The sequence below is a fragment of the Sipha flava genome, unplaced genomic scaffold, assembly GCF_003268045.1.
Source record: "Sipha flava isolate LNK unplaced genomic scaffold, YSA_version1 129_pilon_pilon, whole genome shotgun sequence".
Taxonomy (NCBI): Eukaryota; Metazoa; Arthropoda; class Insecta; order Hemiptera; family Aphididae; genus Sipha; species Sipha flava.
The window spans coordinates 470871-615049 of NW_020271755.1; the positions used below are offsets into that span (position 1 = coordinate 470871).

A 144179-nucleotide genomic window follows, 5' to 3' on the forward strand; every position below is an offset into this window, starting at 1 on the left:
CAATAATAGTTGTGTTAATATACGATTTATAAAAATATTATTTTCGTATGAAAAAGAGTTGGTGGTTAAATATACTAAAGCAGAATTTATCGGTTACACTTAACTAAGATAATTGTAAATTTGTTATTATTAGAAAAAAATTATTTTTTCAAAGCCTATTTAGAACCCCCGAATATGTTATTCTTAAACGGACGTGTGTTCGTCTGGTGTTTAAATAGCTGAACAATCGGATATTTTTTCATTTGAACGTCGCGGTATAGTGCAAATCCCTTGGGTCATTAAAAAAAAAAAAAAAAAAAAAAAAATAAGACTACAAAGTTGTCATGATACAAGCAGTCTGAAAACATGATTTATTGATGCATCTGCTTTTTGTTTTAAGCTCAGTATTTTTTTATTATTCTTAAGTACAACATGATATTCAAAAGGAAATTAATGGGTAATTTAAAATAAATCAATATTTAAAAACCCGTATTGTTTTACTTTAACAAATTTTGTTTATTCGATTTATTTAGTTATATTAAATCAAGTAATTTAAGACTATATTCTATTCGACAGTACCCAAGACTATTGATGAGGTTAAAATCATTTTTATAAAATATATTACAAATATTTTGACGGAATTTTTGGATAAGAATAATTTTAGACACTTTTTAAACTGTAACTTTAACAAGTTACTTTAACTGTAACAATTTAAACAATACAGTTGTATTTGCCTACACGAGAACAGTAATTTGTCAAAAGAACAAATACCACGTAATGAAATAGTGTTTTCAAACCTTAGAGTGAAATGCATTAAGAATATTACGGGTATAATATTATAACTCAACAATTACTCGTATTCCGTTTTATGCCTGGAGAGTTATAAACGCATATAAAATACCAGATTTGTGTAATGGATTTTTTATTAAAACTCTATGTATTATCATTAAAATAATTGCACATCGAGTATTATCATTATAATAAGTATTTTCTCAAGTGAGTATATCTACTGGGAATTTTTATAAAATATTATTAATATAGGTACGTTCTTTATTCGAAGCCGCACGTTTTAAGGCTAATAAAAGTTAGTAGTTAGTAGTTAGAGTATGAAAGGTTTAAATAAAAAAATACACAGTAAATGTATATAATGAATTACGCTTAGGTACCTAATAATCTTCAATAGATAATGAAAATCGGGTGATACGAGTTTCCGTTTCAGAAAAATTGACTCAACTTGACCATGTTGTGGATTTTAGTTTTGGAAATATTGAAAATCTTGTTCGTATAATAATCGTAAATGGGGTTTTTTTTCTAAAAAATAAATAAAGCACAATACTTCGATACGTTGTATTTCAATAATCCAAGAAATAGTTGACTTGAATAAAAGCTAATTTTTCGTAATTGGATATCCCGGGAATATTTGTATAGTAAAACGAGTGACAATAACAATGACGTGAACTCTATCATAATAGCAGATTAAAATAATAGCTGTTTTAACGAGTGTATTGTTTAACAGACAAAATAATTTAAATGAGTTTAAGCGCGATAACGATATCATCAATAATGTTCAGTCATGGACGGTGTGTTATCACGCCGTGCCTTCGTGCTTTCATCGACGCGATCCAACTAATCCGAGTATTATACGTACCAAATGGATACCGCGAGAAACCATGGTTTATGGCCGTTTACACCCTTTTTCCTTGTCGGGAAATCGCGAGCCGTTTGTTATTATTATCGAAAGATTTGTTACGCTTTTGGTCACACGTGCATTTAAATCGTAAAAATCGTATATTATTACTCGAACACACGTTGTATACAACGTTTTATACATATTGTACATGCTATATATACAATATATATATATATGTTTGTGTGTGTGTACGTTTTTGGATGAAATAATAATGCGATTATTTATTGCATTATGTATATTGCGTGACTGCCACGGCGAGTTTAAGTCACGCGGCCGTTCGGATAAATATATAAATTATAGAAGTGGACGGTTTATCGCGTTTGGGCAGAAAAGAGCTGATCGTCTGTTTGAACCATTCGCAAACGTTTTTATGATAGTAAAAACTACATTAATAAGGTGATAACGATGATAATGTTAATAAAACGACGAGAAATCGCGCGTACAATCCATTTGTGGAAAATCGATAGCTTTTTACTAGATACAACCTGACGGCACACGCGCTTGGGCGGTGTTTTTGGCAAAGTCGATACTGTACGTATATTTATTAATGTGACTGCAACATAGGTACAAATCTCCTTTTTTTCTTTTTAAGACGAGTAAAATACCATCAATCTACCGATATCGACGGCCAGTTGACGCAACGACCCAACGACACGAGAACATGATTCTATCATATACACGGAAGTTACCAACAACATAAAACGTACTGCTTTTGGAACACCTGCATCGTGTACGCAAAACAAAATAATAAATGTCTGTTGGATTCGGTAAACAGTAGAATCCGTGTGTATTGCAAGAACAAACGGGTTGCCGAAAAGTTCTTCCGAAAAAAACAAAATTCTCCCCACGACGGATAAACGTCGCATTTACCCGGCGAACGTTTTCCTCTGGAAATCGCGTCGAGAGAGACGGGCGATACGCAACTTCGCAGCAGACCGCAGTTTTCCGTGTACAATTACAGTTAATAATAATAATAGTTATTGTTGTTATAGTCTCGCGCACTATTTACACATGCAATATATATATATATATATATATATATTATATCATTACGCATCGTTTTACGGGGCAAGTGTACAGACACGGCTGTAGCAGAAGCATACGACGACCGTAGTGAAGAAGACGACGATACACGGTGTGTATACGTATATTTACACCTACAGTATATTATACAAGCTCGTACAATGGTTAGTGTACGTACACGTATTATTGTTATTATAATATGTTTATTTTTTTTTTTATTCGTCTTTTTCTCGCATAACTATATATATATATATATATATATAATACCGATGGAATAATAAAAATGTAGATGAGATCCAGGCGATAGTGATCGGAACAGATAACGAGGTCACGATAATAGTCGACTTTTGTTCGGCTCTCTCTCTCTCTCTCTCTCTCTCTACTCGTATCTCTCGCGCACGTACTCCTCTGTCCGTTGTGGGCATTTTATTTTTTATTTTTGTTGTATTTTTTGCGTTTCGTGTCGTTTAATTTTTTTTTTTATTATTATAAAAAATTATAGAAAAACCGAGCGTTTTCCCTTGCATACGTTTACGCGAAACGCCGCCGAATCGACACGTCACGACCGTTGCGTACGGTAGTTGTGTATGTACACGTACGGTTAGTGAGCCGTGCGGGTAATGAAATAATTACGCACGACCGCGGTTGTCGCACACGGGTCACACACGCGAAGAAGGTACACCGCGTTGTTACTTACTTGTGTTCTACAACCGATGTCGTTGTTGTTCGCGTACAATAATGGGCTTTGGACGGACGCGGCGCCTAAACGTGCACGAGAACCGCAGTACAGCAGTGGTGTCCGGCCTGCGTGGGCGTTTTTCCGTTCGCGTCGCAGTGGGTCTTACGCGCGCGCGGTACGTTCACGGGAGATCGTCGGCGCCAGTGCGCGCGTACGTCACACCGCGCAGGGAAATAACGCGCTGACGTTCTCGAGCGAAACCATCAGGAGTGGTTCGTCAGTAGAGACTTTGAGACAACTACTTTTAAATAATGACTATTGAAAAATGTATATTTTTATTTTTATTGAAAATATGTTACAGAGTTTTCCATATTTATTATAATAAATTTAAAGCCACGAAATGTAAAACCTACAATTTTGGTTATTTCGGCGACGTTCAATCGTAACGTGTAATGGCTTGGCTCGTTGGACGGAGGGGATGGGGGAGAATAATCTACGTATTATATACGCTATTGAAACTGGGTTCACGACAATAAATTCCGTGCTATCACGCCGTGGTCAGTCGCTGTACACCGTCATCCGCGAATTTGCAGATAAAAAAAATTGCAGAATTTAATTAGTTCATGAAACAATTTACAATTAAGTTACAAATATTAACTAAATATTAAATTAAGTATTCAGTATAATTAATTTTCCAATAAAAGAGTTTTTCTTGATCGTCGTTGTACGGAGTTTATGTTAAATAATTTAAGTCTCCCCAGAACATTTACTAGGAGCCGCTACTGGAAATCGATCGTCTTCAACGTGGTCGTCGGCTGCTCGGACTGCGTGCGCGACCGCGTGAAACGATATCGGCATATCGAAACGCGCGCGCGATGGGAATCGGTTGAATTTAGTAGCCAAAAACTCAACGGCCTGTAGTGGCTCCGGTGACGCATAACCCGTGGCGGAACAATCGGTGCGTAAAAACGTAGCGTGAGACGATTTGGAACGGTCTTAGTGCTTCGGACCGAAAACCCGTTGACTCGACCGCGAGACGGTATAGAATAGAATGTATGGAATTAGGTTTTCATTTTTTTTTTTTAATGCGATATTATCTTATTAACATGAAAAATAATTTGTCTCCAATAGCTGCAAGGCTTGTGTAGGAGACAAAAATGCGCGGAAAAATCCCGATGTCCTGTCGGTCCCCGCACTGCTTCAAACGTCTTGAGCGCGCGATAATTGAAACTGGTACATCATGAAACCCCCGGGCTTCGACAACACGTGTTCGGCCAGCCACCAACAAACGATACCAGCATACGTTCAATATTCCCAGTCATCGGTTACGCGGAAAAGAGTTACGTGCGAGACTCGCTGCTATCGTGTATGTATAATTTATGGGCCGCGCTGCAATACGCACCGCTGTATGATATTACAGTACCTCGGGATTCGTTTTAATGTTTCGAAACTATTATAATACGCACACGTGCTGTCGTAAAATAATGTGTATTAATAATAACACGCGCGCGTTCAAGCCCATTTCCTCGTGTACGATTCGAATTGCGCACGCACAGATGACTTTATGCATACTACGGTACTGTGATTGAATAGTAATACACGATGACGAAATCAAAAATTATTGTCTCTGTACACTTTTGGACGTATGCATCCTCCCGCATGCATATATATTGCTAATCGTTCGGGACTTCCAGTTCAACAACCCGTGATTCATTTAATTTTATAACAAAAAAATATATACATACACGCAATAGCTTAACTGCAGAGCGACAAAAACAACTCGCACATTATAATATACTAATATTTAAAATCAATACGAATTATATGGTCGGAAATAAACACGTTAATTCCAACTCCACTGTGGACATGACATGCACTTTTAATGTTAGTACGTGTGTGGGACATGTACTTGAAACGATGTATCTATGCGTTCTTTCGTGCAGAGTTAATGAGTAAGGATAAATCGAAACAAACAACTTTTTGAAAAAAAAAAAAATTTATAAAACATTGAAATTATTAATATAACTTTTCATTTGTTTGGCAAAATGTTGAATATTTTCGAATCGTCGTCGCAGTGTGTGGCGTTGTACGCAAGGTTTGATTAGTTGCATTTAAAGGGCGAATGTGGCCGTAAGGTCTTATCTCGTCGAAGTCTCCGACTTGTCGGCGTCGAATTGCTACGGTACACAATAAACGGGCGGTCATCCAAAAGAGAAACACTCGGTACTGCGCGGCGGGTGGGTTCCTACCAGGACACTATTGTAGCCACCGTCATTTTAAATTTCTCGTTAAACGATCGGGACACGGTTGTTCGTGAGTGAAAACACGCCCCATTTGAAATAAGATCATCATTGTTATTATTATTTAAAACCCTTGTAGTTTTTGTGAGGTCTAAAAGAGGACCAGAAAAAGAATAATAAGAAGAAAAATCAATTTACCTATGTATATATATCATATCGTATTATCGATAAATTTTTAGTGATATTGTAGTGCCACGCGGGAATGATAAAACGTATGCGGATCGCGCGCGCGCGCGGTCGGACGAAATAATGCCGAACTGGTTTTCGTGCATCGGCAGACGACGGTAAGCATTGTACAAACACGAGGTCAGTGCCGTGCAATGTGATTTGCATTCTATCTGGTTTGATCATGCACAATTCGTAAAAAGTTAATCGTCGTCGGGCTCGTTTTTACCACGGTAATCATACGATTTTTTCCAAAAGCGTTATTCTAACGAATAATTCGGATGGATACGTCACACTGGCACCATCACTGCACAACCCGACAAACACGTCGCGCAGCAAAACAAAACGTAATATTGTCCGCCGCATGCAGAAGATACGAAACGTTTTTCTGTGCAACGCGGTCTCTGCGCTGAGGCCGTCCACGCGATAACCGGTTAGCTGATGAGATAATCACCGTATCATATTATGACTGTGAGAATTTGAATTTTCCTGATGGACGACAGACTATCAATACGCGTTCGAAATCGTTCGGTTTATCATGTCTGGGACACGGATATGGATAGCAAACTGCGTCGCTGTAAGTTTTTTATTTATGAAAACGCACGTTACCCTACACGTAACAGCAAAATTTTTTCGACGTATACAAACGCTTTCCAAAGTTTTCAACACGATGGTATAGCATATGTTATCGTGACCTCAACGTTTTCAAGAATCGTCTGTAAACTTTTCCAACAACCGAATACTTCGGACGTTTGGATAAATCTCATAAAACGTTTGAAACGTTTAAAATTCTAAACTGTGTTGGTCGAAAACAAATGTTAATACGCAATGTTATTTTATTTCATGACGCAATGGCCGGTAAAGACGAGACACGGTATTGTATTTTAATCTCGAGAAACAGTTACAGAAACAGAAACAGTTCATGAGCGATTCCTGTCAGAAATTATCGTGATACGAAAACTGTATGGAAAGGTGAAACACTTAAATTTATTCGAAAGCAATAAATCTAAATCGTCGTATTGATTGATAATGATCCGTTTGGTCATTATATAAATAATTTTAATATAAGATATTTAGTAAGTAAAACGCATTCAATGGACCATTACTAATTGAATACGGGCGATGGGCACAGCACATCCATGAATAAATTATGGTAGATAAGTACATATTTGGTAGTATATTGAATGTGTAATCTACTTAAAGGAACAAAACGTATTAAACCAAACATAAACGATCGTTGCATGTAATTCTGATGTTTCCCCTTTTTGTGTAATAAAGTATTTGAAAAAAAATAATAAAAAAAAATATTCATTAAAGGTACTCAGTTTCTGACGGTTATTATTAGACCGTAAGGTTTTTTTAGAGCTAATTTGTAATATTAATAACCCATATTTTTTTATGAATACGCCCAAAATGTTGGTAAACATTTCCGAAATTTCTTTTAAGAATTAATTAATTCGACATAATATCTAAATTCCGTACAATGCGTATAAATATGCATAAATGTACACAAATTCATGCGCTCTATTTCTTTTAATCTACATCATAAAATTAATAAAATAATAAACCAAACTGAATGCATGTATATTATAGTTTTAATAAATTAAAATACGTCATCACACTATTTTAACTATTCATATTTTCCCATTCACGTAAACAGAATATATAATAATCGTTAAATCTTATATATATTCAATTAATATTGTAATTATTAATAAAGCGCTTAAAAAATATTACATAATGAGTCTGAAGTAACTTAACACACCATTAAGTAATATTACAAATCGTTAAACTTTAAAACTCATGTATAAATAGCATATAATATCTTAATATTAATCAGTATATTTTTATAATTAATAAGATATATATTTACATCATGTATTTGTATCTTATAAAGAAATTTATTTAATAAAAAAAAAAAAAATATATGAATGACTAGTCGTACAATACAAATATTGGGTTCTTATAACCAATGTTATCGAAAGTGAATAAATTGAAATCATATCAGTATTATGTTACGATTTTGAGAACCAATTGATATAAATCAAAATATAATACACACCATTAAAAATGCAACAGCATCATCATTCGGCGTTGCGTATGTGTATTTGTGTGTGTGTGTGTGTGTGTGTATTGTGCAAAAATTGGAAAAATTAAATAACAGGAATAGGGTAAAAAGGACGGGTAGGGACCAAATTAAAAATCCACCGGCGCCGTTTCGGTGTCTGTGCGGTTTCTTGTCTCTCCGCATTATATTTATTCTTTTTATTATTATTATTATTATTATTATTATTCCTTTCTTTTTTTCGTTTTTTTTGTCGGCGGCCAACTGTTGCCGCAGAATGCCAAACAAGAGGCGCCAGACTTTTGGTACGAAATATCCATTTTAAATATTGACAGTTGCCACAGGTAATACACAAGTCCCGACGAGCAATATGCAGGTAGAGAATATAATGTATACGCGTGCGCTCACACACCCCCATAATTATGTCCGTACAATAATAATATAATATTATCATTATTATTATTGTTGTTGTTGTGTGTGTACACGCAGTGCCCGCGCCGAAACGCGCAATAACACAACCTAATACAATATGTATTTGCGAAAAAGATGACGATAAAACCGGCCGGTGTTTAATTTACCTATACGTTTTGTGGTTTTTTTTTTCCGAGAAACGATAAAAAACTTAGTACCTACTCATTACTACAAATTTGGTTAACCAAACACAACATAAAAATAAAAAATGAAAAAAAGACTAAAAACATCGACGGAATAATATTTTTTGTTCACTGACAATAATAATTGATTATTAACAAATGTATATAGTTCTTTTTTATTTATTTTTTCTCCTGGTGGTCTAATTTATATTAACGCCAATAAAAAAATTAACTGGATTAAATGTCGTTAATAAGAAAAACTATGTCCTACGATATATAATAATAACGAGTTGTTGGATATTCGAAGGGCGTAATAGGATATGTCATACGCCCTTTTTTTTTACACACAAACTTAATGATAAAATATAGTATAAAAAATTACCTAATTGTAGTGTTTATGTGATGAAATAGTCACCCGTACGTATTGGTGCGGATCAAATATTTGAATGAACATGTAACCTCAAGTGTTTATTAACTACACAAATATAGTAAATATTTTATACTTTTAACACGTAAATCACTATAATATGATCATACACATTTCAAATAAGTAATCAACAATATTTCCATACATATTATACTCAGCTACATGCAATAGTATAAGAACGATACAAGTCCTAATACATATTCAATATTTTTAATTGTATAAGGATGTAACTAGAAATACATTTTAATCAAATTAAAATGACATATTTTCTAATGATAATTAATGTATGGTAACGCTCCAACTGTTGAAAATTCAACTGACAGTAATTATTTTAATCAATAATTGTATAAATAATTTATAAATATCTAATATTTTATTTAAGAATAACTAAATACGTTCAAAGATAATTTTAACAAATTATATTTTTATTTAATTTTTTGTGTATACCTACACACTGCATATCTGCATCTGTATAACAGGATTCTGAGAAATAAGAAATAAATATGAGTAAATAGAAAATAGAATACAAAGGAAATAAAAGTGTAAACACTTTCATTGGAAAACATCGTTCGTCTTAGCTGTATTTAAGACACTATATTCACAAAAGTATTTCACAAAAGAAACCTGTATCACCGCCATAGTCTACCTGGCGAAGACAGTAAAGTAATAAAATTGTTTTTACGAACAACTATTTCAAATAAATTGGTACCTTTTTCACTTTTCACATCATAAACAATAGATTAGGTTACTACTGAACTAGCATATTTAACAGTGTATATAGCTATTGTTGTGTTGCATAATAAATTCTACAAAAATAGACATAGACATCTACAGAAGTACCTGAGTATGAAGATAAAAATGGTTTTCTGCGAATAAAATATACAAACGGTGCGCATTATTCGGGTGACATTATTATAAATAAACACGTATGTATAATTTTTTTTTTTGGTAACCACTCGTCTCTGAACGTGTGCTCACCGGGTGTTCCGGAGGGGGCTGATTCCGGTTAATTACAAACATTTCGCCGTATTTCGCCTGTATAACATGAAACCCTAAATGATTGTTCGAAAATCCGCCCAAGAGAATAATAATATAATGACGCGGAATGGCAGACGTCAAACGAAGAACAAAAAAAAAAAAAAAAAAACTAAAAAATATCATAATAATAATAATGGTGAAAAGGGTCTAAAAACAAGAGTGACTGGTCGATTTGATTGTTTCCGCGATGCTTTTTCGCGAGATATTCATCGAATAAAATATGATCGTCTACCCCGGACGATAATAATGCACGCACGCGCGGCCAAAGCGTTGAACAATAACATCTATTATTGTTTTGTAGATATCGCAAGCGCAAAAGAATAAACGCGTTATTGAACGCGACGCGCTGGTATATTAATTCTAATAACCGCTTGCAGAAAACGATTCGGATCTCGAATAAGCCGTACGAATACCTATACGTTACGATGTGTACGCGCGTGAAATATATTTGCATACAACGACCGTAATACACCGTGGTCGCGGTCACCGTCGGCATATCGCGCGCCCAACGTGGCTGTTATAATAATATTATTGTACACTATCGTACATCGTACGGAAGGTACGTGTGGAGGCAGTGAGAGGCGACGGCGGCAATAAATATGACAATAAATTTAAAACTCTGCCTCCGACATCTTATAAAATATACGTATATACGTATTTACACACGGGCGTTTGTATGTATAGTATTCTCCGCGGGCGCCAAACAATACGCGGCTAGGGGGAGACTGGTCGCTGAAATCGCCGCACAAAGCCATTGTGCACCGTGTGCGTACACATCTCTCAACAAACACATACACACACACACGCACATACGTATACATTTGGATGGGTGACCGTATAACGTATGTGCACCATTAAGACCGTCGCGGATACGCTATACATTATTTTACGCGCATACCGTTTATCACGATGAATATTATCATTTTTTACGCGCGCACGCTTTCGTATTCAGTGTTTTTTTTTTATCTCTCTGTGTGCATACGATTATATTGTAGCGCTTTGTATATGATATTACGCTCGCGCGTCAATATAAACACGTACCGCTTGTACGCGTGCGTTGGTTACGTTTTATACTACATTGCAGAACAGCGGTTCTCAACCTTAGCGCGTAAGCGGCCCAATATATTTAACCAATTTTTCGCACGACCTTTTTTGAAAATAATGTTCCATGTGGACGACCTCACAACTTTTTCGATTACCGTCGCGGGACACGAATAACAGGCAAGTGGAACTCACATATTGACGGTTGAAAAATACTAGTTCATCTCTCGTCAACTACTTATCAAATGTAAACGTTTCCGAAAATGTACATCGACAAAGTATATTTGTAGCTTTAAAAGAGGGCTAAAATTTAAAAAAAAAAAATAAGGTCCTGAATTTAAACTTGTTAAACGAGAAAAATATCTGACGAAAAATTGTTCAGTGTTTTATGTAATTATTTATACATACGTGGCCTGAAATTTCAATATTTAATAGGTTTTTTTAATTTTTTGGTTACCTGTACAAAATTATTCGTGAGCCTTTAGTGAGCGTTTATAAAATAAACATATAGGAATTAGAAACGCGAATGGCCATTATTATGTAAGGATGTGTATATCGCGTTCTCGTTCGGCCGGAGGCCGAATATACTCAAAATGTTTGCGGACTTCTGACTGAGCAAACCAATGAGATTATTAACATTTTTTCACGTCACTTATTTACCGCGGCAAACAAAGTGAAACTACAAACAGGAGATTTATGTATATATATATTTTTTGAAAAATTTGAATCCTTATAATATGGTCGAGTGGTAGGCCGATGTTAAGGGGAGATTTCGTCAGTCATAAATAGCGTATGGAACCGGTCGGCCAGGAAGATCCTACAAACGATAGCAGAGTAAGAGGGATGAATAACAAAATCACTGACTCTAAACTATACTAAGTTTTTAAATATTTCAACACGAGGTAAATGCATAGTAGGTACATGCCGAAAATACAAAAATTACATTTTATCAAGACTAAAATATAAATAGATCATATCAGAATGGTTTGTTTTTAATTATTTTGTTTAAAAATCAGCAAAATTTTAAAAATGAATTAGTTTTAAAATATTAATGTGTTATCATTATAATTTTAAAATATACAATATTGATTATATTAACACATGAATCACAGGAAAGTTTCATCATACCATTTTCTTCATTTTCAATAACCTTCTAGGTACACATTTAATTGAAATTCGAAAATGTACTTAAAATACTCAGTTGTGTTTTTTAAAAATATCTACACTAACGTAAAAAAAATGAAAAGAAATAAAAATTATTTTTATTGCTCTTTAACGACTCACAATACACGGTAACGTATAACGTTACTTAATACAATTCAACATATCATGCGTTAAAAGTAATTTCGTTATTGCCTGTAAATTGAATAATTGTTTTTTCAATGAATGTTCAATAATCCCTTAATATTCCCATGGACACAGCAACGTTATATAAAGTGTAACAAATGTAGACATAATATAACAGTTATTTTAATGTGGTAAAAAAATAGTATTGATATAATTTATTGAATACTAACATTGAACAATCAAATACAGTGAATTACGTTAAATGTTTAATATGGACAAAATTGGTGCCGATCCTAGTATTTGTAAAATAAATTAAAAAAAAAAAAACAACGCAATGTGGGCATTCAGTTCAGTTAACATACGTAAACACATTTTATAATTTTCAAGTTTAGGATTATATGTTTTTGAAGATGAAATTGAGTTTCATTACCCAAATTATTCTTAATTTTTTTATTTCTTATTTATTTTTTCTTAAAATTGTTCTTTAAAATACATACGCATAATAATGAGATAATGTGTCAATCATACGCTCATAATGTTGACTTTACACAAACCTGTAATCAGTTTCGACAGCGCGATATAATCTCATATTTTACACCTTCCATGCCTAAGAAGTAAGAAATAACCTAATCTCACCAAATTAATCATAATTATCTTATATTATCTAAAAATAATGTAATACATAGTTTAAAGATGTATGTTTAAACTTCAAAATGAAATTCTCATTTTTTGGATTAATATTTAATTATTTTTATTATTAGTTTCGATCTTAAGAGGGTCCGTATTACGTGGGCAAAAAAGTTATAGCCAAAATTAAGCGTAATTCACTATATAATCGATTTACTTTTACAATAATTTCATATTTTGTTATTTATTTATTTTAATCCAGGAAATATAAAAAATTAAAAACGTTACGAAAAAATATTTATATTAAGATATATCATTGCAGATATATTGAAACATAAAAATACCTAATATACTTTTATCTTTATGAAATAGAGGAAAACACAAAAAAATGCAAAGTAAAATTAATTTATTGGATTTTTTAATGTATTTAAATTGAATAATAACACTATCAATGAACTCATTAATATTAATAATTGGGTGATAGCATTTAAACATGTGGAGCTAATACATCTTTTCAATGATATGGTACCAAAAAAACCAAATATTAATAAATTTATATCAACTTAGCAACAATAATAATTAATACAAATAATAGTTTATCTGAAAAAATCGTATACATTTTAAACAGAAAATTGTCTCAAATATTGTTTCTAAGGTTGTATAAGCCATATAATTAATATACCTACTGGTATAAAGTGCATTTATTATATTAAAAATTAAATATATAAGCGCATAATATTAATTTAATTTTTAACCATTTGTTATACACGGTAATGATTTCCGTTAATGTTATTCTTTTTGTATTCTCATAAATCTAATAATGACGTACTATAAACAATTTGTATAATGACTAATTACTATTTAATATTTTATCAATCTTACATGATCGCTATTTTAATAATCAAAATTAGTTAACTGCGTAAGATTATAGTTTATAAAAGTATTAGTATATTATTATCATTGTACTGCATTATATTTCAAAATCCTGTATTATTTATAATGGTGTGTATTTACGATATTGACTAAAATTCAAGTATTTTTTTTTATCACGAAATCGACAAAAATGTTACTATGATAAAATAATTAGACATAATAGTTGCGTGCAGAACAAAATTATTTGAATGAGTACCAAAAAATGCAGTCGGTGAGTTATGATTATTGCGACGAACCTTTTATTTACAAAAAAAAAAAATATCAGAATTAATAATTAAATACCTAAATTTATAACTATGGTTATGTTAAAAAAAAAATAGTACCTAACTATACTCGTATTTTGATTTTCAATACAAATATTCAAATATAATTTAATTATCACCAAACAACCGAAGTAATAATAGCAAATAAGTTAAATACATATATGTGCTTGTGTTTATCTAAGTACACAATTAAATTGAAAAAGTTTCAATAGAAGTATATTATTTTATTTGCTCTTAATAAATTTCAAAATTACGTTTTTTAATTCTTTCATATAAGTTAATTGATTTACATTTAGATTTAAAATCAATTATTTAAAGACTATAATAATTATAGTCTTTAAATAATTGAATAATTAAATAATTTTTAATTTTTTTCTTAAAATTATTTTAAGAACAAATAAAATATTCCAAAATTTAATACTTAATTTATAATAATATAACACACGAGAAAAGGACTTCAACTTTTATAGTTAGGTGCTAATTGGCACACCCAGGGGAAGAGTTAAGGGGTAAATATTCTCTCCCTCCGAAATGTCTTTCATTAACCCCCTCTTCTTTTCAAAAAAATCCCGCTACTGGTGCCTATATTTAATGTCTTCTGTAATAGATTTCTATAATTACACCCTTTAAAAAAAATAGTTAAATCAATAAGTGGACTGAATAATTTTATTTCTTTTACAGTGGTGAAATCGCTCACTGTGCGCAGTACAAACTTCGATACGCAACTCCACAACTGTAAAAGAAATAAAGTTGTACAGCCCATTTTGTAGTTTAACTATTTATTTTATTTAAAGAGTTACATTGCGATCTATTACTCCTCCATTGAATTTCAAATTGAATTATTAAAAACCATCATTAAATACTTTACATATAAGTACTTTATTCCGAAGTATTTTTTTCTTTCTTATTTTGGCTTATTCCAGACCCATCAGACCCATCGCCGCTATAATTCGTTATGCCTTTCTATCCAATTCTCTTGTTGCTCCATCTCTGATTCCTTGGAGTTTCAAATCTTTTTTGACACGGTTACTCCAACGCTGTCTTGGCCATCCTATTGGTCTTTTTCGATCTGGCTTCCACATTGTGACCTCGTTTACTAATCTATCCTTCGCTATCCATACATGTCTTGTCCAGCTAAGTCTTCGACTTTTTAGAACACCTACTATGTCGGTTTTATCAAACAGTTCTTTTAATTCTGCATTCGTTCTTCTTTCGTATTCATTGTTATCCGTATTATTTTTAAGACTAAAGATTTTTCTTATTATTTTGCTCTCAAATATCACTTATTCCTTGCTATCATCCTACGGTTGATTTCCTCGTGGCTATTTGCACTTTCATTCACATCTAAAATATATTTAAAGTTAGAAACTTTTTCAAATGTCTTTCACTGGAAGTGATTTTTTCTCCATGATACAATCAAGTATTTAGTATCCTCGTTGACGCTAAGTCCTTTATTTTTTCCTTCCAGTATTAGGTTTTTTTCAGTGTTTTTTACCTGGTCTTCTGTTTCACCTATAATTATTAGATCGTTAGGATACGGTGCTATCACCATGTTTTGTTCTCCAATTTTCAAAGCTATGTTATCTTTTTGAACTTTCCTTACTACTGATTCCTGGTTGAAAAGTATGGGGGATAATGCATCCCCATGTCTTAGACCGGTTTTTACTAGGAATTCCTCTAATATTATCGAGTTGAATTTTATTTTATATTTAGATTTTTGAACACACATCATCATTAATCTCACAAGTTTTGTCGGTATTCCGAGTTCAACCATCACCTGCTATAGACTACTTCACTTGATAGAGTCGTAGGTTTACCTGAAGTCCACAAATTGTACTTATATATCTTGGTAAAATTTATATCTTTTTTACATAATTTGATTGATTGTGTGTTTAATTGGTCTTCTGTTGATTTCATTGTGTGAATCCCGCTTGGTAATCTCCTATTATCTCGTTTACGTATGGTTTTATCCTATTCAATATCACGTTTGATAGAACTTTGTATGATGTATTGAGGAGTGATATTCCTCTATAGTCCTGACAGTCAGTACTATTTCCTTTTTTATATATCGGACATAATAGTGACATAGTCCATGCTGATGGTATTACCTCGTCTTTCCATATTTTTCATTCAGTTGTTTTATTTTTGTAATTAGGACTTTTCCTCCATTTTTTTAACAATTATATCGCAATTGCATATTCCGAATTTATACGAATAATACTGTTGTACATTACTTAGGTATACTGATTAATTTTTACTGTTACTGTACATAGTTTTAGTCTATTAAAAGATGTATGCGAAATTTGATTGTGTTTTGTTTACACGGTTTTACATACTTTCACTGACCGTAACCAAACGATCATCATTCGATTTTATTTGAGTTCATAATTTTTTATTATTGACAGATATTTTTATAATCAGTCTAAATTAATGAAACAAACTTTTTTTTCATTTTATGATCAACTATACTAAACCATTGATATCTAATACATAAATCAAATGATATTTCATTATATTTTTCGTTTTATTTATTTTCATAATTTTTATTTTTTAATTCAATCATGAACATCTTGGTTATGTTATAGAAAAATAAAAAAAGGTTGTCGGAAAATCGGGTCCAAGAAAATTTTCTGTGCAAATATCTTATTGTGTTAGAATATCGTGACTGGGCTCGGGTGGCTAATTATCCTTCCCAACGCACAACAAAGTTGTTACTGCTACGAAACTACACAGTATACACTCTCACATGGTTTGAGGTCAATACGTTATATTTAAATAAGCTCGAGGGTAACTAAATTACTATTGTAAGATAATCTTATCGATATTTCAGTAGTTAGCTTTAGTATTATAGTCACACAAAAAAGTTAAAAAGTTTAGGTCAAAAGCTTACGTGTATATTGTTAAGAATTAGTGCGAATAAAATTATTTAAGTTCAATTTATTTTTATTTTCCTTATTGTCCTCTCATACTTTAGTTTACAAATCTTAAGTTATGCTAATAAATTATATTATAAAATCGTTAATGATAGATCACAATAATAAAATACTTAACAGTTAACAATGAAAACAGTATAATTAACAATCATTATAGATAAATATTTTTTTTTTTTAATTTTATGCATTTTACTCGTAAAACAAGTAACAAAATATATCGTTCATATTCGATTTTAGAAGTTACATAAGTTCAAAATCTAATATAAATGGGTACATAACGTTGTATAATATAATATAACTAACTAAAAAAACAATTTTATGTCAGAGAATAAAAAAAAATATATTCACGTTTTATTTATTATTTGTTCTACGTGATACTTAACGTTCAATACAATAAATACATTTAAAAATATTATGCATTGATCAAGTATCAAGAAGTACTTAGATCCGAGTAGTATTTCGCAGATATTTATCATTTTAAAATAATTAATCCAAATAATTTAATATTTATCAAATTCGGCCATATAATATTCACTTACCGCTTACAAATTTAAAATCTTGGTAATAACTATATACATTACGTATAATTATTCTACAATAATTATGACCGATTTATCCATAATACATATGGAAATAAAGTCAGCAAAAAAAAAAAAAAATCGAATAAATTAAAGTGTACGCATACCAATAGGGTACTTAGAATCAACTTATTAAATTATTCAACGATGTATTAAACTGCTGTAAATGAACTTCCACTTACAATTGCAATCATTTGTATTTAAAATACTTCTAAGATAGTATTATAGATTTGCCGTGCATGCGTATCTGTAATGTAACCCTTTTCCACCGCTAAATATATGTATTCGGTTGCTATGCATATAACGTACGTATAATATAATATGTATTCAAAAGGATAGTTTTTAGCGTGGGTAAAAAAATGGCACACCCCTTTATTCCGATTTGCGTATACGCAGTGACGCATACATTATACAGTAGACAAAATACCTCCTTCACCTGTTGATTCGTTATCAAACTTTCATATTCACGGCACCCTATGCCCCATGCATACGAGTGGATTTCACATATGTGATGTAAAGTGCCGAATTCATTTTTCTATATATATATATATACATAGGCTGTTTCGATTGACTGGAGCTAACAAGATATACACGTACGGACGTATAGATATGCGAAATTCTTTTGATACAGTCGTTTTATTATGTAAATTCACTGGGGGTAAACGCCGCTGCCGCCGCCACACTGCAGGATCAGAAAACACTGCATTTTTTCTCTCTTCTTTATCTCGACATATACATATGCCACCACCCCAACTGGTCTCGGTTTCGCGTTATTAATGGTCCGTCGTTCAATGTCTTTTTACCCGTGAAACATACGCCTTCTATTGTGATGCATGAAACGAAATACATATTATGCGTATTCAAATCACCGTCGTCGAGAGAAACATAAGCCTGCCAGTAAAAATAACGTCGTGATAGAGCGTTTTTTACGGATATGCACAATGCACATCTGTTGCCTCCCCCTGTTGCATCTGGCAATTATTTTAATAAAACGTTTTTTTAAATAAAAATTTAAAAATTTATATTATAACCAACTAAATGCCAATTGGGTAGAATGTTTTTATTATAAATAAACAGTTTATTATATAAACACAGATATTAGATGCTGGGTAGATGAAAATATTTAAATTTTAAAAACTTTATAAAATTATTACACAAAAGATTTTTGAAAAAACTACACAACGAAATATTAAAACTACTACTGAAGTAATATTACTGATAAACTGAAGAGTAAAGACTCATAATATATATAAATTATACATATATATATATAAATATAGTCTTACATTTCTACATTATAAATTAATATATTATAATTTTAACAATAATTAATAATTAGAATAAATACTATGTTTTTTGTGGACATCTTTGTTTCAGACTAAACAATTGATTAAATATCTGTTAATGTTTGTTAAAATTGTCAAACAAATCAAATATAAATTAAATTAATCTATAATTAATTCTCAACTTTTGTTAAGAATATATTTTCACATTTTCATATATATCCTATTTTTCGTATTTAATAACAATGTTTTCAGTTGTTTTAAAGGATTCAATAAAGTATCGTATTCAATATTGTTGCGTGTGACATTTCGTTAATGTAAATTTGTGCAAAAACATCGGATCCCCAGCAAGAAAAAAAAAAATGAATAAAAGTAATCAGGAAAAATTTGTTTACGGTTACACTTAAAAGCAACGGGCAAACCTTCGAACAAAAATATACTGTTACCGGATTGTTGTACCCACGTATTCTGATATTTCCTGATTTTGGGCAAACCCTTTCCGATTTATTGGTATTTATATAGAAATTTCAATACGCATAATATACACACGTTTTGTATGTATTTTTTTTTCCGTGAAACCAAAAAAATCTGACACAATACACCCCGGAGACGTTAGGTAAACCAAAGAGGGTTGTCACTACAACGTATTATGGATCGTTTTCTAAAAAACATTAAAAAATCCCCAGTAACCGTTGACCTAAAAATCTTGGTCTCACACTATAAAAAAAACGAATCCCCATCGGTTTTTTGTTGAAAAAAACTTACGTAAAGGTGGATATTCATGGGAAAAAATGTATACGCTATAACCTCTTTTTATTCCGTTATTGGGGTGTTTTTTTAACAGATGGGTGCGAATTTCTACGAATACTGCGAGAATAATTACAAGATTATGTATAAAAAGAATCTAGGTCAAATTCGAATGGGGAGTTATTTTTATTTTTTTTATTTTATTAATCGAAATCCGGTCGAAACTCTTTTCATACATATAGATTTTGGGTATGTGTACTTTTTTTGTGTACCTACATGGCATCCATGCAAAATATGAACGACAAGAGAACAGGTACGAAACTCCCACGCAAGGAACCGGAATGTAATTATATTTGAACAATGTAATAAAGAAAAAAATAGAACCTCAGGTCAGGTATTTAATGTTACGTTGTAGTTTTGTGCTTATCCCGCGATGATCAACAAATTGAATGATTATAAACGGCAACGAATGGTGAAGGGGGATATAAGAGAATCAAAAGGAAATGGATTTTGCCTATCATTTTTAGGTATAGGTACCTTTTTGCGTCCCGCAGGTGATGCGTAAAGTACTTTATTCGAAGAGCAAATTGCCCTGTGATTAAAGCAACACTCAAATACGCGTTCTTTCCGCGGACGTCGGTATAATTTTGTCTGTGTTAACATAAAATACCTGCACAAGCAGGGCCATGTTAAGGAGGGGGGGTCAAAGTGGAAAATTTCCCCCGGGCTCCGTAGTTTTGTAAAATTAAGGGGGTGCTCTTAATATGCTACCTGTGTCCAGTGGCCTCGAAGAAAAAATTTTGCCCCGGGGCGCTGAAATGTTTGACAGGGTTCTGCGTACACGATTAAATTTTCTAACCACGGTATTTTAAAATGCGTCAAGATGTGTTTCGCGGTACATGATGGGACGTTCCAAGCCCGTACAATATATTTCAATACATTACAAGGTGACATATTATTATAATTAATTTATGTTACGATACTATCTCGCCCCGAAAAATATGATATACATTCGACTAATGAAAAACGGGTGAAGAGTAATGCGCTATTAAAAAGGCTAATAAGTTGAGAGGGATCGAACAACATGCGGTACCCACATATAAAACGATAATGGAAATTTATACCTATTCGCTGTGAATCATTTAATATAATTAGATTATTTCACGACGTATTAAAATATTGTGCAGTATATTTTAAAAATACGACTATCCTCGATGTTGTTTCCTATCTGCCGGACCCTTACTAAATATTTTTCCTCGCAGCGGGGTTGTATTATCCGGCAGCGCGTTGACATTTATCGGTAACCATAAGTATACCATATACACATAACTATATATATTTGTAGAGAAAAAGAGAGAGAACGCGAATCGTGTACGACAGTGCAATATAGTATATAATATCTAATGGTTTTACTTTTCCATATCAACCCAACCAATCGGATAAAATAAAATACATATATATATATAATATAATGCCTAAATTTAATATAGTTTTGAAACAATCGATTATACTTATGAATGCATTTTCATATATTTGAAATCTATTTCATCCATTAATTAAATCGTATTCAAGTTAAAAAATTATATTCATTATTATGTGACCAACTAATTTTGGTAATACATTTGCGAAATGATTGAACTTTGAAATAAAGGAAAAAGTTGATACAAAAGTATATAACCAATAGGTATTAACATAATATATTAAAATATATTATAATGTTTATTTTAATATTAAATAATTTGTAGATATCTCTAAATACAACGATTAGAAAAATTAACACATATATGGTACAATACTATATTTACAATATATGTGCGTTTGTGAAACAGTTTTTCTTATTTAATTAAGATAACTTAAATCTCTCTGATTTTCGCTAAAAATAATTATTGCAGTAAATGACTTATTATTATCAAAAAACTTCATTCAAAATTGGGAAATGCAACAAAATAAAAATTAATTATATGAATACTTGTATAATTCATCGAATTAAATTTTAAGTTAATATATAAGTAAGGTCTAATACATGAAAGATAAAATACATACCATAGTATGTAAACTATTACAAATTACTAGTACATATTATTATGTAACATATGTAACCAAATTCGAAGATTTACAATGTTTCGGAAGGTTTGTTTTAGAGATACATTTGGTATATATAGATCTAATACTTACAGAAACTTAATGTTATAATGTTATCGAGTACATTCCGATTATTTCATTGCGCTATTATCCCGCTAAATCCATTCACCATAGGAAAATTATACTACCAATACTGTTTAGGCGATGGGGATGAAAATTCAAGAGCGAAGATATGGAAAAAAAAATTACGTTTAAAAACGGTAATTATAATAGTAGATGGAACGAGTGAATAAATATTATACATATATATGTAATATGATACCTATACAATGATTGCAATGTATTTAACAGCTGCAGTGACGCGATAAGTTTCCATCTCGATTAAATACGCGATATTGGTCGGGGAAGGGAACAGATACGTTCGCTGGACTTCGGTCAAACGTCTAATTATAATATAGCGGCAAACCATTCGTTCATGTGTGTAAACGTAATATTATTTTAAATTACAACCCCAATTAACGTATCATTTCGATTCTTACATAATCAATACGATGTGTATATGTGCTCCGATAAGACCGTTGAGACATGCAAGTCCGACACGCTAAGAAATCCGTTATACGCATATAATGTTCCCACTATATGCAACACACATAAATGCCTATATATTATAATGTTTAACTCTAGCGCGCGTGTCCCCTCAGTGCTGAGCGCTGCACCGGTCAACAACACTGCGGGCCCCCATTGTGTTCAGAAGGGCGCGGGGCATGGGGTAGTTTGTGTCCGTGTGTGTGAATGCGAAAAATCAATACCACCCCCGCGCTGTACCTTTCTTCACTTCGAGATGACCATTCGATGAAAACAGCAAATATATATATATATATATATATATATATATATATATATATATATATATATGTATATGATATACATAATATATGTGTAACGTCAACATCTGTTGAAATGACCCAGTTGTCGTCCGCTGTGTAAAAGGCCTTTGCCCCATACATACACGTAAATTTATAAAATATATTATTCTAGCGGGGGAGGCGAGAGCAATAAAAAAAAAAAAAAATCGTACGCATAACGACTCTTATATTATTACTATTGTACATAGAGGTGCACGCGCCTCGGGAAATGACCATTGTACACACATGTATGTATTAGGCTTCGAGATCCTATACGTTATACACATGCGTAAACCGTACACTCTTATGTGTATATATATATTATATTTTGTGAAAGTGTACGAGCGGTAGTGTAAGGTCCGCTCAATTAGAACGCCGTACGACCCCCGTGCGTAACACAATGACGACCCTGATGAAGGGCTGCGCGAGCCGACGGTTTAATGTTATTATTGTTACATATTATATTATTATACTATGTGCGCGCGCTGAAGTATATATAGGTACTGTCATCGTTGCTCGTGCCAACTGTGGCTCGCTGTTGCTGCTTCAGAACGCGTGGACGAAACGGAATTTTCTGTGCTATGAAATCAATGACGATCATTGATAATAATAAATACGATAACGACAATATACGCAGGGGCAGTTCCAAGGGGGGCCCTAGGGGCCTAACGCCTCAAGCCTGTATTTCTAAAAATGTTATATTGTTAAAAAAAAATTACAAACACAAAAACAAAAAAAAAACTTAATATATATATATTATAATATCGACTTTTAATAATAGCCTCCAACAATAAATCTACTTAACTAATAAAATCTGATGTTTTTAAAAGTCAGGTACTTTAAATAATTAATTATTTGTAAATCAAGTAAGTATCTAACTATTTTTATTTAATTACATTTAGAATTAAATTTGAATAGTAAAGAAAATAATAGTTTATTCTACAAGTTTTTTTTATGAATAAAATCTATCCAGTATACAATTGTGATCTTGTATACCTACTAAGATGAAGCTTTACACAGAATTGTTTCAGCGAGAAAATTATCTATAGGTTCTTTAAAATTCAATATATCCACAAATACTATCTGATCTAAGGAGTAAAAAATCCCCATAGGATGAAATTAGTCCGACTTTTTTATGTATCTCAAGAAAGAGTACATTTGTCTGCACATGGGTCTTTGACACTCTAGTTACGGCACTGACTATTATAGAGACGTTAAAGTATGTAATTGGAGGTATGACTTGTACCAGCTATCTATATTATGTTTAAAACATTAATTGCGTATTTGCGTAACACACATTTGTTTCTGTACGGAGTATGGACTACGGGAAATGGGAATACTAAATAACTAGGGAAATACTAAGAATACTCTCTCAATAAGAATTGTATTGTTATTATTCTTTAAATAAATAATAATGTTGTTAGGCCGTTGTGCGTTCCATCGACTATTGGCTATTAAATAACGCATTAACGCACCGTCCAGTGGCTTACACAGTACACGTCTAGTCTACACTCTATAATATAATACGAGTATAATATTATTTTAGCCTCTGCCGAAAGAAGTTTCTCCGCACTTAGGAAAGTTAAAACTTGGTTTTAATCAAGGATGACCAAAGATAGACTCTCTGCATTATGTCTAATTAATGTGCATAATAAAGTGAATGTTTTAGGTCAAATAGATGATATTATAGATGTGTTTGTAAATTCAAAAAATAGAAAACTGGAATTTGTGTTATAAAAATTGTTGTTTTATATTTGTTATTAAATTTTGTAAAAATTATAACTTAGCCCCTCCCCCCTCGAACCAAGTCACTGGATCCGTCATTAAATATATGCAATCGCCTCGAGCGCGCCAATTATGGTGGGGGTGAAGCATTGCAAGGGTGATTTGGCGGTGAAACGGAAACGCCACATTGGCCAGCGGAACGGCTTATTAATTTAGTATTGTAAGTAATATATGTAATATTTGGTTCTAACTAAATAACGCGGCCTCGTCTAGGTGATATTCTACTATTATATATTTGCGCAATTATTACTAGTCGTAGCTTTACATATTGTAGGTTGAAAAAGTGCACAACCGTCGCATAATCTAATGCTATTTACACTTATTTATTTATTCTATATTAATTTACATAAACCTCAATCAGCAATTCTTTATATCAAAATATAAGACATAAAAACATATTTCCTAAGTGAAGCCAAAAAGTTAAAAAATGAACACATCCAGTTCAAAAATGTTTTGATTATTAAAAATACGATCTACGAAAAATCCCCACTGATCAGATATCTAAACTATTAGAGCTGTATATTAAATAAAATTTCAAGTTCATACGTTTGGTAGTTTTTGAAACGCAGTCGATCAATGACTAAGTGGTCTACAGGCCAAGAAGTCGCGCAGAACAACAATACTAATGATAAAAAGTAAATTGTGTGATGCGCCCTACGCCATAGCACACCAGCATCTATGTCTTGGGGTGGCAAGTGGGAATTACTTTAACGGTCGTTTGGAATCTACACGTTATATGTGTACACGTCGAACCAAATGTTCTTGTGTACAAGTACTTTCTCTTAGTAGATTTTTTTTTTTAATGAAATTAAGGACGTGCCCACGACAGAGTCATACTATACGAAAAATCTCAATTATAAACATTACGCGCTATTGCAATATCGTGAAAACGATTACACTGCAATTACATAAAAACAAATTATTCTTACATCTTACACACAAGTGTTATAAGTTATATATGCATTTACTAATCAGTTATTACATTGATATTCACACTACTAAATGTCTATAAAAAAGAAGTCATAAGTTTAAAGTAAATTAGCGTTATATTATAGAATTTATAACTCTCTATAGAGATAAGTAATCATATATGATTATTAAATATTAATTAGTGTTGTTTAGGAAAGGGGTTGTCGAAGTCTTTCGGATTCCGCTGTTGGATTAATCACCGAATAAGACATAATGCTTCCCGTAAAATCTACCCATTACGTAAGTATTATCACAAAAAGCTAAGCCTGATAATGAGCTTACATATGCATCGAAAATAAAACCTTCGTATTTGCAAAACCATAGCAACTCTTCGCGGACGAAAAAGAAATTCTCATGGTACGTTCAAAGTCCGTTCGCAGCAAGAAATATTACTAACTCTATGTAAAAAGTTCATATTAACACAGTAGTCGTTTTGTGATATACCGAGTGCCATAAAACTCTATTGCAGTGATAATTGAAGAGTTAAGCGACAATATCACACAAATAGATGGTGTTTATGTACCCTACATATAATCTGTAAGGGGGGGGTGAGGGTTCAACGCCCTCATCCATTGCCAAAATTCCAGCTAGTAATAACTGGGTAATATTAAAAAAAAATATTATCTAAATATATATCTAACACCCTCCCCATTTCAAATAATTTTTACCTACGTCCTTGGTGTACATACATATATGATATGTACGTGTTTTAGTAGCTGTCTCACACTCGCGGGTTCGACATATAACATAGATCGAAGTATATATAAGTCCCGAAACTTTTACCCAAGTTGCGCACATGTACTCGACGATCGTTTACCGAATTGTCTTCATGTATGTGTGCGCGCGTACGTTATTACGTGTGTTTGTACACGGCTACTACCATCCGTGTAATATACGATAGTATAACACGTGCGTCTTGTGTGTGTGTGTGTGCGCAATGAAAAGACGACAACGCCGCCGCACCGGAGTTTTAGAACGATTTTCCGGGCTGTGCTTTGGGGATTCTGCGAAAAGGATTTCAAACCATTTGTTTTTAATATAATAGTTTCTAAAGCCAACCACCACATTTTTGCCGATCTTATTCAATCAATTTTCGATTGTTTTTAATGTATACAGTCCTGTTATTAAACCGATTATCTCACTGAAATATACATTATTTAACTTTGAAATATGTGTATATGTGTAAATATGTGTATCAAATTAAATAAATTATTTTGTACGGGTTTACGTGTTGTTATTTTTTTTTTTTTATTACATTAAACCGCATAGAGACGAATATTCGTACAAGTTTTTCGATACAACTACAGATACCTATGTAAATTGTATTTTATCTTATTATTCTAAGTATAATGTTTAAAAAAGGAAAAACAATATGAAGTGTATTATACGTACATAGATAAATCTGTGTTGATATTTTTATTCAAACTTAAAAACAAAAACGTTTGGCTTCTTAAAATGCTAAATAAATATATTTGTCTTACTTTACTTATTTCAAAACATTAAAATATAAGCTTTTAGTTTTAATTGAAATCGTAACTAAAAAACAATACTTAAGTATACACTTGTATACAAGTTATACATTATATGTAAATGAATACTTAGATCATTAACAATATAATTTTACTGCTCGTTTTTAAATTCAGATAATTACATTTCGATGATAAAAGTTTTTATATTTTCATGTTTGTTTCGAATATTAATATGTAATATTTGACATACAAATGTAAAAATACGGCGAATGAGTAAAATCTAAAAACTGCGATACCGCAAATTGTAAATTAATGTGTCGAAATACACTTTGCAGTTTGTACTGAGAGACGCGAAAAACGATTATGTGGATGCATACAACGGTGTAGGTTTAAGTAAAAAACCTATGCGATAAAATGTACAATATATATAATATCGAATGATTTTTTTTTCGTCAAAAACCGGGAAATATTAATAGACGAGCACTGTGCATACATACTATATACATAAAAATATAATAAATGCAGGGTGTGCGTAAAGGAGAAAACGTTAAAAAGCCGTGCAGCCAAACGGAAGTCGGATTTCGAGAATAAGGCGTGTCCTTAAAAAAAGGAATAAAAATCCTTATAAAAAAGCTCTATACGCCTGCGAGTCGGATAGGCGGGGGCAGGTTGAAGTTTTGCAAATCCGTCGCGCACCCACGCACACGACTTGACGTCTACGCACACACAGGGCTTGAGGAAAAGTCGGTGGAGAGCGGAAAATCGCCGCCGTCGACTCAAACGGAAATTCCCGCGAACAGCGCTCAGCTCGCACAAGACGGCCGCGCATACGCGTGCTGGGCGTGTTCCGATTGGTGCCGCCGCCCGTCATGCCCCCTCGGACGGCCCCACCAGTACCTGTGCGCTGCCCCTCCGGTTCCCCGCCGACCCGTCACCATCCCGTCGGTGCAGCGTCGGCAGCGGCGGCGGCGACAGCCGAGTGAACGAGACGACACCGCGCGCCACCTTCATATAGTCATACGCACCGGTCAATCGTACACGGTCGTTCCGTGTGCGTTTGTCGTCCGTGTTTTTTTTTTGGGTTTTTTTTTCAGTTTTTTTTCTCACATTTTTTTTTTCCGTTTTCATTTTCTCGCGCATTACCGAGAGTCAGAAAATCCGAAAAAAAAAACGTCCGTCGAACGCTCTATAAACAAAAACAGTGCCGCCTAGTCGTCAGTAAATTGTTAATATTTTATCCGTTTAACGTAATATTCGAAATCGCGTTGGGTATCAATCGTCGTCCGTGTTCCGTCGCGCCCCGTTCGAACCGTTGTCGTTGTTACCGACCACAGTGTGCGCGTGCGACATTACGCGCGCCGCGATAAGTCCGCGCGATTGCGAGTTTACGCGCCAGCTAATCTTTCCGCCCTCGTTGTCCATCCGTCCGCATCTACGCTGGAGGGCTTACCCGCTGTGGCCGCCGGCGGAGAGGGGCTCAGGTTGGCCGCGGCCACGGGCGCCCAGTACCGCCGGATTAAGGAAGAGTCCAAGATCGCCGACCAGCAGAATAAATTCCATCCGGCCGGGTTCGAGTTCTACCGGAATCTGCACAAGTTCCACAACTTGAACAACAACAACAACAACAACCATAACAGCAAGAACAACAACAATAATAATAATAACGACTCGCCGCCTTCCGACAAGGCGACAGCAGCAGCGGCCGCGGCAGCCGCGATGATCCTTCAACAGCACCACCGCATCGGCGGCCTGCTGGTCGGGCGACGGCCATCATCGTGTGATATCACCGCAGCCGCAGCCGCAGCTGCAGCCGCCGACCAACAGCCGCTCGATCTCAGCTCGCTATCCGTACCGAAATATAACAACGGCGGCCGCGCACATCCATATTTCTCGCACCATCATCACCACAATCACCACCGAGCCGCTGGCGGCCACCAGCAATCCTCCACCAAGACGGTCTCGTCGACGCCGCCGCCGCCCTTGACGGCCGGGCCACATGCCGTCCACGCGGCCGTCGGATCGTCGTCTGACGACGAAGATGACGACGAGGACGATGATGACAGTGTAGGTGGTAGAAGAAGTCACGGTGCAGATTCGTCACCACCTCAGCTGCCCACGCCCAGTGAAACCGGTGAGTGTTTTTGATTTACACATTTAATAATATTTTCTGGTCATCCACTGTGACGACTTTACTACAAATGTTTATAATTTTCCAAAAATTTCTAAAATTTGATGTTAGTACGAATCATAAAATTTATTACGATTTTTACGATATAGCGTATCTTTTAAATTGATACAATAGGTTTTCGATAAATATATCGGTCCGTATATGAGTATTAAATCTTTCATATTTTTATATTGAACTTCACAAATTAGGACGTGTAATTGTTCGTATTTATTTGATTTTCATGTTGTAATGAATATAAATAGATAGATTTTCCCGATGGTATATTGAAATATAAGTGTATTTTTTTTAATCATTAATACAATTAGGGTAATTTGGGTTATGGCTCGGTTTGGTATTTGCCTATTCTTAATTCTTTTGGTTACTGCCTCCTTGTGCAGCCCCTCCAGAGTAGCCTGGTCGTCATTCATTTATCATTAATCCGTGTACAATATTTCTATCTGTGAAAATTTAACGTAATTAGAATAATCTACGTTGTCGATGAGCGTAATGACATCTCAATTAGTCATCGTTATCTATGCACATTGATGGAACGTGATTCTCTAGAGGTGTTATTTCGCGGTGTTATTTCCGGTTATAGAATATTATTTTGCCGAATTTGTAGGTCGTTTACAACCTGTGTCATGGGTTTAATATTTTATATATAAACCGACATAGTTTAATGATATGCGACGGACATGGCATTATAATCGCTGCAAGGCTACAAAAAATGTTTCAATAAATTGTCTTCGTGTGTATGTCCTTATAATTATCAAAAACCACCGTATTATTCCTTCTACGTGTACCCCATGTTAAACAATTATCAACCGGAAATGTTGACAACTGGTTTCAACATTTTTCATTTTGCTGAGGATGGTATTGGCTCTACTTGGTATTTTTTTCCATCAATCCTTTCTGTAGATTTTATTAAGGAAAACATTTACTATTATATTTTTATACCTCTACATCATGTATTAAACGGTTCAGTTTGTCATTGACTACCATAGATGTTAAATTACTTTTAGACGTTCTAATGAATGGGAATTTATCATAATCACAATATTTTAAATAAATTATCTTACGATAAAGTATGCGGCAAACTAGTTTTGTTCTCTTGAACAATGCATTTGGCAAAATGTTGATGGACATATTAAATTCGTAGAAATTCTATATATTTTTATATATAAACCATAAACCTGTCTACGTTTCCCGGTACCTTCAAAATTAGAATAATACAAATATTAACCAGATCTGATAGTTCTGGTATTATTTTATGAGCAGCACGTGTACAAAAACAAACCGTTCAATTGCGATAGGTGTGTTTGTAGCAGTGAAATATAATGTTTTCAGATTGGCTTCGATTCATTGGAATATTATTTTTAAAATCTCACAATTGGATAATAGGTATTTATTGGTTTATCATTGGAATTTAGATACGGGCAATTAAAAGCATAAACCGACTAATTTGTAGTTATTAGATTAATAATATTAGGCTGAAATAATATGTAGTGTAGTGATATCGCTTTCGTACCATTTTGTATGTATTATCGTTTCGCAGTATGATAATTTCGAAAATATTTCCAATGCAAGATAACTAATTGTTAACAGAAAATTTAAAGAATATATCACAGATTCTTTAATAATTATTAAATAGTGTTTAAATCTTAAATGGTTAAATTATTTCTTCCGTTTTAAAACGGTATGTGTTTCGACGAGCACGAGAAACAATTTAATTATTTTAAATGGTTTACATAAATATCATTATTATGGTTCGTAAATCATAAATAACTTTCTACTATACTTCAGGACAGAGCTTTAATATATGAAAGAAAAAAAAATCAAAAGTTAATTCTACTAATGTATTAAATTGTGTTATTTTATTTTTGTTTATAATCTTTATAATATTTAACTTATCTTGAATTATAACTATATAAAATACTTATTTATTAGTATTATTTTTTGACTGTTCTACTTATTTTTGATGGAATTTCGGTAAACTAATAAAATAATAATGAATTAATAATATAATTTCAAAATGCTTTTTATTATTTAAGTTAAAAACACTCTTCACAAAGATCTAAAAATACCCACCGTCAAAGAACTTGCAAAAATACATTACAAACGTTTCCACACCAAATTAATAAGTCACCCAAATTGTCTTATCCGAAATATGTCATCCATATCCCTGGTCATGTTAAACGTCGGCTAAAAAGGAATTGGTTAAGAGATTTACTTTATTAATTATATAAAAATTAATATGCAATAAAAAAAAAAGTATTCTGAGGTGTTGTTAATGAACAATTTCCTTCTCACATTAATCATGTTATTGTTATATATTATTTTATCAAATTTACTTATTGTTTTAAATAATAGATTGTATATATTTCTTCGAAATAAAAAAAAAAAAAACTTAAAAATATACCTCAAAGTTCATTCTAGTTCAAATTTTTTTTACACTGTTTGGGTCTAAATTATTTGTAAATATACAAACCTACTATCTATTTTTATATTATTCATGTTAGGTTTTAAAGGCATATCCAGGGTTGTAATCAACAGGGATATAATCAACAACAATAATTTAAAAGCAGAGTAATTTGTGTAATTGTAAAAATTGTATAATGCGTATACGTTTTACCCATTAGTAAGTAATAAAATGTTTCTTTATTCTAATTATTATATTAATTTTGAACTTCAGCCATTTTAAAATCTCATTAATTATATTGTTTTTATTTGTATCTTTCAAGCTATATAATTTTGCATTTCGTATACGAGTTATTACTTTATGGTTCACCTGTTTAAATAACTTTATGCAATTTTTAATCTCGTGTGCATATTGTGTAAATTTCAAAAATGCATCCCAATCATCTTACATGGATCTTTAATCCATAAAACGTTAATTCAACTTACTAGAATACATTTTCAAATACAATAAAAACGGTCGGCTGTACCTGACATGTTAATAGCTTTCAGTATATGGACCATAGAAAAAATGTAATATCATAAAATGTTTTGCTAATATATTTTCGTTAACGGGATTCCCAGCAGTGCCATAACAATAATAGTCATTCTGGATAAATTAATGTTTCCAAAAAAACGCGCCCGTGTGCAGTCAGTCGCAGTATAATAAGTTGTGCAACTTTTGTTATTTGATCGTTTTTATAGTTACTTTATTTTTATTTTAAATTGATAAACAATATTCTTCACACGTCTCCCACGCGCGCGCGATCGACGACGGCTTGAGAGTATTACGTACCATCTCTCTCTCCTCTCTGTGCATTATAATATTGGTTTATGAATAATATAGTTCCTAGTGTATCCCTCAATCATTAAAACAACCCGTGAACCTATTCCTCATAATATACGCATTTATACATAATGAGCGTTCTAATTACATGTGTAGAGTCTGAGAGAAAAGAAATTTAAAAATGAAAAAACTATGATGAGAGTCCGTTAGCCCGTGCTATTTGTATGCTACACTGTGGTGCCGCGAGCGCGCGTGCTAAAAAAGGATTGAGGATAAAGGAAAGAGGTAATACGAATTACCCGGAAGGGACGTGCTCTCATCGTTTTCGTTGTGTACATATATGTATTATGAGGTCTCCCCTAACCCGTGCGGACGGGTCCGAATTCGATATTGTAACGGGTTGGGCGCACGAGGGCTACTACTCACTACTTACTTTGTTAAAAGGGCACACTTCCGCGTCGCCCGACGGTTACCATTATTATACGTATTGTTGCTCGACGCACACAAACAACACACTCGCTCGCGCCACAACCACCGCATTATTTACCCGGTGACTCGGGCTGGCCCGTGCTCGTCCTCCCCGGTCGGGCAGATGGTACCTGAAGTCGTAAATTCTTCCCTCGTGCTGCCGCAGCCACCATCGAAAAAGGACGACGATAAAATAATAACAATTAAAAATAAAAAAAAAACGTGTGTGCCGTTGGCTTGTTCGTCTTCGATGTAGTGGGTGAGGGTGAAGCGGTCCGGTAATTTCATTGTGTTGATGGTGTTGGGTACGTATGGACGAGTCTAAATCGCCTAAATTCGAGTTTCTCTATTTTTATCACTGTTTTTAATTTTCAGTTTTACTTGAACGGGCATGCGTCAAAATTATTATTATCTATTATGTGGTGCTATGCGTAATAAACTTGGTTGAATCCGTTATTCCATGCGTATGTTTGTATTGTATTAATCTCAACTTTTGATTAGGCTTTTCGTAGTCCAAGGGGCGGACGTGTCACCCTAATACCAATCCACCCCCTGGCATTAGGCTTACGCGTGTATCGAATACATTGCTTTCAAAATTGAATTAATACTGCTGCTTACTGCTGAAGTATACTACGGCGTATTTATTGCTACCGTTGTATTAAAAAGAAAAAATTTAAAAATCAAATTTCCTAAAAAATATTGTAGTAAATAGTATAAATATAGTTTTTCGGATAAAAATGAATATTACATTTTTTATTAAGATATTTATACTCATGTATAAAATATGTATAATCTCTGCACTCAAAACCCGATTTCTTCCTACTCCTCTCTACCTTACTCTTAACTCATATCTCTCTAATCGTACCTACCAAGTTCGCTGTGAAGACGAACCCTCCGAAATTCATATTGCAAAAGCCGGTGTACCCCATGGAAGTATGCTTGCTCCCATGCTTTATAATATTTACACATCTGATATTCTTCACTCGAACCTTACGAGTCTAGTTACTTTTGCCGATGACACATGTATTAGAGTCTTTTAACCCAGATATATACACTGCAACGGAGAACCTCCAATCCCATCTAAATGACTTTTAAAATTGGTTTAATCTATGGAGAATTAAAATAAACGAAAACAAATCATCACACATCACATTTACACTTCGTCCCAATAAGAGCCACTCCATTACTCTCAATAACGTAACTATTCCTAGAGAAAGTTCAGTGAAATATTTAGGTATTCATCTAGACCAAAGATTAACATAGGCCACTCACATCAAAACAAAAAGAAAATCAATGAAACTAAAACTAAATAAACTTCGACAACTTTTACGTTCCAAAATATTACTTAGCGATAAAACTCTAGTATACAAACAATTCGTCCTGTAATGACATATGGAATCCAAATATGGGGATCGACCAAAAATTCAAACTTAAATTTCCTCCAATCTTTTCAGTCGATTAGTCTCCGCCTCCTGACAAATGCACCCTGGTATATTAGTAATCATACAATCCATAAAGGCTTAAACATTCCAAATCTTCACGTCCTTGCCTCTGCCCATTATAAAAAATTTCATTTTAATACAAATAATCATTCAAACCCACTAATTTCAAACCTCTCCTCTAAGACTCTCCCTGATAACCCTCCACGTCGACTAAAACGAAATTGGCCTCGTGATTTACTTAGCTAAATAATTAAATAATAACAGTTTGAAGTAGTGTCAATAGACGCCCCCTTCACTCAAGTCTCCAAACCTTGTAAAAAATACTATCAAATTTACTTATTGTTTTACTATATTACAGATTGTAAATATATTTATTTTATTTAATAATAAAAAAATCTCTGCACTCAAGAGAGTAGTAAATCAATTCTCGCAATCGCCTCTCCCGCAAGCTTCAACAACATGATGTATATTGTACGTATTATCGGCGGCAGCGGGAATGACGTGTATTCTTTATAATTTTTTTTTTACACATATCCATGTTTATATTATTCGAATTATGATTTTATCTTCGTTGTCCGGTAATTTCCGAACTGTCACCGTTAACTCGCCTTGTATTTTGTTCAACAGAATGTACGCCAGCATGTATTTATTTTAAAATCGTGTTGAAGATGTTTACTACACGTCATGCACTGATATCGTTAATTTACATCCATTATTATTATTTTATTCATTTATTATTATTTTATTATTTCACAAGCGGTAAGAAGACGTAATTTTAATATAGGAATAAAAATAAATAAAAATAAAAAATAAAAATAAAAATAAATTATTATTTAAATTGTATTAAGTGTATAATTTTTTTGAATTTTTATTTTTAACTACGAATATACTTTATATATAGTAATCATCTTTATCATCTTGTTGTTGTTACTATCACCATGTACTAATTGGTAGTTGAGGTATAGGTACATTATATTATTCGTTTTCGTAGGACCTGCTACCTAATTTTAGATCATTAAAACCGTGTTTATTACTTAATTTAAATTCCATGTTTTCTATTACCATTAATCCCGTAATTGGAATACAGAGCAATAAAAGAAATATTACTCGAAACAAAAGGGAACAACGTACAACCTATTTAGTCTACATAATACCCCTACTGTGGTCGTTTAATTTTATGCAAATAACACGTTGATATAAAAATATACGTATGACCTAGTGCCGTTAATTTCAGTGATATCCGTCTTATCTGCGCAGGAGATCTCAAGGAATTTCCGTTTTATACGTTGCATAAGACATAATGAGATATCATGATTACCGAATTAAAAATTGAATAATGGCTAAAGTAATCATCTACAGAAACAATGAGTTCACACATTTTGTATGAAAAATAAATTATGAATAATTTTACTACGTGTATCTAGCAGCCAATGGACAGTATTTTATTTTCATTGAACACGGCCGTATAGTTAATTATGTAAAACAAAAGATGAAAAGCGTAGAGGAGGAATAAAACGCGGTTTGTCCTTGATTGTAAAATATTTTGTTACCCGAACATGTGAACAATCATATTTACAATCTAATGACTCATATTCATCAAAACTCCAAGAAATGACTATTAAGTAACTTGGTTTCCATTGCAACACATTAGAACAAGGACTAGTAAAATTACCATATAATATCTTATTATACATCTCGGCTTTTATGTTAATGTTTAAATGCATCAAATCTGTTTTTAATTGATCTCTCCTTCAAGTACAATTATAAGTGCATTATCTCACGCTCCTAGTGAACCCGGACAAGTGCCAATAATAACTAAAAATCAGTGGCGCCTCTCTCCCGAGATCCCTGAAGATAACACCTGGGGCACGATGTTCAAAATACACATAAATTTGTATGCCACCTGTTGACACGTCCATTTAACAGGTTCATTATCAGATTAAAGTCTTCAAAAGATATAAAAACATATATTGTACCGTGCATATTTCAATATACCAATCTTACGTACAATCGTAATTTTCGTCATTCGAAAATAAATATCACGATATAAATATACATAATATAATATTTCGCTGAATGACTATGTCGGTATTGTTTCGTTCTCACGACAAAGCCTGGGGCGTTAAAGTCACTTTTCCAAAATATCTAAATTGGATACGTATCGGCCGTGTGCATGATAGAAAGGTGGTGGTGGTGGTGATCGTCGTCGTCGTGTATAAGAATGGGAAAAAATCTAGTAAAATAATGGGAAATAAATATAAATAAATTAAATGTACTGATAGAGAGATGGGCCGGCGACCGCCTTATGAATACGTTAGTATTATATATAAGAAAAAAGAAGTGCTCGGTTAAAAAGCCCAGAAGCTAAAACGTATTATTTCTACTCCGGTAATGACTCGGCACAATTTGGTAGCGCTCGGAATTAGCTTCTCCTTTCACACATATACACGTTAACCATACGTATGTGTAAGGCCATCGTAGTTATCAATAATGAATACAGTACAAGAAGACGAATAGAAAGAGCAAGATGGAAAAATAAAAAAATAAAATGCATTAAGAATATTATTTGTCATCGATTGTGTGACTCGTGCAAGAATGCCGGCGATATATGTAATCCGTTTCGGGTAATTATTCTTTTGTTAGTAAAATGCGTTCTTTATTGGTGTCTCGACCAATGGCCGACATGGACAATAATATTATTCCACATGCCGTTTATTCTCAATTCCATTATTATTTTATTATTATAATGTATGTATTCAGATTGATGTTGTGCGACAATAGAAAAAATAAAGAGAGAATTCTGTACAAAGGAAAAAAAACCAAATTTTATCTTTGAACCTTTTAATATTTATCCATTATAATAATTATTTATGACTTGCTTGAAAATTTGCATTCCGAAATGGCTTAATAATTTAACGTATTTCAATTAGATGATGTCCCGTGTCATCATGTTAAACATAATCGTTTCGCTATTAAAAAAGCAACTGTATTTGGTCATAAAATACTTTTATACAAAACGACGTATGCTATCTATGAGCTATAATATTAATATTGTAAAGAATCTCTGGCTTTTTGTTATTTCAATTTGCATTGTTAAAATATAAAATAATTATGCGCGGATGGAAAAAAAACCAATTAGAAAGTCCTTGTAATTAGCGCGTAATCAATGTTAGACAACAATAAAACAGATAACCCGCGTATAATCGTATTCGTCCGTGTAATTATTGTGCTCGACGTTTTTCTTAACGTACCCGTAAATTGTTATCTGTTAATTTTACGAAACTCGCGTTTCTTCGACCAACAGCAGCATGTGATGAATCGATAAGCGTGTGTTATGCAGAGGAACCACTTCGCACGTACTATATTTTCAAAATGTTACGCGAAAATAAAAAATAAAATAAGAAAAAAAACTTTTTAGATGCATTATATGGCAAGGTGGGCGCGTGTATCGGTTCGCCGGCAATCCCTCATTGCTTAAATCGTCAACACATACTTATGTACATGTACATTTGAATTGTGTTCTGGTCCAAATGTATAATATTATAATACGTGTGCATAAAATTACGATCTAGTGTTTCGGACACACGTCGTCGTTTTGTTTTCACCACCGGACACCAGTGGCGCGTATTTGGTCTATTGCCAACGTGCGTTCGTATCGCGGTGTACAACATACGTACAACGTATTATAATGTGACTACTATACTCCCTTTTATGCATTATACGCGTGTAAAATATTCCTCCGGCGGCGGGTGCCTAGACCGTGTTCGAGCAGAGCACGTGTAAACAGGTAACTAGTACTGCGCGCGGTGTGAACAAGTTACCCGCGGCGGCGTTTCAATTTGTCCAATTATCGCGCAAGGGATTAATCACCACTCCGTCTACTATTATTTTGTACGCTGCCGCCTCGTCGTCATCGTAGTAACGTGCCGCGGTCATCATTTGTCAAAACGTTGTTAAAAAATAAATAAATAAAAACTGTGTATATATATATATGTGTGTGTGTGTGTGTGTGAGTGTGTGTGTATGTTGGAGAAAATTAAAAACAAAAAACTACGCGCGGTATAATATACGCGACCGAGCAGCAAGCAGTAGTAGTAACACAGCGGCAGCGCTCGACAATACGACTACCGGTGAAGAGGAGGAGGAGAGGCCCCGGGGCGGCGACCGACCGGCACCTAGGAATGTTTACGACGACTCCGCGATGCATGTAAATCGGGTCCGCGACGACAACGTCTTCATTACACGCGTTGGCTTCGAACGGCTCGCCGTGTCCGATGCCCGTCTCCTGGGTGCAATCTAAAACGCGCGTGAGACGGAAAAACTTCCGAAAAACTAGCCGCCTGTGTTCGCCCCGCAGCAGTCGCGCGCGTACGGTTTTCGAACACATCTGTCTATCGTCGTAAAAAAAAAAAAAACAAAAACATTCGTCCGCAGTGTTTTACAGTACATTTATGGGACGTGCTACTACCGCGCTACTGCTAACTATTACTACTACTACTTACTACTACTACTACTATTACTATGGTACTACTCAATCGTTTTGCTACCACGCGTTAGTGTGATACGTTGTTGAAAATACGGTAGCGTTTCGAAAAAACGAAATTATACGTCGGATACGCGATAAAAATTAATTACCGTGAACAAGTTTGACAAATTTAATTTTACCGATTTATTGTAAAAAAAAAAAAAAAACATTTTTATATAATTTTGGGAAAAACGATACCTATAACTTCAGACACCGCCTGTGCGTTTACACACTTTGTTATCAACACTACTTAACAATACTATTGCGAAGGCGCGTGCAAAATAAATCGTGTCCTGCAGAGTGCAGTCGCACCAGACGGTGAACGACCGACCTGACCGTCTCCAACGACCCCCAAAACGCGACCATCGCCGGATTTGTTAACGCATTTGAACGGAAAACATCAAATGCCAGTCGCGTTACGCAACCCTTTGTAGTAATATATTCTCATTCCTAGCGTCAAACACGCCGTGTCCTGTACGTCAATCAATCGTATACACCACAAACACACTGCAATATTTGTGCAACCTCAAATTTTTTATCGCGCACGTGAAAACGAATTAATTCAACGTAGACGTGCAGATACATGGTACATAGTAGCATTAAAGCATAGAGCTTGTATTAACGGCGAATTCCTTGTACGTGACTATGATTTATAGGGCCAGCGGGGGACACTTGTCGTTCGAAAAGTGAATTCGAGTTCGTTTGCTTGACATACATTGTAGCAGTAGTATAACCGAAAACCACAACAATAAACGAGATCCTACGGAGAGAGAGAAGTGTTGCCCGGGCCGGGTTAGAGACAAAAGCGACTTGTTATATTGTACATGGATTCATACGTCTAGGGAGTCTTCGAAATGAAGTCAAGGTCTCCGTATATAGTGGAATTTGTTGCCGCGAATTTCGGTACCACCCGGTAGCGGAGCACACTGCGCGCACTCACTATCTATACACAATAATATTATATTCAAACATTGAAGACTACACATCGACTACGGTGGCGGTCTCTGATATGTAAAAAAAAGCATTAGGTGGACACAAAAAAAAAAAATACACTACTGAGCGTTAGGAATTCATTAGCGGCGAGATAGAAAGGGTCCGAAAGAAATCCTTGGTCTTAATTGTGTATAAAAGCGTCTATGGATATAATATATGGAAACCGGCGCGTAATTAGAATAGACGAAAATTGTATTTTAATAATAATAGTTGATAATAATAATAACAACCGCGGTAGCCCCGGAAGAATGAAAAAGTGTTTAGAGAGAAGGCCATTAGTTATTCATGGCTGACACGCGGGGCTGAATCATGCGTTATTAAAAAAAAAAAAAGAACCCGAAAGAAAGAGGTAAAGAAAAAAATCGTATTGCTTAACGACGAAATATTCTTTACACACATATATATGTATGTGTATATGCTTCAAACCCATTCTGTTTCTCATTAAAATATCATTAGACCGAACGAGTATGTGCCTTTCGATTCTCTCCCCACCACCCCTCTAACTTCGGAACCCCGCTAATGACACATACACGACTCTGTATGATTATTAATCCTCCCCACTCTTGTGTACGAAATAAGTAAAAGTCTATTATGGTCATTTGTTGCAATTTCGTTTTCCTTCACATTTTTTTTTTTTTAATGTAAATAAGCTTACGATTCTGATAACTTTTTGTTAAAATTGCAATTCTATAAAAGCTTGTTTAAAATGTAAAGAGTAATTCAAAACTAATCCGAAACGTTTTACCGAAATAAATTATAGTGGTTCATAGTTCAAGAGTAAAATATTATTTTTCATGTTTAAGATTTAATGGGTTCAACACATGATGACGTCATTCCACTTGATCATCTCGTGAATACCGGGTACCACGAATGACTCAAATATCTGACATCTTATCTACATTAAATGAATAAAAAATCGTTAATTGGTTCATCATACAATGTTAGTAAATCTTATTCCGCGAAACTGTCGTTCACCTTGTTCTCTCGTTTGCATAGTTTCTCTTTAAAAGTGTGTGTGAAATCTTGTCTGTACAACATGCAATATATTATACACTGTAAACAGCAAACTCATAAGTAATATTATATTCTTATCTTATAACGTGCTTAATTTTACTTTTCATTTGTATTTTTAGACCCTTCAGATCGACTGATGCACCTTGAACACAAATTCTACAGCCGAGATGGTAAGTATTTTACCAATTAATTATGTACTATATGTATAAATTATATTAGCATTCCTTTGGTATGTGTCAGTTTACAAAAATAATAATCCTTATACCGAACTTACCGTAGTGTATCACAACTATATTATATGTACCTATATAGTTGCCTTCTTTTATTCCCCTCTCCTCATTTCGCTAAACATAATTATGTTCTTACATCGGTGACCTTGGCATTTTTATCACCGTTGCGGTCGAAAAACATCGAATGTTATTTTTACGGCTCTTAGGCTTCGTCTTTGAATATTGCCTCTGCACCGGTCTTAGGTAAAAATTACTCTTTGGGTGCAGAAAACTGGCGCCAACATACCGCCCCGCTACTCTCCGCCACAAAATCGACTACCTGTAAGACGTTGGCCCAGGTTAGTGCGTTGTGTGGGATTGTTATGTAAGAATATTATGCGTGTGGTTTGCTGCCGAATATTTTGTTTTTACTGCAAAACTGGTACAAGTAAAAGGATCAACTCCGTGGGAAACATGGCTCAAATTAATGAGAGTCTATTTGAAGTCTATGGAACAAAAAATAAAAAATATAATGAAATAGTAGCTTCGTGTATTGTTTTGTACAGGACCGCAGACGACGAATCGTGATAGACGGCCAAATGATCTTTGACAATGGAATTTGGCATTGTAATAAGTATGTATATACATATATACGGAATTAAAAAAACAAAACAAAAAATTGAAATATATTTAGGCTCTGAATTTCACGCTCATTATTAGCAACAAACGGTTTTATATATTATGTTACCAGTACTTTCACTCTCCATGGGTTAATTCGAATCAATATTAACGATTTATTTTTTTCTCTCGTTAAGAATCTGTGGTCAATAATATTTCGTTATGTTTCGAAATCTGAACAATCGGTCATTCCCAGTCTCCCAGACCGTATAAACACATAGATCTGTGTATATATGTATGTATGTATGTATGTATATATATATATATATATATAGATGAACTAATTAGATTATCGTGATCTTCCGTATAAGACAAATTGCGTTATTAAACCGAAACCATCTAGTACCGAGCACGAGTTTAATGGTCTTGGTATGTCACGAACTTCTCTGGCGGTGGTAGTTGTTCATCTGCTTTCTTTCCGGCTTCCCCTTATTAATGAAATCAACCGAAACGTGAAATACGACTGTTCTTACCGTGCTTTGTTAATTTAAGTTACCCAAAATGAACTCGAAATGTCTTTATACAACTAGTGAATACTACTGACTATGTATTCAATGAATATATTTTGTTTGTATAAAAATTTATTTGAAAATTATTAAAAATTATTTGTTTTACATTGGCATTTATTGAATGTTAGTGCAACATGAATTTAGTAAGATCAACGTTTAAAATGACAGACTGCTATTGAAATTTTTAACTAATTACTGGTTCTCATTTATCATATTTAATAAACAAACTTGGATCTAATTTAATTTTAAATTGCTTCTCTTTTTTTGATAGTATGTTTTTAAGTAGTAAACATGTATGTATAATGTACATATGAACGTGTGTGTACATGTTTTATTTCAAATAGATTGTGATTCAGATAGCGAATTTTTTTTTGCACGCAGAAATTCAATATCGGAAACAAACAAGTGCTATGTACATGAATGTTGCTCTTCATTATCTGCAGTTGCGTATGCAAATTTATGGTATGTTGCGTGTAACAACGAAAGCCATTATTAGTGCTATGAATATGACGGTCGGTTAGAGCAGGAAAAAAATAAAAATAAATCTAATTTCGTTTTAATGTCTTTCTTCGGTTGGAAATAAAAAAAAATGGGAAAGGGAAATAATGATGAATTATAATAACGCGTACAAAAGACGTATTGTAATTAACCAGGTACTTATGTAAAAAATTAATTTTTACTGGACCGAGACGGACAAAACCGTTTCTCAACCTTACTAGGAAATTCTTCAATAAATTCTTATAAATGGTTTATTCTTTTTTTTTTCCTCCCTTCTAAAATATAATTTCCATTCATGTATGCGCATTTTGTTGACAATTTCCTAGACGTTCTTGCAGTCCGGTCACGTTTTTACACAACTGCATTAAAGCTGGTACCCCCCAGACTGGTCCTAGACGGATATTTATTTTTTCCTTACCTTATTTTGTACACGCATCTTCAATCCGAACACGCCGATTCAAAGAACTGCTGCACGTGCTGCAACTGCTATTGTAAAACAGACAATTTCGACGACGACGTCGAGTTATTCGTTGGAAATGTTAGTACAATAAAATATGTTGTTGGTATATTGTTAATAACGTAATAGTCGTATAATTAAATTAAAAAAATATTGGGTAAAAATTTAAATGAGAAAATATAATGTTAAGATTTTGAAACCTATAATGCAAACAACACTCTATGTAAATTGATTTCAATATTATTTTCAATGTGTGAAACACATTAATTTTCGGCCCTCCGTTGAACATTACTTTTATGTAACGACAATATCATTTCATACGATTCTGCTTGTCTAGTAGTGTGTGTATTACAATTTTTCAATTTCTTCGACGCTACGCTTGCGAATAATACAATATGAAATCGTATACATAACACGTACAGGGTACTTGCACCACCTATCTGTACGTTAATGAATTCTTCGTTACATTTGACCTATTATATAACTACAGTAGTGCCGCGACAGCACTATAGAAATGTATTTTAAGAACCACCGACCGTGTACTACAATAGACTCGACCGATTAATATTTAACCGTATTCGCGCATATTATATTTATTACAGTTTTCCCCTTTACTTTGTACTGCTAAGTATACGGACGACGAATAACGGTGAATTTCTTAAATCTTAAGCTTCTCGTCGAATTTTTTTTCCTTAATAACCGTGTAAAGTACATAAAATAAATAAGCGCATTTATCAATTTCTAATATACTTATATGTATTTTGTTGCGACGGGTTTTAATTTTTTTTTCTTATATTCAGTATTGTCTGAAGTTTATTGCTGCGATGGTACGCTTTCACTTGAATTGTATATTTATATATGAATAGCGTACATGGTTTGTGTATCAATCGTATGATAACGCACGCGCGTATAAATATCGCGAACCGGGGCGGCGGCCTCGGCGGCGAACCGTTGCCGTCCATTTCCATATTAACGAAACGAACAGCTTTAACCCCTCGTTGGAAAATATATTGGTTCAATTTCCTTTTCGTTTTTTCTCTCTATACCACTTGTATGTATGTGTTTTTGTGCGCTCTGCTCCTAAATATATCAAAGTCGTTTTTTCCACCTTAAATCTATTAGATCGTCGCCGTCGCCATAACGTGGTGTATGGGTTTCGTATTTTTCTTTTCCATTAGGTTTTATTTATTATTAAATCGCTCGTGCCAGGTTAGGTATCAAGACGTTTATGAAATGCTTGGTAGTTTTCGTGTATACGTGACGCGGCCGCGAAAAATTGTTGTTTTTGCGTTTTTTCCCTTTTATTTTTAAAACATATTTTATCTCTCTGGTGCTTACTAATAGTTGTAGGACGCGCGTGCCGAGCACTGTGCTGTTCTTTCTGATGTATTTTTGTGTCGCCGCGCACGTATAGTTTTTTAACCTATGCGGACGGTTTTTAATTTTTTTATTTATGTTCCCATTCCGCGGGTAAAATCTAATCTGCAGTAGTCGCGCTTAGGATTTATATTTTCCAGGATTTTTTATCGCGTTTTATTTATTCGCATTCTAAGCACCGTGCTTGCAACGAGCGGAATTAAAAAATTAGTTAACTCACGTGGTTACACACGATAATTTACTATTGTACAATATTATTTTGTTTTATATGAAATATGCACATATATAATAACCAGGGCTCGGGGTTTATAGCACTTAAAATCATTAAAATAAGCGCTTCAAAAAGCGCTTAAAAACATCATTATAAACACTAAAATAAGCATTTAAAAAATTTAAAATTAAGCAAAAATATTTATTAAAAAAAATGAACTATAAAATAGTTAAAAAATTATTAAAAATGAACTAAAAAATCAAACAAAATAAAAATAAATCTTCACTTTTAAGACTTTAAGGATTTTATGGATTTTCTAAGGGATTTTTCTGAAAAATAAAATGTTAATTGTTCTCTCTGTTCTTGATCATTCTGACGTTTGTTTGACACTCTGTTCTATTTTCAGCGTTGGATTATCTTTGTTAACCCTAAAACGATACCTTGGACGACGACGAACTACGTGACAATGTTAATAAGATAAGAATTAATTTTAATTTTTATTCGATCAAAAACGATTTTGCAAGAGAAAACTATAAAAACGTAAAAAAAACTAGTCAAATAAGCAAAAATAATTAGAAAAACTGGAAATAAGCATTTTTTTGAAAAATTGCTGAAAAAAGCAAAAATAAAAGAAAAGCACTTTCAAATTTCATAATTGTACGTGTTATAATTTAACATACACTTCTATAGCACTCTGCTACATTTTAAGTTAATCCATAAAAATAAGCAAATGCTTTAACTCTCGAGCCCTGATAATAACATACCTTCATCGAAATTACATATGAAATGTACGTTATATAACTATATAATTAAACGTTCATTTTTATTACAAATTAAAAAGATTTTTTTTACATTAATAAGATTGCACCCATTTTATATATTTTTACTCTAAAATTTACATGACCTTAATAAATAATTGAGGGCTTCCGTTTTCGGTGAAATTATACAAAAAATAAAAATTAATTTCATAGAAATTAATTCACGTGTGAGACACTTAATATAGGAAAAACATATATTTTGTAGTTGTAAATGTGTTTCAGAAGAAAAGAAATTAAAATTGAACTTCAAATATATATTTAGGTATACGTTCATTTATTGAGTTACTTGCTTATAATCTTATGGTATTAACCTTATTATTATTACCGTTAATATTATAAGATATTAAGATATCGTTTATTATCTCATGAAAATGTTTTTGTTAATCATTTTATGGTTATAATATGCAGACCATTATTTTAAAATTGTATGTATACATAGCTCAATATTTATAATATTTGAATATTGAGCGAGATATATATATATATATATTGGTTTGAAATTAAATACTTCCTAAAATCATACAATGTTCACCCTTTATTCTTATATTAATATTTTTGACCAAACTCCTGAATCAATTTCAATACTAATGGCGATAAATAAAAAAAAAAAAATTTGTAATTCTACCGCCGTGACTCAACATTCTCATTGCATTTGTTCTATAACGTTTGCCTCTTGATATACCTCTACCCGAAAACGTATTTTTCTTTATTACCATTTCCTGCGTATTAGAAAATATCGTATTCCTTTTGGCGGTGAGTAAACCTTTAATACATATTTCGATACCCTTTAACTTAATCCTATTAATTTTTTTTTTTAATTGAATTTTTATTATATAAATCCTTCGCCCCCGCCGGATATAAATGAGCTTACGAAAACCCTTAAAAAGACCCGTCTGACATATTCATTCGCCAATCATAATACTGACGCGTATTGTATTATCCACCTACTGACAGGTAGGGTTTCATTTATGACAGCGTTTGCAACGTGTCTATGTTTTTTTTCGTGTGCCTTGCAATGCAACGGTACAGCGGGAGAATTATACTGGAATGTTTATGTATATAATGTTCAATCTAATCTAGCAAATTTCTACAGGGTGGTGTAATGATCCACAGTTAAGTTGTTTATGTCTTCCCTCCAGCAAAAATACTTAAATTTAACGATACTAATTAATGTTTGTCTCGGTTGTACGCTCGCTGGAAAGTGTATTTATTGTTACGTGAGAAGCGTAGATACTATGTTAAACGTTTTGAATAATGATTGTAAAAAATAAGTAAGAAAAAAAAACGAACCCAAATAAATAGTGTAAATATTAAGCGCATAATGCAACGGTAAGAAACATGTTTATATTATATGGTTTAAAAAAAAAAAAAAGGAACGTGAGACTCCCGCGCGTCGGCCACCGACTAATTGCTGAACGCTCCGCGTTCGCGGTGTATATGCGCGGGCTAACGATCTCGTTTGATTGATGTTGCTGCACATTTCAATGTCCTTGCCGGTCTATGCGTACACACATACGTTATTATCATTATTATTACACGTGCAGCGTAGGTACGAATATTCGGTCTCGGCAGAAGAAAACCCGACGCACACAGTGTGTATGAATATATGAGCCGGACGACCTCTGGAAATCGAATAACATGCGGCACAAGAATCAAAAGCTACACGGCGACGGTGCCCGTGTGTATCATTTTATTAGAAAACAGTCGGGATTTGTAGTGCACACAGCCGCCGGGACGGGATAGAAACGCCCCGGAGCAGCTCCGGAACAGAGAAAATTTAATAATAAAAATAAGTCAAACACGGCGCAGAAATTGTATTCGGGAGGAGTTCTGGGAATTATGTTTGTTTTTGCTACCACCCCCCCCCCCCGGCCGCGGGGCCTTTTGCCTTTGTGTAAACACCAATATCGTCAATGCCTTTGCCCTCCTGCACTGTGTTTATGTGCTCATTCGACGGTGAAAAACGCGGAAAAAATTGTCGAGGAAAACAAAATAAAAAACAAAAATGAAAATAAAATATAAAATAAAAAAAATAAATAAAACACGTAGAGAGTTTTTTACGGGTCACTGCGATTACACGGTTATTTTTTCTGTGTCTTCGCGTCCTCGTTTTTCACTTCGAATTTCTCGAACCGTAAAGCTTGAGTCGGAAGAACACCTAGGTTAGCTGTACGCGTGCTTTCGTGTCTGAAGAACAACACACCACCGCCCCACGTGTCCGGTTTGGAACCGGCTGCCGTACACTTAAAAAATAGTATAATTCGTGTACATTGTTGTCTTGGCGTAATCGACCAAGACGCCGACCGATTAAACGAACTGTCGTCCGTGAGAATGTGTTGAATTCCATCACATGATAGAAAATTACGCGGTTTTTTAACGGCTACAATATAATGATGTCACAAATTATGATGTGAGCTCGCGTTGCACTGCTGTCGATTCTTGCTACAAGCCGTGAAACGCGTAATTATAATATAGTGTTTCAGGTACAATAATGAAATTCCGTTTTATTTGTATTTATTTTTTTTGCCCACTATGTCGGTTTTGTTATGATGTTATTCTGAATTATTTTATTCATTGTGACATTTTTTTGTATGCAAATATTTCTAGTATTAATGTTGTATACGCTCGTTATAATAAAATACTAAAGAAAATATATTTCTTTTTGCTATCGGAAACCATTAAAGATCAATTCATTTTTTGTATTTATTATACCAGAAATTCAGATCATATTGTTAAAAAAAATAATTTTTCTTCGTTTATAGCTTTCGTGATATATTTATTATTCGATACTGGTAGTAATAAGAAAAACATGTATTCAAGAAAAAATAAGACGATGTTATCTGGCTTGTAATTTTTCGAGATTAATATACGAATTCGAAAACATATTTTGAACATAAAACGGTTTTATTTATTCTTTTTTCCACGTCAAAACTGTCAGGTGTTTGCGAATCTTATATACCCACGAGTATTTTGTCGTCATATATATATGATTTAACATCATACCCATGGATAAACCGGCATTTTCTCTTTTGGAAACTGATCATCCATACGGGAATAGGTGTAGGTACTATATTTATTATTATTATTATTATTATTTTTTTTTTTTGAAAAAAAATCTTTTAGTTAACAATAACGGAAGAAAAAAATTAACACTACCTTTGCGTGAAATAAAATAAACCGTGAGAACTCACTTTTTTTTAGTAAAAAATCAACCCCAATAAATATTCCTAACTCGAGTAAAAAAACATATACATTTACCTTCGAATTAATAATAATAATAATAATAATAATAAAAAAGAACTAACCTGAATTACGAGATCCCCTTTTTTTTAAAAAAAAAAAATCTGTACATTATTCAACTAGGGACATTTTTTCGTGGGAAATACTGTTTTTGCGTAATACGGGATTTTTTTTTTACGCCGAAAAATATGATGCTATTTTTTTTCTTTTTTAGTTTCTGAGGGAGATTGACCCTAGTATATAGATGTATGGAAATAATTTGATTTTAGGGTTAAAAAGATAAGTGATACCGGATTTTTTGTGTGTGTGTATCCCCTAATTTTTTTCCCGTAAAATCCAAAAAACGGAAGGTATTGTTCACCGCAGTATTTCGCATTACAAGAAAATATAAAACATTATTACAAATATTTTAAATCAGCTGGTTGTCATGATTAATGCGTGAGAATTGTTTAACCTTATATCTTTTTTCCTTTTTCTTATATATGTGTTTATCGAATGAAAGATAATATTATGAATAAATTAGTCATTGATGAAACAAAAAAAATGTCTATAATAAGTATAACTGCCGTTAAGTAGTGTAACTGGTTGTACATAGTAAAGTATAAGGAATTGCTAAACGGATAAATTATTAAAGGTATATAAAAACTATATAAAAAAAAAGTATATTCGTGCATGTAATTTCCTTAACGGAAAAATATTCATTCAATAACGCCATTTGTTAGACTTCTTTATGATGAAAAAACATCAATAATAAACGGGTTCCCTATATTAACATAATACGCGTAACCCTTCTCTAATAAAACTCAGCCATTTTATTCGATCCCTATTTTGTATATGTATTCAATAAAGAATTCGGTGTAAAAAAAATCGAACCAAGACCAATCGGGTTAACCGTTTCAATAAAATGTATTCGATATATTCGATGCGTATATTTTCCGTTAAAACATTCAATGCTCGACTTATATATTATTTAATAACGATTTTTTTTCACCCCCTTTTTCTTATACTTATCTTTCGTGGTAAACCAGGTTATGTTCACGTAACATTTATTTCTTAGTATTCTCCCGTTTACATTGTATATCTGCTCCAATGTATCTCTGCTCCAATGTATCTCTGATGTCTGGCACACATGTCATACCGATTGTGATTGCTACGTACATAACCACGTATATGTGGGGGAAGGGAGTAGTAGTACGATTTTTACCGAGCACAAAAAAATATGCGGAAAAAAATGCAGCTGTGTTGGTTTAGAAAGAATACAGTCGATATTGCGTGCATAAAAAAAAAACCAGTATATGTTGCATACAAAGGGCCCATCCCGAAACCGTATATATCTTTAATACTACTTGAGTAATGATAATAATAAAAAACAGTCCTGCATGTAAATTAAGACTGCGTTCTTTACGATTACAATAGTAAGATTGCACGGGTGCGTTTATAAACCATCGTGGTGAACAAAAACAAAATCCGTAATCTTGTCAATAAATTAAATATTATAATTTCTATAATTTTTACTTTTGAAAAAATCCAATGAACAATCTATTAGTCTATAAGTTAATCTATAAGTGTACGATTTTCGTTCATAGACACTGTAACTATTAGCCTCATTTTATAGCTTTATCAATACTTAAGTAATTCGAGTTATTAATTTTAAATAAAATATTTCTTGTACAGTTGATTTTTTTTACTTTTCAATCAGATATGGATGTATAACGAAATAATATGACATAGGATTTGACGAGTATTCGTCACTCAACTAACATTGGTAAAACGATGCCAAGGAATAAATGGATTCACTATTAAAATAATATAATATAACTATTATGGGTATTTGTATTATTATAATAATAATTATCATTATTATAGTTATTCTAATAAAGTTGACCAGTAAAACAATTAAGAATGTGTCGTTCCATGTGTTTATACCACTTATATGGTCCCATAGCTTAGACAATAAATATATATATATATATATATACAAATATTGCTATTTTTAAGATTAATACAACTCGATAGTTAATAGTAGCACGATTTGGATATTCCGGTTGAATTTGTATGTTAAATTGTTTATATTAAAACTGTTTTATTATTTAAGTTTTTTAATCACCGTTTTTTATTGATGTATTTTGTTTTATTTAAAACTTCAAAGAACATAATATGATGCTTTCGATTATTTTTTTTAATAGAATTAAACAAAAATACTGGTCAAAGGGAAGACTAACATATAATATCCCTCTTCTACTCCTAGATTTCCACTATATGTAGTATGTACTCGTAAGTAAATTGGGGGAGAACATATATATATATATATATATATATATATATGTATTCAATCATCGAACTTTTTTTCAACATATACCCCTTTTTCCAATCCACTGGCCTTTGTAGCCGCGCTATCTGCCCTTTGCCATGTCTCTTCTTATCTTGTATTATTGTTCCTCACTGACCTTTTGAAATTCCTATTTTCCATCTTTATACTCCCTTGGTTGCATTAGATTATTGAAGGGAACATCGCACACACAAGCATGAATTCATCGTTTTTGGTCTGTGCCTGATGTTTGGCCATCGAATTATTTCTATTTACATTTCAATCGGATTCAGTTCAAATTATGTGACCAGTTTTTTTTAATATATATATATATATATATTGTTGACCTCAACCCTCTGAAAAACCGTCAAAGGCCATGTACGGAATTCTGAGTGATTTTTTTTATCATTTCGAAATCGAACGAAACAAAAGAAATAAATTCACTTCGTATTATTTATTTACTCTGTGCTCGCCAACAGCTGTTAAGGCCAAGTGGTTGTTTTTTTATCCTTTTTTTTTTTGCTAGAAAATAAACTCCTACTTGGGTAAATGGGTGCGAAATTGAAAGGCACTTAAAGTAAAACTCTAAAGAAACGTGCGAAAGGGTCCGGTCAAAATTCGATTACAGTGGACAATATAAAAAAACCTATAAGTCTGTATATAATGCATTTTAGGGTTGGTCAATGGCATTTAAATTACGTTTTTTTAAAGGAAAGATTAAATTATTTTCGTTTTAACGTTGAAAACTTCACTTAATACAAAATTGTTGACTCCAAAGAACTAAGTTTAGTTAACATATAGCCACTATTGGTATGTTATTTAGTTCGTCAATGGTTTCAAATTTTGAAAAAAAAAAAATAGAATGTATGATAAAAAATATTTAAAACTATATAATTGAGAGTATAAAACAATTTTATAAATCTTGTATACTATATTTTTTAAACACCATTTTGTTTTACTTTCGTTGAACTATACTATAGCCAATCAGGAAGCGAATTACCATACATAGTCAACCCTTTTGATCTCCCCTTTTTGCATAACGGTTTTTATAGGCTGTGGAGCTATCGCAAAGGGATGCCATAAAAATCTTTTATAAAAGAAAAATCCGTTACGAAAAATATGTAGTAGAATTAATGAACTTCCCTATAATTTTCACTTCCTCAAAATTCTAGCACCCCAGGATCTTAAGTTTATAATACATATTTTTTTTAAAATACATTTTTCAACGACAAAAAGACAGGGTGTGCATTTCGACACAAGCGCGTGACGCAGGTGGTAAAACCAACCGTTTTTTACCCTTTTAACGCAGGTATAAAAATGAATAAAAGAGCTGAATAAATAGCTCGAGCCAATGGGGTGCATTTTTATCACCCCCTTTGAATAAAAAAACAACTACTGCGCACTAAATCCCGCATGTTGAAAAAAAAAAGAGTAGCATTACACGTACCAGAATATAAACAATTTCTTTCTCTATTCATTGATTGAATATATGGCTAAAAAGGTTTACTCCTGGCACAAGCTATATTGGCATGCGTTACATTTAACCCTTCTATAAAACATACAGGTAATAATAACAAAAAGAGAAATGTCACGTGACAAAGGCATAATAAAATAGAAGCTATACCGTGAACTACCATTTTGTTTTTAACGTGTTTTGAATATACGAAAAATATATTTGGATTTTTTATGTAAAACCTCTTGCTGGAAATAAATATTATATTTTTGAAAAATAAAAACGCAGAATACAGAGCCAGTTGAATTTCACAAATCAGTTATGTACACTTAAACACACCTGCTTTTTTTTTTTAAAAAAAAAACGGTCTGCGTAATCGAGAGCCAAAAAAAAAGAAAAAAACGATGAACATCTCCTAGATCGCAGGGATATACAAGTGGTGGCCTTGTAAATGTAGACATTGCGAGGATATCGGTAGTATAATTTTTTTTTTTTTTATGTTAAGGGACTATTGCATTTCAACAGCAGGTGTTACGAATCTCTGATTTATATGTGCAGACATGCGAAAAGCGCATAAAAAAACAAACGAGTATGCGAGGGTGGCACATCTTGTAATACGATGAAAACATGCCATCATAAACTCATGCTTGTGTATCATTCACCCCTTTTTATATTCGGTCATTTTTTTCCTTTTAGACCTCTGCTCAGATTTTCTCCGCGATTTTCAGCCCCTCATCATAACGATGTATGTTTAGTAGTTAAATCGACTGAGTGATAAAAACCAAGTTCAACAAGTATTATTTTGCCGTATGAAAATTATTAGAAGAAAAACATAACTATGTACTTGTAATTGCAAATAACTAGCCTTTCAATTTTCTTTTTTTTTTATCTTAATGTTAAGTTATAAAACTATTATCATTTAAATTTTCATTACTAAATATTAAATTATTGTTTAAAGATTATTTATGAACCATGTATTGACATATTCTTTGCAATTTTATATAACTATTACTATTTTTTTTCAATCATGTTTAAAAAAGTTTTTTTCAAGTAATTGTATCTTATATCTATGTTAAACAAGTACTACTATCAGGCGTGTGGACATAGATAAGCTTTCTATGGCCAAGGGTGAGGGATCGTGTTTAATACGCGTGAAATGAGTAGCGTTCCAATTTTGTATCGTTGGGGAGTCAATTTTTTTCCGAAGGGTAAAGAACGATTGCAAAAAATGAATTCGGTAAAAACCGGAAGATAACTATATACTTGAAGCAAAATAAGAATCGACATCAAAAGAAAAAAAATAACTCAAAATGCCATAAATTCAATTGGAAAAATGTTTATTCAAAAATAATCAGTAGGGTGCCAAGAATGCTCTAACGTATTACAATATGTTATGTAGTCAGGGATGCAAAGCATGCAGATTATACAGGGTTTCTCAACGTATACAATTATCATCATTTTATTTTATTTAATATTCTTAGAAATTAATAATCACTATATTTATACATACATATTATAATTGTATATGCACATTATACAAACATGTTTATAATATAATACAAATCATATATAATCATAACGTTATAAAATCAACAATGATATTCATATACCTCATTCTCCTTGAATAAAACATTAGATGTTATTGAAATATGATTCATCAGTGTGTGGTGGTACGTGTGTTTAACACTAAAACTGTTTCATGTTAACTATTTTGTTGTGATTTGTATACATTTTATTCAGTAGAAATTTTGAGGTACAATTGGACGCGTCGAGGTGGTAGAGTGAACCTGAATTGTCGGTAGGTATAATAAAAATGTGTAGCACTACCTATATACAAATATACGGATATACCGATCGCGTAGGTGGGGATGAAATAGCGTTGGAATTAGGTCCGAATATATTTGAATAGTGTAGAACGCGTTAAGTGCTTCTAAATCGTTCAATCTGTAAATGTCTCTTCCGTAGTTTAGTGCGATGAAAGTATATTTTATTTTTATATGTGAAATTTATAAAAATGGACATGGAAATGGAAATCATGGCATTAATAATGGAACCTATTATTGAAATTACCGAATATTTTCCGTATTCCAGTAAGTTTTATGTTTTTTATTATGACTATAGATAATCTAAATATTATTCTATGAAACGCTTAAATTTTAATATTCCTATTGACAAATATGTAAACGTACACATATTGACTTCTTTAATCACGTTTACCGTTTAATCAATGGCAAGTATCCAATTACACGCCGTTCAGCATATTATTATTGTTATTCGTTAGGTATAATATTATGATGCGAAATTGTGTATTTCGAATTTTTAGTCGTATATAGTTTACACTTTTATAATGATTCGCTTTCTAAGCTACTTTAGAATGAACATTTTAACTTGGAGAAAGTTTTCGATTTTTTCAACATAAGCCAATATAAATTATTCTTTCCTAGTACGTTTTATTTTCTTCTATATTACGTGACCAGTCATGTACACCGAGTCGATACCTATTGCTTGTACGATTTTGATAACTTAACATTGTTTGTGTTCATATTTTTATAGTTTTTTTTTTATTTCGTGTTATTAATTTTTAATTTCATACAAATTAATATAAACTCGCTTAATTAGTTAATTAATTTAGTTACTCGATTGTCATTTATAAAAAAATATTCATAATTATTCAATATTCATTCTTACGTATATAGTACTATATAGTACTATAAGTCTTTATAGTCTTATTTCAAGTTCTTACGTTTAATATACTCGATTCCAAGATGACAGAATAGTTTTGCACATGTTGTTTCTCACTTTAGGGGAAAAAGAAATTTCAACTAATGTTAGTGGATAGGAGGGATTGATATTTATTATTAACGGCCTTTGAGTTTGTAGGGATGTTTGGAAGGGGCTGAAAACTTAAATTCGTGTAGTGGAAGACTAATGAAATAGTTAATGGGGAATTATTGAAGGATACGTTTCAAACAAAAGGAAAAAACCAGATTTTGGTCAGCTAACTAAAAAAAAACCTAATACTATACAAAATGAATAATATAAGTAAACCTCGCCTTAATTTTTTTCCTTATTTTTATAATAGCTAAATTTAATGAAATAATTTAGTATAATATTAATATAATATATAAATAATATATATAATATTATTAATATATATTATTATATTATATAATATATAATAATATATAAATAATATAATATTTATGGTTCTAACAAATATGAATAATGTAACTATTTTTCTTGTAAAAATAATATCTTCTTATACATGGTTACGTATCGTTGTACGTAGAAATCGTAACAAAAATATGTGCCAGGCGGGCAGTGCGTTTGGCGTCAAGGATATACAGTCCTTTGTCAGGTCACAGGGTCTATTCAAATTATTTCCAAAGAAATCGCTCTTTATACCTGGGGAACAACCAAGTGGTCAGCCAGCCCAGGATTAGCATATAAATATTGTATGCAGTGCACATGTGTCGAATGTTATAATGTATACAAGAATAAAATATAAATTTTAAATATCCGTATCGACCCTGAATCGGCGTTTTCAAAACTGCTGGTGGTATTTGTATGTTGTATTATCACAATGAAATGGTGGTAGCCTGGTGTTATTGGAAATATCTAATGCAAAAATATAATATATGTTCATGCACATACACATCATATTTCCAGTTTTAATACCCTACTAAATATTGTAAGCCACACGTGCATGGAATATGTATGGTGTATACCTAACCTGTAGTATACCTATCAAATAACGTCATGATAATCTGAGTGTAAGCAATATTTTTAATTTACATATTGTGTTTGTATACAGCCTAGTTATGACAGTATATAAGTAGTGACCAGAATAAATAAAATAGCATATGAGTATTCATACGCTTTTGGCTGCCCGTGTGGAGAAGACTGTAGGTATTTGTTGTTTTGTTTCTTAACGTAGAGTCTTATTTGTTTAGGGTGAAGAGATCTTTTGAACCGTACTTAAATTATTAAAATAGTATTCGCCAGCACTAAATTTTATATTCTTTTTTGATGGAAATTCAAATTAAGGCCCTTTTATTTTTAACCCTGAATGCTGCAGACTTCTATTTATTTATTCATTTTTTCATAAAAAAAACACGATTCAAATTATTCGCCCTTCGGTGAATGATTCACAGACTGGCTCACTCGTATATGCAAGATTTGCTGACCCCTATATAACAGTCCGCCCCCGAACCAACATCTGCGATGTATTGGGGAATATAATGAATATACGTGTGGCAAACATTCACAGAGCTGTATTACTATAATGTATTCCATGTACATATATCCAGTTTCGAGACAAAACTACCCTCATTTTTGGGGATTTTTCGTCTATATGTATATGGATTACGCATGCACGGTCGCTCTTATTTGCGAGGGTATTAAAATATGTCACACACAAACAACGATCGATATCTAAATGAGTCATTCTACGAGCTAGTGAAATCAAAACGTCGTATATGAAAATAATAATTATTACAATTCAATGTAAAGTCTACATTGTAGACGTACTTACGGTGAACCTTATAACATAACGTATTGATAAGTTGTAACTACTGGACTGTTAATGAACTTATGAATGTATATAAAATGCTTACCTTCATTATTCTGCAATAATATAATCGATTTTTCATTACAACATCAGTTTTATGAAATACTAAAAAAAAAGTCAATATGTCAATAACGTTATTTATGTTTTTTAAATAATGCAATAGGACTATTTTAAAAAAAAAACAAATTTATTGGTCAATAATTTAATTATTACGACCTATAAAATATGTTAATGTTTTAAAAAACCTTTAATTTAAATATTTTTTTACAATTTGAAATTTTATATCATAATATTTGATTAAAAGTTTCTGGTGTATTTTTTTTAATAATAATTTGAATTGATATTCACGTTTTGTACCTTTTTTTTTTATTATTACTTTTTACACAAATCGTACATCAAAAAAATATTGCATTTCTTGTGTAAATAATTGAATAAGTATTTTTTTGTTACCTATTTTTGAAAAGTATTCCTTATAGGGCAATAGTGACTTGACGTTTGAGTATTCCCTGTCAATAATTCTTTCTAATGTTTAATTGACCAACTATTACATTTTTTATCGAATTCAAGTTTCATGCTATACGTCAATTTAAAAAAAAAACATGATATCTGACATACTCTCATTTGTCATGTATACGTTTTGACCGCAAAGAAATTATTAATTCGTATTGCCTTTATAAAAAATTCATAAGTTAAATTTCATAGGTAAATTATCCATCTAACGGCTGGTCATTATTTATATTTCATTGACTTATTTGACTCGTTCGACATACTCTTTGGTGTATAAATTTAAATTTTCCATCGTTTTCGTATTTGTTTTCCCTCAAAGAAGGGGATCTTAAGAAAAGAAAAAAATATAGTCCGTCGAGGTTAAACGTAATAAATGGCCATAGGGTGTTTGGGTTGTCTTCTTGGCACGTTGCGTTCATATAAATAAGACACATCACTTCTGACTAAATCGCACTTTCGAACACGAAATGTCACCCTTGGGAATACGTAGTACTTATGGCCTTTATCTGTTTTTCACTCGTCTCGTGCAATAGTTCAATGTGTTTTGCGAATCCCTAAGTCTATTTTACGTATCCCGTGAATTTTCATACTCGCATATTGGCCATTTTTAGCTGGACGAACAGTGGATACCTGCTGGTACATAAGATAGATTTTCATATTTTATTTTCAACGATTTTCAATTTATAATAATCAGTAGATACTGTATAAAACGTGATTACCAAGTTTATATTAGAAATATACAAAAGTTTTCTTTTCCTACTTTATGTTTTAAATCATAAATTTAGTATATCAAGTCCATTGGGAAATTAAGTGTAGTGTTTAGTTTTTGAAAATTAAACGATTTAATAATATAACTTATTTGATCAACAATAAATTTTAACTCTCCTCCGGGGGTAAAAGATCTCGAATTTTGCGGTTAGAATAACCATATAAAAAATGTGAATGCAACTGAAATTGTAAGAAATATTAAAAAAAAAAATTAATTTCTATCACGTGCTATACTTTGTCAATATGTAACCTTTATCGTTTATAGCCGCTTCGGTCACGTCCCTTTACAATAAGAAATGTGTGCATTGGTGATAGAATACTATAGTGTATATAAATCAGGTCCTTGTATTATATCTCGTGCCGGTTCTATTCATAAAATCCCACCCGTTTCCCTTTAGGCTATGTACACGCGCAATGTGCCGACGTTAAAAACAGGAACAAAACACAACAGCAATATAGCACGAGCTCATAACCCTTTGAGACCCTTATCCTTAGTGTCAAATTGAATGATAAAAATATTGTTTTTTATTTGTTACAGGTACCGATGCCGAAAGTATTAAAAGTACCAAATCTCCGTCACCAATTCCAGAAGAAGGTCAGTTAAAAATTTACAGTAATTATATTATTAATCCTTAACAAATATAATTATTTTATTATGTTTAAAAACAGAATAAAATATTTTACATATTCATGAGATCAATTTGATTGACTATAACATCGTGTAGTGAATGTATAGCTGCCGTGGTTTAACCTCTATCATGACTTGACTTTAGGGATCACATCGAGGAAATGTAAAACCATATAAGAGGGTGAAAATGGGGTAAAAAGATACAGCTCCCTATATTTCTGCATATATAAAAACTTCATAGCATAGGCTCAATTTGTGTGCTCGCTGACCCGTAAAACTATATTTTTGACTTTAAAATCAACCATGATCGATTATGGGAAAATATTTTTCTCGTGTTGACATCTAGGAAATTAAATTTTTTAGGTTAAAAAGTACAATTTTGCCCGCATATAGGGGTGAACGTGATTCAGCAAGATTTTTCTCTAATTTATAATAATTATACAAGTTTTTAAAATGTACAAAACTTGTTCTAATTTTAACGTAATTGAACACACTTTAGATTGTATTTATTTTATATTCAACGTGACCAGACATACGGGCACCAGCATAAATGGCTAGGGAGATTTTCAATTACGATTGGACATAAAATCTGATGCAACCCTACTCTTAACGTGGTCACCATGATTTTGTTTTATTATAATTTAAATACAAATAAAGGTATAATATTATAAAAATCTATGAATATTATTTAAAATGTCAATATATATTTAAATTCTGTCCATATGAAGTAATTACTAATACATTGATTTCAATATTTAATTTATTTTCAATATATTGTTGCTCATTTACTCCATAAGGGTTTTTTTACGTTACTGATATACAATAAATTGATAAAATAAATTAAATAGTTATAAAAGTATTTTATATACCTAATTGTTTATAACAAAATTAAATTGAACCGTCAGCGATATTTAGAAAAAAAAACTATATTGGCTTAATACGTTGGGCGTGTGTTAGGAATTCAGCGCGTTAAAAAAAGGGTAGTCGGAAGCCATGTTCAGTATGAACCCTCGTTTGCATAACTAACCAATTGCAAAAGTACGCGACTTAGATGCGGGGTTGGTTTTTTGTAATCGTCTTTTGTCCCTACATACAATTCATCATCGGTCCAATCATAGTGCTATATTATACAAGCGTAAATTATTCGATAATCATTTTTTTAAAACCCTTTTCTTCAGAAAGGGGGTGAGACTCGTGGCGAATGACACCCCTTTTGTACACGAGCCAACAAGCAACACAAAAGTATTGTTGTACATCAAATGATTTATGTTTAAGTTGAATGCACTAATGTCAGCTACAGCGTAAAGCTTGTTAAAAAATTTCAAATGTGTTATGTCAAATCTGAACGATTTTATAAATTTTAAAATGTGATTAATTTCCTTTCGTGTTACAGATGATAATGGAGACGAAGAAAGGGCGGAAGATATCGTCGATCACAGCGAGGATAGCACTGGAAGTGACGATTTGTTGCTCAATTCGGATGGGTCACCAGACAGAAGTGGAGCATTGAATTTGGTAAGTTATATTATGTTGTAAAAAATGAAATGTAAATAAGTACTCAAAACGTACAAAATTGATTTTTTTGATGTATTTTTTAATTTTAAACGTCGGAACTATATCATGATTTTCGCATAATACTAAACTCATTTCGATTTTTACTCGTAGAGGCCATACAAATCGTTTATTTGATTACAATCATTTATTATTATATATAACACTCAAGATGCGTTACATATGATGCCCCATATTGTGCGCGTACAATCGACATTTCCCAATACTATTAAAACCGAATTATGCGAGAATACTGTTTGGTCTAAATAAATATCTTATACATGTGATTTTGATAGATATTGATAGTTGAAGTTGTATTAATTTTAAAGAAAAATACCATGTTTAATTCATTAAATTCGATTATTTAAGTTTCAATCACTTAATCATGTACTAATTTCATCACGACCGCAAATAATAATCTTCGTGTTTGAAAAATAAAGATGGTTCGAAGATGAGGCATTAAACAATTTAATACATATTGGTAATCTCGTTATTCGTGCTAACGTAATGACGTCACATAATAATCGTTTACAGATTCAGACAAATTGCCGTACCACTGTTCGCATTCTTCTACTGGTGTCTGTATCGCGTATAAAACGCAATATCATGGTGGGGCGGTGTTTCTTTTTTTACACCTATAGTCATTATACACAGCATTATATGTGTTCCTACATTATTATTTTTTATTTCTATTTTCTACCGCGACTCCGAGAAGGACTTATGCGATCGCGGGCGGCACCACTATATGGTAACAAATGATAAATCCCCATAGCTGGTGCGCTAATTGCACTAGCGTTTATCCGTTTAATAACAATTCAACTCGTAGCTGTGTTATATACCATATGCATGTATACACCGTAGAAATTAAGATACATCGTATTATAAAATATATTATACACACATACATACGCGCCGCGCGTCCTACACATTTATAAATTATGTAATAACGACGCACATCATTTAACGTGATTCTATTCACAAACGCAGTGTGCCTACTTCATACACGTATAACATGATGATATACATAATGCATAAATAAACGTACTAGCGGCAAGTTACGATCACCGGGTTCACGTGTAGGGGGGCGTAAACCACCACGGATCAGACGATTATTCAAGTCGTGAAAAATTAACCCGTACTGCAAGGAAGTTCGCTCGAAACACAAAAGGCAAATATTGTCTGCATTATGTACTTGAATTATTCGCGCCCGCTCCAAACGTGTACGTTGTGTATTGTGTCCGAGTGTGAACTCGAGGTTTACTGGATGCATTAATGATTTCGGCCCGTTTGTACACCACCTACAAACCATGTTTAACGCGCAAACTAATAATTTATCGTAATTATCTCTTTCTGCGTGTTTTTTTATAAACGTGATATCTTACATACGGTACTCTGCAGTAAAGCGTGTATATTATATGATAATATATTCCAAGTGTCCAATGTACACGAAGCCTTTGAAACGTTTTACTACTTCCGTCCGAATATTTAAACATTTACAGTCTATTGAAGATTATACACCGATATATGGGTTCGTATATATGTGGTGCTGTAGCTGGGGGCAATCTAATATTCGACCCTTCTTTAATATAGTCCGTTACGGCGAAAAAGAGTGCGAACTGCGGTCAAAAAGAGGGCCCGGACGTACGCTATTTAAATAAATAAAAAACTCATATAAAATGTTAGAAAAAATATCCCTTTTCGATTTCGGAAAACATGCTATGTGTATATATTGTATATGTATGTATGTATGTATGGAAACTCATCGAATATGTATAGAACACATATATGTGAACTGTCTTGTCCAGTTACACACGTATGACTTATCGAATATCGCGACCACGAGGTATATTATGTTATCGGCAATTTATATACAATTTTTTTCGACGTATCGTTAAAATTTGAAATTCAAATTCGAAATTTACCGTCCAGCATTTCCATTTTAGACGTACATACCTACATTTTTATTTTGTTTTAAGAAACATTTCTGAGACTGTTATGTATTGTCTCATAAGAAAAACGAAATGTTGATCAAAGAACGAATTGAAAAATAGTGACAGATCTAACAACGATAATTGGGAGTAGTAGGTATATAAAAATAACTGGGCAGAATCTCGTGTTCGAAGAGCAGATTGCGAAATACGTCTCAAATTAATAATATGAATGTATCAAAACACGATCACTGTAAATGTTTTGTCACAGTATCCTTTTCCGGTCACTTATTCTTTACCCCGAGTACATACGTATAAATACGATATTAAATAACTACACTCTTGGATGCCAATGTAGGTCTGACAGTTATGGGAAAAAAAACAAAAAAGTAGACTTATTTGCTAATCAAGTGCCTTATTTAATATGAGCACTTCAGCACAACTTCATTCCCCTTCCCCACGTTTAGAAGTAATTGTCTGTATACTGCACCTATATATATATATATATATATATATATATATATATGAATATGATTATAATAAGACAACAGCGTATGTTAGGTTAGGGGTGTATATATGTATATGCGATCGAATCGCTAAAATCGATACTCACGGGGGTAGTAGCGCCGAGACACAGGGTGCACGGGGATTATATTTTCATTAGATCTTAATAAAAGTTTATACGCCTGCCGTAGCAACAACTACGAGGGTCAACAGCAGAACACCGCCCGAAAAACTCGACCACCTCTTGTAACATCGCCGTGGCTATATCGACGAGGGAAATAAGTTATATAATTAAATAAGAGGAATTTTGACAGCCGTCTTAAATAAATGCGTGCGTGCGTGTTGTTCGTGCACGTACGCGGAATGGATCTCAAAGACGATGCGAAACAATGACACGCGCACCGGTCGTTGATGGGAATTGATTAATAACGCTCAACGGTGCCCCCGCAACCACTCCGTGTTGTCAACTCGCCCGAAATAAGCCTCTCGCGCTTCTTGTCTAATGGATTTTCCTGGTCGCGGCCGGCGTATAAAAGTCATTGGCGGCGTTCCCAAATTATATTATTTCCCCCAAAAAGATTTTCTAGGACACCCCACCATACTTTTAAACGTCATTTTTACGCCTACTTTTATATATATATATACGTATATAGGTACGTGGTGTTGTTTTTGCCGTCTCTCGCGTACCGCTAAATAATTCACCATTTATTGCGTCGGCAAAGAGAAAGAAATAGATAATTCGCGCGAATAACACGCGTCGTGTTAGCGAAGCAGACGGGGGAGGAGAAGATATGTAAAACCTTGTTCGGAGATAAGACTTGGTACGAAACACGACGTTCGCGTGTGCCACCTAACCGCCAGCCGTGGTAGCGACTTCGTAAGCCGAATTGCTGCGGATAAAAAAAACAAAAAGAACCGCTATAAACACAATAGGAATATACGTAGGCACCTAGTCCGGTGTTCGATTACAATAATAATACGAAATATAATAAAACTGTAGGAGAGTAGGTAAAGGTTTTTTTTTCGGCGCGTATAATTATTATTACGCGTAATGATACCGTTTTTTTACTTCTACCGCTCCACTTTGTCCCTACCCCGTAAACTCTGTTGCCCGCACATATCTATGTGCGTTGTGTACACCATTTATAACAATGTACCATACAGTAGCATTGTGTGCTGTAAGATAGTATTTTATAAGGTTGTGTCGTGAACTTAATATGTATATATATTTATGTATATTACGTACTATTATATGCAGCTGTATACAGCACGTGCTCGTGACCTCGGTGTGTCTGTAAAACTCCGTCACGTCCGTCGTCGACTTCTCCGGTTCGCTGTTTTTTTCCCCCCCACGATTCCGGTTCTGTTTAAATCCGCAAAAAACTGTATCGCGCGCGCACCAGTTTTTTATAGAAGTAAAAACGATTATATGTAAACCAAACACCCGAACACGAACGCGTTGCTTCGCCGATAAATCCACAATTCTGGTTCCGTTTCAGTCCGCAAAAAACTGTATCGCGTGCGCATCACAGTTTTTCATAGAAGTAAAAACGATATATGTAAACCAAACAACAACCAGACACGAACGCGTTGTTTCGCCGATAAATCCGGGCTCCGACCACGACGACGGACCTTTGAAACTGAGAGAGAACTTTCCCCGTAGAGATTTTCCGCGTCGACATCGTATAATTGGGAGGGGGTAGGGAGTTTTTTCTCCGAATCAAACGTTTACGCGGAATCACGTCCTTTATTACACATACAGGGGGATTTCCTATTACTTTTTTTTTTTTTTTGTTATTTACGCTTTTCCTGTGCACTTGATCGTGTAATTTATTATGTTTTCCCTTCTCTTCCGCAATCGGTGGTGACGGTTCACGTTACCCGTGATAAAAATATTTTCGCGATTACGCGTGTTAATCATTTTCCAAACATATAATACGTGATCAGTATTATTGCGAAATTTTTTATTTATTCTTTTTTTCGTTCACATCGCACAATGTCGGATACTCTCGAGTTAACATATTCGTTTCGTTTATATCAATATTGTTTGTTACACGCGTCCTCGTATTTCTTTGTTTCCCCGTAAACCTTACTGTCGTTTTTTTCCTCTCTTTTCAATTATTATTGTGATGCACACGCGCGCCGCTTTTCGTTTTATAACATTATTATACTCGTGCTTTCAATGTACGTTTTCAGAAATCACCGCGTTTCGTATTTCTTAAACGAAACCGTGGTACTACGCGCGTGCGCGATTATATTAACATGTCGCAAGTTTTTAATATACCGAATTATCGATGCAAAACATAATGATATTTGGATTAAATTTTCATAAATCAATTAAACAAAACATATATTGATTGTGTGTGTGTGTGTGTGTGTGTGTGTGTGTGTGTATGTGTGTGTCATCATACCTCAATAAATGTTTCAATGTTTGAACCATTCATTTAATTTGCGTTTGTAGGTTTCACATAGACATTCTGGGAGCTCTTCGAGCTCGGGCGTGAGCAGTACTGGACCATCGGGAAACTGTTCGGCAAACGTAACAAGCGGCAGCGACCCGTTAGCTGCGCTCCAGAGTCAACAGTTTGCACAGGTATAATTTTTGCATCGTTTTCACCACCGGTATCGTTTGTAATTCCTTTTTTCTTCGACTTATTCATAGATTCCTGGGCTCGGAGTTCTATCGCCGCAGAGCAACCCGCTAATCGGAAGCCCCCCTGGCGGCCAGTCCTCTCTGACTCCCCAAGAACTGCAAGCGCTCTTCCAGCAACAAATCCAATATCTGTTAATGAGACAGTCGACCGCCACGCACGGAAACCAAACACCGTTCTTTTTCCAAAATCAGGTAAACTTCTACAAACTCTTACCAACTTATTTCCCTTCACCCAACCCATTACTTACCATAGTCATGTCTATATACGTTCTAATCCAAACTCTCTTCGTTTAGGTTCACCAAGCGTTGACTCAAGCATCACTTCAATTGCAACAAATCCAACAGGCTCAGAACATGACCAACAACCATCATCAACTATCCCCGGTCGGCAACGGACCGAATCAGTCGACGCGACCGACTGGCTCGTCGACGCCGTCTCATCATTCCAAACATTCTGCTCAGACCCAGTCGTCAAACAACGACCTTGATCCGTCGGCAGCGGCGGCTCTGAGCCGGTTGGCCGAGACCAAAACCAGCACTGATGACACTACTGATCTCGAGGAATTGGAACAGTTCGCAAAACTATTTAAACAGAGACGCATTAAATTAGGTTAGTGCACGGATAGGCAATAATTACCCGAAAGCGTCAATAATTGTCGCGATTATTGTCCGTTTGTTGCAAACGTTTCGTCTGACACTTTTTTTTTATTTATTTTTCTCGTGATTACAGGATTTACTCAGGGCGACGTGGGCCTGGCAATGGGTAAACTATACGGCAACGATTTCTCTCAAACGACTATCTCGAGGTTCGAAGCTCTGAACCTGTCGTTCAAAAACATGTGCAAGCTAAAACCGTTATTGCAAAAGTGGCTGGTGGACGCGGATAGCACGATGACCAATCCCAGCGCGTTGTGTAACCCTCTGACCACGCCGGAAGCGATCGGCAGGCGTCGTAAAAAGCGCACTTCCATCGAGACGTCGATTAGATATTCTTTAGAAAAAGCGTTTAGGGCGAACCCCAAGCCTACGTCCGAAGAAATATCCATTTTGGCCGACAACCTGTCCATGGAAAAAGAAGTAGTGCGTGTGTGGTTCTGCAACCGCAGACAGAAAGAGAAACGCATCAATCCGCCGACAACAACCATGGCTGGTGGTCAGACCACATCTACCAACACGGACATGTTCACTGCCTCCATGTCTGTGCAAAATCAAAGCGAAATGTTTCCCATGCTAACCTCTCCTGGACACCCTCTGGCACTTGTATCGTCTCCGTCTATTGGAGGTCACCATCACCACCATCATCACCATCAAAGTAACAGCGAGTGACATTGGTCCATCTCATCGTCCCTAAACAATGGATTTGATGAGCTCGGCCAACGTAGATACTTCAGGGCTCCTATTGATGGCAAATTATCACTTTGTTAGTCATATTATATTTTGTATTGACTTTAAACTCTAAAATTTAATAACATTTTCCTATGTGAAACAAACAATTCAACTGCTCTAAATGATCCTAAAAAGAATGGGAAAAAAAAGAGAATCCTCGCAATACTTCTTAATTAAGTCAATATATTTTGACTTTATTTATTACAATTTAATGTCTGTATTATAACGTATGTATATATATTACCTACGCATAACTTTAAACAATTTGTAAATAAAAAATTTGTTTTGTAACAAAGTAATAGCAATTAGTATTATAATAATATAGAGTAACTTAAGATAGATTTTTTGTTTGATCTGTGTTAACAATGTTAGTGGAGCATTCCATTTCTTTTTATATTGTAAATAGCAACGTTAAACTTGGGGATTAATCAAAATATTGTCATTGTCGGTCTGAAAATCAAACTTTTTAAGTTTTTTTTGTGCTCACAAGCGCTCTTTTTTCGTTGATTAATTTATATGTAAGTATTCTTTACTTTTTAGAGATGTTATGATAAAACCATTTTTGAGTTCATTAACATGAATGTGATTAATTAAACACATCTTATTGAACTACTTAAAGTTTAAATTGTACAACATTAGTTATAAAGTCCATAAGTTTTTAGAAAACCACTTAACAATATCTTACTGGACTCCATAAGCATGGTAAATTAATTTTGTTTTGTTATCATTTTACATTATTACTTCTTTTTATGACCCCATTGGTTTTTTTGGGGATCTAATTCATTCTTATTCTATCAATGGTATTCAAATTTGTCAAATACTGAAAACTACAAAGACTTGAAACAGTACAACTTTTATTTTATTTTTAGTTTAAAAAAAAAAAAAAAATTTAAATTTGAAGAATCTTCAGAAGACAATAAAAATGTTCATAATGAATTGTTTGCTGTGTTTGATTTGTGTGTCTTTATAATCCTATATAAAATGCATTTTAGTTTTTAAATCTGTTCCGTTAATAAATTCAATTAAAAATCAACATATATTGGTTTTTGGGTCCATTTACAGTATATGAAACTAGTTTTTCAAAATCACATATCATTAAAATCCACCAGTTTGCTCTTTTTTCTCTTCTATTTCACTAAAGTTCCTAAAGTCTTGCCTGTATGGCAATTGTGTAGTCATTAAACTTTTCTTATCATTATTTAAGTCTTAGAATAAATTTGCCGGTTATTATTTCTAAAATGACTCCAGTAAGTTTTTAATAAATAACCAATTCAATAGTAATTTGGATAAAGTATAGACATATGTATTGCTGTAGAGAATGAATGGCCTGTATGCATTAATTTTAATGTTAGCCTTTCTACATTATTTATTTAAAACTTTTTTTTTCTTATCTTTTAATAGATTGAAATATTAAATTCAATATTTTATTTTAAATTGGTTTTTTTCTTGTTCCTACAATTATGTGTTCAACCTCTTTTTTCAACATAGACTTAATAAGCTATTTCCAACATATCCCATAACTTAATTTTAAATTCAATGTAAACATATTCTTTAATTTTTTACAAATCTAAAGTTGGACTTAAATGTTTTGACTAGTATAAGCATAGCTATAGTTCATATTTATACTTATAGCCAAAACATTTGACTCAAACTATGAAGAGATCAAATAATTAACCGGCCATTAAACTTATTGTTTGCTTTCAAAAATATTTTTAAACTATTAATTTTTAATTGAGCTAAAAAAATTTAACAATCTATCATCTCCAGCAACAAATTTAACATCAAAATAATTTAATGTATACCGTTCCATTGTTCATATCATTAGAATAGAGAGGTGTGTTAACGTAAATTTATATATATATATATATATATATATATATACATTTACACATATAAGAATATAAATTAAATTTGAATAGTTATAAGTGTATTTGTGTTTTTTATTATTATTATAATAATAATATAAATATTAGGGGCCGTACATTCGGTTTTGTATACGTCAAAAGTCAGGTAACTAAATGTTAAGGAAACTTTAATTTTAGTCTTATTTTAGTATGTGTAAAAATTAAGATAATAATAAAACAAAGATTAACTAAAAATACTTGTAATATTTTTATTTTATTTTTGGTTACCTGAGTTGTATTCCACGTATCCAACTTTGTGTTTAAAGTACAATACTAATTTTATTGAAACATATAAATAGTTCAACATATTTTACATTCTCATCACTTACTTTTTTTACCCAAATGTTATAGATCAATTTTGTATATTTTATTTCATTTTTTTTTTTTTTTGTTGTATGTACATTTTAGTTGTCAAGTATGTTTAATTTATTCTTATTTTTTTTTGTTAAATATTCCTTATAATTTTTTTTTTTTTTGTAATGTGTAAAACCTTTATATGTATATATATATATATATACATATACATAATTATATTACATACATTAAAGAAATAATGCAATAATAGTATAAGTGTTTGGCTACATTATTAAACAACTCAAAAATGCATGTCTATTATTTAGATATTCTTTCTACCATATTATCCATATAAACAATACTAACGAAATGTTTATTACTAATTTTTATTTAATGAATTTTACATCTGATCAATTATATTTAATATTTATTTTCTCACCAATTGAAAACATTTTGTTCAAGTTACAAATAAATTATTGTATTTTCTTTTAAAAATATTTAAATAAATAATCATATTTGTTATAATATTTCCAGTTCTTATACACAGTAAAAAAACTTGGCCTTAAATTTTAAATTGCTAAAATAATGAGTACTTTTTTTTTACGACAAAGTAATTTTTATATTTATTATTTAAATAATCAATTAAAATAAATTTTATATATACAATAAGCAATTTACACGTTTTTACTAATAATAAAATTGGCAAATGAAACAAGTAACTGAATTTAAGTAACTTACGGTACTTCATGAATTGTAACTTTGGTTTGTCTAAAATAATATTATTAACAGGTTAATATAAAACATTACAAGATGAGAAGTATTTTTTACTTGCGTTCTGGCATAGTATCTACTAAAAACATGGTAGATATTTTATTTTTAAATGCCATAAAATATAAAATAATAATTTTAAGAGGGATAAAAGTAATAATAACAATAAAGTTATTCTTTGTTGGAATCATAGAGCAATACTCTATGATATCTATATTACTCTATAGCTGGAATCCTCGTAAGAAAAGAAAATTAATATTATATTTTAACCTTAAAAAAATGTATTGTACTTTAGGTATTCACTGTTGCAATTATTTGCTTTTAAACATTTTGAACATTACTTTAAAATCAATCAATTGTAAATCAAGAAGTTGTTCAGTAAACCATGCTTTTACTAATGATGTTGTAAACTCACAAAGAACTCCACAAGTTATTTAAAAAAAAAATTAATGAAACTAGTAAAGTCTTGGTTCTGTAATAAGATCACAGACTTATTTGTAATGGTTACTCATGTACTTGTGTACAGGCCTGGCTCAGGAGATAGGCAATATAGACCTACGCCTAGAGTGGTATTTAACATTTTTATACTAATGATAATTTTAAAAAAAATAATCTAATTCCTAGTACCTACTTTTATGATATTTATATTCAAACACTTTAAAAAAAAAAAGTATACTTTTGATGGAACCATGACTATATTCATGTTATAATTATTTATATCAAAATATAATAGTTAATTGAATCTATTACATTTTCTCTTTCCAAAGATTAGAAAATATTTATAGAAAAAATATCAACTTATTATCTTATAAGTAGGGAACAAATTTATTTGTTTTAAATAATTTGCAATAAAATGAGCTATACTTGATATTCCATATTTTAACATATTTCTCATTAATTTCATTTTTATTGTTATGTATAAACACAAATTTCTTGGCAAACATTTTCAAAGTGATAGTGAAATTTTTACTATTTTGAATGCAAAAAATCTGCTTCAATTGGTTACAAATACCTAAAATTAATTAAGGATATCCATTGCGAAGTAAATTATACATTATTACAGACTGTACTCACTGTTTTGACATTGCAAATATGAAATTGGCACTAGTTGCATCTGTTAAGTTGAGCATTATTCTATCAGACTGAACCATAGAACATCTAATTTAGAAAAAGTGAGTTTACATATACATTTCTCATTGCAATCAAGATACAGAATAAGATATAATTGTACAAATAGTACTTTTTATTTGATTATTTTTTGTAAATTTTTTTTTATAAATTTCCAAATTTTCATCTTTTAAATACATATAAATCTGAGTCATACTTATTAATAATAAATAATGTGATTATAATATATTTTAGTGATGTATACCAATTGGATAACAGTTTTAAGTATTAAATTAACAATTTTACTTAATATAAAGTAAATACATGTTTTTGATGGTATAAAATATGATAAATAAAAACTTAAGTTCATATTAATGTATTGGTATAGAAAAAATAAAATAAACTAAATTTCATATAATATGTAAAATGAATATAGTTCTTAATTTATAGGTCCATTTTTACAAATTACAATTCATTTAAGAAGCATGTTCAATAAACATGGATCAAAAGTTATTTTTTAAAAACAAATTGTTATATAAAAATATCCTTAGCATTCATAATAAATGTATCAAACTCATACTTACAAATTTAAAATTAATCTAATGTTAAAAATAAGTAATATGAATTATATAATTAATATAATTTATTTGTGATCAATATTGTCTATAAAGTTAATTAATAACTTATAGATGATTGTATTAATTTTAAAACACTAACTGAAATATATGTTTAACAAATATTACCATGCAATTAGGTAAATTAATTGACATTAGAAACATAAATTAGAACATTTTTTTCTCAAAAAAATTTAAAAATTATAAATCAACATGGAATTTTGGAAAAATAATTATTTTATTGGTACTATACTTTTATTAACATGATAACGTTTTGCCTCAAGCCAAATAATTAAAAAACATTTAACATAAAAAGTAACAAAAATTATTATAAAAAACAAAACTCAAGTAACCAATTAAAATGCAATTTTTTTAAACTATTTTATACTGTATGAGACAGTACAAGCCATGACATGATAAAATAGAATAAAAATATTGGATAAACAGCTAAGGCTTTTTTCCCTTGAGGTTGACTATCGCCAAGAAACACAACAGAAGCTAAAAAAAAAAATTAAAAATTAAAACCCTTTGAGAAGTTAGTTGTTGTTAGTAGTGACTTAAATAGCAACTTACCATAAGTAGCCCATAAAAATGAACCAATTGATATAGCAAAACGAATGAAAAATAGGAAGTTTGTTTGCTCAAATATTAAAATAAATCTGCATACTATCAAAGCAATAACAATTGGTAGAAGACAATAACCTAATACACATACACTCTGGAAGAACGATCTGAAAATAAAAATATATTCATTGGTAAATAGTCTATGAAAATACATAATAAAAGTATTTTAAACAGAAGTTTAGATATAAATTATAGAAGAACTTTAGAAGAATTTTAAATAAAACTAACTTTCTATATAATACGAATTATATAACTAGGTAACAAAATTACGGGGGAAAATATATTAAAACTTAAATTTCCTACAACAAAAAGTCAATGTAACTTAAAGCATAAAAAATATTTTATCAGTTTTCTCAACTGTATAGTCGTGATAAATACAAAATACATGGGAAGTTTTGAAATAAAATTATATTTTTAATTATTTAAAATTTATTGAATTATATATTGAATTAATGTCATGTAAGTTCAAGAGCTTATGTATGGAATTAATTACCAAATTACATAATGTATATCATAGAATTGACTGTAGTTTTATTTACTAGAAAAAACTGACATTTAGTAATAAAAATAAAAGAACAAATTGAAACTGAATGAAACAATTTTAAATTTTCCGAATTAAATAAAATGCAAGATTATAACATGATGTTTGAAACTAAATTTAAATTTAAAATACTACAAATGAGAAAAAAATTAAAAAAAAATAGTTTTATTTTTATTTATTGAATTTAAAATGTTTCAAAGCAATAAATATTTCAATTTTTTGATACACAATACAGTAAACAAATTTAATAAAGATAATGCTAATTTGTATGAAGTCAGTGGATATGAGATTTGATATTGAAATTATTGACTGTTATGAGAAGTTTGTTATGAGTTAGAAAAGTTGTTAAGACCAACAATCTACTGTCATAGGTACACATGAAAGTAGACTGTATTGTTTTTGATAACCTATAATTATTTATGATAATTTAGTATTTATTTTAAACTTAAAAAGATGTATAAAGACATTGAATAAAAAGTAAAATTGTTTTAGAAATGTTTTCTTGTTTATAAAATTTCTTAATAGTAGTTAAATAATACAAAATTATATAGAAGTTATTATAAGTGCTTTTCTATAATATGAATAGCTTGTAAATAAATATATTAAAATGTTAATTTACTGTTTTTAAGACATTAAAATTGACATTCAATAATATAAATTTGATAATATTAAAAAAGTACAATTCATATTTTTGCAAAGTTATAATTATTATAATACTTTATTAATATTGCACAAACTCATATGACCTATTTTATATTAAATTTATAATTTAAAAATTGTTTTCAATAGCATAGTTAAATATGAATTATAAGTTATAACATATAATAGATTAAAATTTTTACATAAAATTATTTCTGAAAATATTAAGCTATAATTGTCAATATCCAATATCAAAATAAATAATAATTTATATATAGTCCTATTGAAACTAGTGCATGGTGAAAACATTTAATATACATATAAATTAAAATAATTTGAACTTTAGAATTTTTTGATATTCTCCGATAGTAAAACACTGTCATTATTAAGCTTTTTTATATATTCTAAAATTCTAATATTTTTTTTAAATCTACATTAGATTACCCCACATTCATGTCAGTTTATCAAATAGAAAATATGAATGAAAACCAAATATAAATACTTACATTGTTCCCCCGAGTAATTTTGAATTTAATGTAATAATCACAGAACCTATCCAAATAATAACAAAAACTTCAGCAAACTCAGGCCCTCCATCGCCTATCTGCATTGAATCTGGTGATGCTTGCAGTACCCTGAAATTAATTTATAAATATTTTAATACATATATGTCTTATTTTATTTAATCAATAACTTACATGGCCATGAATGTACAAAGCATCAAAGGACCCCATAAGTCCCCTAAAAATAACATAAAAAATGCACTGTAAATTGTAAGTATTAAAATCTCACTATAATATACTTACATTCTTTAAGAAGTGTGTTTTTTTCTTTTAAATATAATACATGTTTGAATTTCATTCCTACTGCTTTTAAATCTCTCATCTGAAATTAAGAATTACCTATCACTTTGTGTTAATCAGTTATATATTTAATAAATTGTATAATTACAATTGTTGTCTTAATAGGTTCATCCAATGTATTAAAACCAGGATCACCAAGATTTTGCCTTAATGATCCGGACACAGTCATTCGTCCTTCAACATTATCTATTGGTCGGTCATCAATAAACTAGAAGTGCAATTATTTAAACTAGATTAAAAGTGGATCAATTATTAAATAAAAAACAATTTAAATGTATTATACACATTGTTAAAATAGTATATGTAGATGTATATCTAGTATATGTAAGTTTAGAAATTTAAATATGTATATATTTATATACAATTTGAGTATTTGAGTAAACTTGCATATATGACTTTTATTCAAGTTATAAGTCCAAAATATTATTATAAGAAATATAATTTGGAAAAATTAAATAAAAATTAAATTTAATAATTAGAAGAATGTAATTTTTTCGGAACATTACTCTCCTTATTCATACATCAATTACAACAAAATTATGAACAATAGAAAGTAAAAAAATAATGATTAAATTAAATGAAATTAATATTATTAAATTATGATACAATATGCTTACAACTGCAGTATGACCACCATTTTGACTATTAAATACATTTTGTCCAGTATTTGTATTTAAAAACTGAAAATGAAAATGCAGACTACATAAGTAATTATTAATTAAAATACACATAAATTATCATCAACTTAAAAATTAATTATTATTTGATTGTAAAAGATAATTCAAATGTATACAACTATATTGAATTAAAAAAAAAATGTAACTTCACCATTTGGGTTTGGCACTGTACACTTGTCTATGTCATATACTAAGTACACATATATATTGAAATATTATAAAGTAACTATTTATATAAACAAAAACATTAAGTATCAACTAAGTACCAAATGAAAAAAATATTATTTGTATATCCTACAAGCTTTGAAAATATAATATTACTGTACAATGAATTTTAAATATAAATACAACTGCTTAGATAAAAATAAACGAAAATATTGTAAATATTTTGTAAACAAATCGAGGTTTTGGTGTAAAAGGGCAATACTGTTTAGACAGTAAAACGAATAAGGAAAAGCAACACATTCACGTCAGTAAATATCACTTTGAATAATAAACAAAATTAAACACCATCCAATTATAAATGTATAAACAGGTAATTTTTAATATATGTTTATGTTTAAGTAAAATACACTTACGTCCATAATAGTTACTTGATGTAATATTGTGTGTAGAATAAGAATAATATGGATTTACGAGTAGTTTTCATTCGAAATACTAGTGAAATCGTTGGAGGAGAAAATAAGCGTTCTTCGTGTTACAGTGCATTTTGTATTCGGTCGATTTTTCAAAAAAAACTACACGGCTTTGCAATAACTATATTCAATATTATATTAATATTACGGGCGAAATTGAAAATCCAGACGTGTCATGATAACACGCTGCTGCGCGAGTACTAAAAAAAAATAATATCAAGTTAGCGACTGATAAGCGACTCAGTGATTCCAAAATGGTTATAATATGAAACGGTAGACTAATGGTACCACAAAATTCAGATAATTTTACTGCTACTGTGGTCTGGCAGTGGCACTTGTTCGATTATTAGTGGGCGAATAGGACTGACTATTTATACTCTTCTATTTTTTAAGGAATTTTCACTGAATGACCCGGGGTGGATTCAGTGACACAGGTAAGGGAAATGGGTGGTCAAACCACTGTCCACCATGGTCAAAATCCTAGCTAGTAAATAAATAGGTAATAATAAAAATAGTTATTACCTAAATCTATCAAATCCTTCCTTTAATAATCATTACCTACGCCCTTGCTATACACACTAAATATACATCCAAAAGTCACGAGTTTTACTCATATGTTTCGCACTTGAATCATAATTCGTAAAAGTAAAGTATAATTTGGGGCCATTTCGTATTTATTTTTCGACGAGTATACGTGTTTTGAAATCGCGTACGAGTCGTAAATTTATCAAGGATGCAAAAATGCAAGCGAATGAATTGACCCCCGAAATAATTGCACATCTAAGTAAAAATCGTAGGTAAATATTCCAAAAAATGTTTTTATTGATAATCTGAAATCAATCAGTACAAACATTAATTTTGATATTTATAAAAACACTGAATCCTATGATTAATAGTTTGAGAATCCCTGGTCTAAGTTATTATATTAATTTATATTAGGGCCTACACTGGGCATTTTCAATTATTCCAAAAATATAAATAACCACACAATCACTTCAGCAATTTCCGATAGTCGCGATAGTGATAGGTTTCGAGTAATAAATATAGAAATCATTTTTAAGTCTTTTTACATGTGATTGTAAACATAAAATAAAAAAAATTAATATTTTTTTAATGTAGATATATCACATAAAAAATGGATGGAGGGGCAAAGTTAAAATAACAGCTCAATTTTTTTTTTAGAGGCAGCAAAATTTGATTTTGCCTAGTGCACTATTTTTGCTTGGGCCAGCCCTGCACTGAAGTTATCAGTACACACTTCATGCAGATTGTTCATAGGCAAATATCAGGGGAGCTTGGGGGGCTTAGACCTCCCAAATATTTTAATAGCCCCCCAAAATCGAAACTTTGTTAGACATTTTATTCGTTGTTTTTATAATTTATTATAAATATATATATATAATTATTATTATATATAATTATAATATAATTAATATTATAATTATAGATAATTATATATAATTATCTGTTTGTTTTTTTTGAAAATCGTGATATAAGAAATAATAAAAAACTATTTACAATAGCATTAACAGTACCAATTACATAGTTTGGCTACTTGCGAAAGAAGTTTCAGTGCAATGAAAAAAATAAAAACTTGGCTAAGGACATTGTTGGTTCAAAATAGGTTCAGCAATTTTTTAATACTACCTATAAATTGAAAAAGATTGATAGCGATGATATGTTGAGTATCATTGTTAATACAAATAGTTATTTGTCATTAAAATAATTATTTTTAAATATACGTTATTTAGTGTGTTTTTAATAAAATTTAAACATATCTATATTTTTAATGGTAATAAGTTTCACTTGTGTATGGTAAGGGGGTGTGGGGGCGAAGCCCCTGCAGGTTATTTTACATTGAATTATTATAGCTCCCCGAAAATTCAACCAAATGTCCACCTATGAGATTGTTTCGTTTAAATCTAACCTATGACAATTTATTTAATTTGATTAAACGCCACCAGTATATTATTAACGTGTAGAAATTGTTTCTAGTCTTTATTTTTCAAAAGAACCCCGATTTAGTTTACCCAAAATTGCAGTTGCAATATGTCTATTAGCTTCATTTAACTTCTTTTCTGCATCTAAGGCAATATTTATAAAATTTTGTCAATGATCTGTCTGCAGATCGATAATCTATACATTTAATAAAATTAACGACTAAGCCGAAAATAATAATAATCCAATACAACCATCTAGTCCGTATTCCGGGTTTTCAAATTTCTTAATAATTTATTACAATTTTTTTTATTACAATAGTACCAATAATAAATAGGGCTCGAATTTTAAAGCAAATGCTTCTTTATTTTTATATGAGATAGAACTCTAATTTTTAAATATAAATATCAATACTTAATTTTTTTATATATCGAGATCGCGACTAATTTTGTCACACCTCCATATATCTTTACATCTATGGTATGAATAATCTCCAGGATCTATGATTTATAGCAATCCTAACCCTTATCATTGCACCGTGTTTGAGGTTAAGTTGTTATTTGAAATTTCAAAATTCACTGATTATAGTGATAAGCACAAGATTAGTATGTTGTTTACGTTTTTATTTGAAAATGACGGGAATTCTAGAATATTATTATAGTTGAATGTATCAGTTTTAAATCTTTTATCTCTAGTAGGTAACATAATCGATGCTTGTGTTTATAATATAGTATTAATATTTAATATATGTAAATGCAGATTCTATTTTCTTATAAGATTAAAAAATAGAAATATAACCTTTGTTTATATTTGAAGTAAGTGTATAAGTCAATAATGAAATTAGTATATCATGGTAAAATTAACGTTTTTGTGATTTACAAAACGGTCAAATAATATAACAATAAAATATATTTAATTATTTTGCAGTTGGAATCAGTCCATACTGCCTTAATTAAGCCATCTATAGTACATGCATTGGACATTTTAAATAAATAGTTTACACTTAACAGACTTCTTGTTAAATACTAAGAATCACAGTCTAAAATACTGTATCCCTTGAAAATGAAATTGTGTCTCTTGAACTTCATATATGTAAACAATTTTAGGCGCTATAACCCCCACAAATTCTTTTGTGATAGAAATCTGTCAATGGTAACAATTTAATTAAAAAATATGTCCTCTAAAATTATGTATTTATATATTATGAAATATTTTAGACCCGGTTTAAAATATTAAATGGGCATTCAAATGTCCGTATCTTGGGTGGATTGCTGATGGAAATGATTATTAATAGATTTCTTTACAAGTACAGTTTATGTAAAATAGTTTTCATATAGTCTATGGTTTAAGTATATTCATTTTATTAGAAATTGAAGTATCAACATTTTTGTACATGATTGTATATTTATTTATTTTTAAAAATCTTCATTTAAGTACTACAGTTATTACTATGTTTGTATTGTTTATTGTTTATATTCAATCCAACTTAGTATAGTTATACTTTGATACATAAATATAAATATTTTGAAGTATTTATTAATTTATTGATGATTTTTTTTTTTTTAGAAAGATTGTGTTTTTACTTGAATTAAATGGGTTCAATTAACCAAGATTTAAAAATTCAAGAATTTCTCGACTTGTGGTTTATGGCCAACAGTAATGAACTTCATATTCATTCAACAGAATATATTGCATTACAATTTTTTATCATGAGAAGTTTCTACAGTTTTGCCAATGGGTAATAAAAATTAATAAATTTTTCAATATACCATCAGTTCAAGTTATATTAATAATCGAAAGGACATTAATGTGATAATGGTTTCATTCAAATTATAAGTTTTAAAAAAAGTAAGTATTTCTGTATACTTTATTGCATTTTAAGTTATTTTAATTGTACCAAAAGAATATATAGAATATAGATATGTAAATTAACAATTTATTTTAGTTTTATTTATTAGTTACAAAAATAAAGAAATATTTGAATTGTTGAGTCTTCTAGAACTTTTAATTTGAACACTTATATGTTATATTAACATTTATGTTAAGTTTGTGCTCTATTTTTTAATATTAATATATTCGCCAATATACCTATGTTATATACTGTTATAATAAAGTAATATAACTGTATAATAATTTAATAACAAAAGAATTCTAATTAAAAATTCACTAACCTTCCTTGAGGGCATGTATCGCATTTATTTAACATAAAACTTAGGCTGCGGTCAGTGTTTCAGACGTCGGCCGATAATAATTGACAATTATTGTTCATTTCAATGCAATGAATGCATATTATAATTAATAAAATGGATGTCCCTTCATTTTTTTGTTTGGAAACAAGTCCTGCTATAAAATATTTATTATTAAAAAAGCGAAAGTATCACACGAATGACATTTTTAAGGATAGGAAAAAATATGGAGAATTCCATACATTGTTTCACCAACTATCAGAACAGTATGAAGATTTACTACTATGATTCCATAAGGTCCTTCTTCCATGGACCAAACTTATTAATTTCTCGCAGTTCTCGATGAAAATGTAACTTTATAAAATAATATTCGTGTTTGAATTGATTACGTCGACTGAATCGGTTGATAAAAACTAACGAAAATGAATTTTATCCAATGGATATCCGACATCGATGTAATAGGCCGATGCGATCGGAGGCACTGAGACGGCCTCGGTGAGACCACTCGTATACTATTTATTTTATTTAAAATGATCGGTTGAATCAGTCGGTGTCACTGTGACCGCAGTCTTATTTTTTCCCAATAGTTATTTTAACAGTTTGTACTTATAAATATGTATTAAAATCCCAAATTATGGGAAAACCCACTTATATGGGAAATCAAAGATAAATATAAGTTTTTATTGTAAAAACCATTATTTGTAATCAGTATAGCAATAAAAGATGTTATTATATTTATTTTGTACACGTTAACCATTTTTGTTTGCCACTATTCGTTTTTCGGTATTTCAGTGTTAATGTGGAAAACCACTGTAAATTCAAAATTTGTTTTATTCCAAGGTAATATCTTATAATCACTATTATAATTTATTAAAATTTGGCCTATGTATTAAAATTTATTAAATTTAAATAGCTCAGTTATTCGTCGGCTGAGTATTATTATTAACGATAGATGTAATTTGTAACCATTACTATCGTTTCAATATAGATAAATAAAAATATTTTGTTTTTTTTTTTTTTTTTTCAACTTGTCGACTTCATATTTATTAATTTACTGTTAATACTTTTAATTAAATTTGGAAGGTTTCATAAATTGATGATGCTTTTTTAATATTTCATTATTTCTTAATAGGTCAATCATCATTGGAAATAAAAGCAACATTAATTTTCATTGTTTATGATCTTGAAGTGCTAAATTATTTCGTTCACCATTTTTTCTTTTATAATTAATATTTTATAAAAATAACTTATGTTGCATAGATATTTTTACTCAATTTGTTGTACCTATTAGTTGCAAAATATAATAATATCTGATTTCAAACCAATATATTATTATTTATTAATGAAATATTCAAAAGAATTATTTTTGTATGACTAGTAAAGTACTAGTTATTGTTGTTTTATTTTTTTTTTTTTATCAAATGTATTAAAATATGAATTTTTAAAAATTGTTTAAAATATAATATTTGATTGTATTAAATTGTTTATGTTAAGGTATTTTTATTCAATATGGATATCAATGGCTATAGAATTAAAGAACCTACTGTCAAAGATGAATTTGATGAAATTGATGATATTTATTCTTACAAGTACGTTCTTATATATTATGAATATACCTTATTAAAAGATTGATTGCAATTACAATTCGCTTTGCTCTAAGAATAAGGAAAAATATTTTGGTAATCAAATATTTATTTGAATTTTACCTGATTTTAATTTTAGTTTGAGTAAAATGGTATTAAAATCTCATCGAGTATACCTTAAGTGTCTCAACTTCAAATGTAAAACTGTTGAGTTGTGATACTTGTGTTTGAAAATAATAAATACCTCAAGAAACTATGACCATTTTGAGGCCTTGCATAATTTTTAGTGAAGTAACACGAAAATTAACTAGTAAATATATTAAATAGAAATGTGAAAATTCAAAACGTTGAATTGTGTCATCATATAAAGTAGTAGTGCGCAACCTATTTTCATCCATGCCATGACCCACAAATGAACTTATTTCTATGAGAAGACTAATCATTCCTATCCACGTTATGTAAGTTTATAATATATACTTGGTGTGCACAAACATTTTATTTGTACAAATTAAATTGATAATTTTAAGAAATTTTATTAATTTATTAATTTAATTAATCAAAAAAAAAAATAATACAAAATTAGAGTTTTAAGAAATATAAAATAATATACATAGTCTATACATAATAGTCTATACATTTTTTATTTATTGTCAAATTATTGGTGACCTAATAAAATTTGATGAACCCTTGGTTATGCACCACTGATTTAAAGTACTGCAAATTAAGGTCCTAATTAAAAATGTATAAGATATTTAATGCTCTGTGGGTTAATATTATTACATATAAATATAATCTATTAATAATAGGCCTGTGCATATGAATTGTCTAAAGAAGGGTTCATAATTATTTATGTTAGGTAAAAACTCAATAAAAAGAAAAATATGTGTTGGAATATCCATGATCATAAAATATCATTGAAAATCAATAAATGTCTGAACAACTTCAACAACTGTCATGTCAGTGTAAAATACATTAGAAAAAGAGGTTAAATTGAGAAAATTGGCATTTTTACAATAAGAATAGACAACTATGTATGAATTTTCAAGTCAGTTTAACTTTAAAAAAAATGAAAACTTAGTATATTTCTAGTAAAAATATATGTTAAAAATTCTCAATGAGGGAGTAGAACCCCCTATCTCCTTGTGCATGGGCTGGATTAATAATATTTACTAATAATATTACCTGAATTATTTTTCTCTACTTATTTATGACTGTCAATTTGAAAACAATGATATTACAACAAAGAATTAGTATTATTACAATATCAGTAAATATTTTATTTAAACTGTACTTTATTGGTACGGAATATTGTAATTGTATATCCTACCAATTAAAATATTTCATATTTTTATGAATTTCTTTTATTTAAAAATAGATTATGTAGTATGAATTATTTATATTAAACCAAATTGTTTTCCTGTTATTTTTCTTAATTTTTCATCTAGAGTATTCTGGTTATTTTCAGAAATACATTTTTCCATTTTTTTGCTTCATAAGAAAAATTCTTATCCAAGGCTGTTATATCTTGAATATTTTTTTAAGACCCAATTTAATTTTAGGCATAGAAACATATTTTTCTGCATTGTTAAATTCTAGGATGATTACTATTCTAATTATTAATTTCTGGATTTCATCTGATCCGACTGGTCAATGAACAATCATAATCTAACCATTTAATGCCCTAATTTCCAATTATTTTTCATTCAATTATTCTATTTATTTAAATTTTACAATAATTTCAATTGTTGACTTACTAATTGTAATACAAAATTATAATTTCTTTACAGACAAGTTTGTTGAGAAATGTAATAAATACATATTTATTAATTTCAGAGATAACTGTTTAGATTTTAATTTCATTGTTATGTTATTTATGAAATAACATCTATAAAATCAGTTTTATATTTTAACTTGTTATTTATAAATATTAATTTATTGTTGTTTTTCTTTAACACCCGACCTTACATTGAAATAATTTATGACATAATTGAATATTATTATTGAATAAAGAAGTTTAAATTTTAATTATATATTTTAACTACAGGGATTTTTCCATGGAGGTCAGAGATGCTAAGCCATCATTCATGGATATTGATAGTAGAAGCCATTTAATGAATAAAATTGAAACCGAAGATTTCACTAAAGAAGATTCTAGTTCAAAAAATCAAATGTATAATGGTTTTGTTTAATTTAAGTTTAATAATTTTTCTAAAAAAAAAAAAATTATGATAAAATCTGTTAAATATATTTAATATACAGTCTAATTCTAAATTACTAGAAATCTAATCATGTGAATTTTAAATTGTTTTGGACAATTTTATATTGTGCACATTATCCATGTACTAAACTATTGAAAACAATTTTGGTTAATTGAAGGTCTTGGAAATAGATATTGATATAGATTGAGCTTTTAAGAATTCAGGTTATAGGATGAATTAGGAAGCGAGTGATAAATTGTTCACCTTCTAGAGTTGTGTTTTACCTATTAAGTTACCAGTGTGTTGTAATACAATATTAATTTTCTGTAAATTTTCTCTTGAAATACACAGACAAATATTTGAAGTTTATTGTTTCTTACAATTTTATTTATTTATTACATTTCTAAGCCATATATTAAATATGTATTGAACCATATAGAACATATTACATTTCTGGAATAGTTTTTGCTTTTATTAAAAATCTACAAATTTTTAATTAATATTTATTTGTAAACTATATATTACACTTTTTTTGTCTTAAAAATTCGATAATCATTAACTATACTGATATTGGTTTTTAATTTATAGCATGGGTCAATCTATATGTTTATCCTGTGAAAATCAATGGAACACAACCAAGGAAAATAACATAACATCTAAATCACAAAATAATGATACAGAATGTAATCCACCATATTCTTGTATGTGTGGTCCATTACTAAATAGTTCTGTTGATAAAGTTGAAAAAATTAATCAAATTGCAATCCCTTCACCTAAAATTGATTTTGATCCTAATTTCAATCAACGTTTTTGGAACTCAGAAAATATAAATCAATTAGATTTAAGTATAATATTAAAAGATGATACGGCAAAAGCTATCTATGATCGCGGTGTGCATGATGGTACCGAAGTAGCTAGTAAAAATGAGGCTAATAAAAATGAGTTTGATGCCAAGGATGCTTTACGAAGACATAATTTAACTCTTATTAAGAACCATATATTAAAAAAGAAAAAGAAATATTCCGAAACAACTAAAATGGAAAATGACAATGAGTTAAAAAAAAAATTATTTGAAGTAAACAATACTTCAAAATTATCTACTGTTACAGCAGATGATACCTTTCAACAACAATTTTCAATTTTTGACAACATAGATGCATCTTATTTACCTTTACCTGCTATGCAACTAATGCTCAACACAGTATTATCAAATGATAACCAAGAATTGTTTAAGGTATATAATAATGATCAAGTTATTAAAGATAATAAATTTAGACAGAGGAAGAAAAATAAACAATCAAAATACATTATTAAAAATGCTAGACCGCATCAAATTTGCAAGAAAAATATTCACACGAAGAAATATGCTTATGCTATGGATCATCAAATGCAAACAGCTGATAGTGTTAAAATAACTAATATTTATTCTGTTTACAGGAAAAATGTTCAAACATGGACTACTGTGAAAAATATTAAATTGACACCTATCATTCCATTGTCAGTTATATATTATATGGATGAGCTGGAGTCTACTAAGAATGTTAACAATGTTGATATTAATAATATATAACTAAAAAAGAAGTGACTTACAGACTGTTAAAATGAAATTAATTCAAATTAGTATAATTTAAAATATAAAGCATCTAAGTGTTTTTAAAAATTATATAAATGCATTTGTATAGTAAAATATATAAATTAAAAAAAACAATAATAATTGAAAGCAAATTAACTATAATATAATGTATTTATTTTATATAAATGTACATACTCAATTGTTAATATAGTTGGTATTAATAATATCCATCTGAATTATTTATTGTGAGTTGAATTAGTATTTTTAATACATTGGTAACATGAAGATTAAGTTTTAGTTATACCTGAGTTTTATTTTATTACTTAATTTAAAAAAAAATGTTAAATATGTTAAGTGTTTTTACAGTGAATACAGTTTATATTTAAAATACAGAATATATTATTTTGTAACCAATTAGAATGTTATTCCTATTGCAAAATAATGTTTATTTTTCCTTTGTAAAACTTGCTATTAAATTTTGATTTATAGTAATTGTAATTATTGTTTATTATGTTGTTGGTGTAGGAAAATTAAGTTACAAATATTTTATTACTCCCTGATATGAGTATAAATTAGATGTTTATCGGTTTATTAATTAACTGTCATTAATTAGTAATATTATATGTCTAATGATTCGTTTTAAGTGAATTGATTTTAACAAATGTTTAGTATCTAAACTTGATTTGACAAATTTATTTTGATTAATGAGTAATATTATTTTTTAATGTCTACTAAATTTACAGAGTACAATATTACACTTGGGTGTTATAATTGAAAACTAATGTACCTATATAATAATGTGATTATTGTACCTACTAAATACTAATAAATAAGACTATTATGAAGGTGTTTTTCAGGAAGTCAGTTTAAAATACAAACTTCTAATAATTATTATTAAAAATTCTAGATAATGTTTGACAGATAACAATCATTAATTGCCGTAATTGTATTGTGTGATAATGGTAAATAAAGTAATACGTGTATAAATCTATAAACATAGGTTGATTATGAGTTACTCTTCTGTTTAGTATGTCGGTTAACTTTAAAAAAAAAAAATAATAAACAAATAGTTTGTATATAGAAATGAATAAAGTTTTATTATATTTGTAAAGTATGCCTGGTTTCAAATAAAAAATGTATCATCAGGTATATAAGAAGTCAATAAGCAATCGTCTATTTATTTATATATAAACTATTTTTATATTAATTTACAAAAATATTAATTAATTTTTAATTTTATATATTAGGTATAGATGTTATTGTACAACAATTTTAAACTATTTAAAATAATTCAAGGCAAAGGGTTTTGCATTTAATGTACATTGTATTTTGACTTTGTATATATCTGATGATGAATTTTTAATTTGAAGCAAGTCATACTTTACAAATATAATAATACTCCAGGCCAGGGGTCTCCAAAATACAGCCCGTGGCCCGCATAGGTAAATATAGATATATAAATACAGTGAAACAGTTCCCATTTTTTTAGTGAACCCCGACACAAAGTGTATAGCCCGAAACTGCAAGTGTGCATTACAGGATTCGAGAAGTATGTACCTACTAAATACTAATAAATAAGACTATTATGAAGGTGTTTTTCAGGAAGTTAGTTTAAACAAGATAGCTAATGAAGACTTAAATATATCTATTATATTTTAAGTTATATATCCCACATTAAAATAAATAATTTGTAAACAGTTTTCAGATTTATATCAGACAAAAGTATATTTTCAGTTTAAAAAATAATAGATTGGTTTTTAGTTTAACTAATAATTTTGTGCAATTCGATTAAAAAAACAACTAAAAATTATAATCATATGGAAGGGGGTAGAGAGGAGCTTTGTATCATATCATTGTATATTAAAAAATGTGTAGTACGAATTTATATGAAAAATAGGGACTGCAGTGAAAACTGTCTAAAGCGGAATCGCATGGAACCAACAAAAAATTCCGCTTTAAGCAGTTGTCCGCTTTATTCAATAAAACGGAAAAATTCCGGATTATTCCATTCAAATAAATACCAAAGAATATTTTTTCAAATTATTGTTTTAAATAATATAATTCATTAAAATTTAACTAAAATATAGGTTTTACAATTCATTACATTTAAACTGGAATATAGGTTTTTTATTACATATTTCATAATAAGGCAATTAAATATGATGTATAAACATTTAGAATTTTCAAAAATGATTAATAATTTTTTGTTTTGTCACTGTTGTTGCTATTTTTTCTTCTGTGTTATATTTTTGCATTTTTATGTTATGAACGGAAGATAAAATTAAAGGTGTACGTACGATTGTTGGTGTAAAACTGTTTCACAGTTACAAAGTTCGTGTCGTTTATGCGATAATATGCATTGTATGTACACAGTGGCGTAGCTAGGATTTTCTGAAGGGGGGTGTTAATTATAATTATTAAATATTATGTATAATACGTACAAACTAAAACTTTTATTTTAATTAATTAATATGTATACATAATGTCTGTAATAGAGATGTAATGTATATTCGAATTCGGATAGCTTTACCATAAATTATTCGAATATCAGTATTCGATGCTACAATACCTATTATTATTAAACGTTTTGTGTTGCACGAAAACGTAAACGAATAATTTTCGTCACGTATTGTCGCAGTCGCGATAATGTTAACCTGTATATATGTGATTAGTATTGTGCATTATTTTATATTTCATATTGCATTATCGATTTACCAATATTCCTATAATAATGTAATATATGATACGGCTCAAAGGGGGTGTCATATCTACCAAACACCCCCCTCGTATACGCCACTGTATGTACATATATTTTACGAATATGTATAGAACAATTTTATCTTCTTTATCTATCACTATTGTAAATTATGTACATTGTACATACGTCTATCTACATTTTATATCTTATTTTTGGTTTATAGTACACACGCGTGCGTCATTTTTCCGGTTTATGCAAGGTTTATACTTGCATGGGACTTACAAAATCATTCCGTTTCCGCGTTAAGAAGGTTCCGTTTTATTGAGGTTCAGCGTCTACATAAAATTATAGAAACGTGCCGGGATCATAGATAAATTCCGTATTGGATAGTTTTTCGTTTTATTCAGGGTCCGCTTTAGACAGTTTTCACTGTATCAGTAAATATAAGACATATTAGTAAAAGCACTTTTGCAAAAACTTATTTTATTTGAAACACAAATTTCAAAAAATTGTTTTATTCATTTTTTTAATTGCGATAAATATAATGAATATAAATTACAATTTCCAATCGACTTCGCTCAAAAAATAATTTCTGAACTTAAAATTCAATTTAAACAACGATTTTCTGACCTTGACGTAAAATCTGAAGACATAAATATTTTTCAATATCCGTTTGGTTGTGATATTGATAAGTTACCCTCCTACCCTTCAAATGAAAATGATTGATTTGCAATGTAATGATGCACTGAAAATGAAACATCGCGAAGAGACTAGTTGATTTTTATAAATTTCTACCAGATAACCAAATTAAAAAAAAATTGCAATTGATTATTGATTATATATCTGTATTTGCTACAGCTTATTTGTGCGAACAAACTTTTTCCTAAATGAAAAACATCAAATCAAAATGTAGGTTGGTCATGACGGACAAACATTTGGAGGCAATTTCGAAAATTGGAACTAGTGACGTACTACCTAAATTCGATAAAATATTGACAGAAAAACATAAATTTCATAATTCTCATTAATAAAAAAATTATTTCAAACATTTATTTATATTATAATTTATATTATATTATATTTATGTATATTTTTATTTAAGTATATTGTAAAGTAAACAAATTTATTTACCTATATTTTCATAAAATTTAAAATTATATGTGTTAATAAATTTTCGGCCACTAAGAGCATTTGATTTTTTTTTGTGGCCCTTAAATAAAAAAATTTGAGACCCCTGCTCCACGCTAAGCATTAATTTATTTCTGTTTATACTTATTTAAAAAAAAAAAAAAAAACTAAACATTTAGCATGTTTCTTTTACCAGATACAAATTTGCTTCAAAAAATATTCATTACTACATAAACCTTTTTATTTGTTAAATGTTACAATTTTAGGTATTTTTGATATCTAAAGAAATATGCTATTTTATATTCCTTGAATTAAAACTGCCACTAATAATCAGAATATCTTAATATTTTTTTCTCTTTTTCATTAGTTATCGTTAACAGTATAATATAGTCAGTGCTGTAGCAACCAAATATTATGTTGACATTTCAAAATAGGCCCTAGCCTAAAATCACCTCAACCTACTATCTATCTTGTATGCCAAATGGAGAGTCAAAATCAATACTTCTAAATCATTGGACGTAACATTGACTATTCGTTAAAGTACTCCTGCTCCTGTAACATTAAACAACGATATCATTCCCATAGCCTCAAACGCTGCTTAGGTATTCATCTAGACAAAAGACTTACCTTGGTTCACCATATTAAAAAAAAAAATACCATTACTCAACTAAAGACCCAGAAACTTTTTAATAAACAAAAAATTAAAAATGAATTTGAAAAATAAATTAAACCTGTAAAAAATGCTATTAGTTTCGATTTGGTCTTACGGTATCCAGGTTTGGGGAACAGCTAAACCATCGAAGATTCAGAAAAAAGTGAACAACATCACTATTGTTTTAATCTTATTTGACGTATTTCTCCTATTGCGGTTGTAATAATTATTAATATTCATCTAGAACACACATTTTAAACGTATCTACGTTAATTTTTTTTTAAATAGTTAAACCGACGAATTCCACTGTATACTTGCATTAATCTATCTAAATCGTTTTGTATTTTAAATATTACAACGGGTCTGCGTTTCCGTTGATTGTCGCGTATGGACTTCGAGAAAAATTATGCTTTTAAGAAAGTTAACATATTTTTTTTAACTATAAAATATCGGAGATGTACCGCAAGGCCTAGAAATAGGTTAATGCAGGTCGGTTTTCTGTCGATGCTTACATCCTCCATTTTAACGCGATCATAATGCTTACTTGTCAATCGGTACAGCTGTGGAAAAAAATTCAAACAATTATCTTGTAGGTGTTGATGCTCTTTCGTCCTGTTGATCTATTTCTGATTTATTTGGGTTTTTTGGCAACTCCAATAGGACTTTCGATGCTACTCTATTTGCTAATCGGATCAACTCAGCCACTTTACTTCTCATTTAACTACCGGTGGCGACGAGATGATACCATCAGCACAGGCGCAATAGGGTTTTTAGCACTGGGTTACATTATCTTTTTTATAATTTTCTGGTAGGGCTATATCTGGCCCTCCATTGGTAATGCTGTTGTAGGATTATTTAAAAATGAAATAGATTCACGCCATCATTATATGCGTATTATAATTTAATTAAATTGTTATTATTTCTTTTACGTTATGATGATCATAATTAATTAAAAATATTTTCCTAATTTTTTTTTTTATAATCAATGTTTAAACTACATGAAATTTCATTATTATGTGATTGCGCCGAATAATTGTATCACCATTAAATATTTTATTCGTTTATAAATAGATCTAAGTCGTGCTAGAGGATGAGGGCAGAAAACCACCGCCAGAACACTCGATCCGTACGGTCTTATTCCCGCAACCTAATGCGGTAATAAAAATCGATCGATTGATCGAGGGGGTCGTATCAAACAAACTTTTGAATAATTATGTAGAGACGCTTTGCAGTGCCCGGAGGAAAATTGTGCGCACTCTAGTTAAAAACTTACCATGGCCTTAAATGATAATCCAAGATTATCCAAGTTATATCAATTCCCCCGGTTTCCACTTTAATGCGACTTTAAATACTGACGAACTTAAGGAGTATCGCCTCTCTTCTCTCCTGGGACACGATCACGTGTACCTGCAGTATGTATATCAGTTTTTGCGTCTTTCTCGCTCCCGCCGTGGCCGCTTCCTTATTCATGTCAAGGCGCGCACTCGGTAGGTTTAAAATCTCATCAGAACTCGCGTTGCACGTCTTACGTTCCTACGATTCGCGTTTATCCGAATCCGTACAATGTACGCGCATACGCACAGCCGCAAACACAACGAATACACACACATACGCGCGGCGTGCACGCAAATAGTACGCATATAGATTACGTACGAATATATATGATAGTAAAACTATAGCTTTAAATGCGATTCAAAGTTTTTTTTTCAATTAATCAATTACATCGTACATGGGATTTCTATGCGTCGTATAGAAAAATACAGGAATATTCATGTTTTTCAGGAAAGATAAAGATAAAAATATCTCTGAAAAAAAAATCGAATTACACGATTTTCATCACTCATGTGATTCTATCTGTGTAAATTACTAAGATAATATTAAATAATATTTAAAATTCTTGTGCCTTTAGGTAATTAAGTATTAATTATAAAGATTAAGCATATTAAATATTATGGGTTATGTATGCATCAAATTACCATATATTTTTGAATTCACTTTTGTACTAAAATAAACGACTAATCTTATGCCAATAATTAGTTACAGCTATAGAATAAAAATTAAATCTTAATAATAACCTATTTAACCGCTATTTGTAAATTACAAAATATTGTATTGACCATAACCGATTTTTAATTATTTTTTTAGTGTGGGTACATCAAATAAAGGGTGATACTTTAGAGATACTATTTTTAAACTGTATTTTATGATAGATAAAGTGTGAGTGTGAGTTTAAAATAACGTCAATTTGTTTTCGATTTCTATGATTTTAGGCAGAATACTATAATTATATTATTATAAAATATAATGCACTCTTTTTGAATTGGAACAATTTAGATCTAGTTTTTTAGTTTTCCAACGGAAATATTAAGTTGAAAACACTATTGAAAAGTTAAAATACGCACTGCGGACGAATAGGATTTTTTTTTTGTTAGCAAACTTTAGCCGTTAAGTTTCAAAGTCAGCATACAAATATTAGTCCAATATTTTTTAACTTACTCTTTTAATGTATGTTTGGCCATAATATTCTTAAAATCTTAGCTATATTATATATTATATATTATATTTATAATTATGAATATGAGCTAATTTAATAATATTCACATCACATCAATAAATATATTTTGCACAATTGGTTTTAATACTAAAGTTAAAATGTTAAAATACACTGCTGGACTTGAAGGGACGCAGGGGGACGAAGTATCTTGACTAATTTTCAGAAATTGTAGCGTCCCCTTACTATTTTTACGTTATAATTATAACGCTTAACAAGTTTTGGGAAAACCTTTTTTTTTTTTAAGTAAACAGAATCATCATTCTTTAATTTTACCGAGTCAAGTACTGGTAATACAATATTTAATACTTATTCTCTATGTTACGAACAAAATGTAATTATTAGCGCACGAAATAATGTCATCCATGATGTTCTATGATGTTCTTTTTAATGGCAAATCGCTGTTTTAACTCACAACAATTTTTCAAGTCATTTGTTTATTTTTTTTTTGGATTTTTAGGAGTTATGCGAACTAATTGTTTAAATTGTCCACGTACAATTGTTGTGAACGGTTTTTGTGTCAAGTCCAATCCGAATTCTTCGCAAGTATATTTGAAGGTGTCTTGCAAATTTAGTATTACGCTATGGTCCAAAGACGGAAACAGATGATGTAACGTGTGATCACCGAATGTTACCATGGTGATAAAGAAGTTATCGATAAGTTCGTTCCGTTCTGCACTGGTTTCCATTTGATGAAGTCCCCAGTCAATGCGTTCAGTGCTAAACAAAGTAATGAAATACATTTCAAACCGTATTGCGTTATATCTAAAATTTTTTTCTCGTTGACGAATTAATATAAACAATAATTATATAGTTATATTTCTTAGTTAAGAATCTTGGTGATTAATTGAGGGTCACATACATTTTTCTATACTGTACCAAAAAATAAAAAATTAAAAATTAAAAGGTTGAGACATGCCATAAAAGATTAACAATTATGTTTCATTATCAATAATATAATTTACTTATTTATTATAAATTTAAATTTTAGGTTTATGGTGCTTTATCATATTTTATTTAAATTTAAATAATAAATACAACTTAATTTAAAAAATATACTATTTTTTATAACTATAAATAATTATTTAAGTCCTTTAACCAATTCTTATCTTTCAGTAGTTTATACTCATCAAATAATTTGTTCTATCATTATTATATTGTTAGATATAAAATATAAATCAACAGTACGAAAATAATAATCCTCCGATATTTCTTTTGCGATAGTAATAATCTAATAATATTTTATACTACATTAACAATACTGATCGTTAAATTTGTTAAGATTCTTAAACTATTTTAATTCAATAATATTAAAAAGAAGAATTGTTTGTTTACCTGACATAGTCTCCATCGTGAAAGTTATTCGGAAAATGATGAGAAACACTGAGTCCAAGAAACGTGAACACAAAACTGCTAGTCAGTATCATGGTAAGCCACAATTTACAGACACACATAATAGTTATTGTCGTGGATCCACAAAAAAACAATATTGTTGGTATGACGAATATTAGAAAATTAGTGATATCATTCTTGCGTTTGAAAGTTCTAAAACATATGAGATAATAATATAGTTAATGCAATACATGATCAGTCATGTACATAGGAACTAAAAATAATTATTAAAAATATCAAATTCTTCTTAAAATGTATTTCACGAATACTTTGATAGTATTTACAAAAAAGTTATAATGTAGTGTTCACATATTTGTAAAGCTTCAAATATTTACAAATATATTTCCATCAGATTTAACCTAGATAAATAATCTATTTTTTTATTATGTTTTGACTTAACGTAATGAAATCGTACATATATTTTTGTATAATTAAAATAAAAATTATAGAAGTTTCAATCTAAGTTGATTATATTATACTTTTATTCGGCTAAATATAAATTATTAAATCGAATTGGTATCGTTTTTTTAATATTCAGGTAAACACGTGCCCAGAGTACATTTTTTAACTTGTTCAAAATCTCAACAGAATTCATTACACTTGCTTCAAAAAACTGTAAGAGATAAATCCGTGTTGCGTGACTGATTATCTAGATAGTTAATACTATAGTTGATTACGAACGTGTTAAGTATACGGCAAGTGACATTATGGTTTATTAGAAGTTATACGTAACAACTTAATGAACTAAATATATCGTTTAGATATTGTTTTCAAAATACAAATAAAAACCAGTACAACAATAACGAGTGGATTAGCGTAAGAAAAAAAAAACAAACCATATACGTAAAAACCATTTTTAACATGATCACCGTGATAGATTATTGATTGTAATGTAGTAGTAATGTTCTATAGATTTTCGTTTGTAATGACATAACGAGTGCAACAAACCTGATGAAGAATTGTCCAGGCAAGACAAACGGATAAACAACGGGTGTGAGGTACGGTGCCCAACGTACGGTGAACGGTTTGTCGTCGGTCGGAAACCAGTGGAGGAACGGGTAAAACAACGTCATCTCCAAGTCTTGCACGGTGTTCGTGAACACGTGATGACTGAGTACGTGAGATATTCTCCATTCCCTGTGGTGCATTATGATTTTAATACAAAGTATTTGTATAGATATATTTTTTTTTCTGTTGATATCAGACAAACAATGCTTTTCCAGTAGGTACATATGTAAATTGTTATCATGGACTAATAATATCTAAAAAAAAACAACTCGGACAGCACTATTCAGGGTAGTCATTTCAATTTTTAAAAGGATGGGGCAACTAATTAAATTTGCTGATTTCATAATATTTAAAAAATTAAGGTTATGTACATATTTAAATATTTAATATTTATGGACCATAGACCATCAATAAAATATTTTTTCGGAACAAAACATGTAAAGATTAGTAATAAATAAATAAAGAACACGAAACGTTTTAATTTGCCCAATTAAATAATAACATTAAAGATAGAAATTAATTAATTTAATTATCCTATAGGTAGGCTATAAGTTACCTATCAATGGATTTAATGGAATAATAATATAAATCTAATTAAATATATACTTATAATTTTATTATTTGTATATTTGATAATTTACAGAACTTATTTAAAAAAACATAAAAATTGTATTTTAAATATAATGTACCGTAGTTTGGGGTGAATTGGAACGATTTTAACGGTTTTTTATCGGAGCATTCGGGTTGGGTCCCGAGTATTAGGGGCTAATCGCAGGTAGTGTACTAGTTGGTTCCCGGATTTTTATAGGTACTACATTAGTTGGGTCCCGAATTATTTTAGGTACTGCAATAGTTGGGTACCGGATTTTTATAGGTACTATACTAGTTGGGTCCTGGATTAATTTAGGTTTTACATTAGTTCTTGAATATTTTTTGGTAAGTACTACATTATAATAACATTTTCCTTCCCATTTTAAGATTTAGGACTGTCTATGATCTTTTTAGACCACAGGTGTGATTAAAAATATTTTTTATAGTTTTTTTTTTTTGTTTTTTAGTTTCTTTTTCATTAAAATATATATTATTACAATTGCATTGGTAAAAATATTAAAAATATTAAAAATCAAGTTTAAAAATACATATTATATAATATAATTATACCATATAGGTAAATTAAAAAAATATTAAACATTTTAAAATCATTATATAATATAGTTAAAAATTAATGGTAAAGAAATTAAAAAATAAAAAAAAAAACTATAAAAATATTTTTAACCATACCTACAGGTACCACATGTGATCTAAATATATCATAGACAGTCCTAAGTCTGTTAAAATGGGAAGGAAAATGTTAATATAATGTAGTACTTACAAAAAAATATTCAGGAATTAGTGTATACCTAAAATAATTCAGGACCCAACTAGTGTAGTAACTATAAAAATCCGGGACTCAACTAGTGTAATAATTTTAAATTTGGAACTCAATTCGGATGCACCTTTTTTTTTTATAGATTATGAGCTCAGACGCGTACTGGGTCAATTTTCCCTACCGGGGAACTGAATTTAATTAGGGCCCAATTAATATAAATACCAATAGAAATGAATCTCATGTATACCTATCTATAACAATAGCTAGGTTAAATCTGATGCAACTCATTTAACTGATACAAGTATATGGTATACATTTTAGTTATATTTTATAATTTTATCGCAAAGTAACTTAAAAACGGTTTTAAATCCATGGATACTCACTTTATTATTGCTAGTTGTAGTTTTTTGTTATCTAATAGGTAGTAAAATATAGGTACAAAATTATTATTTATCCGTGAATTTAAAACCTTTTTAACGTCACTTTATACATAGCAATCATGGTCATATATGGTGATTAGATATCCAGATATTTAATGTAATAATTATTTATGGAAAAATAGAGTAGGTACCTATTACCTATATGGTAGGTATATATAGTAAGTACCTATTATTTACATTAATTATTTATCAAGCTTTATTGTTTTTGAAACTTAACATACTACAATTTCATAGTGTTAAATCTTACTGTATTTAAATCTTAACATGCAACATTTTTGACAAACAAAATTTAACTAATAATAAACTTTAAAAATTAAAAACAAAATAAAATTAATTTAATGACTAATGGGTCTTATTAATTTTGTTCTACCTAAAAAATTTGAAATATACATAAAAATTAAACATATTTAAAAGAAAAACAATTTTTTTTTAAAATACTGAAATTATTTCACATACCTATCTATTTCACAATCTTATACATCATGAAATTTTCAAACACTAATTATATTATGTTTTAAATAAAAATCAATTAAAATCCTGTGTATTAAATGTTGACGACCATTGAAATGTAAATTTTTGCATATGAAAAAACACTTATAATAAACTTAATAAATTTAATAAAAATCATAATACTCAAAATAAGTTAGTTATATCAATAACGATGATACAAGATCAATTTGTTTTCGTGGAGGTGTGTTATTATGGTAACGGTGCATAATTGTTATTTCGACCACGGTTGAAGCGTTGGAATGTCACATTTATCTGTCCACCGGGCGGTAAGATGGGAATCCCATAATGGCGGGCGGTAAAGTGGAAATCCTAAGGTGTGAGGGGAGAAAAAGTGGAAATCCCTATAACACTGTGTAGTAAAGTAGAAATTTCCAAGAGCGCTGGCCCAGCACAATCAGAAACTTAAATTTATACCCCGGTCCGTACAAAACATAAACTTTCGGTTAAATATCATACACATATCACAACCTCTTTGCACGACGCATAAACATTTAAACATATGTATTTCGTTTTCAATGTTCCCACACAAGTTCGTTGGACGTCACGGATAAATTTGTTTTGCGTGATTTGTATAATAATTCGAATTAAAAAATGAGATCGTTCGCGCAAGTTTCACGTCGCCGTTCAAATTATCCCATTTCGTGTTAACCGGAGCATCCGATAACGGTGTCGGCGTGTGATGTTCGAGAATTTTCGTTTGGCGCGTTATCGCGATACGATTATCACCGGTCCGTGGACGCCATTACCCTGGGACTTTTTTCCGCCGAAACTTTTTCTGCGAACGTTCGATTCGTCGATTTTCCCGTTGCGGCATAGCACGGTGGAGTCGCTATCTCCGGGGACAATTTCGTGTGTGTGATGACTGTTCGAACCGTAACTGACCCGTGTCCGTGAAATTTTCTTTCGGTTATCGTCGTGCGCGGAAAAGCCAGTTATTGTAAATCGAGACCGACGCCGCTGATCAACCGATTCTTCTGCCGGTTGTGGCGTTCGTCGCACGTGTGAACACGGTCGCGTGGGCATAACCATTCGAACGCCAGACCGTCCAAGGTATGTTCCGTTATATTTGTTAAAAATATTATATTTATTTTTATACGATTTGTCTTGTTATATTTTTACAACGCGTTTGGAGCATATATGATTTTATTGTTATTTTTAGATTTATCATATTTATTATTATTGTGGCGCTTTTGGCCCGTTTATACCGCAATTTGTTATAATTTCATTAATTATCTTCTATTAAGTATTCTTTTTTATTGCAAACGATGTGAGTACAATCGAATCAATCAATCAGTCACACAATCGAACCAGTGATGGTTTGACTGCGAAACGCGCAAACAAGCATAAATACGAAAGATGACAATAGTACATCAGTACATTAGTTGTAGTGAGCCATTAACTTCACCATATTTAGTTAAAACGGCAAATGCTGTTTCACTAAATCTATTGCCTGAAAAATCAAAAGAATGATGTATAATGGTTTATGAAAAACTTTTAAAATTGAGAAAAATAAATAAAACCAAATCGTCGGAAAATGTGTTTATTACAAATTTTAACAAATTATCTACAGAAATTAAACCGTCAACTTTATGGTCTATTTATTCAATGCTTAAAAAATATGAAACATAATATTAACGTTGGTACTTATTTAAAATAACAAGTTCTTTTAAAGAGCGGATTAAAAGTAAAAATTCCAAAGTTTTGACTTCAACCGATATAAAAAATTCTTTGTCGAAGCTCCTGATATTCAATATTTAGTAAAAAGGTAGGTGAGATAAAATTGTTTTGTATATATTGGCTATTCGTTCTCCGTTCATTTATTAAGATATATGTAATATTCATTAGTGAAATATAAATTATACATTAAACTTCTCTTCTTAAAAACCAATTGTTCACGATCAGTGACCGTGCTAGAGTTTGCGAGGCCCTGGGCAAAATTAATGTTGGGTCTTATAATTTATATTAATAAAATATTTTAAGTTCAGTTAAATCAGAACTGCGGGGTCTTAATTATAATTTAAGGCGTGGTGCCCTGGGCAACTGCCCCTATTGCCCACTCCCTCGCGCCATCCCTGTTCATAATAAAATTACTGAATTTAACTGAAACTACAGGTACCTATTTGGTAAGGGGCCTAGGTCTTATAATTTTTGAGAGGGCCTACCGGAATTTTCCTGGTATCCCGGTGAGCCGATACGCGCCTGTATGAGCTAAATTTTTATGGTATCGATATTACGGAAACTGTTTTATAATGATCACAGATATAGAAATATATAATATACCAAAAATAAAGTTTATAAGGTTCGCGTAATAATGATTATCATAAACTGGGGAGGAGCCAGTGTTTCCTAACTTTAAATAAACCGTATTTTAATAAACATGTATTTAAAAGGTTTATCTGATTTATTATGTATTATCTGATTTCTGAGTACAAAAAAGTAAATAAAAATTTACTATTTACCGATTTTAATATTTGATCATCCGACAAAGAATTGCCGATTTTTTAAAAATTTTTAGAGTGGGGCATTTGCCATAGTCTGTCCCCCTAAATGACGCCCCTGATACTATTAAATCATTCGATAGTTGTTTTTCGGGAGTTCATGCCGCCCATCGTTAAAAAATATCATATCATACCAAAACATCCAATCAAACAATGCGATAATTAAGAGATTTAGTATAGTTTATACTGTATATTATTATAATATTAGTCAACTAATACAATTATGAAAATTTGCTTAGATTGATCCCTCGCATATTTTGTGAGATATTAGATTTATTTGTCAGAATGCGAATCGATGCAATCGTAGTAATGCATTGTTGGACTTAGAGTTGTCCGAGGGAAAAATAAACATTTTTTTTTCACAAAATTGTCCATGTGCCTGCAAGTGCGTGAGTGGTCCCTTCTTACCGCTACCACTCATATCAAATACAATTACCATTTCGTCGTGCCATCGCGTTCCAAAAAATATCAGACGATGCTCCTATAATGTCTTATTATATGTATAGTGTCTAGTAATAATTTATTATTATTACATGTACTCATAATTAGGGAAAGGATTTATATGTAAATACATATTTTTATTAAAAAGAGATATTTAAGATTCGATAAGAAATGTTCATGATTTAAATCATTTCTATTAATATAATGCTACTTTTATTTTACATATTTTTACATATTTTGATATAATTACATATTTTTACATATTTCATAATTTCATCATTCATACGTCTTCTTCGTACAAAAGTATAAGAAATTATTTCAAATTTGGATCCAGTAACTTCTATCGCTATTAGAAAAGCTCAAAATATTATGCAAAATGAAACATAAAAACTAATTTAATTTTCATCTCGGTGAATTTTAGTTTTATTGCACATACTTTTACAAAATTAGAAATAAAAATATGTCCTTAAATGAAAATATGTAAATTGTCGAATCAAGGATAACAAAATGAAAACTTGTAAACGGACCAATAGGAAATGTTGTAAAAAAGAAAACTCATGTTGTTACAGAAAAAAATTCCAAGTTATATTGATTTTCAATCAATCAATGACATAATGAGTGGCAAATAACCTTCTAAAAATTTGGAATTATCACCTTCTGATATTATGCGCTTCAAATATGCTTTAATCAACCCATGTAGGTTGATGTGGAACGATCATTTAGCCGTTTTAAAAATATTTTCAGATCCAATAAGCGACATTTAATATTTGATAATTTAAAAGATATTGTAATAATTCAATGCAACAAATCATTTTGACAATTTAATTATTATAATTTTTTTTTTTTTTAATTCAATTTTTTCCTACATATTTGGATGTTTTTAGCACATATTTTATAAATTATACTTACATAGATATGTAAATATTTCTGTATTTTTATTACATATAAATCCGTTCCCTACTCATAATTAATAGTAAGAACATTAATTTGATTTTGTCATAATATGTTAGTAACAACACGAGTCAACCCTATTTTTTAAAATTTGTTTTGGATGTTTTTAAAACAAAATATTAAACTTATTAGTTAAGCTCTTTTAATCTAATAAGATTGTTATCATTATATAATTTTAGATAATATGTATGATGTTTATAATAGATTTTTTTAAGATTTTTGAAAGAAATTAACCGGTATTGACCAGTTCCAGAACCAGAACCATAAGTATATATGGCACGTGTTTTCGACACTGTCGGTGGTCCATCGTCTATCGCTTTTTTTCGCGCGTTAACTCTGATAGTTCCGATGCTGACGTCGGATTCGAGATCTAACCCTCGCCCTGTTCCCATGTAAGGTACCATCGGATATCTCTATCCCCTGGTCTGCTGACGTGATACTCGAACACGCTCCGTTACAGCGCAACACCGAAAACGTACGCGTTGAACAAAGCTCGGCCACATCGGCAGAAGAACAACGTGTGCGCAAGCAAGCAGGTGCATCAGTGGTACGTACCGCACGGACAGGAAGCTCAGTTCCATGTAGTACATCCTCCAGTTGTCGGCCAGGTGCGTGAAATTGTGACTGGCCACGGTGCCCAGCGCTAGCGTGACGCCGGCCGCCAGGGCCGACGTATAGTGCTGTGTGCGTGCGACCGCCACGCACAGGACTAGCGCGACCAGGAAGCACGTGTCGACGACCAGAGCGGATTTCGCTCTGCCGTTGCCGGTGGACCGCAACTCCGTGGCGACCCGGGACCTCAGGACGTTATAGAACCCGTCCGGTTCGAACGTGAACGGCGACGTCCGCGGCGACGTGGCCCGGCGCACGTAGTAGTTGCGCAGTGGTCGCGCGGCCGCCTCGGCATTCACGTGGTACGTTTCGAACAGTTCCGTGACGTCGGTGCCCTGCGAAACGTAAACCGCTTAACATTAATATCAAAAAATGTCTCGGACAAAAGCTATTGTCGCAGAACCGCTAAAGGCGCGTGTGTAATCTCGACGACTGGCGGACGACTTACCAATACGTCCGTCCGGTTAGGTTGTGTCGGTGCCTGGTGCGTATCCATGGGGGGGGGGGTTAGGGCTCAGACCCCCCCCAATGAACTTGAGATAGTAAATGAACTTATATAGTACAATTTATGTATACTCTTTGCCCGAATGGGTGTTAATAAATAATAATAATTTGTAACGGCTAAATATTAACAGGACAATTGAAGTTAATCCAGAAGAAGTGTTGGATGAATTGGTAAAAAGAAAAAGAAAAATTGATATAGTATTGTAATTAGGTGATAACTAATTTAACCCTGGAAATTCGAATATAATACATATTATATATTTTATTAATAATATTTAATATTTTGCAATTGTTTAAACAAAATAAATTGATTAATTTCATTGTTTCAACATTTGCCATATTTATACAAATAGTAAATTTAAATTTGTTGAACCCCCCCTCATAAAAAATTCCTGAATACGCCACTGGTCAGCGCAAAAGTTTTCAATGCACTGATTTCGTGTATCGATGTGTTTTCTGTTAACCGATATATCCGGTTGCTGTACCGCATCGATCTATCGAGTTATCTAAAAATGACTAAGAAAGCCTGATACGAATCGGTGCCCAGAGACACGATGTTTTCGCCTTTAAAAAACCGTCTGAGTTGGTCGGTTGACAATCATGTTTGTTTAACGCGGAGCATAAACTGTACTAAAAAATTTTAAATTTCTAAAAAAAAATACACGACGCATGAGTGTCCGTTAGGAGAGCAACATCGGGCGGACGAAAAAGCTTTGGCAACGTTGTTCTTACGAATCGGTCGAAACCATGGTTATAGAGTTTTTTTTTTTTTTTTAAAAAGAATATATTTACAATCTATTTTTACAATAATCAGTAAGTGTGATAACAAATTTTTTTTTTAACGTTACAAATATTGGAATAGGAAGACCCTCAGTAGTGCCACCTGACAAGATATTACTTTAAGTTAATTATTTGGTATTTTAATTGTTTTTTTTTTTTTTATTTTTTATTTTATTTTTTTTTTATTTATGCTTTGAGCATGTCTCGGGGCCACAGCCTTTTTAGTCTTCTGGGAGCGTGAGTAGCAGAGACTAGTTTTCGGATTAAAGGATTATAATGAATGTTTAGTTTAGAATGGAATTTGTTATAATGAGATTTGGCCAAATCGTTAAGAGTAGGTAGTTTTAAATCCTTGTGGAGATTTTTATTTGTTATGTACCAGGGGGAGGAGGTTATTAGACGTAAGCATATTGATTGAAAAGCTTGTAAGGTTCTGGTGTTGGAAGGTTTTGACGACCCCCATAGCTGAATACCATAGAGCCAGACCGGACGGATTATCGCTTTATAAATTGTCAATTTGTTGGTTAGGGATAATTTAGATTTTAAAAGGGGTCTAAGGAGGTGCAGTCTGGAGTTAACTTGTTTACGCTTTGATTTTAGGTGTGGGCTCCACGTAAGACGCTTATCAAATGTGAGCCCTAAGTATTTAACTTAATTTGCTGTTGGAAGGATTTTGTTGTTGAGCGTAACTGGATGGCAGTCAGACTTACGTAAAGTAAATGTTACGTGAATTGATTTGGTTTCGTTAATTTTTATTTTCCAACGATTTGCCCATAAGTTGATCATGTTAAGGTGGTTTTGAATCCTTAAGCTAGCAATTTCTAGATCACGATGTGCCGCCGATATTAGGGTATCGTCAGCGTATGTGCCAATGAATGTGTAAGGAGTCTTTGGGATATCATGGGTGTACACAGAGTATAGGAAAGGGGCGATGTCGCTTCCTTGTGGGACACCTGCTTTTATAGGGTGACATATTGAGTAGCTGTTTTTGAGACGAACGGTGAAGAAGCGGTCTGATAGATAGGATTTTAAGAGTAGAAAATAGGGGGCTGGAAGGAACTTTTTAATTTAAAGAGAAGTCCGTCGTGCCAGACCCGGTCAAAGGCCTGGGAGACGTCGAGAAAAACGGTGGGACAGAATTCTTTTTTTTCCAGAGCGTTGGATATATGATCGACAGTGCGGTGAAGTTGGTGAGTGGTGGAGTGGTGGGCTCTGAAGCCGAATTGTGTGTGCGGAATGATATTAGCATTGGTGGCAATGGAGAGGAGCCTTTTTAATAAAATTTTTTCAAAAATTTTTGATAAGGTGGGAAGAAGGCTTATTGGTCTGTATGATTCTGGATTTTCGGGTGGTTTGTTTGGTTTGAGTATAAGAATTATGATAGAGTGTTTCCAAGTCTTAGGAAAGTATGATAGTCTAAACAGTGCATTAAATAAATGGGATAAATAAATTATGACTTTGCGTGGTAGATTTTTTACTATAAAGTTGGTGGTTAGACCGTGACCTGGGGATTTTTTGGTAGGAATATTTTTTATTATATTGTTTATTTCTTCGGGGGATGTGGCTTTAGCGGGCAGTGACATTGGGAGAGGAGATTCGAGGTAGTTTTCAACTATTTTCAGTTGAGTTGGACTGGGTTGAATATCATGAGGGCAGAAGGAGTTCTTTAGGTGCTGAGCTAGGATATTAGATTTATCGGTGTCGGTAATGGCCCGTGAATTGTCTTCTTTTTTAAGAGGAGGGGTGGGTTGGTTTATTCGTAGAATATTTTTTGTTGCTTTCCACAGGGACATATTTTTAGTGGTTAAAGATTCAACGTAAGTGTTGTATGATTGATTTTTGTAATTTTGGATTTCCTTTTTTATTTGGATATTTAGTTTGTTTAGTTTAGTCTTGTCATTGGGATACCTGAAGTTTTGCCAGCGTGCCCTTGTTCTACGTTTCTCGGTAATTAGAGCTTGTATATGAGGAGGAGTTTGGTTTTTTGTGTTTTTGTTTGTTTGGGGTATTATAGCTGCTAGTGCGGCCTTTTGTATCGCGGTTGTGAGGTAGTTAACAGAGTTGTTGATTTCGTCGATTGATTTTAGGGAAACGTTAAGTTTTATATCGTCATTTAAAATGTTTTTGAAGATAGACCAATTTGTTTGGCTGGGGGTGAGAGTTTCCTTTTTGCATGGAGAAACATTTAAACCTAGTTTGAGAATTATTGGGGTGTGATCGGAGGACAAGTCATAAAGGTTGGTAATGTCACAGTGTATATTACTTGGTAGTTTTTTGACAAAGATATCTAAGATATCAGGTAATCTGTTATTGTGAGAGGGCCAATAAGTAGGACCAGGAGGAGCTAAGGAAGAAAAATTATAGTTGTTTATACAGCACTGTAATGCTCTGCCTCTAGTGTTTGGAGAGCGATTTATAGAGTTATAGAGTTACGCGACACAAAATAACAGACGGTAAAACCACACTTTTTACATAGTGTACGGCAGTTAACGGTTGTACACCAGAACCGACGATCGAATGGGCTATCGCTTATACGCACGGAACTGCGTCCAACAAAGAATCCGATCGTAAAATAATTAAATCGTCGTATGGAAAGAAACCTGAGAAAATGAGAGAAAGAGTGGACTGTATGGTTAGGTTTGGAAGTGATGTGGAAGGAAGGTGGGGCAACCAACTAAAGTATTAAATAATAAATATAACAATTGCAAATTATATTAAATGATTGTAAGACAGAAGACAATATATTTTATGAACTTATAGACTAAGTGAGTCGACCACATATGGTCGCCAGAAATAATAATAATTAATAATAATAAAAGAATAACAATAATAAATAACAAATTGATAACGATGTACGACCTGGTAATACCAACGCAAAATTGAAGTTGGGTGACGATATGGTCGATGGCCAACCTGTCGCAACAGTCGGAAGGTTCCTTGCCGCGTATGTAGAGAGCGCCGCTGTCACATGCGAATGAAAAATGTTGATTCGGCACCTGGCGATGACGTCACAAGAACACAAACCGAAATACGGGAATTCCCAACCGTTCGGATGACGAGATTAATGGCGCACACGACGTCGGCAAAACAATAAAAAAAAACACTCACGGAACGATAATAAAAACAAAACAACTGTGCGACAATGGCGATCGGAAACTTCACAATGGCAACGAGAGCCCGATACGCAAGAGGTTTCCTGAATTCTCTCGATGATAAGAACGGAGTGGATGTGACGACGACGGTCAAAACCACGTGGTGCGGAGTGCTATGGATGGCGAAATATATAACAAAAAAAACACTAACGATGGAGTGGCGTACAGTGTACATGACGTCGGCGATTGTCAGTGTTAACGGTGGCGACGCACCGGTACAAAAAAATGGTGGATATGCTATTTTGCCAAGACGGCTACGTAAAACACAGGAACACAAGCACACGACGGTGATGATGAACGTGCAGACGACCGACGACAGACCGGTCCTGGGAGCGGGTAGCAGGCTAGCCATCGGAAAACAGCACAGCTAACTACCCCCTCTCAAGAAATCGATCATGTTATCGACCAAGTTTGCAGGAGGCCAATATGCCGCGATCCTCGCACGACATTTGTCCCCAACACATAGCATAAACTTTTTTTTTTCCATAGTAATAATATTTCTATTACATTTAAAGTATAAATATAAATATAAATTATTTACATAATTTTAAATTGTACATTCTTTTCATAATAAATAAAACCGATCGATTATTAGAAACAATCGGATTAGTTATTTCACCTTGATCGAAAAGTGTTCCTAATAAGCGGCTTCTACTGTACAATTTATATTCATTTTTATACTCGTACAATCGTACCTTATAGTAATTGCTAATATTTATGTATAATTAAAGTTTTATAATAACAGTACCGAAGGACAAGTTATTAAAAATATTTCACAATCCACGTATTATATATATTAATAAACTAAACATTATTATTCAAGTAGAATAGTCATAAATAATTAATAAAATAATATGATTAGATTTTGAAAATAATACAAAAACGTTTCTTATTCTATTTTTGCCTGACTCGAAATAGGTGTTTAACTATACGTCTAGACATTTAATTAAATCACAAGGCATGTAATTAAATGTCTAGGCGAATGGTAATATCGCATAAAAATTAAATTCTTCGATTGTTTGTTTATATTTGGCTATATGCTCACGACTTATCTATACAAATTTCATCACTGCCTACACACCTATCCCTTTGATCCAACAGTTTAATTGCACTACTCGATAATCGAATGTAGTATAAGTTTTTGCTTTTGACTTACTCTTGTCATTTCTAACCACTGCGGTCCGCCAGGGTGCAAGTTTATCCACCGTCGTAAGTCGTACAGCCCGTCGTGAATTCTCCACAGCCCGTCCGCACCATCCTCCTTTCGGTGCGCTTCGATCCAATCGTCCGCCGATTTGATACAGCTGTCCGTACTAGATATATTGGTCCACGCAGGCCAACTGCTAGTCCTCGGTGCCATTACAAAATCGTTCGGTTCTGAAATAACAATTATCAGTCCATTGAGACGTGATGCAATGTTGTGTAGACAGCGTTACTTTACTACTATTTTATTTCTCGCGCAATAGATGTTGAAAAATTTTTAATATCCGTAAATATATACGGGTTTTTTTTGGCATCAAATCGTATCAATCAATCATATAAATTACCAGTAGTGGTATTTACTCATAGAAATTTTATCTTGATGCTTTTATCACCGTTTACTGTAACTCGTATGATTTTAAGAATATTTCAAATTTTTTAAAGCGATTTTTCATAAAATGTTGATAGAACTGTGAAACAAATATTGAGAGTAATATCAAAACTATTCTATTGTATGAACGTTTGAATATTTATTGTGACAAAACTTGATATAAGTCACGACAATTCGCAATATTTTAGTGGATAAAAATGTATAAATTTTTCATTTTTAATACTTATGACTTGAAAATTGGACATGCAATTTTTCAAGGAATTTTGTTTGTTGCCAATAAAAAATTTTTTTTCCGAAAACTCACAAAAATGTTTTGTAAGTGTATGGAAATAAAATGTTGACGAAATTGAGTATTTCAACGAATTTCGATTTTACGATATTAATTATTTATTTGTTATAACATTAACTAGTACAAAATATATAGAATTCATTTTTTACTATTTTGGGTATATAATATATATTGAAAATTTAATACTAAGTTCCATTTCCTCTAAAGGTGAATTTTGTGATTTTTTTATCAACGTTTTAAATTATTTAAACACAGATTATTATAAGATCCATTAATTTAAATCATTATAGTACAATGAAATATTCTATTATTCTAGTCACTTTCGTTCCTTGCGGAAGTGTTCTCAAAGTCAGGGTAAATATTAAATGCCAAAAGAAATCACTTAAAGGGAAAACATTTAGATATTTTAATATTTTTAAATTACATTTAAAACAATTTTAATAATTTATTTATTTTAATTTTTTTATTTATTTAAACTTCGAAGTTTGAATTTAAATTTATTTTATGTAAATAATATGCCTACTTATTTGTATTTTGATTTTGTTAAAATAGAAATTATTCTATTCCTATAAAAAGTACTTACTAAACGAATTTACGATATTTTTTTGGAAAATTGAATAGCACTTTATACGAATAGAACTAAATAAATTGACTATTAAACAAATAGATTTGTATTGTTGATATAAATATACTTTAACTTTTGGTCATAGCTTTATAGTCATAAGCTTCATAGCATAAGTCGACCAGTTTATTTATTAGTTATTTAGACGTTATTCTTTTTTTTGTTAATCGTTAGTCGGTTTTCGATAGTCGTTAGTTGTTAAGGTTTGTACTATTTGTTGATAGTTGGTCGTAGAAATTGTAACAAACTATTAGTTTACTATCTCAATTATTCAATTACGTCCGTCACGATTCCATAAACTAATTTTATTATAAATATTTTAAACTTAATTCTATTAAAACGGATTCGTTTCCTAGGTCATTTTAATTAATAATTGAATAATTGTCTATGCAAATTCGGAAATTTTGTAAGATTTGTATACAATTTGCATTTAAATAACATTAAATTATCAATTAAATATATATACAAGTATACACATTTATCATTATAATTACATGATTACTATAATTGGAGGATATCATAAATCCTTTAAATCTTAAAATTATATTAATATTTATATTTACTTTATTCGACAATCAACTTATTTATTAATACCTGTAGAAAAAATAATATTAAACTAGTGTTAAATTTTTTTTTATTTTTATATCCTTTAGTCATGAAAAATTTTCACCTATACCTGTCTTTTTATACACTTCATAACAAAAATTTCAATTTTTTCAATTATACATTTCGAGCCTACGAAAAGTTTAGAAACTGTTGTATACATTGTTTACATTTATTTTCTCGAACCCTGGTACTAATAACATACTTCTCGTCGAATTGTTTTATTTTTTATTATCGATATTACTATTATTTTTTTGTCACAATTTATGACTACAATTGTATAAATATATTATATTGAAAAAACATAAAATAGAGGTAAAGATTTTTGGATTGTTTGTCAAATAAATATATTTTTATTTACTTACTGAAAATTAAAATTGAAGTCACGATAAAATGGCAGCGTTTGAAAACTAAAACACTTATTAGGTCGACGAGTGTAAACTGTCTATAATATGAGATTTGAAAATGATCGTAGAAAATACAAAATACAACTGACGGATGACTGTGGCAGAATGTACTATGAGTACATTTTACATATAACGTGAGACATATCAAGGTTAATCGTTTTTATTGTTATTTTTGCCGTTTTCTGCAAAACCAAAATAATTACCAATTTAAAAGTGATTACTATGTTTTTGAATAAGTATTCTTAATTATTTATTAACTATTATAGTAAATTACACACACACACACATATATACGTATAATAATATAATACTATATTCTGGTTCACTACGTAGAACTCTGATTAGTCTAAATGTATTAGTGTATAATTATTAACTGTTGAAATTTAAAATGTGCATAACTAAATATTTTCCTGTATAACTTGAAAACTTATCAACCAACACAAACAATATTACGCTTACTATATTTATTCTATATGTTAATTTGTATATAATATTTTTAATTTAATTTAGTTTTGTTTAGATATTAAAAACATGAGTTTTTTTAATAATTAATTCAATTTTAATGTTGTTGTAAAAGTTATAATTTATGTAGAATGCATTTTATAATATATACAGGACGGGATAGACATTATGCGACAAGTTAAATTTTAAGGCAGAACCTTTATGAGTATCCGAATCTTTGCTAGACTGTAACAATATAACCCATAAAATCATTTGCCTTATAACATGGGTAGGTATCTAATGACAGCCGTATGAGGTAGTGCAAGGTAAATGTTGAGTACGCTTTGCAACCATAAAGATCGAATATTTATAATAAATGTGTAATTGATAATTATTTAAGGAGAGAATGAAAAAGAGAGAGAAAGAAAGAAAAAGTTCAGCATATTCTTAATAATTTCCGATATTTTTTGTTTAAGTGTAACTTCATGTAGGTAGTAGGGAAGCAATATGAAAAATGTAATATCAAGTCCGTTATTTCATCTTTTAACTGGCCTAGAAAAATAACTTTTGGGTTATTCATTTCTATATTACTGAAGTAGGTATATAGCCATTTTACGAAATGAAAATTATTATGAACATTTTCAAGTATTGCAAAGGTAAATTTGCAATAATTGGTTTCGTAGTTATGGCTCATTGTAGTAATTCGAGTATTAGGTAATAAATTTAATCACTATTTCCTCATCCTACCTTTATATCCATTAACTCTAAGTGTGTCGAAAAGACTATTTTTAATTATATATTTAAAATAATTTGTATTTATATAGGTTAACAAGCATATTAATCATTTGATATTATTTTATTATTATTTTTAATTTTTGGCGAATGATCAAATAAATAATTTTATATTTTATATTTAAAGCCCCCCCACCCCATACGCGGTCATCTTGAATGGCATTCGACGTGATTAAAGTTAAGTCTTATCATTGACTGATTACTGATAACTATCATATACGGTCAATCAAAACTGACAATCTTTAGTCATTCGGATATATTTTATAAGTCAATACAACTACTAATACTTGGTAAATCTTGTGTTTATATATTGCTTTAATAAAATATGGTGTATTAGCGTAGATGAGTTCACTGCGTGTGTTTATTTAATTTGTTTTTTAGGTATAAATTAAAAAATAAATAATGTTTTGTGGGAAGAATTGATAGTGCATTTTTTAATTAAATGAAGGGTATGCAAATAATATTAAATATATATTTTACGTATACTTAATCTTATCATTTTTCGAGTCGTGTAAATGTACTATATATCTAATATACTCCAGTGTTCGAAATACTTATATTTTACGGTAGATAATGGTATTAAACGTAGTCGTTTAAATAATTAAATAATTTACATAATTTTAATTAAAATAGACGTCTTAAGGATCTACATGGAGTTCACTATAAGAAAAATTGGTTCATTATCGTAATAATTATACAGTTATATGCCTAAGCATTAAAGCATCATTAATTTTTTTTTCAGTAATTTACGCATTTAACAACACGTACTGAGTACAGTATAAAATTCAATGCACTTTAATAATTTAGGTGTATTCAAAACTTTTATTGTGCGTCAAGGAGACAATACTGTGGACGTCTCCGCATAACGGTGAGTGGGGAATTTACAATAATCATAATTATTGTACTTACGAAATAGGACGTGCTGATAAAGTATTTTATTTAATTTTTCTTAAATTGGTTTGTCCTTTTGAATTTCCAAGTGTTTTCTAATGAGACTATGTGCGTGTTAATATAAATAACATAAATATATCTCTGCGTATTTACTTATACGTACATACGAGTATGTGTTCGAAAACATTTGATTGATTGGTTCATGTTGTTTAGGCAGTTATGAGCCGAGCGGAAAATTTGCGTGGCCGTCAACCACTGTATATGTGTATGGTATAAGTGTATAGGGTGTCCATCTTCTTACGATATGGCGTCCGAAGGGAAGATAATTATATAAAAGTAAAAACTATACGAGTTATAATTAGCTAGTACAAAATAGCTAGTAATCATTCGATCTAGAATGATTTTTCACACCGGATATAAAAGGAAACTAGGATATTTTTTCGTCGTCCGCCAAATCTACCGGGAGGTGAAAATTGCTCTAGCATCGACCGGCCACCGGCTATACATTTACCGGGCCGGGGTAAACATTACCCAAGGGTTGTAGACGGATTTACCACGGTCGCGTACCATGGTGGTATGCAATGCGTTAACGGTGTTCTGTTCGTGTGCGACGAGGACCCGGTGGATGGCGGCTGCTGCAAGGGTACGAATAAAGGGCGCGTCCGGAAACGGATTCGCAGTTCGCATTTATCGGGAAAAGCTCCGGGGGTGCGGAAGAAGGTTGGAAAAAAGGAAAAAGGGAAACGCAGTCGTGGAAATACATTTATTTCATACACACACACACACACACACACACACACACACACACACACACACATATACACATATATAAATAATACGTTTTCAGCGGAGGTGACGTGGTTCGACCAATCGCCGGCGAGTTGCGCGCGCGGCCGAGAAAATAAATACGAAAACGAAACGGAATGGAAATGTACCCGGCGTGAGTACGAATTATTGTTGTCGTTGTCGCGGCGGGCGACGGCCCCGGCGGTCGATTCGTAACCGGCGGAATGGCAAAGCGCGCGCGCGCACCCCCTCGAACCCCCATCCGCTCCACGTGAGCCACCCCCGTAGCCCGACAAACATTACTGTGCACGCATTCGTACGGCTACGACGACTCCCTTTTCCGTTTGCGTTTTCACTTGTCTTTTATTTATTCACCACCGCAGCGAGAGAGACAGAGTCACCCGGGGGTCCCCGTTCAACCGAATACATTCGGAATCGGCCGCGGACGCCCACTATGTAGAGATAAACGAATGTAATACGACATCGGTACGCGTCCATAATATACACGTATTTGTGAACATAATGAAACCGGACGACCGTGGACGTTATTTCAGTGACGTGTCCACTGTTAGAAAGAAGAACCTTTGTATAGCGGACGGCCGTGGGAAATTGGCTTCCCATACGTGTAAGATAGTTGTTGGGGAAAATTTCACAGCGTTCGTAAGCGCACGCGTTGGCACCGGTTTTCGACATATGTTTATAATTATTGATTTCGTATCGACGATTCGTGCGCGGGTCGTCTTTTCGACCGTCCACACACGTAAAACGTTCGACGGCATAGTCAAAACGTTCCTAGTTCGATGTTGTAAGGCAATAATATAACAGCATACTTTGTGGTTATCGTTTTGACAACTCGTCTTCAAGCAGTGGCATAGCCAAGGGGCTATAGCCCCCCCACGGGTCGTGTTTATATCTATAGTGTATATATATATACTATTTAATAAAATCAATGGATGCTCGTTTTAATCTAAGGCTTATTGATGTTATGCCACTTGAAGGACTTATTCCGGCCAATTTAAATATGTATGATGATGAAAATATTAAAAAGCTGTTAAAATATATGTCTAAGATCTCCATGTTGATACCTCATCTACAATCAGAGCTGACCTGTTCATATGGAGGCAATAATGGAGTCAAAATACTATTCCAAAACCGAATTCTGCTCTTGATTCACTCTATCATTACACCAATCTTCAACCTAACATTAAAATACTTTTAATTATTCACCACGTTACCAGTTACCTTTTCCACTCCGGAAAGAACGTTTTCTGCACTTAATCGCTTAAAATTTTTTTGAGAAGCACCATATCGGAAAACAGACTGAATGGGTTAGCTATGGCTAATATAAATAAAAAAGAGCAATTCGATGAAAGTGAAATAATAACTGAATTTGCCAGAAATTCACCTAAGAGGATGCAGCTGTTAGAGTGGAGTAAGTGACTGAACACTGAAACCAAAATTAATATTATTATTATAAATTATATATCAATAAATATTTTTAAAACTAAAATGCTTGAATTACATTTAAAAACTTGGTGGTAGATGGTGGTGGTGGGGGGTTAAGTTTGAATTCTCATATCCTCTCTTACCTTACTTATCCAAAAAAGTGATTAGCCCCTCCCATTTAAAAATCTTGGCTACGCCACTGTCTTCAAGTACCTCGAGTAATAAGTTATTGATACAGGTCAGCGGTTGGTATCAACCGAATTGGTTTAAATAGCTTAATGTAATATTCGTTTATATATACAGTAAAAAAATATTGTCAAAACTAATTGTAATGACAAAATTTAAAAAAAAAAAACAGTAGAAAACGCATTTGTTTGACTAAATAACGCACATACGGGTTCGTTGTTTGTATTTCATTCCGCCACTGTGCCTTGTGGTATACACCTAGTCGATCTAGGACAAATGAACGTCAATAAAAAAATATAGATAAATCAGTAAATAAAATAAATAAGTTATTTATATTTATTATAATGTAAATTTTAATGTTAAAAATATTCATTCAAAAAAACTTCACCATCGTGATTTGAATTAATTAATGATATTTTGCACGTACACTTTAATGCAATTTGTACACGACTAACATGGTTATAGATGTGTATTGTGTCTCGTGTATTACCGTTTTTCGATAAAGTGTGATAATTATTACAAATTGTAAAAATCAATAAGTTATATATATATTGATAAAAAGGTACCTATTGCCAAAACGATAAAACTCAATAAGGTTTGATATTATGATACGATACCATTAGTTATATTATGAACATAAAATATCAATGGTTTTATAACTTATAAATATATATATATATATATTTTTTACGTCCATTTGTCCTTATTCGACACCTATTATAATCTAATACAAACAAGTTAATGATGCAATCCGAATTTTTCCAATTTTAAATTTATACACTACTACTACTCGTATGCGTAGTTCAATTCAATTTTTCGTTTGCTTTCTTTTCTAACACTCGGTCTTGATAGTAATTGGTCAACTTATAATCAATAAAATAATAAATAATAATAAAATGAAACAATAATTAGTACTCTTAAATTACTATATATATTCCTTTAAATAAACTTTTTATTTATATAATAATTAATAATTCATTTTTCTTAATCCTTCGTCATCGGAACTAGTCATTTCATCTACAACTTAATTATCTAATGGACTGTTTTTCATGTACAATTCTTATAAAAAGACAATATTATTTTAGCAATAGTATAAAATAATTCGAAATAAAGTTGAAAAAAAATAAATATTTTAAATACTAGACGAAACATCAAGCAAATATTATATATAGCTTTTAAAGGCATATTTTTTAATATTGGTGTAGATAATATACTCGAAGAGTCACATTTTTAGAAGGTTATAACGCGTATATATGGGCAAATAAAGTCGTTAATGCGCTCATATAATATTATATTGGCGAGTGTGTTTTTTTCTGTGTATTTGTGTATTAGTATGTAAAAAAACATTGATGATAATAAATAATAACCTAATACTTTATATCAAATTGGTACCAATAAAAAGTTATGTAGGAGGTTTAGATTCTAAGCTTTTTATAGTCCCCCTCCCCAAAAAAAAAAAACAACTAATGATGAATTCAAAATCTTTATTGAAAATGCTATCGCCATTGAAATATTTTCACGCGTATTCACATTTTGGCCGTTTTATACATATGTGTTTTTTACTCACATAAATTAAGTATGTAGCATAATTCTTGTCAAAGTAAAAAATATGTCATCATTTGATTGAAACGTATACGTATTCGAATTTTCAACAGTTATTTAGGGACATTTATGGTATAATAATGTGAGTGCACATTTTGCAAATAATTAATTTAACGCGATATTGACAGTTATATTAAAAGTAATCTACATTTATTAAAAATAAAATTAATAAAAGGTTAAAAGAGTAAATTATCACCCAGGAAGTATATTTTATTATTCATTAAAATAATAACCATAATTTTTATGTTAAAAAAAAATTAATAATCTAAGTATTTAATTAGCATATTAGGAATAAGGTACGGGTTGTTTACGCGCATGTAATATAAAATGTATGTTAAAAGGCTGATTATACAGTACACAAAGCAATTTTGAACGGGTTGAACATTTTTTTAAAAACCTTACAATATTAAATTTTAAACGCACAGTTACGAAAATTCTTTAATTACCAAGTGTTTGGTAGATCGTTTGCCCTTATTAATAGGTATGTCAGTGATTAATATATTATCGGTAACCATTATTAATGACTTATTATTGAACCAAAGAAAAATAAGAATAGTAGAATTAGTTCAAGTATTTTTCTCAGTTCAAACATGCAATTAAAAATTGAAATATATTGTTAAAAAATAATCATTTTTTTATTGTGAACTACTTGTTTTGTTGTTAGTATTTAGTGAAATATCGTTGTATATAATATATTATAATTAAACACTGGATTTAATAGATATTGCAACTTTTTATTGGTACCTTGTAAATCAAATCTTATCAATTATATATACAAAATAAGGATTAATTACAGTCTTCCTATTTATTTTAATAACGCAATTTTTTGTAATTTTCAACAATTTTGCAACTTTTGCAATTTTTTTATAATTACTTCAATATACAAATTGTTATTTCTAAAGTAATTTTACAATAAAAATATAACTACAACGTAAAATTATACATTAAAATTATATTTATCTGAGTTATCTACAAAACTCACAATTTTAGAAGAATTAAATAGCGAATTATACATTATTAACTTAATTAAATTGATAGTTTAAACATATTTAGTGAAATTGAAAATATTTTGATAAATAATTTCACTCCCAATGGGAAAATAGTTAAATATAAATTAAAACATGTTTTAGAAAAAATGAAAACACTTTAAACTTACACTGAGGTTATGACAGGAGACCTAAATGTAATTTAGATAGAACACCAAATTTTTTAATTCATTTTAAATATGCACCGATAACAAGTGTAGACTTTGAACGTATTTTTCATTATATAAACATATTTTAAGTAACAGACGATATAATTTTCAAGAACACAGTTAAAAGATGTACTCGTATAAAATTATAAATTTTAATTCAGAAAAATTTTATATTTTGTAAATATTATTTAAGTAATTAATGATTAAATATTTGATATGATTTTACTATATAATTTTAATGAATTTTTCATTGCAATTTTAATAAATTTTCATTGCAATTTTAATAAATTTTCATAGCAATTTTGGCATCTTTTTAGTACAATTTTAAAATATTCTTAGCGCAATTATATACAGTCTTTAATTGTATTAATAATTTGTAGTGCCATGGTAAATCGGTGAAATATATATGAAGTGTATTCTCTGATATTCGTATTATTCAACATTGAAGGTAATATTTATTTTTTCCAGCTAAAAATGATATTTGGAATTATTTGGCGTAAATGGTATGTTTTACGTACACCCGCACATACACACACACACACACACACACACACACACACACACCCATTCACATTCATACATACACATAGGCACGCGCGCACACTACACATTTGACTTTTCCTGTAACGAAGTGAAGGGGGGCGACGCCATTTTGAGAACGATCCCCAATGGTAGGTGGAAAGTAGGGGGGGGCACACTTTTGTTGGATGCGAACATTGGGCAAGAATGAAGGGTACGGAGTGAGGGGGTCGTGAAGGAGGGAGATGGAGAGTGAAAAAGAGATAGAGTGAGAAAGGAGAAAGAGAGAGAGAGAGAATTATTGATCGGTACGCCACACCCTTGAAATCCCCCCGTTGAAAAGTAAACCGAAAGGCGGGCGGAGGGGGGGGAATGCTGTGCTAGGGCAGGACGCGAGAGGATCGACTGGTGGTTGGATGGGGGGCATCCCCCCGCGTGTGGTTCCTGGAAAACTTTAATGTCATTCCTACTGCGAAGCGGTCTGGGTCTCCCCGCTCCCTTCGCCTGTACCGCTTTTGCAAACCAGCCACCCACTTCTCTTTTATGTATGTATTATATCTTTCTGCTATTCTGGTCTGGGGAAATATCGAGCGGGTTCCGCGCCGTGTCAAGAGGTCCCCGGTTTTCGTTGTGTGTGTACGATTTAAGCGCGTGGACACCGGCAAGAGGAAATAGAATAGCGAATCATTTTTAACTTAATTTCACCCCTTTTTAGAGTGAAAAATAAATAAAGTCTAGAATTACCGGTTTTTGCACTAATTTTCTACCTAAAAAATATTACTATCGGTTTGACAAACGATGTAAAAAATGTTTAACCGTACATACGTCCATACGTACGAGTATTTAATTTTCTCTATATGTGTACGGAATGCAATTAAATTATTTATATATTCATCGTGTAACATAAAATAACTAGTACAATTTATTAAATTATTGTTTTTCAGTAAATAAATATACTCATATAATACTTCGTTCTAAACTGCACATTTTAAATATATAACAATCAGCTTAAACAATGGCTGTTATATGTTCTTGCATTATAATCTATATTGAATAAGAGTTATGATAGTTATTTTGATAACAATTTCATGATAAAATAACAGAGGGCTTATCTCTAAAAATTCATCAAATATGCACATAAATATACAAAATATGCTTTTAAAACATGCAATTTAAAATGAACATTATTGAACAAAAAATAAGAATTTTTTTGTAGGTACTTATTATTATAATGATATTATATGTTATTATTATATGTTATATATTATATGTACAACTTTATTTAAAAACTTACAACTTACAACTTACAATTATTTGGGTTTATTTTATGGGTTTTCTTATTTAGATACTTAGTTGTTTATAATAAATAGTAAATATAACGCGTTTAGACGTATGGTCAATGGTCAACCGTTGAGAAAACATATATAGTATTATTGAAAAAATAGTTTGCCAATTGGTAATATTTGTAATTTTGAGCCATTTGTTTTTAATGTTTCGTAAAATCTGAAAATCGTTTTATGTTACGATGAACAGAGTTATCAAGGACGCTTAATAAACGATTATTATTAAATTATGCAATATATAGCAAACGTAAACGGTATATATAATATGCATTTTTATTTTTTACATAAAAATAAATTACAATATCTATTTTTGAAACACAATAATTAAGTTTAAAAATAAAATTATGTTCAGGGATACAGACAAATTATAGAAATATTGATAAAGTGGTTCATGGATCTAGTGCTAAAAGTAAATATAATATGATAAGATCGCCAGATTTAAAAAGATAGAGGGATTTATGAAATTCATTATTTTTCTTTTATTAATTCTATCGATGACGGTTGTCAATACAAGAATATGTATGGAAGACTTAATGGATTACATAGGTGTGATGAAGAGGCAATATTTAAACATATTACCCTTGCACATAGGTGTGTTATATTACGTTAAGTTCCACATATTATTCGTTACGATATTTCTCGCGTGTTGGATTAAATTAAACGAAAGCAATATGATTAAATAACCTAGTACAAACAATATGTTCGTGGTAACATTTCCAATTGGATATTCCTATATTTTAATAACAGGCACAAAGAATGACCGTTTAAATAATTAATTAATACAAAGATGTGCATAATATCGGGTTTAGTTCATTTTATAATTACACATTGCTTTTTGGGTATTTGCTGTTTGCGTGACATTTTTAAATACACGTTGTTTATACTAAAACATGTTTAAATTATTAAATTGGTGAGACGGTAAGTTTAGTTGTCCAGTTGCTAAAAATATTGGCTGTTGTAAATTAAGAACTTTTTTCTATTTTTTTTTTTTTTTGTTACGCCGTGTGCCATAAAGATTATAATCAAATAATAAACGTGATAATGGCATATATATATATATATAGTGCACATAAGCGGAACATGTCGTGATAATGACGAGTTTCACCATGTTAACTAAAAAATAACATTTATCATTTTTTATTATCATTTTAAAATGGGTGTTTTTTTTTAATAAATAGTTTATAGCATCCGAAAAAAAAAACTTTAATATAAGTAATACATATTTTTGTTGTATATATCAGTGCGTATTTGATGGAACACAAGTTAATACCTTAAGTACACATAGCATGCTTCAAAATATAAACAGTTAATGTTATTTTTAGAGAACCATATTTAACTACTTACAAAAATGAATATCAATCTATTTTAATATGAAAAGTGATTAGAAATTTAGTATTATGAATCATAAATTAAAAATCAGTTGGCTTAAAAAGAGTAATTTGAAGATGTAATATGATTGTTTCAATTTTTATTAATTTTTTAACCTATTTATTTAATAAAAATAAAAATTAAACATATATATATATATATATACTCGTATATGTATACATACAATTACAATATAAAACTTTTGTTACATTTTTTTTATGTTCCTACTTGTGCTTAGTTATTAAACTAAACAGTAGGAAAAACCGTTTTTGTTGAAGCCTTATATAAATATTATTAATAAAGGCAAGTTGCTGGCTTATCTCTGGATAATATTTTTATCACCCACAGCTAGCGAATTTTGAGAAATTTTGTATTCAATAATACTCATATTTATTTCAGTGATAAAATTAATAGATATATAAATTTTGAAACATTGCAGATTCTCATTCTTTGTTTGAATTTAGTTAAAACTTGAACATTCAAATGTTTATAGAAAAAAATACGCCTCTGCATATTTCTGATATTTATATACGAGCAAGAAAATTGTACGAGGAATTTTGAATCAAATTTTGAATTTTTTTTATTAAAATTTGCCAAATAAAAAAAAAAAAAAAACTAAATCTTATTCGTGTATCTACAAATAAAACAAGAAAATTAAAATTGTTTTGAAATTATGCCATCTCTAGAGAATAATATTCCATGTTGGCATATTATTGAAAATTAATATAATTCTATTATGATAGTTTTTGAATTATGAAGAAAAATAAATTCGATTTTGTTAGAAACCGGTATCCCGTAAATGTTGTCATGTTTTTTGTAATTTTGTTAACATTTGTTAATTATTTGGTAAACTTAAAATGCATTGCTTCTTTTTGACAATTAACATAATATTTCTGTCAAAATTATGTGGACAGAAACTAAAAACAAACAACACATCATAGTCAAATACGAGTTCATTCCTCGATTCACGCAGAAACTAAAATATTAATTATGAATTCAATATTTTATACTTCAGAAGATTATAAAATCAATTTGTATAAATTTCAATGAATAGTATTCTCTGACTGAAACATAGCTAAATTTAGTGTAATAATGAAGACCTTTTGCTTAAAATAAATGTTGATAGTTTTGTGATCAGCTTTACAATGAGTAGAAAAAAAACAATAAGTTCATCGATCTATTAGTAAACATTCAATTTGTTTTCGATCATTTAGATAAACTTTATTACATTAAAAAAATTATAAAAATAAGAAAAAATAAATATAAATATTATAATACGCATTTTAAAATTGATACCTTGTTTTATTCATAATTTAAAATAAACACTGATTATATTATTCGGAATTAATTGTAATTTGAGTTTTCCGAATAAACCTAAATTTAGCTTGTTGAAAAAATTCGTTACCTGCATTTTTTTGGTACGCGTACGAATTGTAAACGAAATTAAGTTACTTGTATAGTTGTATAGTTGACTCATGGAGCATATCAAATAAACTTTAATCATTAAACCATATTAAATCTATTACTGTATTGGTAAATGGTATGTAATCATTATTGAATAATATGAAGAACGAACATTTTTTTATGTTATCTTATTGTTGATTTTTATCAGAATCTTCGTCTTATAATATGAACTCTTAACTAATACAACTTTCAGGGAAAAATACAAAGTCAAAAACTATTTACAAACTTTTTATTTTATTATTCACGCATACCGAACTCGTCAGTCTTATTATTAGACATAAATTTAATGATTAAAATAAAATTTACTGTTAATGTAAATATACAAAAACTATCGCACCCTTCGGCGGGTTTAATAAAAATCAGTGAACATACGGTTATATAGTTTTATATTTGGATTAACTTTTAACCAAGATTTGTGTTTTTCTTTTCTTAATTCGATTTCAGAAAATAAAATTATATGGTACATAATATATTAAAAAGTTTGTTTTAAATCAAATTTATAAAAAACGTGATATATCAACAAGAAAAAGTTTAAAAACTGTATTATTTTTATTTCAACTAAGCGAAATAAAATTATTTTTATTCGTTTCCCCCCTCCTACCCTATAATAAGTATCATTATTTCAATCTTTGTAGAAAATCGTTGTTATTCATCCGAGTCACGTACGACGAGAATAATTTTTTAAACACGGAATACAATTTTTCGTATAATGGAATTAAGCGGTCGCGTATACACGGCGTACCGTTTAGGCAATCGATGTACGTGAGGGTTGGTTTTCGTTCTCGGTCGTTTGATCGTAAAGCAAATTGACGTTCCGCATGGCGTTCGTGGCACATTCTAATTGTTAAACGTTGCGGGAGACGAGATCGCGTAACCGTTACGATCAGTGATTTGTTTGCTTAAAAAAAATTGAGCCCCCAAAACTTATAAAGCGTTATAATTTAAATATAATAATATAAGGGGGGGACGCTTAAATTTTTAAAAATTAGAAGGGGTACCTCGTCGCCCAGCGACCCCCTCAAGTTGAGCACTAGTTACAATACGTTTCGCAATACGTCTCCGAGGTTTTCTATGGTCCACTATGGAAATAAATGGCCATGTGTTACTGAACAATTACCGGTCGGTACGCGTTGTCGTCGTCGGGTCGGTGGAAAACGTCGAGGTGGATTGTCGTTTACTGTGTAGACGTCATCTGAAGTTTCGGTCCGTCGTCACGGTTTGGACGAGAACGAAGGGTGACGGGGGGAGGGGGAGAAAATGTAACGTTCAAAATATGTATATGTATATGATACACACATATACACACACACAGACAGACGGTCGCGCACGCGTTACAGGGACTGGAGAAAGAGACTTCAATGGGGTGGCTAGGGGGATGGTGGGAGAATGCGGTAAACGGAGGACGGAGAATAAAACGCGCAGCAACACCGTTGTACATGTTTAGTGGGCTCGAGCGCGTGCGTGTGTGGTGCAGGGGGGCCTCGCGGAGAGCGCGCGGGAGAGATTGCGAAAAAGAGAGGAAGAACTCCGCCGCCCGCGTTTGCTACATCGATTTGTTTTGTGCGTGTGCCCGGCAACGTTTTCTCTCGTTTTGCGTGCCCCGGCCTCGGTTTCCGCGTTGGGCGTTGGGTGTGGCCTTAACCACTGCCGCCGCTACGAGGTGGTGTATGTGAGTCGCGACGGCGGCGACACACGAAAGCATAAAACACCATTAAAACACGGACGCACACATACGCACACATACGCACACACACGCACACGCACACACACACACACACACACACACACACAGAGGTACACGCAAAGAAAATGGAATAAAAAGAATGAAGAGAGTGGCCGAAAGGAATAAGAGGTAAAGGGATGGGGGGGATGTCGCTGGAGAGGGAAAAAATTTCCCACCCGATCGATAAGTGGCCCCGCGGTTTCCGGTTACAGGAATATACGTACACACATACACACACACACACACATACACTTACGTACAAACACACACACGTACGAATAAAAAATATGGAACGGACGACTTTTTTCATCTTATTTTTTATTTTTTTTTCGTGAATATTAAATTAGGACGGTTTATTTAATTTATTCTTCGGTTTACTCAACGACTTACTGTATAATATTACTATGCGATTATAAAAAGTTCATATTTTCCGAATTTAAATATATGTATATCCATTTTTGTTCACAATATTTCACGTATATAAGTAATCTTTCATTTTATTTGTTTATTTTGTATGGGTTGTGTGGAATATTATTATGATTGTATCATGTTCTTACGTAAACAATCACATAAACATAGACTTAAATATAATATCACACAGTTGATTTGTTTCATTTTTAACAATATACATTTATGATAAATTATTTTTTTTTCAAAAATCGATTAAAGTAATTAATGTACAAAGTTTTTTTTTATACGCGGATTAACCAATACGTTGCGCACAAAAAATGACCATTATTTTATGCATGATAAATAATTATTTCATTCTTTTAACTTTATTTTTATCATTATTTCTAAAAATGTATAATCAAATCATATTTTTCGATTTGATTAGTTGGTTGACGCCTTAAAATTTTAAAATATGTGATATAAAATACATGACTGCATGTTTAGTAATAATACGAACCACTCGGAACAGTCTAAACAGTTAAGACCAGGCGTGCCTGAGACCACTTTATAAAATTAGAAATTTCTATAAATATGAATAAAAATTATATTAAATTACAAAAAATTTTATTTAATAAACTTTTAACAATTACAAATCAAATTAAATCATACAAGTTTTTAATTTTATTAAAAAATTTGTATTAAATTTTAGAATATTTAATTAGAGTAAATTAGAGTAAAAATAGGACTTGTTTTTCTTTAACCAATCTTTAAATATTTGGAGTAGAATGTCTAATGCATATTCTTTATAAAGAGTGTGAGTCTTCATGAGTTTAATGAGATCTTTCTGAACATTTTGAGTGATTTATGAGGCAAAATGTTTGATTGTAAATATAAGTAAAACCAAATATTGTAAATATACACAATAATAATTCTTTTATTTTTGGAAAATTATTTTTTTACATGCAATTTTAAATGACGAAAACAAACTAACGACTAGCGTGGAAATATTAAGTACTTTAAATACGCATGATAGGAGTCATAAATTCGAATAGTTTGATAATTGATAATATTATATATTATAATCTATCCAATGATTCCTGGATGAGGGACAGTGAGGACCATTGCTTCCCTCCTGAGATTTTTCATTACAAAATGAGAAGTTCTTCGAGTAGTTGAAATATATATTAGTAAATCTTCCTAAAATTTACATACAACTTTTTCTGCCTCCTCTTAACCTACTACGCTTCTGCCTCCGTTACTGCAGACGCTCCTGAATTGTATATCCTATTAAAATTAATTGGTATGTACGGATAGCAGTATAAATATAAATCTCGAATGTGGCCTGCAAGTTGAGAAATTTTGAGCACTCCTGATTTAGATTTTAAACTATCTGTTCAAAATACTTTTATTTTTTAATACTAACAATACAATTCTGATTGCATCGTGGCAGTGAGAAACTATCAATACATAAACTAAAATAAAATACAATTTATTTTTAATAAAACTTTTTTCATATAAATATTAACGGTCTATTAAAAACTAAATTTTTTTTGTAGATCTTTTAAGTGTTTATTATGTTATCATATTGAAATTTTATTAATTTAATCAAAAGTAGTAATATTATTTTTGTTGTTCTCATAAATACGTAATTAAATTTTTTTTGTGATTCGTAGAAAAATAGTTTTATTTAAAATATTTAAAATAAATTGTTTATTTTATTTTAAATAAATTTTAGAACACCAATTTAAAATAGTAAGTCACCATAATGTTATAATCAAATTAATACAGTATTTAATCAAATTAACTTAAAATGTTAATATTGAAGTATTTTTTAATTTTTAATGGTTATGAAATAATAGTTTATATTATTATTTCCATAAGAACATATATCTATAATGTATACTATGTTGGAATAGATTTTAGTATAAATTAAAGTACGAATACATAGAACGTTCGTCTATATTTTCAGAAAAGTAAATGAATCTAAAATTTTCAACAAAAAAATAATTAAATTTATCGGCTATACTTGTTTTTAAATTTTTTAGTTTCCTAAGACTTACATAAATTACTTCATAATAAATTAATACTTCTAAAACATCTAACATATTATTATACTTCAACATTATTTATTTAAATGTTCAATCATTTTTAATAATATTTAAATGGATTTGTGGTATATAAAACAAACACATTTGACGTTTTAAAAGAATATTGTAGATTTAAAAAAAATTATATATATATAAATATATAGCAATAATATATTTTCGGGTATGAAATGGATCCCTGGATTTTAAGTATTTTTTAAATATTATTTCACTTGTGAAGGGTGTCTATGTTTTAAGGGTTTTATTTTGTATTACGATAAAACATTCAGTAAACAATTATTAAAACTCATTATTAAATTTTTCTATTAAAAAAAAAAAAAAATAATAAGGAACAACTTAATCGAATATTACTAAAACTGTCATTCATCATGATATTCTTTTTTTATTTTTTAGCACAACCATTTTGAATATCTATCAATCAAAAAAAACCTGTTATTTTTTACACGACCATCGTCCGTCGTGTGTCAGTGTAAATTTTTTTAATTCAATTTGATCCTGTACAGAAAGAGAATAAGAGAGAGAGAGAGAGAGAGAAAGACAAAGATGGGGTTACAATATTTGCTGATGTCATTTAAGGGTAATTATTATTATTGGCTAATGCTTGGGAAAGGGTAGCAAGTTCATTCAAATTCTCCTCCACTCGGTCGGTTGTTCGTTCGCCGCCACTCACCATCCCTTCGGTTCTCTCGTCCCTCACCACTCATCCCCACTACTCCCAGACTTCTAAAGCGGTGCTCGCCTCGCTATACGAATCAATCCGGAATTGTCGGCGGCGGACAAGTAATTAATCATAAAACGTTGTTGGATATTATATACAGTCATGTCAACCACCGGATTGTTCGGTTTTTAAGGCGTGGTAACTGGAGGGTTTATAGTATTGGTAGGTGGCGGGCTGGCTGCAGCTAACTTTCACTAAAGAAGGTATTTCCCTTCAACTCCCGGCAAACTATACGTATTACCCTCTGGTCCCATCTTTCGAGAAAATTTTGATTAAATATTGAAATATAAAACAATTTCTCACACCAGGACACACACACACACACACACACACACACACACATACAAAAATCCATGCGTGATTTGCGAACACAATATAATATTGATAATAATATCAATATCATACGCGTTTCCGAATCTTTCGAACGTAACTATAATGGTTATTTCCTGGTAGCCGAGTGCCGCATGATTGAATACGCGAAACATTTCAAAATTCCATCATGAATTAAAAAACACATTAACTGTTCGTTATTAGCCTTTTTGTTTTTAAAAAATCATAATAGGACGCAAAATATATCGTTGCGTTATAAAACCGCGTATTCTTCTATAACAATTAAAACAATTTATAACGAAACCGTACTGCAATTGTCGTTAAACCAATCAGCTATGGACACGAAACGCTATTTTACACTTTTAATATTGATATTACTTTTAAATCTTTAATAATAGGTGCGTATACCTATATCATTTCATGTTGGATTTTATGAATCTAACGAATTCGTAGTGTTTTTCAATTTCGAATAATCATTTACTTATTTTTTGAAGTTCGTATAACTATAACTCGAACTATCATGAAGCAATTACGAGCAAACGATCAATGAGAATATTAAATAAAGGTTGTTTCATATTTGATCAAGCTTCATAATATAGTATTGTAGTATTGTTAACAATGTTTTATGTTATAATATTATAAAATCATCGATTAAACATTTATTGGGTGATAAATTTTACTGGTACTATGTATAACGTGACGATATATTTAAATCAGGTTTTATCTTTTAATGATTTACATAATTATACATAATTACATAATTACATTATCATTATTATAAAAATGTACACCAATGAAATATTTCCAACTTTAATTCTGTGTTTTATTCCATCCAAAAAATAAAATTCTCTGTTTAACGTCTTAATTTTCGCCTGTTTTTTTTTTTAATTTTTAATTTATTTTTGCTTGCAGTTTGGGATATAATAATTTTTTTTTTCGCACCTAAAAATTTATTCGTTTTCTTGCGTAAGTGTATTTTTATTTAGTTAAATAAACACTATATTCGCTATCACCGTTGTCGTTATAGGTCGTATAATAGTACGTTTCGTCGTATTAAATAGGCTATCGAACAATATCGTTTTCACGATTTCTGTTCAGTCGAAATAATATTTTAAATACCTAGCTATATATTACTGGTCGAATTATGTAAATACGGGGTATAAATTATTATACTGTTACGATAATATTGTGTTTTGTGGACCAATCATTGTATTCACTCGGAATTAACTATTGCCATTGTCGATGGTTAAAACAAATCGTTTAATTATGCATTGTACACTGCCGCGTACTTCTTGGGGAATTTAAAGAGCTTTCACTGGGTCGTGATGAAACAGCACAGTCATCGTATATCGTTATAATACGTTATACAGGGTCTCTTGGTGTGTTTGAACATAGATATAATCTCATATATCATTTCAGGTACTGTGCAAACAATGACGAAGACGATGTGTACGATGTTCATCTTTTAAACGTTTGTTATTACTTATCTAAATTCGTATAAAACAATAGATAGCTTAATCGATTTTTCTAATATTGACTTGTATTCCATGAGTTGCTTAAATCGAGACGATTCTACATCATTATTTTTTTAATCGTATTCGATACGTTTTATTCTAATCGGGTATATTTATATATGTGTATGGTCAACGTGCCGTTATTATACGTGCGGTCAACGTGTAAGACGAAAATGCTTATGGTTTTAGTTTTTCAAAAGTTATCGTCTACACTGCAATTGAAATCATAGTTTATAGAATCATTGATCAGCCTGATTTATTGAATCTGTATTCTTGGCTGTCGATTATAATTATTTGCAGGGATCGGAAGTTCTAGCAAATGCATATTTTTCTTGGTTCATCCTAAAACATCCAAAGTAAGATACAAATATGTTTTTCACTACTGGGATATCATATACAAAATTTAATTTTGCTATTTTTTGCATAGTTACGGATTTTATTGCTATTTTGTTAAATTACCGTTTATAGTGCTATTTTTGGGTATATTTTCACATAATGTAGGAAATAATCACATTTTGTTGATGATAATTGTATTAATTAGTTATGTTTTTAAAAATATTTTAATTATTGGAAATAAATAGACCTCATCAAATATTATTTTATGTTTTCATCGACAATTTGATGTATTAATTATTAGTTAGTGACGTCATTTTTATTCTCTTATTATATCATTGCATTAGATTATCAATCATTTTAATAATCTAGGTTAATTTCCAAGGTAAATATATAAAATAATTTAATAATAAGTATATTTTTACAAATATATTTAAGTAATTTAACATTTTTGTTAACAGTTTATAATTCAATCAGTTCAAACTATGTCTAATGAGTACAACAATTTGTAAAATTACATTTGTTTCAAGTTAAATGTATATTTTTTCGATTTTTCGTGCTATTTATAGCACATATTTTAGAGTTTTTAAGTGCATATTTAAGAGCTAAAAAGTAACATTTTTAGTGCTATAACTTCCGAGCCCTGATTATTAGTTATATTAAAACAATATGTAAAGCATTGAATATTATAGCTGATGACTTTTATTATTGGCAAAACAAATTGTTTACAACAGATATTGTACATGATAATTATAACCAAAGCCACATTAAAAATTGATTTTATTTTAATTTATTCCTATTATTATTCGTGTAAAACGATTTTCTATTTTAAACTTGAATACATAGAATAATGCTTTAAACCATGTTAAGTATTACAAACATTTTCCCCTATTTCTTCGACAATCTAATGTATTATAAAATAATACTACGTATATAGTTATGATTCGGTTGTTTGGATTTTTTTTGGAAATACGGAATCGATAAGTGTTTCCTATAGATTTATAAATTCAATATTACAAGTGCAATAATATTATTTAAAATGTATTCAGCATAATTGTTATATTACGTCATGTCTTTTTGTGCGGCAAATGTTTTTACCTTTTTATTATTTTATCATTATAAAATCAAATATAAAATATAAAATTATAAAAAATATTGTAAGATAAAATCATTATCAGGCTTATATTTTAATATTTTTTTTATGATAATTTAAAAATTAAATTTCAAGTCTGTCCTACCTTATTACTATTATTATTTATGTGATTGATGTAGGTCGTTTTAGTAGACATTTGTTGTAATATACATTGGGTAAAGTGTATCTTTAGAAAATATTTTTGAAAACAGAACTTTGAATATGCTAGTTATACACTTTAATTTGGTTTAAATTATTTGATAAAAACTGATTTAACTATCCAGTAAGTTATTAAATGTTGATCGTGTTCATTATTATATTATAACAACATTATAAGAAAAAGAAATGTTAAACAAATTATAATTTAATTTTTCATTGCACGGCCAAATGTAGCAGAAAAGTGATGATTTGTTTTATGACGTGTGGTATTATAAGAAGTTATAGTAATTGAGTGAACCAAGAAGCAAAATGTTGAGTCAACAAATTTATTTCTTCAGCTATTACCAATGATTTTTTATTTCTTCATTTATTATTCCAAACGTGCAAATAAAAAGAGGGATTACTATCTGATTAAAGAAGCTATTAAAAAAATTTGTATTTATAGGGGATTTAAAAAATGTAAGTCTTCTACAATTTAGTGTAACATAAAATTACAGTTAATACTTACAAGTATATTATTACGTTATATTCATATTGCTGATGTGTTATGTTGATATGTGATTGCTATGTTCAAAATACTGATTTCAATGTTAATTGTCATAATTAAATATTGTTATTTATATCTATGCAAATGATTACTATAAATAAATCATCAAATTTGGTTTAACATGTATTATGATGGATGACAGGTTATATGGTTTTATTTTATTTTTTTACTCTATGATTGGATTTCTTGATAAACGAAACGCGGAGTGACGTCAAATCGGTGCCCCTATGATGATCATCGGAGAGTCATGACATAAATGATAACAATAATAATAATAGGCTTCAGAAATCCCACAACAACCACTCGACCCGATTTATACATTGTTCAAGCCCGCAAAATTAATTAATCTCGTCCTTTGCTCGGTTATTGTGTGTCACATTGTTTTAACCGGTATTCTCACGTCGGCCACATTTTAATAACGCAAACAACCCACCTACTCTTGGGACACCCTCAATGTCCTCAGCTAGTGGCGTAGTGAAGGTTTTATTTTAGAGCAATAGCTCCTTCATAATTTTCTGATCGGCAAGTACTGTCATACTGGGTTTAATAATAGTTAATACTATATTCAATAATGTAACTCGTACGATTTTATCATCGGAGTGTAATGCATTAGGTGCTTAAGTACATATGAATTAAAAATATCTACACAAATATAGGCAAATGTTGTTAATATAGTAATGTGTTTTGGTAGGTTTTATACAAGCCGTGGTTTTGAGGGTGATCTATATAAAAATGTTTCTAACTTACCAGTATTCTTAGCTATATACTCATGATAGAGCATATCCTTTAAGGATATTTTTTGGCAAAGAACGAAAATTAATGTATACCGAATGTCAAAATTTGATGAGAAAATATTTTTTGAATGATCATAAAATTTATCGGATGTAAATATATGAACTGTGACTCGAGATTATAATATTATTGTTATCCTTAGTGTTATACCACGAAACGTTTTTTATGTATGTTTTGTTAATGCAACCATATAAATGTATTTATATTTTTATAAACATTTTTCAAGTTACCTGATATTTTTTTATATCAATATTTTTACACATATATATGTACATACATAATTAATGGGCTTTAGTATAGTTTTTAATATTGCTTATTTAAATTCGAATGAACTGTGCGAGTATATATAGGTTTTTATTATTTAATGATCATGCACAGTACGCTGTAAATCATTTAGTTTCTTCGTCTTTAATCCGTGGACATTCAGTAACCCTTGTAATTTAATCTATTATTATAAAATACTATAACTTCCTATTTTACATGTGGGGAGTTAATGTTTAAAATATGCAGAACAGCGAAAACCCGTTTGTGCGTTCGTGGCAATACAATTATGTAATTCAGTCATAAATATTATTAGTATTACCAGATGTCAAGATCAAGTAAAAGAGTAGAAAAACAAAGAATGGCTAGGTAATTTTGATTGGACGTGAAACGTGACACTGATTCAATTTTAGAGAAGCCATTTTATACTTCCTTAAAATATTATTTATTTCTTACGAATTAGTAAAAATATTATGAATAAAAATAATACATTAAAAAATTAAAATGCATATTATTAGATTTTTATATATGGTGCTATATTGTATATCATGTCCACTGGTATATTTTTAATATATTTGAGACCATTGATTTTTATTTACTTTTTTTATTGTTGAAATATTTTAAAATTAAAAAAATAACTAAGGCTGTAGGTTATATATACTTATAACAATTACTCAATAAGTAGGAATAGTTTAGTTTTTATAGCCATATTAGCATATTGTATTTATGTTTAATTGTTCATAGTAAGAATATTATATTATAATAAAATATAATTTTACTGTAATCATGTTTTAATATATAAAAAAGATAATCCGATAGTAAATTAATATAAAGTATGTATACCTCAACTATTTATGTGATGAACAATTTTAGAATATTTAAACATAGCATAATTCAAATATTTTATTATTCTATACAATTATTAAAATGACTAATGATTAGTATTATATTAAAAAATTCCTTTAATATATTTTAAATGTATTTTTACATGATATAATATATATAATATAAATGATATATTATATTAAATGACACCGCCATATACTAATATAAATTTAACTTTATAAGTGAAATAATTGAAACAAAATTATTTTCATTTTAAAATGGTTGATAAAAGTATTATTGTCCAAACTGCAATAATTTGACTCTATTGATGGTTAAATACGTTCTTCTAATGTATAAAACTTATTGGAATTGGAATGATCTCATAATCAAATAAATATTAACAGAACCAATCTTCTACGACCAGATCAACCTTAAAATTCCAATAAATTTAGACTTATCATTCTGACAAAGTCTGGAATTTAACAACTGTACTTTTCATTTTTTTTTTTTTTTTTTAAAAAAAAAAGCAAATTTACAGAAATAAATATAACAAAATGTATAATTTATTGAAAAAATAAAAAAAATAAATGAATTAGTGTAAAATTTGATTATACACATTTTCAGGCAAAATGTATAAATTTTCATACATTTATAAATGTATAAATTCGATACTTTAAGTATCGAAGTTTTATTGAGATCGATATAAAAAGGAACAAAAATTCTACCGGTATATTTTTAGAAAAACAAAAATTGATGTTTGTTTTTCTAAAAAGATCACGAAATATTTAATGCAAACTAAAATATGCCTATTATATAAAGATTTTTCATTTCTATATTAATTTCGGTCTAACTTGAGATATTAAAACAAACAAGTGTTTAACGTGTAACCATTCAACCGCGTTATTAACGTTGCTCGGTATCACGTACACGCGATTGATTTCAACTGCGATCAACTCGCTTAATCTGATTGCGATTTACTTGAGTAGGTACACGTCCCGTCGGTCGTGGTGATTAATAATGTGTTATTTATCCGAATTATTTGGTCTTCGACGAGCGCCATCGTAACATTTTCATGACCTATATTGTAATTTACAATGTTCACGATTCTCGCGCTGATTCTGCATCGCTTATGACTATCTAGGCGTGTAGAATAATAGTTGATATGTTGTTTTATTGTTCGTCAAGGCGTTTTTAGTAAAATGTTATCAATTACAAGCAAAGAAAATATTATAAAAAACGGAAGTTTTTTTAAAATATTTGAAATTATATTTTCGTATTACTTATACTATTTAGGATTTATAATAATTGTGCTGAATAGATAATATTGTAATTTTTCCGATATTCAATATCGGATAAGAGCAAAACAAAACGCGTACCAGTTATTCTCAAAGGTAAAAGCCTACGAGTGTTTTATTCTTACACTACTAGTTTACGAGTAGATACGTGTTTCATTAAATGAATGTTTCGATTGAAATCAAAAAAAACAACAGTTACTGCTGATTAACATAAGAAAACATAATTTCAAATATTATAAAACGTAAGACTGCATAAAAATTATATTATTCGGCTAGGTAATGTAATCGATTTGACTGTACGTTGATGTCGATCAAGTCTGAGACATGTGTCTGGCGTGTAAATAGAATAATGCAATTATACACGGGAAAGGCGTGTAATATAAAAATGCCATGAAAATTACCGCAGGGTTATGGACATACGATCGCGGGACGAGTCGTTTTAGGATGAGGCGAGGGAGTGAAAATAAGAATTATCGCTGGTCAACACTAAATTATTCTCGACGTGTCGTGTTTTGTTATTTTTATTTTTTTTCGCCCGACTCCTCATTCGTGCGAAGTTGCAATCTTTCAACGGGCGCGGTTTTCTCTCCGTCGATAAATTGAAGAGAAAACTAAATAATACCGTACGTAAACTAACATGGCGTGGCAAAAAACACTGAAAAAAAGCAAAACGTATAATACGCGTGTGTGTGTGCACACCTATTCGCGTGTATATACATTGGGTGAGTGAGCGTGTGTGTACCGCGACAGCACATAATGTGCACGTAGACGTTCGGAAAATGTGAAAAATGAAGTAGCGGTTAATGCGTTACACGCGGGAACCCTACGGGGTTTTGATTATGTTCTCAAAACGATTGGGTTTCGTTTACAGAAAATTGCTCGCCTTACGCCACCGCCGTATGAGTTATGTGCCCGGAACTCTGCCTCCATTTACTTTTTTACACTGCTCCCATGTATTATTTATTATTGTTGCCGTTGTTGTTATTATTACTATTATTATTAATACTATCACTATTATTATTACTATTAATTTTTTTTCGATCAATTGGATGGCATTTACCCCTCTCTCTCTGTCTCACTCCTTTCCACCTCATCACCACCGGCCGGCCGTTGCCAGTAATTTCAGGGTGAAACCATAAATTAATATATATATATATATACGGTATTTTTTCCTAATTCCAATATAAACATTTAATATAGTTTACCTAAAAACGTAGCATACGGTAGGTGGTGCGCAGTGGCGTACGTCGCCGTGTATTTGTGTCCGATAAATGTTATAAACAGTTTGGACGAAACGCAAAAAAGAAAAAAATAATAAGAAAGTACACATCGCTGTAAGAACAAAAAAAAAAAAAAATCGCAATCGAATATTTTATCGATCTAATCCGTAGCGAGTGAGTAATAATATTGCGTCCTTTTTCTTTTTTTTTCTATAATATACTACCTCCGACCATAAATCGCTGACGATTTAAACGGTGCCCGAAAACAATGGACGAGTTGATACGCAATGATTATTATGTGTATACATCAAAAAAAACGGAGGAAAAATAAAAAATAATAAAAGAATATAAAACGGACCCGAAGAGCAGAAGAAGCATACTTCACGACACCCTGGGGAGTGAGCACGAACGGTTCCAAATAGGAGTAGCTATTACACTCCTACAAAGAGGAAAAATGGTTATTCACTTCCCTCTGCTTTGGAAATATTACTGCCCCTGATGCTGATAAATACATACAGTGCGTCTACGTACATACATGTTTATGTGCACGAAAGATGAAAAACAAGCGATCTACTGAAACCCTCATAAAACAAACGGGATGCAATCCGGCAATAATTCTTCCGGTGTTTTTTACTCCGCCGTTGCCGTCAACCGTTCGATATAATTACGATTATTTGATTAATCTACTCGCGCGTACTACACATCCTGTGTCCTGCGTCCGAAATCCTCCCGTCTAATTGAATCCTAACCGTATTATATGCGCTTGTCAACCTTTTTTTTAATTACGCTTTGTCGGTATTTGCTGTATTAAGACCACTCGCTTTACGCACGACGAGTGCATGATTATTCGGAAGGAAGGAAAAAAGAACAATACAGTTTTATTTCTATGGCACTAGTGCATATATTATAACATACGAATGTTTTCCGTGCAAACATGTTGAGTTGGTGTACTCCGATCGATTGTAAGTCCTTTGCGTACAAACGTGATCCAGGTGATTGATGTGATGTGCCGTAAAACGTCTCAATAATTTTGACATGGCAGAAATTGAACTACTTGACAAAAATATTGCTTGTACATGTACTTTTTATAAACCTTGCGGTGTTAATCGTTTTATAATTTGTCAAAAGCTATTGCTTTGATGTATTATTTGTTTAGTACGAAGGCAAAACAGGTCTGCAGTCAGTGGCTTGTATACGTAAGATTTTTTAGATATAATGGAGGTGAGGTGAATTCGGTAAGTATTTAACGCGATTAAACCCTGTCTTTTATACATCACTCTTTTTACGGACCTATTGAAAACCGTCGAAATAATTGCGAAACCCAATACGTAGAAAGTTAATGTTACTACATAATAATACATTTTTAATTTATTTTATTAAATATGCGTTTGTTTGAAAGAATAATTACAGCTATTATATTTATATAATTGTTATACTTCAAATACCATACATATTGTAATATAAATAATATAGAAACAAACTAACGAATTTAGAACAATAGAGTACTCCATTCTTACAGGAGTTTCTACTGAAACGTAAAATAGCACCCGTTCGTTTAATCTCAAATATATTTCATCTCAATTATAGGAGTAAAAGAGTTCAGAAAAATTATTGAACGACACGCGCATTCCACCTGGCACATTGAATTACATACATTTCTCCAACCAAATGGTTAAACTGTAGACGGTTTATTATACCTATTTTGACAGTAAAGTTATCGGTTCGTTCTGTGATTTTAAGTGGATAATATTTATTCATCGATCAACACACAGTGATCAACATAAGTTCAGGATAATTTTATGATTTGAAAAGCATAAGCAACGCTGCAGTACTTTAGTCTTAGTGATCCGTGAAACGGATGCGATAAAAAATTCAATTAATAATTCAAAGTTTACTGTAATTTTAAATTACTAAACAGTTATTAATTTTATAACGCTCATGAAAAATAAACAATTCCTCTAACTTCACCTAACTACACCAAGATCCATTTCTCTATCCATTGCTAGTCCAAGGTTCTCTGATCTCAGAATACCCAAATTTTTTGGTTCTATTTCCTATTCCTATATCCTTTGGACTACACATTTACAATAAACTTCACAAAAATTCGTGATGTACTACGTATGTATAATTTTTCTACGTCTCTATCTTTCTATCTAGGTTATTCTAAAAAAAGCGTATTATCTACTAGGAAATAACCTATGATTTATAATTTTTTTATTCTCTTTTTATTTTATTCTCGGTTTCATCATTCTTTACTCTCTTTTCGCTATCTTCCCTACCTTTAATGTATTTTAACTTTCATTCCCTCGTTATTTTTTTTATACTAATTGCTTTTATTAAAAACTCTGCTTTTCTCATTTAACATTAAATTCTTTTATTTTCCCCCTTTTAATGTCTCTCTTTTCCTAATTAAGATTTGTTGTTCTTTTTTTAATAGCAGCAATTGTTATGATATAATAATTGTAAGATGAAATCTAATTAAATAATAAATATAATAATATAAATTATGTTATTCAAATGGTCTACATTTCATTATTTACACTTACACTAGAGACATCGTTTGTGGTTGTTTAATCTTAAATAAATAAACTGTATTAATATTCGTGCTATTATATACAAAATAAAAAACTACGTAGACTCTGATTAATAACAATAAAATAGTGTTATGTTACATACTTAATAGGAGTTTTAAAAAAGTTAGAGACGTTAGAGTGAGTTAATAACAAAGCCTTCAAATCTAATAAGAATTTAATAAATAGCGTGGTTTGGATAATATTTTAAATAATGTGAAGAAATCAAAACCAAATTTAACTACAAGTTTGATTGGTAGACTTATGAGGCTAAAACTGCATACTGCTTACACTAAATAAACATTTCGTGCCTATGTCAAGGTACAACAATATTTTTAAAATAAATTATATTGTCGTACTCATAACTATTCAATATACTGTATTTACATAATGATCAATGGTATTAGCCTCAGGATGTACTTTTAAGTAGCATCGATACAATTATTTTATAAATAAATTCATTAGAGTTTCATTTCATATTGACTACGTATATATTGTATAATATTATATTGTTACAATTTTTTAGAATTTAATTAATTAATTAGAATACAATTTTTAAACGTCAAGTTTTATTATTACCTATACCATATTGTGTACTCGAATTTCTTTATAATACATTTCCCATTTCTATTAAAATAATTTTACATAATTTAGTGGAAACATAATATTGAGTTCATAATTATGACGATCCGATGTTTTTCAGTAATCTCAAGTGTTTATGATGTGTTACAAAATTGTTCTCTATCGATTTCCCTTGCCCAACTCTTATTAGCAACCATCTGGCCCGTGTCCATCGCACTGCGGTTCCAATCAAAACCAATGAATAATTTCGGCGCGTCGATGAACAAGTTAATTAACGGTTCTCTGCGCGTAGCTTTTGATCGTTCATTATCTGGTGTCCGGCTGTGTTTGCCTACAAATCGGCTCATGGATATTCATCGGAGATGTGTCCATAGAGAATCGAATATGTTAGTGCATTTTAATAGAGGGGCGAGAAGACAAAATAAACTCTATATCAACTGATCAAAGTAGGATCACGATGCTGTATATATATATAAATTATTATAGTTACATTTTTATTCATTATTATTATTTCTTTGGTTTTTTTTTTTACATTTTTTTTTTTTTATAAAAAACATATTTTATTATTTATATTTTCTGCACACGTTTTTTGATCACAGTATCTATAAGTTTCTTTTATATACAATATAAAACTTACTATGAATACAATTAGATATTCTGTTATTGTGGAAGAATTTTGTTGATTGCCACAAAAATAGTTCTACCAAATACCATAATAATGTAGTATCTGTAATAGAATGATGTTATACCTTTTTGTGTACAACTTACTACTAATTTGTTGATATCTGTCTATAATTGTTTACTTACATATTAAAATATTTTCACACACACACACACACACACACACATCACGTGCATGCATGTAAGGCTTATAATTAGGCTTAGGGACTTATAGCTCTAAAAAATACACAAATATTCATGCAAATATGCTTCTAAAATCAATAAATATGCATTATAATATGTATTTATATGCATTAAAAAAAAAAAAATGACCAGATAGTACACAAAATAAAACGTGTCCATCGGATTTAATTATATTTTTAAACTACGAAACAAAACTTTGTAGTCGGCTATTCGTAAACTGTTATACTTTCGGCATAACACAATGTATACAAATTATCGCGTACGACGTTTTACGTATGATTCGACGTTGTGTGGTTGAGAGACGCATAAACAACGACGGATAATCAACTGAACTGAACACTAAACAAATAATCTATTATTCTATATTGACTCTTATTATTATTATTACAATTATTATCTTTATCGACATCCGGTCAATATCCAGCGGGTTACGCCGTGTCCTACGTGGCGTCCGTCAATGCGATATTGCGATATATACGATTTAATAACAATTTTTCGTCAGTCCATTACAGGCGATTTAAGAGTACATTACTCTAGTAAGTTTTACTGTCGTATGTTAACGACAGTTAGTGTGTGGGTCGGAAAAAACGTCCGTACACCGAACCATCCAATAATAAAATATTGTATTATAAATAGTGCATAAATAGTGTTGACAGTTATAAATAGTCGATTATTTGTAGTACGTAGTCGTCACTCGTCAGTCAGTTGTGTTCATCACTAGTAGATACTCAATTTATAATAATATAATATAATATAATATCATATTTTAGCACTCGATCAACGTTGATTTAATATCAAACGCATTATCGCATACGGCAAAAACAAATAATTTTGTTTTTCAAATTTGCGTCCGATCCGTCCGTTAACGGATTATCGTATTTGCCGCACACTTTGGACAGATGTATAAATTTATATAATATATAAATATATTATATATGTTTGTATTTCTCGACGAATTATCGCATCGGACGCATTTAACGGACGCCACCGTTGTACGGTTGATACGGGTTTATAGTATTATTTATACTTACACAACAATTATAACGAGATATGAGAGGTAGTTTGCAAATAGCATATTACTGGAAGTATTAAGTCCTCTTAGTACATTTTTTTTTTCGATCGGTTGAAATATGTATAGGTATATAGTTATATGTATCTATAGTTTTTAATTTTAAATAATAAAATTTGAGAAATTTTTCAAAATATGCAATACAAGCATAATAATGTTAAAATAAGCATTCTCCTGCAAAATCTATCAAATATGCAAAAATATGCTCATTTAAATTTTAGATCTGATATCATGGCACCGAGAAACGAATTTATTTTGCACTCTGCTATATTTAACAATAATTAAAAAAAGTATGCAAATGCTAGAAGTCCCTGAACCTAGTTATAATTTATCTGAGGACTGATTACTTGATTTAGTAAAGAAGTAAAATGTAATTTTAATTTTCGATTACATGAGGTTTTACAATATTTATTTTAAAATCGTACTTAAATAAAGAGAAAATTAATGTATACTTCAAAAACCACTTTTTTAAATACTTAAACATTTGATAATAAATATGGACGAGAAATATGTTAGTTTCAATTTTGAAGAATAGGTACTTTATAATACTTGAATTATAAATTAAAAAAAAAAGAAAGACTAAGTAAATTCGTGAAACAATTAACTCAATATGCTTTGGAAAAAAAATTTATTGAAAATGAATATTTAATACAGTAAAACTAACTAATGAAGTTTAAAGTTAAATATTTTTAAAAATAACACATTATTAATTATCTTATAAACTCATTTATTTCGAGCCCATTGCATGTTCTGTGTATGTAGTAATATCAATACAGAGAAATATAAATGTCGAAAGTAAAAAATAAATAGGTTCATTTTTCATTATATTAAGAGCTTTAATTTATTTGAAAACTTTGTACATGCTTTGTCTGTTAATAATGATAGATATTGTTTTGCTTATATAATGTCAATAAACAATAACTTTTAATTTAGATATATTTTGAACAATCATTATAATGGATTGTACGCGAATGTTGATGCTTACTTAGAATTGAACGAGGTGCATGTTTTAACGAACATGTATTTATAGACTAGTACAGGGATTACAAAATAAAAATAATATTAATAATAATAAAAATAGTAGTAATAGCAATAGTTATTACTATTATCACATATACATATATTATTTTTAATAGTAATACTAATTATAATTAATAGTACCTATTACTATTACTACAATTATGATTGTTGCATTTTTTTTTTTTTTTTGACAGATCGAAGTGGAAAATGTTAATTTTTCAACAACAGGGAAACCGAGGCGTAATCGTGAGTTTTAATTAATTACACTGCACGTGTAAAGGGTGAAAAGCCATATATTTTTTTTTTTTACTTTTCGATATCGTGTTTATTTCGAAATCCATTGTTTAATCCGTTGTTATTAATAATCATATATGTTTTATGAAAAACCTTTTGTTTACACTGGCTACACGGATTTACCACGACGGGACGGTGCACAGACGTAGAAGGGAGGTCATTTGAATGTAACACACACTCGCGTGAAATGGTATCCCGTAGGATTTGCAAATGAACTGGGAATATGCGATCCCTCGTATCAACGTTCGTTTAAATAAACGGATACAGAGGTTATTCTTTTTTTTTTACACCCCGGTGGCGAGGGAGGATTTCATTTTTTTTTATAAATATCAGCACTTTTCTCCGTTGTGTCTTGTATGGTAATTTGTTTGATGGTAGATGGGTGTCCCCTCAGACCCTTTTTAAACCGCACTATATCACCCGCAGACCGCAGTGGTAAATATTTGTTAGGAGTATAATATTTCATTCTAATACGGGAAATACCAGACTGAAATCACGGTATTTCTATTTTGTCGCTCTTGTTGGTACATTAACACGAATTATTAAAAAATTAAATGTTACGCATTAAGTGAAATCATTGATTTTTGTTGTCCACGGATATGAACATTTAAAAATTGTAGCTATGTATACTGTGTGTAAATGCTAATTTAAAATACTTCATACATTTATGCAGATTAATGAAATTTGATTTTTTTTTTTTTTAGTTGATTGTCATCTATAGTAAAATACATTTTTATGATCTCCGTTTTTTTTAAATTAAGATACATATATACATAAGCATGTGCAATACATTTTTTTTTATTAAATAGAAACCCATCACTTTTTCTGCTACTTCTTTTTTTTTTTGTATCTTTCATGAATATTGACAGTTTGCCACCATTCTATATTCAAAATTAGCGAAGTTATAGCAATTAAAACGTTTGCTGTATTTTTTAACAAGAATCTGTGACATTTCTGCCGTTATAGAAAATTTAATTTTCAAAGGTTAGTTCAATTCTAAGCTAACCAAATAGTTTTAACATTTTCAATTAACTTTATAATTTAACTTTTATACCATATTGCACGATTATGCTATTTAAAATTGCAACACAATTCGTAAATAATTCATGATTCATTGTTATTTCTAACTGTATTTATTGTATTTTTTTTTTTTTTTTTTTTAAATTTAACAACTATTAGATAATTATTATATATTTGCAAATTAAATAACTACTTATAAACATACCTATAAACATTTATCTGTATTGAAAATTTGACATTAACTTAATTAATAAAAATGAAACGAACAAACATTTCGTTATTTTGTACTGTTTGTTTGTTATATAAGATATAAATTAATTATTGCTAAGTAGGTTATATATTCATTCTATGGAAATTAGAATTAAAATTAACTTTTTAGTATAAATTAATGCAATTTTGTTGATTTTCCTTATTTATAATACAATTTTAGATACTTTTAAATATTATCCATATGATTTAATTTTTTTTTACGTAAAAAGTAAAATAACAATGGGGGCCGTGTCAGATTTAATGTATGTCAGAATAATATAATTATTATAAATAATAATTTATGGATATTTCGGGCTTTATCGATTGTGATGGCAGTGGTGGAAATATTTGATAAGACAGTACACGAGTTGCGCTATTTGCTGTCCTCAAATCGAAAATCATTCCAGTTTGAGAACTAAATAAAATCATTTATTGTGCAGCGTAACCATTTTTAAGATAAGCACACAAATGTTTATTAAAAAATAAAATAGAAATTATTCAAATAAAACATTTTTAAATATTGATAATTTTGTTTATAGCCTCCTAGGAAACCTGATTGAAACTACGATTTCAGTATTAATTTGAATTTTTATTTTGAAATATTTTGTAAGGTAACTCACATTTGTAATATGATAGTCTTAATAAAAAATACTTGTACAACTTTTTTTTGAATAGTTAATATATTAAATAAAAACATTTATTGCAAATTTGAAGTGAAACTCTGTGTATTTTTATAGCAATAACGCAAACAATTTTAAAGCTTTTTAATGCAATAACTTTCTAGCCCTAATAATAAGTAATAAGTATAAATCATCCGGATCACTGTTTTTCATTAATCGAGATTGCCAGAAAAAGGCACGAAGTGCACCATAAAATTATTTTCAACGTTATTCATGTATGCTTTATAATTGTCGGTTTTTTAAATTTAGTTAAATGTTTTAATTAGTTTTTCATTCTAATTAATCAAGTGGAAATTAATCTTAGATTAAATTTATGGGGATTTTAAAAAAAAAAAAAAAATCAAATGGTCGAAAAAGTTGCATAAGAAGAAGAGATTGAAGTATAGGTATAGGTAATATCCTACGTTTGAGTAAATTCCAGAGTTTCTAAACGTAATGTTGATAAAGAATTTGGAATGTCTTGTATCGCAGTTCATAAAATCCTCAAAAAGCATAAAATTCTTCCATATTAACCTCTTTATTACAAATTTTACGTCGTAGATGCAGATTTTAGACTTTTATTGTTGAATGTTAGTTGTTTAGTTGGTGGCCGAATTAGACAAATTCTATTTATTATTAATTCAATACTGTGGACAGATGAATCTAAGTTCACTTACAATAATGTAATTAATAAACAAAATAACCATTATTGGTATGATCAAAATTTAAAAACATCCAAATAATGTGGGGAACATATGTTTGGTCTAATTTAATTAGTGGTAAATTATTAAGATCCTATTTTTACGAAGATAACTAACTGTTAAACGATACTATAATTTTTTAATAAATTAATATTTACGACGCTAGATAATATTTAATTATCCATTAGAGAAAACATTATTTTTAAATATAATGGCGCTCCAACTCATAATGGTAATTTATTTCGTTTCCTGAATTTTTAAATGGTTATTTTTCAAATAGATGGTCGGGAACTTACGAACCAATAAAATGGTTACTATGATAATATCATCTTACTTCGATAGACTTCTTTTTATGGGGTCATCTGAAAACTGTGTGCAACTCCTTCTAGAAAATATTCAAAATATAAAAAATAAAATAACAAGCAAGTAATTTACTAACCGAAGACTAAATTATGGCTACAACCCATA

At 30.6% G+C, this 144179-nt stretch overlaps 4 protein-coding genes across 11 annotated transcripts; 2 read left to right on the forward strand and 2 right to left on the reverse strand.

Annotated features, from left to right (window-relative positions):
- The first annotated feature begins 27859 nt into the window (after positions 1–27859).
- LOC112694410 (POU domain protein 2-like) lies at positions 27860–67215 on the forward strand. Its single transcript, XM_025569859.1, has 8 exons — positions 27860–28992; positions 40831–40881; positions 58853–58909; positions 60336–60457; positions 65387–65518; positions 65588–65770; positions 65873–66188; positions 66309–67215. The coding sequence occupies exons 1-8, from the start codon at positions 28578–28580 to the stop codon at positions 66902–66904; spliced, it is 1872 nt and encodes a 623-aa protein (XP_025425644.1). The 5' UTR covers positions 27860–28577; the 3' UTR covers positions 66905–67215.
- Positions 67216–71849: 4634 nt separating this feature from the next.
- Positions 71850–80088, reverse strand: LOC112694423 (protein YIPF6). Of its 3 annotated transcripts, none has more exons than XM_025569880.1 (9): positions 79997–80088; positions 79740–79911; positions 74936–74998; positions 74407–74526; positions 74262–74340; positions 74154–74196; positions 73962–74090; positions 72225–72382; positions 71850–72149 (listed from the first exon to the last, which is right to left on the reverse strand). In XM_025569880.1, exons 2-9 carry the CDS (start codon positions 79761–79763, stop codon positions 72034–72036), a joined length of 732 nt encoding a protein of 243 aa, XP_025425665.1. In that variant the 5' UTR covers positions 79764–79911; positions 79997–80088; the 3' UTR covers positions 71850–72033. The 3 variants fall into 3 exon arrangements, with proteins under 3 accessions (XP_025425665.1, XP_025425664.1, XP_025425666.1); XM_025569879.1 differs by having other exon boundaries at positions 72034–72149; positions 79740–79908; XM_025569881.1 differs by lacking the exons at positions 79740–79911; positions 79997–80088 and adding an exon at positions 75574–75830 and having other exon boundaries at positions 72034–72149.
- LOC112694422 lies at positions 78247–85151 on the forward strand. Of its 5 annotated transcripts, XM_025569878.1 has the most exons (5): positions 79135–79416; positions 81249–81343; positions 83382–83507; positions 84124–84769; positions 84973–85102. In XM_025569878.1, exons 2-5 carry the CDS (start codon positions 81264–81266, stop codon positions 85009–85011), a joined length of 891 nt encoding a protein of 296 aa, XP_025425663.1. In that variant the 5' UTR covers positions 79135–79416; positions 81249–81263; the 3' UTR covers positions 85012–85102. The 5 variants fall into 5 exon arrangements, with proteins under 5 accessions (XP_025425662.1, XP_025425663.1, XP_025425658.1 ...); XM_025569877.1 differs by lacking the exon at positions 83382–83507 and adding an exon at positions 78247–78262 and having other exon boundaries at positions 84124–85151; XM_025569873.1 differs by having other exon boundaries at positions 84124–85151.
- Positions 85152–92197: 7046 nt separating this feature from the next.
- On the reverse strand, positions 92198–109389 carry LOC112694445 (cytochrome b5-related protein-like). Of its 2 annotated transcripts, XM_025569909.1 has the most exons (6): positions 109265–109389; positions 106951–107171; positions 101302–101693; positions 94478–94666; positions 93473–93682; positions 92198–92857 (listed from the first exon to the last, which is right to left on the reverse strand). In XM_025569909.1, the coding sequence occupies exons 2-6, from the start codon at positions 107152–107154 to the stop codon at positions 92575–92577; spliced, it is 1278 nt and encodes a 425-aa protein (XP_025425694.1). In that variant the 5' UTR covers positions 107155–107171; positions 109265–109389; the 3' UTR covers positions 92198–92574. The 2 variants fall into 2 exon arrangements, with proteins under 2 accessions (XP_025425694.1, XP_025425695.1); XM_025569910.1 differs by lacking the exon at positions 94478–94666.
- Positions 109390–144179: the final 34790 nt, after the last annotated feature.

Bases quoted from the DNA above. Each gene is read 5' to 3' on its own strand.
- LOC112694410 (XM_025569859.1), top strand. From the start codon at position 28,578: ATGATCCTTCAACAGCACCACCGCATCGGCGGCCTGCTGGTCGGGCGA. The intron at 58,910-60,335 runs GTCAGTTAAAAA...TTCGTGTTACAG, and splicing joins GTCACCAATTCCAGAAGAAG to ATGATAATGGAGACGAAGAA. The intron at 65,771-65,872 runs GTAAACTTCTAC...CTCTTCGTTTAG, and splicing joins CGTTCTTTTTCCAAAATCAG to GTTCACCAAGCGTTGACTCA.
- LOC112694423 (XM_025569880.1), bottom strand. From the start codon at position 79,763: ATGCGATACATGCCCTCAAGGAAG. The intron at 74,341-74,406 runs GTAATTATACAA...TCTTAATTTCAG, and splicing joins AACCTATTAAGACAACAATT to ATGAGAGATTTAAAAGCAGT. The intron at 74,091-74,153 runs GTAAGTTATTGA...AATTAATTTCAG, and splicing joins CTTTGTACATTCATGGCCAT to GGTACTGCAAGCATCACCAG.
- LOC112694422 (XM_025569873.1), top strand. From the start codon at position 81,264: ATGGATATCAATGGCTATAGAATTAAAGAACCTACTGTCAAAGATGAA. The intron at 81,344-83,381 runs GTACGTTCTTAT...TTTTAACTACAG, and splicing joins GATGATATTTATTCTTACAA to GGATTTTTCCATGGAGGTCA. The intron at 83,508-84,123 runs GTATAATGGTTT...TTTAATTTATAG, and splicing joins TCTAGTTCAAAAAATCAAAT to CATGGGTCAATCTATATGTT.
- LOC112694445 (XM_025569909.1), bottom strand. From the start codon at position 107,154: ATGGCACCGAGGACTAGCAGTTGGCCTGCGTGGACCAATATATCTAGT. The intron at 94,667-101,301 runs GTACGTACCACT...AATGCACCACAG, and splicing joins CTGAGCTTCCTGTCCGTGCG to GGAATGGAGAATATCTCACG. The intron at 93,683-94,477 runs GTTTGTTGCACT...CATATGTTTTAG, and splicing joins CCTGGACAATTCTTCATCAG to AACTTTCAAACGCAAGAATG.